We start from the raw sequence: 144,179 nt of genomic DNA on the forward strand, positions 1-144,179 counted from the left end.
AGCAGCTGCTCTACTCTAAGCCCCTCCCGGATGGCCGAACTTCTCACCCTATCTCTAAGGGAGAGGCCAGCCACCCTTCGGAGGAAGCTCATTTCCGCCGCTTGTATCCGCGATCTCGTTCTTTCGGTCACTACCCACAGCTCGTGGCCATAGGTGAGGGTAGGGACGTAGATCGACCGGTAAATTGAGAGCTTCGCTTTTACACTCAGCTCCCTCTTCACCACGACGGACCGGTGCAGCGTCCGCATTACTGCAGCCGCAGCCCCAATCCGTCTGTCGATCTCCAGCTCCCTTCTCCCATCACTCGCGAACAAGACCCCGAGATACTTGAACTCCTCCACTTGGGGCAGGAACTCATCCCTGACCCGGAGTGGGCACTCCACCCTTTTCCGGCTGAGAACCATGGCCTCAGATTTGGAGGTGCTGATCCTCATTCCCGCTGCGTTACACTCGGCTGCGAACCGCTCCAGTGCGAGCTGGAGGCCCTCACCCGATGAAGCCAACAGAACCACATCATCTGCAAAAATCAGAGATGAGATTCTGAGGCCACCAAAGCGAAAGCCCTCCGCCACTTGGCTGCGCCTAGAAATCCTGTCCATAAAAATTATGAACAGAACCGGAGACAAAGGGCAGCCCTGGCGGAGCCCATCACCCACCGGGAACGAGTCCGACTTATTGCCGGCAATGCGAACCAAGCTCTTGCAACGGTTGTATAGGGATTGAATGGCCCGTAGCAATGGGCCAGACACCCCATACTCGCGCAACACCTCCCACAGGACGCCCCGAGGGACACGGTCGAATGCCTTCTCCAGGTCCACAAAACACATGTAGACTGGTTGGGCAAACTCCCATGCACCCTCAAGTATCCTCGAGAGGACAAAGAGCTGGTCCAGTGTTCCGCGACCAGGACGAAAACCGCATTGTTCCTCCTGTATCCGAGGTTCGACTAGCGGACGAACCCTCCTCTCCAGCACCCTGGCATAGACTTTCCCGGGGAGGCTGGTACTCCTATAATTATGAGGTGGGAGTGTATGTTTCATATTGTTTTATGTTCTTCAAAAAGAAAACGGCATATTGTTCAATTTATCTTTTGTTAAAATGGATGCAGAAAATTTAATAAAAATATCTGAGGAAAAAATAATAATATGAAGGACAAGACCCAAAAACACTACATGCCAACGGGAAAGAGCTCTACTTAATTTTACGTAACAAAATGTGTTTGAGCAGATCAGTGCATCCTTCACACTTCGATTATTGAGTCCCTATAATTCCTATGTGTTGTCAGTTGGTTTAGTCAGTGACTGTAATTATTCTGTAATAGCTGATCTCAACATGAGCATCAGTCTTTGTGGTTCAATCCTCACAGAACAACTTTGATCTTACAAACAGCTGCTGAACAGGAAAATGAAACAAATATACTCACACGTGTAGAGTATTTTACAAAAAAGTGTAAAATCTTGTACATTGAATTCTTGCACAGTGAAAATAAGCTGTACTGTAACACTAATTTAATGTAAGGTTTCGTTTGTAATACTGTTTTAAATGGTGTTAATCAATCCTGTGATAAATTATTGAAGAGGAACAAACACTGTGGATCATAGAGTCGCTGATAGAGAGCTCGGACAGACACTAACATAGTCTGAACAGGTTTGATGACAAACAGAGAAATGAAAAATTAAGTATGGTAAAGCTTCCTAATAACCATCTACCATAAATGTAAACAAACAATGAAACAATAAATAAATTGTAATAATCACTTTCTAAAGCACAAACAAACAAGTAACAAGTTATTAATCTGCTCACTTACACATGCCTTCATAAACAACATATGTGAGGATTATCTGGACTTTTTGGTAAAAGTTGGATCTTGTTTCTAAACCAACTATTTGTGAAGAAGTAAATTTCCTTCCTTCTAGTTTGACATGGGTGGAGCTGATAGCAGCTGTCACTGAGTATGAGGTTTAGTACACCAGGACAGGGTGCCAGGCCATCTGATAATGGTTATTAAAAGGTTTTATCTGAAACTGAAAGTTGACACTAATGGTTTGAAATAGCAGCAGGAGTCTCACAGTTATCTGTACGAAGCCCTGAGACGTCTAAAATGGGCTGATGTCCAACAGAATACTGAGCCTTTTCTATATTTTCTGTAGATCAAGAAAGCAATAACAGCAGCAACACGAAGCACATCAATACAACAGGTAAATCCTCCTTCTTTACTCCATTTGTCTTCCCTCCATCTTTGTTGTCTTCATCCTTCTCTTGTCCTCTTGTCTGACCTGCAGGTGAGAAACAGGTGTGAGGTGTCAGCTGTCAGGTAGGTGATGAGTGAAGAACAGAAGAGAATCCATTTCCTCTTCAAACTGCTGTCAGACATTATCTACTGCACTCTGATCACATCACTCAGACCAGCTGCTTTCTACAAAGTCTCATCAACAACATCTTTAGAAACAAACATCAACAACCAGGGGCCCGTTCTTCGTATGTCGCTCACTACATCCAAGATCAAATGACACATCCAAGACCAAACCATCGCGCTAACCGTGAGCTCGCTAATCCGGTTCCCCGAACACACCTGCTGTTGACGATTAGTACAGCGGGATGAAGTAATGTGAGATCACTGGGTGTCGTAAAAGGGGCTACGCATCGATAGTAGAAACATTGATCGGCAACCCGCTGATTGGTCGGCGAAAATGTCGAAGGAGCGCGCTCGGTATTTTCCGGCAGCAGAGCAAGAACTCATGAGTGAGGGATTTCAGGAGTTTCAGAGTTTAATTAAAACGCAAGGGAACACTGCAAAGGCTGCAAAAGCAAGGAGAGAGGGCTGGCAGGAAGTTGCTGACAAATCAGACTCGTAGGTAATTTAATAATAATAATAATAATAATAATAATAATGGATTGGGTTTATATAGCGCTTTCCAAGGCACCCAAAGCGCTTTACGATACCACTATTCATTCACTCTCACATTCACACACTGGTGGAGGCAGCTACAGGTGTAGCCACAGCTGCCCTGGGACAGACTGACAGAAGCGAGGCTGCCATATCGCGCCATCGGCCCCTCTGGCCAACACCAGTAGGCGGTAGGGTAGATCTATCATATGACACTATATTGTCCAATATTATATGGCATTATATTATATTATAATATGTTATATTATATCCTCTTTCACATTAGAGCCACAACAGGACCCACAAGAACATGGGAACAAGTAAAAGTGAAATACAGGAGTATTCTACAGAATGGTAATATTTATCACTTATATTGCTTTTAGTCTCTTGGAAAGAGACCCTGTAATACTCTGTTAGTTTGTTCATAACAGCAACCAAGAAAAGGGCAGAGCAAAAAAAAAGACAGGTGGTGGTCCTGCACCCCCTCGTCAACAAGTTGGTTAAGTAAATAATACCCTCACGGGAAAATCGATATCTCTCTATGAGCACACTGTCGCGCTGAGCTAAAGGATCCTGTCTGTCCCGCAATATACGCTGAATTCTGAAAACTCTCCTTATCAATCTTGCACCTTCCGCAATGGGTGGCTCGCGTATACGGACAGGACATGGCTGCGACAGACTTCCCAAATCCACCTTCGCTTTTATAGCCGTGGTCTCTCATCTTGATTACACGAAGTAATTTACAATTAGTACTCTAAAATATGAATTACATCTGTAATAATCACATACATGTAATAGAATGTTAATAGTTCATTTCCCTTTTTTAGGAAATGACCTGTATGTATCTGTGTGACATCAATAAAAGGATCAAGTGCTGCATTATCTTTAGTTACATTGATGTTATTTATTTATGGTGAAACAGTGGTGGAATATCGCTGTTGCTTTCGTATAAATGACGCGGACATACCTGCGTGGCCGCGATCTAATCCTGTTTACATAAAGTAAACCTGCTCCCGAGCAGGTTTACGCTTACGGCTCTGTTGCTATGACAGCAAGTCCCGGATGAGCTTCGGGGAACCGAACGATCCAAGATCACGCGAAATCGTCAACAATCTAATCCAGCTAACTTACTTAGCGAGGTACGAAGAACGGGCCCCAGGAAGCAGCTTCACCTCTGATCACACACACACTCAACTCTACTCACTCACCTGGAGGAACAACAACAGTCAGGTAGATGATGATTATGAGCTCCTGAGAGCGTGTTTCTTTCATGAACACACGACACTCGTATGTTCCAGTGTCATTAATCGTCACATTGTTCAGAATCAAAGACACGTCTCCATCCTTCATCTGTCTGTCCTGCAGATCCACCCGGTTCTGGAAAGATGGATGCTGATTGGCTGGATCAAACTGATCATCCTGATACAAAAGCACATATTTATCTGTCAGGTCAGCTTTCCTCCAATATACAGCTGTGATGTTGTTGTTTGGAGCTCAACATGTCAGAGTGACGTTCTGTCCAGACTCAGCTGTGATGTTTTTCTGCTCTGAAAGAGGAAACAACACAGAGCAGAGAGGTTAAAGGTCAAAGTACAATTGTGATCAGAATGATTGACTTTAAATATTTTGTTTATTTCCTTTGACATTTAAGTTTTTAGTCATGTTGGATTTAATGAACCTCTGAACATCCAGCAGGTCACCAGTGACCCACTGAGGGGGAATTTTAGCCTCATGCTAAACATGCAAAGTCTATTACCATGTAAACAGGCTGATACTCTTCAGTTATTTACCTCAGAGATAAACAATTTCTAACAGTTAATCTTACCTGCAGAGACGAACATGAGGACGCTGAAAAAGAGCAAAGTGGACCAGAGTGTTCCAGCAGACATGTCTTTCTTTCTGTATTAAAATCGGGGCTTCAAATCAAATCGGATCTTCAGATGAGACTATATGAGATGAGCTTTGAGGTTCAGATGAAGCTGAAAGCCCCTGAGTGAGAGAACAGGTCTGTAACTCCACACTTAAGAGTCAGAGAGAGGGAGGAACAGAGTGGTGGGCTGGACCAGTGTCCTCCAATGCAAACGCAGAAATGAAGAAAACTGGAGAGCAGCCAGTCTTTAAATAATGATGCCAAAATATTTGTACCTAAGAGGTCAAAATAAGGACTCTTATTTTCTTAAATTAATGAGGAATTATCTGGTTTTGTGGCTGAAACATATTTAATAACAGTCAATTGGTTTTGGACATGACTGATTATAACAAATAGGTTAAAAGCTTTAGTGTCATTCAAGGTTGTTCAGCACTTTGGATTCAGAAATTCTTTTCTATTACTTTAAGAATCATCAGCTCTTTATAGAAAGCTGAGATGATAACTTAAGTTGGTGCAAGTAGATTAGACAAAGCTTTTTAGACAAAACACTTTGAGTGCTCAGAGCAGAAAAGGGCTATTTAAGAACCAGTCCATTTACCATTTTCTTCAAGCCGTTTTTTTACTTTTGTGTCACAAACATAGTAGAGAATATCATAAAAAGCATAAGTCTATGACATCCCTGCATTAGGTAAATCCAATGATCACACCTGACATGTGCCTTTGTATAATCCATGTTAGATGATTGTAATGGCTTTTTAAAAATTCTAGTTTAGATAAAATCTCTGTTTCTCACCTCTGAGTGGAACAGAAAACTGTGATCAGACTGTGAACATGTTGCAGTGAGTGAGCCCTGAGTACTACCTGAGGGATCAGTGCTGTCCTCCTATAATGACAGATGTTTGGAGTGCTTTAAGGACACTTTGTGTAAGTCTGCATTTCAGGTCTGAAATATAACGGAGCCAGCTGCATCTTGCAGTCCTATAAAATCTAAGGAAGGCAACCAGCCTCCACCCATCACACCGGACCAGCAACTCTGTCACTGTATAACGTTGTCTACCCAGCAGCCCTAATAATCTGGAATGATGTTCGATCTTGGTGGTGAAACTGAGGCTCCTCTGCTGCCACCTGTTGGATCTTTACATAGCTTACATATAGTACCTCTCACACAGGAAACCTTTCTTACACACACTTTTTAAGAGAGAAGAAGAAAATAAAATAAAACCCATTGTTCTAGGAGGAGAAATGGCTGAGCAGCTGCATTAAAAGCCTTAGATTGCCATGTGAGATAGAAAGCATTAGATGCAGTGACGTAAAGCACTTCGCCAGTAAACAGCAAAAATGTGCTCTCTGACGTAACGAGCCATGCTTCTAATCTGATGGAAAAGTCTGGGTTTTGTAGTTTCCAGGAGAACGGTACTTGACTTACTGCATTGTGCCAAGTCTAAAATTTTGTGGACGGGGGATTATGGAGTGGGTTTGTTTTTCTCGAGCTGGGCACAACTCTTAATGCTTTACCAAGACATTTTGGCTTAGTATGGTTGGGGTGGTGCTGTCACTTGGTGATTGCTCTCTCTGTGGTAGAGTATCACTTTCTGTATCTCTTACAACACACAGTGGTGTTTTTGTGTAGGTCATATGCTTAGCCACTTTAGTTAAAACTTTTAGATAATGTCTTATTTCCTAGTCTAATCTTCACATGCTCTATGCCAGGTACATTCTCTTTTGATTCACTCACTAACTACATTCATGGTATTCACTCACTTTGTCTTTAGGGATCTGCTAGAATAGTTTTGCTCATAGCTGACTGATTAGTAAGATGGCCTCTATACCTGTCCCTGCTGCACTTTCCTTCTCAGTGTTTGAGATGTTTATTTAGTCCTCCAAAAAAGATGTGGGCTTTATAGAAAATTGGGAACCTTTCTGGGACAAATCTGGTCTTGTTAGAAGAGATGGTACCCATCCAATTTTGAATGGAGCAGCAGAGATGCAGTCTTACATGTCTTTTTGCAGCTTCCCTCTCGTTATCTTGTCATCCCTTCAAATATCCATCCCCTGAGAGACTGTGCATGCTCCCATTTTGCCTGGAAAAATGGCTTTCTGCTTTATATAAAAGCTCTTGACGAAGCTAGAACATCATTGATTGAAGAAATGTTGATGTCAATGTGCTCAAATGGCACCTCCATTAATGGTAGCAGACACAAAGTGATTGGGACCATTAATGGCCAGCCATTAAATCAGGGCATTCTGAGAAACGACATTTATTTTGTCTTCAAAACATTGTGAATGAAGGAACAATGTACAATGTCTCATCTGAAAAGGATGATCTTTGAATATTAAAAGGTTTATAAAATGTTAGATCTGACATCTTCACTATACATCTCTCCTTGGTATGTACAACTCTGAATGCATGCAGATGGTTATCAAAACACTTCGTAAACAACATGTTTCCCATTAAAAAAATGGCAAAAAAGCTGCCTGTTCAGAATTATTCTGAGAGTCTACATTTTGGGTTTTCTATCCTGTCCACTCCACACAGTACATAATGCATAATATATGACATAACATCTTCCAGGCTCTGACCTCAGAGGAGGGACCAGAAGGAAACTGTCACATCATCAGTGTGATCATTATTGTCAAATAATCTTAAATTTTATTTAATTTCAAGTCTCACTAATCCACTCTTAAATATTTCATCAAAGATTGTTTGTTAGGTAGGAGATGGAGCCTAAATGCAAGATTCAGGAGAAAAAAATTAACTCAAGAGCAGCTTTAGAGCTGAACTCTCAAAGTACAAAACCACTGCAGGTCAGGAACAAAGACTCTTAAACAACAGGAAACTCTTCCAGGAAACCAGATAAGCAGAACTCAATGCAGCTCTAACAGAAAATCAAACAACTAACAATTAAGTCACAAACCCAAAATACACACATAAACCTAAAGGACTCTTGAATGGGAGCACAGAACTAAAGGCATAAAGTACCATGACAGGAACTCACATCAGGAATAAGAAAATAAAGACCCATAAACACTAAGAAATAACTGAATAGTTATTTTTTAAAAACAAAAAAAACAAAAATGATCCAAGCTATAAAAACAGGAGTTTCCTGGACAATTAATGTATCAGATCTGAGGATGTCGATTATAGCTGCTGGAATGTTTTGTTTATATGATGTTTATCTTTGCAGATGCTTGGAACCTTAATTAAGGTCTCTGGGCAAATTTAGGTGCTTTTCTTTTTCCTGTTGTCGCAGTAACTGATAAACTGCTGGGATGGTTTGGAAGAGTTGAGGCAAGTTTGTGATCTGGAGACACTTTGACCACATGTGATGTTTGTTGTTATATTATGAAAAATCACACAGTACTGTGCAAAACACTTGAATCACCCAAACTTCTTTGTCTCTTTGGAATCAAATTTTAATTTCACAAAAAAAAAAATTAATTCTCAATAAAAACCTCAATGTCAATCATTTAGTTGTAGCTGAACCATGAGCCATCAGGCAAATCTCCATTAGCAAGTTATCGTGGATCACCCCGTGCGTGGGGCTGCACAGCATCAACACATTAGCGCAGTTAGCTCGTTAGCGTGGTTAACATAAAACTTTGTCACTGTGCAGGTGACCGGTGGTAACTCACTAACAGAGATTTGCTGCGTTAATGCTGTTATGGCATTAACGTCATTTTAAAGAGATTAACGCTGACAGCACTAATTCATACATGTTTGTAATAGGGCTGGGCGATATGACCCAAAATTCATATCTCGATATTTTTTAGCTGGATGGCGATATAAGATATATATCTCGATTTTTTTTTTTAAGCCATAAGTTAAGAACAAAAAGAGAGTTCTTAGTCACACTGTGTCCCAGATGTCACACGGGCACTTTTATTTACATACAGCGTAGATATTACTCAAAAATAAATTATCAGCATATATTAAATAATCATGGTCCATAAATAAAAGAAAACAATGTTGTTTTTGTGCATAACAAAAAGCTCACAATTGTGCAGTCAAAATGTAAACTAATAGACGCTGAGCATAATAACAAAGAGACAGATTTCACAGCTGCACCACGTCTCTGAACAGGTGCCATTTGTGGTCCTTATACACACACAGTACGTATCACTCCGCGAGGCTCCTCCTCTGTAGCCGTAATTCTCCGACAATCCATCAAGCGGTGCAGCTCCGTAGCTTAGCAAAGTCATATTAAAACATTTTTTGACAGATTGCTGAGCGCTGTGTACCACATAAAATCGGTTCGCGGTCAGTAAGCACAACCAGAATTCATACATAAGGCGCACTGTCGATTTTTGAGAAAAGGAAAGGATTTTAGGCCGTGCAGCCCCTCTGGGCTGCATGTCGTTAGCGCGGTTAGCTCGCTAACACGTTGACGCCATCCAGCCCCACGCACGGTAACTCGCTAACGGAGATTTTCCGCTTTCATCTTGTCATTGCCTGCAGGTGAAGCTATGGGGGAGTTGTGTTCAGTGCAGGAGAGGCGAGGCCGAGTAACGTTGCGTAGAGACAAAAGTGGACGAAAGAGAGGCAAACCTGCGGCTCCACAAGTATAATTATAACGTAACATAGACTATATCGATATAAACGATATTGTCACATCTTATATCTCGTATGAAAATATATCGATATTTTTAAAAAACTCGATATATCGCCCAGCCCTAGTTTGTAACACAGTTTTACTTTGTGTTCATGAACATCCTGAAGACTGTAGTTCAGAGTCACTGTCAGGCAGCAGAGGAAAGTTCATTTCTGTGTGTCTTCAGATCATTTGACCCACAGTTCTGCTGTGAGGTTTAAAGATGATGATCAGCATGTTCTTCACTTTTGGTGTCAACACAAAGTTTGGATCAGCAGCAGGAGACTCAGAGTTCAGCTCTTGACCCCTGACCCCTCTGAGATATTTCATATCCTCCCTGGTGAATTTGATGTGTTGGTCCACAAAGTTCATGTGATCAGTGGTACATCCTGAGATTTGACTTTCACCCAGGTGTCATCCACATACCTGAACTAATAACTTGGTGATGTTCCAGGGTTGGATAACAAAGCTCTTTTTTCCATGTTGGGGAAACCTGCAGTCAGCTGAGACTGAAGAAGTCACTTGGATGAGACCAGATGAACAGAACCTTTTATTGTTTTTGACTCTGCTACTAGGGCTGCACGATTAATCGTTAGAAAATCGCGATCTCGATTCATACTTATGTGCGATCTCATTTCCAAATGACAATGATTTAAAAAAAAAAAAAAAGACGACGACGACGATTGTACCGCATTTTGATCCAGGACGTAATCTGCATGAAAACAAGCGCTCACTCTTCCTGCTCAACAAATGACAAGGGCGGAGCCTTATACCACGTGATACAGAAGCTGTGCCGTGTGATGCTAAAATTAGCAGGGAAAAAACCACGGAGAGCACGTCAGGGATGACGAGAAAGTGACAGGAGAAAATCCGTCCCGGTCAACCACCCAAACATCAATAACGGGAACCTTATACAGCGCTTCCCTAGACCCGTCGAACTCCCGCAGGCACAAAGAAATCACGGAGGCCATTACTTATCACCTGACCAAAGATATGGCTCCCATCAACACTGTGCAAAACGAGGGATTTAGGAAAATGATCAACACCCTAGACAAACGCTACACAGTGCTGTCCCGCAACTATTTTTCTATTGTTGCACTACCTGCTCTATACACGCAGTGTCGAGCAACGGTGGAGACGGAATTTCAAGCAGTACAACATTTTGCGGCAACAACAAAATGTGAGACATTTGTTGTTTTTATGTTTATTTGTTGTTTTTATGTTCAGTCTCAACTGTTACGAAGTTGATGTGCAGTTAATAAGTGCAATAAATATTTATATTGGAAAAGAAAATCGTGAGAGAATCATGATCTCAATTCTAAGCCAAAAAAATCGTGATTCTCATTTTATGCAAAATCGTGCAGCCCTATCTGCTTCTGTTGTTTTTTGGGGTTTTCTTTTGATGTTTTTTTAGATGAGAAAAAAAACACTAACAGCAGCAACAAGAAGCAGAGGTAAAGCTTGCAGTGCAATAGATTCATCCTTCTCCCCTTCACCCTTCCTGCCATTTTCTGTTTTAACTTCAGGTTTCTTCATTTCATCCTTCTTTCCTTCTTCCTCTTTCACTTCATGCTTCATCCCTTCTTCCTTATTTCCCTCATCCTTCTCTCCTTCTTCCTTATTTCTCTCATCCTTCTCTCCTTCTTCCTTCTTCCCTCCTTCATTTTTTACTTCATCCTTCTTCCCTTCTTCCTTTTTCACTTCATGCTTCTGCCCTTCTTCCTTCTTCCCTTCTTCATCCTTACCTCCATCCTCTGTGTCTCCTCCTGTCTGACCTGCAGGTGAGAAACAGGTGTGAGGTGTCAGCTGTCAGGTAGGTGATGAGTGAAGAACAGAACAGAATCCATTTGCTCTTCAAACTGCTGTCAGACATTATCTACTGCACTCTGATCACATCACTCAGACCAGCTGCTTTCTACAAAGTCTCATCAACAACATCTTTAGAAACAAACATCAACAACCAGGAAGCAGCTTCACCTCTGATCACACACACACTCAACTCTACTCACTCACCTGGAGGAACAACCAGGTAGATGATGATTATGAGCTCCCGAGAGCCCGTTTCTTTCATGAACACACGACACTCGTATGTTCCAGTGTCATTAATCGTCACATTGTTCAGAATCAAAGACACGTCTCCATCCTTCATCTGTCTGTCCTGCAGATCCACCCGGTTCTTAAAAGATGGATGCTGACCTTGTGGAACAAATTGCCCTTCCTGGTACAAGTAGACATAGCCTGATGTCAAGTAAGCTTTGCTCCAATGTACAAATTTGATATTGTTGTTTGGAGCTCGACATGTCAGAGTGACGTCCTGTCCAGACTCAGCTGTGATGTTTTTCTGCTCTGAAAGAGGAAACAACACAGAGCAGAGAGGTTAAAGGTCAAAGTACAATTATGATCAGAATGATTGACTTTAAATATTTTTGTTTATTTCCTTTGACATTTGAGTTTTTAGTCATGTTGGATTGAATTTAATGAACCTTTGAACATCCAGCAGCTATTTTAATGTTTTCATAGTTGAACATGTTCTGTTGTCTCTTTCTCTTTAATCTCTCTCACACTCCTGTCACACTGGTGTGTGTGACTGCAGCAGCATCTGGCCCAATCCAGGGGGTAACTGTCCCTGAGACAAAAAAATGTAGCATTGATTTGTTAACCATTCCTCGCTGTCGGTCCCCTGACCGTGGTCGGGAGACCCAAGGGGAAATGCTTCCTCCAGGGCTGAAGTTTTGTCCTCCTTCGGGGTTAACTCCCATCACTTTTGTGGAGTAGTGAGGCAGACAGAAATCAGCCGAGACACCCAGGAGTACTGAAGACATGAGGCTTTAATACCGGTACTGCACATTTCAAAACACACTGCATGGGCTGTAGCCCGTTACAACGCTGCTCCCGGTCGCCGCCTCTACCCGTGACATTCTTTTCAGTCACCGCGTTTTTCATGCGCATGCTCACACACACGTGAGCATGCGCGTGAAAAACTCCTCACACAGCAGCCAGCCACACACAAGCCAGCAGTTCCCACAACAGATTAAGAACCTGTCTAAAAAATGTGATTAAGAAATAAGGGTTTGTTAAAGGTTTAAAGTGCTGTAAAGTTTGTTTGAGGTAGAGTTTGTAATGGTCACATGACCAGAGTTTAGTTGAGAGCACAACTATGGCATTGTGGGTCAGAACTAGCATGGATACAAAGCTACAGATGCTGTATGTTCAGCACCTGAACATTTTCCTGTACTGCTAGCTCAACACTGTTTATGGGCAATAACATGTTAGACTTTAATAAGATGAAAGACATTTACATTGTAAACTTTGTGTTTTCTTCAGTGTTCGTGGTTTCTGAAGAGAACGAGAGAGAGAGAGAGAGAGCGAAACAAACTTGAAAACATCAATATAATGTTTGGCTATTGTTTGTTGGAGCCCTGTAGTTACACAGGCTCATCTTTTGTGTGCAGACAGATGGCTGATTTCATAGAGAGGCCCAGTGCTGAAACTTGTAAGTTGCTGATGCAAATTAAATCATTTAAACAACAGAAATTTCTCCTGTATTGCAGGTGTGCTACATGACAGAGTCATGATAAGTAAGTTCATTGACATTAGAATTTAGATTAAAATATTTGCATCCTCATGTACTAAAGTGATTTTATTATTATATTAATATTGTATAAATATGGTAAAATTATCCTTCAAAGAGTTAAATATGCTCGTTGGACTGTAGGACCATCACTCACTCACCTGGGGAAACCCTCAGGTTGATGATGCTGACGAGTTTCCATGAGTCTGTTCCATTCACAAGGACATGACACTTGTATCTTGCAGCATCATTAATCGTCACATTTTTCAGAATCAAAGACGCGTCTCCATCCTTCATCTGTCTGTCTTGCAGATCCACACGGTTCTTAAAAGACGGATGCTGGTCGTCTGTAACCAAGTGACCATCCTGGTACAAAAGAATATACTTATCTCTCAGGTCAGTTCTGCTCCAATGTACAGCTGTGATGTTGTTGTTTGGAGCTCGACATGTCAGAGTGACGTTCTGTCCAGACTCAGCTGTGATGGTTTTCTGCTCTGAAAGAGGAAACAGCACAGAGCAGAGAGGTTAAAGGTCAAAGTTCAATTATGATCAGAATGACTGACTTTAAATATTTTTGTTTATTTCCTTTCACATTTGAGTTTTTAGTCATGTTGGATTTAATGAACCTCTGAACATCCAGCAGGTCACCAGTGACCCACTGAGGGGGAATTTTAGCCTCATGCTAAACATGCAAAGTGTCAGAAACTACAAGATGTTAGCTTCCACAGAACAACAACATGTGCTGATAATAAGTGAACATAATGTGTGAGAGAAAGCAGCCTCTCATTATAAGACACTGTGAGTCTCTTAGTGGCAGATTTAGATACATTTTCTTCAAGAACACATGTGATTCAAATGTAATAATACACGTTTTGTATAAATATGTCACAATCAGCGGGGCTGACTGTGTGTAGAGTGAAAGCTGGACCCAAATGCAGACGAAACAAAACATGAAACGTGACTTGAATAACCAGGAATACAGGAACAGAAAACACAAGGAGTCTAATAACCAAGTGAACTTTGCTAATCTAACGAACTTAAACATAAACAACATCCAAATAAACTAAAACTTAAAACGCTGGGTCAACAGAAACAGGAACCTGACAAAATATAGTCTATAATTTTTATTTTTTCTGTACCCCACATAATTAAACATTCAAGTTGAAACTTGAATGTTGCATCCATGGAACATCCAAGAAATGTGAAACTGCTATCAAATAAGGGGTGCTATGTTAATATGTAACTTGACCTGTTAAGGTGTTTTTTGATGGAAATAGCTTTTGATTTCAGCAAAAATTGATCTATTAATACTGCAAATTAAACAAATGACCATTTTCAATTCTCTACAACCTATAAAATGTTTTAAAACTCTGTGCTTATTAATTTGGAGCAGTGCATACTAAGGTTTTTTATTTTTGAAAAACACTGTTTTTATTGTGTGGTTTGTTCAGTAACATTTAAATTATACTCGAATGGTTGATGACTCAAAAATTATGCTGACTGAATCGACTTTTTAGGAAAATCACAGAAAAATATAATTTGCATAATAATTTGGAACACAGTGTAGATTTTTGCTTTGTATGTCTAACCAGACCTTAACAAAAAAATATTTGTAACTTGTGTAAATAATTGTTTTGTTTTTTTTACAAACACCCAAATTCTAGTCTACAGATGCACAAGCATAACATTTTCAGATATTTTGGTTTACAAGGTTAAAAAACTCAGTTCACAACTTTACAAGTACAAAATGTTCATGAGCACAGTTTGAGCCCATCAACACATTACACTTTTTTGTCACAGCTGGATTACAGATGTTAAATCCGCACAGACTCTGTCTAACCTTGTGTCACTTTCACACACATTATTATTAATATATAACCTTCACTTTCTCACAGTAAATCTCACCTGCAGAGACAAAGACAAAGATGCTGAAAAACAGGAAATTGTAGCAGAGTGACGAAGTTCCAGCAGACATTTCTGTTTCTGTTTTAAAATCAGAATCTGAGATTCAGAAGAGAACTCTGAGGTTCAGATAAAGCTGAAAGTCCCTGAGTGAGAGAGTAGGTCTGTAACGCCACACTTATGAGTTAGAGAGAGAGATAGAGATGGTGGGCTGGACCGGACTCCTCCAATGGAAATACAGAAATGGTTCTGCATTAGGTTAACATTAGGACTGACGTATATTAAATTATATATTAAATTATATTAAATTAATGAGGAACAATCTGGATTTATGGCAGAAACATATTTAATAACAGTCATTTGGTTGGATATGACTGATTATAATACACTGGATGAAAGCTTTATTGTCATTCATTTATTGTTCACCAATTTGGATTTGGAAATTATTTTATATTTTTAAGTCATCGGTATATTTATTATATATAAAGCTGAGAAGATAATTGAAGCTAGCGCATGGAGATTAGACAAAGCTTTTCTTCAAGCTTTTTTTTTCCTGTGTGTCACAAATTATGGCAATGAATATTAATAGAAAAGAGTAATTACAGGGCATCACTGCTTTAGGTAAATCATTTAAAATATCACAACTGACACGTGTGTTTGTGTGATCCATCTTAGATGATTGTAATAGCTTTTTTTGTTTTCTTTTTTAAACGGGCTTAGAAAAAATCTCAGTTTCACACCTCTAAGTTGAAAGCAACCATCCTCTATAGTGGTGGGGTACAGTAACCCCACCACTATTTTTCCCAGCAGCCCTCATCTTCTAGAATGACATCTTGGTCAAACTGAAGCTCCTCTGCTGCCACCTGTTGGATTTTTACATAGTTTACCTCACACAGGAAACCTTTCTTACACACACACTTTTTTTTAGAGAGAAGAAAATAAAATAAAAACTGCTTTTGGAGGAGGAGAACACATTTGAATATTTTTGTGAATTTTCTCCAAAAAATCAATAATGTCTGATAACTCATCTCAGCCTCCAATAATACATCATCATAGATATTTGATTCCATTTTTGTGATCATCTGGATTGATTCTTTGGTCATAAGGTGAGCAGGACTCACTAAAGTGATGCTGTGCCTCTTCAATAAATACAGTGTCTGCAGTTCAGCAGAGAGGAAGTGTTTGTTTCTGTTTACCGGAACAACTGCATTAACCACTAAGATGTGGTGAGACAGATTTGTAGACTCCAAAGTTCTTTTGGTTTACTTAAGTCTATTTTGTCTATGTCTGTGAAGGTTCTCAGTCATCCAGGTCATCGTAGTCTAAGGAGCTTAGAAAAAAAAAGCATCAGGACTTCTTTAAGTTGCTTGATGACGTTTCACCTCTCATCCGAGAAGCTTCTTCAGTTCTAAGGTCAAATGGTGGAGAGTCCCAGATTTAAACCCAGTGGGAGTTTCCCCCCAAAGAGGGACAAAAGGACCCCCTGATGATCCTCTACCTAATCACATGAGCCAAGGTGAGAAAACGGGTGTGGGTCCCAATCAGCCAGGGTTTCGGGTGAGCTCATTGTGAAACCTGGCCCCACCCTATCATGTGATGTCCTGAGGTCAGATGGCCCAGGATGTGAGTGGGTGTTAAGGCGTCTGGGGAGGGAACTCAAAACTGGATTATAGATGGCAGAAAGTTGGTGTTATAAACCACCGCCTCTGTTCAAAGATGGTCGCTCACAGTGGACATAGATGCTTCTTTCACTCCTCTTTCAAACCATCTGTCCTCTCTGTCCAAAATGTGAACATTGGCATCCTCGAAAGAGTGACGTTTGTCCTTTAGATGCAGATGGACAGCCGAGTTTTGTCCTGTGGAGGTGGCTCTTCTATGTTGTGCCATGCGTTTGTGAAGTGGCTGCCATTTCAGAAACGTTGTTTGTTCACAGTTAGAATAAAAAAAGTTCACAGCTTAGAATAAAATCTATAATTCCTGCTTCATGACTTAGTGAACTATGATCATACATGGTTGAACATCCATTAAGTTATCAGCAGGCATTCATATATGTAGTTAACTCAAGAGGAAAATACACAACAGAGTGGGTTGAACTAACTAGAATGAAAAGTTTGATATTATTGAACTCAGAGATCAGATTTAAAGTTATTTTTCCAAATCTGCCTTCTGGAACTGATTAGTTTTTCAGTAAACCTCAGTTATACTCTGTCTGTATCATTTTATGTTGCATTAGAACAAAAGAGGCAAAGCAAAACTGGTTGCCCAACCCAACCTGTGACCATGAGCTGTGGGACTGTTTTACCCAAAACAGTTTTGCTTCTCCAAATTAGAGAACTGGATGATGACTTTGACCTTTGACCTATGATGACTTTGACCTCAAAGAGGCTTTAAGCTTCATTGAAAGTTTAACAGGACTGAGCTCTGTGCTCATTCAGGAAATGTGATTCAGAAGGAAGTCCAGTCTGAGTTCATGAATTTGTAGTTTATCAGACACTACAACACTCAAGTCTGTGTTTTAATCTTATATTACTGAGTGAGACTATATAAATGTTTCCAAGGGGAAGGAACAACAACAGGATACTTGTTGTAAGTTACTGAAGACATAAAACATCTGCATGCCAATAAATTAAGTAACTGATTTCCATTAAGTAGTTCTGCATCATCAGAGTCTAATTCAGTGATAAAAAGACATAAAATCTGTAACATGTGGATGTCCTCTGGTCTGAGGTGCTGGGGGGACCAGTTAGAGACCAGCAGCTGGATGTCAGTGGTTGGACTGGTGGACTACTTCAGTGAAGAGTAGACGACGTCTGGCTCTGGTTTAAAGTCTGAACACAAACACACACAGTTCAAACAACAGGAAACATGATTACAAGCTTTGTAGTTCAGTCAAGACCTCCAATCTCCACCTCTCTGCATCACACACAGTCCCAGTTCAGACTTTACTGGGAACCAGTTTTAGATACAAATCAGAACGTCCACACTGCTCACACTTTAAACTGCTTCTTCAAATTATTCTAGTGTGGTTTAGTGTTTCTTTCTCTCAGCTTCAGTTCTTACTTTTTGTTTGTCATTAGTTCCCTCTGTGTTCCGTCTGTAGTTTCTCTGCCTCGCCTCTCAGTGTTTCATGTCTTACTTCATTTATGCTGCTGTTTCTGATGGTTGTTTGTGTCGATCTTCATTCCTGTTTTACTTTGTCAGTGAGGTTCAGTCTTTGACTGAAAGAGCTGCTCAGCACCCTCACAGACTCATGCAGAGGGAGATGTGGTTTGTTCATGATGTAATACTGAGTGCATACGTGTGTTCTCACTATAGCAAGAGTAAGTATAGATACATCTAGCACAATATATACCTGGATGGTCTACTGATAACCAGCGGTAATGACAGATGTTCTGTAGTTATTCAGTTGTAGTCAACTGGACTGTCAGACATCTTGCTAATATGTTTCAATTTATCTCAAAGTCCTAGTGAAACATTTATGGACCGTATCCTACTGAAGACTAGTAACATTTTGCTCTCTGGGTACAGAAACAGTGCTCTGTTTTTTTCTCTCAAGCTCAGAGGTTTTACTTTGTAGGTGAACTGTTTTGTGCAGTTTTAGAGAAACAAATATAAAAAAAAATCTACTGTTTCTTGCAGGTTCAATCAAAAATAGACCCTGCACTATTGTCGGTGTTATTCTATTGCACGTCAACTTCAGCTGCCTGCCTGAGGTACCTGCAGGGTTATAAGGAGAGTCACAATTATATGTTGCACCATTTCCTGTATTTGAAGCAACCCTACGCTGTTGAAGTTCATGCACTATAACTTGTGTTTTCACTGTACAAGTTTATTTTTGTTGAATCAGATTGTGAAGATTTGTGTTCTGTGTTCATTTCCAGCTCTTTATTTTTATTCTTGGACTTGACTAGAGTACCTCTGCATGATTCACAGTTCAGGGTAATATTTCATTAGCTTACACTGAGCTTTGTTGGAGCCCCTTAGTTCATCCTGTCTAAAACAATCTGTATTAGCTCCTCTCCCTTTAAGGCAACTTTCTACCATGCTTTCTACCTTGCTGCCAATCACTAATAAAAGGTTGAAATAACAGGTGGCTGGAGCATATGTCACTGAGACCATATTAGGTATCGATGATATCATACAAACCCAAGAGTAGAAAAATCATTATATGTTTAGAGCAATCTGCAGCCTGCACTTTTGGTTCTCATGGATTACTTTATTTAAACTTTTCTTAGCTTAGCCTAGCATAATGACGGTAAACAGGGTGAACAGCCCAGCTGTACCTGAGCTTTCTTGTCCTGATGGTTGTTTGTCCATTACTGACATCGTCAGAGCCCACTGCTGGGTAGACCACAGTTGTATCAGTCTCTGTAATATAAAGCATATAAAATTACTGAAACTACAGCAACACCATTGATATATTGTTATTCAAGAGCTGCAAAGTAATTGACAAGATTAGGTGATTAAGCGATTTTTATAATCGGCAGCATTTTTCAGCTTTCCTATGTTAACACCTCTGCTGTGAAACTCATAATGACCAGAAATAACTGACGGCTCATTCTGTGAAAAACAAGTGTGGATGACCACAAGGCTGCTATATTCTAATAATGCAAACGCACACACTATACCACAAAGCACAAAGCAACAGGGTTCTCATGACTCGAACACTATCATTAGATCTTGTGGTGAGACGTCTAAACCTTAACCTGGTTCACACTAACTGGGGTCATCAACAGGAAGTAGCTGCTGTGACCAGGAGATATTTTATTTTGTATTCTTATGATCACAGTTATAATCAGAAGTAGCAATCATTAATCATTTACCATTGTTGAATCTGTTGACAGTATAATCTTTTAATTACATCTGTGTTACTTTGAGCAAACATTAATGCACACTGACTGTTTATATAAAGTTGTTGCACGTTAGTGCAGTCACACCATTCAGACCCACCAGTCCTGTTGGGCCCGGCCCGCCTGCGTGTAGTTCTGCACGTACACGGCCTTTAATCACATGCACGCACTTATGTAACACACACGCACGTTCACCTACACACTTAGTAATAATAGGAGGGTCATCTGAGGACAGTTTTCTGATAGATACACTTTCACAAAATGCACAATGTAATACACACTTGTTTTTCTCTAACAACTAGCAGTTGATGTCCATATTAGGTAAACTCTCTGAACAGGCCCAAACTGTTATCATTTCCAGTAAGGTCTGACTGTGTGACGTCATCATAGCTTATATAAGGAGGGGGAGCTGTCCACTCTTTGGAGATCTGTGGCTGTACGCTTGTCTTCCCATGCTTCTGTCTTAGAAGTGTGCAATAAAATCACTATGTTTGTCACCTACACGGACTCGGCTGTTTTTCCGTCTTACCCAAACCGAACCAGACGTAACACTGCTGTGGTTTTACATGCAAGTTTAAAAATGGTTCAAATGTCTGAGAGGCTGAAAACACAAACAAAGGTCTACGGTCTGTTCAATCTGTGACTTAATTGGCTTCACACTAAACCAAAAAAGTTATCTTCTCAAGAACTTTCACAGGCACAACTTTCTGAGAAGATGGGAGGATCTGCCTGCAGTCCTGACCTCAATCTCACTGAACACTTGTGGAATCAGCTTGTGAGTGCTAGTCATGCCATCATGAACAACACAAACACATACAATCTACATACTTGACTCTGCTGCTCAACTCACAAATTTTCCTTACAAATCTTGTGCCATTTAAGAGAAGAAACAGACTTTCCAACAGTATAAGATTTATTGCCAAGAAGCAATAAATTAGTGTTACAACAAAGAAATCAAAGAGAACGTTCCTTACTAATCCCCTATTTCTGAAACATCCTCACCCCTACTTTGCAGTGTTCCTTAATTGTAAAGTTGCAAAAAAGTTGTTTTAGAAACAAATCTAACAACTCAGCAGCCATTTGAAACACGTCACATAGTTTTGCAATTATATTTAAAATTTTAAATGTCAACCTCAACCCTTTTGATGGAAACACAGTACTACCTTTGCTTTTTCTGATTGGCTGTTGTTGAGGATCTGATAATTGAATGTAACTGTACATGACATAAGTGATGATGTCATCTTCTCCAGCTTCTTCTTGATCTGCTGAAATGATGCAAAATTAAAAATAATATAAATTAAATATCTAAAAACAGGTTGCATTTAGGAAAGTTGTAACTATAATAATAATGTATGTGACCTTTATTCTACTGAAGAATCTCAAACACGAACAATCAGGAGTCCGAGTCTCACCTTCAGGTTTCCTGTGAGCACATCGTCTCACCAGCAGAACCAGTAACACCAGTAGAACCACAACACAGGATGATCCAACAGAGGAGACCAACATCATAGAGAGAAGAGGATGAGAGTTTGATGGAGGTAGCGTGTTGGAGGTGGAACCAGGAGGAGAGGTGAATGTAGGTGGAGGTGTGGATGTAATGCCTTGAGCAGTTATTGATGGAGATTTGGTGGCAGTGAGTGAATGTGAGCTGGTGGGTGGAGGTGTGGTGATGGTGGGTGGAGGTGTGGTTTTCGTGCATGGAGCAGTTATTAATGGAGATTTGGTAGCAGTGGGTGAGGGTGTAATGGTGGGTGGAGTTGTGCTGGATGTATGTATAGAGGTGGGCGAAGATCTGACAGTTGTGGTGGTGGGTGTAGATGTAGTGGTGGATGTAGGTGGAGGTGTGGTTGTAGATAGAGGTGTGGTGCTGTGTTTGTCTAAAACAAAGCAAACACAGTCATCAAGTTGTCACATTGTGAATGTTGAAAGCTGCAGAAACACAGACAGGTGAGTGTGTCACCTGTGACAGTGATCCAGCTGGATGGAGACTCTCCATGACCGCTGATGTCACACTTGTAGAGGCCTTCATCAGACCTGGAAACATGCTGGATGGTCATGTGATCTGTAGGCTGCTTCCTGATGAGGGAGCCATCTTTATAGAAAGCAGCTGGGAGGTTGGAGGGAGTGGTCTTTGTTTTACAGAGCAGAGTGACGTCATCTCCCTCCATCACAGGGAGGACAGGACTCTGCAGGATCACTGATCCACCTCAACACAGAGACAAACTACAGCATTTCATCCATTTACACACAGCTTCATCAACACTAACTCCACACACTCAGCTTACCAGTGTCATACCTTTGTTCCTGGCTCTCCACTCTTAGTCTCTGAATGTGTTTCATCCGATGACACGATATGACATTTCATCTTTACTTGATAAAATGGAATTATCTACCTGCCCAAATGACTTTATCCATACAGCGTTATTTAAAATCAGTTTTCTTGCTAATGGCCTTCTATTGTAGAAATACACAGTTCAAAAATTACAGGCATATCTCTAAGATCCCTTTCTTGTCAAAGCTTCTTAAAAACGTGGCCAAACAAGTCATTTCTTTTATGGAAAAGCATGACATCTTTGACAAATTTCATTCTGGGTTTATGTGTGCTTCACTCCACAAAAAGTCCTTTACTCAAAGTTTCTAGTGATTTCTAGTCTGTTGACTCTGCTGCATCCAGCGTAATGGTTATCCTGGAGCTTATTTCTGCCTTTGGCACTGGTGATATTGTTTATATCCAACAACCTCGCACAGCCATTGAAGTGGAGTGGACCAACATTCCACAGGCCACAATTGACAATCTGATAGACTCCATGCGACGATGTGTTGCACTGCATGAGGCAAATGGTGGTCACACCAGATACTGACCGGTTCTGGGTCCCCAGACCCCCAATAACGCAAAAAACTGCACATTCCAGGGTGGCCTTTTGTTGTGGGCAGTCTGAGGTACACCTGTGCACTACTCATGATGTCAGATCAGCATCCTGATGTGGCACACCTGTGAGGTGGGACGAATTATCTCAATATAGCAGATGTGCCCACTACCACACATTTGGACTGATTTGTGACCACTGTTTGGGAGGGATGGTTATATTGTGTATCTGGAATGAATTTTAGGTCTCTACGTCCATCCCATGGGGAATGGGAGCAGTAACAAAGGTGTTGCGTTTATATTTTTGTTGAGTGTAGATTGAATTGAACTCGGGAGACATTCTTGTGAATGAATCAGAAACAGTGTTTGTTTGGTTTTTTTCAACTAATAAATATGACTAAGTGCCAAACGGTTGTCTCGCAAGCTGAATTAGAGGTAAATTTTTATGCTTTTATTTTATCACAGCTTGATTATTGTAAGAGCTGTTTATGTGTTTGAATAAGATCTTGACCTGTCACGGCCAGGGGATCAGCAGGCCGCTGACTAGTAGTGTTCCCCCCTTCTTCTCCCTCCCCCCCCCCCCCCCCCCCCCCCCCCCCCCCCCCCCCCCCCCCCCCCCCCCCCCCCCCCCCCCCCCCCCCCCCCCCCCCCCCCCCCCCCCCCCCCCCCCCCCCCCCCCCCCCCCCCCCCCCCCCCCCCCCTCTCTCTCTCTCTCTCTCTCTCTCTCTCTCTCTCTCTCGCCAGGGCGGAACTCATGGTGGGTTCACGCCCTTGGCCCACGCCCCCTCTGAAGAGGAAACACCTGGGCCTCGTCAGCGCAGCCAGCATTTAAGCCAGGGAGTGGCTTCTACTCATCGCTGGATCGTTGTTTGTGACTCGCATCCCCTGGACCCGACCCTGCATCCCCCGAGCAGATTCCCCTTTTGTGTGAGTGTTTGGAGAGAGAGCCAGAAGAGGAGTGAGTGTCTTTTTCCTGCCTGGATTTCCCCGGAGCCCTTTCCCTTTCACCGCGTTGTATATAGCACCATCCCCTGCACTGTTTGTATATACACCTGGTGGGACTGTAATAAATACTGACTGTGCCTCTGAGTCCTGCGTGTGAGTCCTCAAGCGAACCGTGTCATGACCATCTTCAGTCAGCACAGAATGTTGCTTCTGCTAGAGACTTCACAAAATTAATATAAAAATCTTTGTCCTTACTTTTAAAGCCCTGTGTGGTCAAGCCCCAGCTTATATTTCTGACCTTCTAGAATGCAACACCTATTCTTGTAGTCGAAGGCTATTAATGGTCCCTGTAACTCATTTTAAGACTCAACTAAATTCTCATTTATTCATATTAGCTTTTAACTAGTTTTAGGCTGTATGATGTTATATGTATGCTGTTTTATATTTTTGTTCTCAGTTTATTTTTTATTGTAAAGCACTTTGCGATTTTTGATCTACTTACCAGTGACTGTGAGGTGAACCATGTTACTGACGGTGCCTTCTCTGGACTCACACCAGTAAACTCCACTGTCAGATGGGTAAGTATATCTGATGTTACAGGAAGAACCAGCTGGTTTTCCCCACCCATCTCCACACTGAGCCCTCTGCTGTTTGCTTGTGTTTCTCCTCAGAGTCCATCCAGCAGAGCTGTCGTCCTCCTCACAGCTCAGAGACACAAAGTCATATTGAAAGAACTGGGAGCTGCTGGGACTCACAGTCAGACGAGCTGTGAGGGTTACAATGAAAAATTGATTATGTGTTATACTTGATAAAGAGGTCCAAATGGTTTATTGCTTTTTATTATTTTATAATTTTCATTCTAAAAACATCAAACCAAATAGATCATATTACATTACATTTTCCATTAACACAATAAATTATATTGGAACTGTACTAAATTCCGTAATTACATTACAGTTACAGTTATGGTGTTGCTTGCATTACAAACGTTCTTCAGTTTTCTGCACACCAGGAGAAAAGGAAATATGGCATAGAAACTGAACATTAACAGTGTTGCCTGAAAACTCCTTTGTTTGATCACTTCTTAATGAAATTAACGAAAGCTAGAATAATTGGCCCTAAAAATCTTAGGAATGTGGTATCTAAGCAGATACTTACTGTGGATGGCATTGTTCTGATGTCCAGTAACACTGTGAGGAAGGTGTTGTTTTTTTTTACAGGATATGTCCTTCAGTGAATATATTAAACTAAAATGTAGCTGTATGCTGCAGCAAGAGCACTGACAGGAATTACAAAGAGAGAGCATATTTCTCCTATGTTAGCTTCTCTTCACTGGCTCCCTGTTAAATCCACAACTGAATTTACAGTGGTGTGAAAAAGCATTCGTGCTCTTTCTAATTTCCTGTTTTTGTATGTTTGTCACACTCACTGTAAATGTTTCAGATGATCAAACACATTTAAATATTAGACAAAGAAAACACAAATGTAGTTTATAAATTAAATTACACCAACGCCACTGTGGAAAAAATCCATGCTCAGATGGCCCTGTGTGGAAAAAATGATTAAGTGTGACAAACATACAAAAAAAGGGAAATCAGGTAGGGCACAAAGTGTCATGGTTCTGGGTCATTAGACCCAGCAATGTTTTGTTGTGTGTTATTGTTAGGATGCCTGGGTCGTCGACCCAGGGCTTTTGAGTTTTTATTATTTATACTGTCTAGTTTTTGGTTTCTTTGAGTTCTATCTTATGGCTTAGGTCTCTGTCTTCTTTAGTTGCTCTGTCTCCCCTATCACCTGCATCCCCTTGTCTAGTTCGCGTCTATGTGTATCTTTAGTTCCTATATCCCTGTGTTCAGTCAGTGTTTGTGTCTGCCCTGTTCCCACGTCTCTGTTCCCTTTGTTATAGTGCCTGCCCGTGAGTCTGTGTTATGTTTCCTGTTTTACTTTGAAAGTCCATGTCTGATGTTAATGTGTCTGGTTTTGCTTCCCCCTTGTCTCGTTAGGCCTGATTTGCCCCAGCTGTGTTTCCCTCCTGTTACCCATTCCCTGATTGCTCCCTCTGTGTATTTAAGCCCTGTGTTTCTTGGTGTCTGTGTCGCGATCTACCGTTTTCCTAGCTGTGTGTTCTGTCATTTCTCTGGTTTAAGTTTGTTTTGAGCCTTTTTCAGTTATGTTATATTTTGAGTATTAAATTAAAGCCTTTTTTGAGTTCACGTCAGTTTCCGGAGTCTGCACCTTGGGTCCTATTCCTGCCTGCACACAGCCGCACCTAACAGAAGATCGCGACCAGAACATGGACCCAGCAGACTCTTTTTCTTTGGAATTTAACGGTGAGATGGAGCGGCTGGTGCGCCTGCTTGACCGCATCGCCCAGTCGACGGATTTACGGACTATGGCAGTCGGGTTGGGTGCAGTAGATGCCATCATTCGGCATAATCCCCAGCTTAGCCAGTTCGCAAAGGACACTGAGTTGGGGAACACCATAACTGCCTGGAGAGAGCAGGTCAGGGCTAGTGAGCTTGCTCTCTCCCTCACTACATCCTCCCCACCGCTGCCGCAGGACAACGCACATTCTGCCTCATCGCCACTGCAGGCTTCCTCCCCTTCCTCACGCCAGCTGGGACCTTGTTCGCCTGTCCGTTCGCCTGCCTTTTTCCTGGCGGCTGTGTGGTCGGAGGATGAGGAGGAGGTCTCCGTTTCTCCACCGGTTCCTGTTCCCTCGTCTAAAAGGAAGCGACGCCACCGTCGCTCCTCTCCTCGGTCATCCGTTCAGCTTCCTGTCTCCGCTGGAGGGTCCGAGGAACCGCTTCAGCCACCTGTCTCCGCTGGAGGGTCCGAGGAACCGCTTCAGCCACCTGTCTCCGCTGGAGGGTCCGAGGAACCGCTTCAGCCACCTCTCTCTTCCTGCTGGAGGGTCCGAGGAATCGCTTCAGCCGTCTCTTCCTGCTGAAGGGCCCGAGGAATCGCTTCAGCCGTCTCTTCCTGCTGAAGGGCCCGAGGAACCGCTTCAGCCGCCATTAGCCTCTGCCTCGGCTACGCCTGGTCCAGCCTCGGCTACGCCTGGTCCAGCCTCGGCTACGCCTGGTCCAGCCTCGGCTACGCCTGGTCCAGCCTCGGCTTCTGCTACGCCTGGTCCAGCCTCGGCTTCTGCTACGCCTGGTCCAGCCTCGGCTTCTGCTACGCCTGGTCCGGCCTCGGCTTCTGCTACACCTGGTCCGGCCTCTGACTCTGCAGCTCCGCCTGGTCCGGCCTCTGACTCTGCAGCTCCGCCTGGTCCGGCCTCTGACTCTGCAGCTCCGCCTGGTCCGGCCTCTGACTCTGCAGCTCCGCCTGGTCCGGCCTCTGACTCTGCAGCTCCGCCTGGTCCGGCCTCTGACTCTGCAGCTCCGCCTGGTCCGGCCTCTGACTCTGCAGCTCCGCCTGGTCCGGCCTCTGACTCTGCAGCTCCGCCTGGTCCAGCCTTGTCTGCCCCTGAGGTCTCCAATCTGTCTGTTCCTGCTCGTCTTGTCCGGCCTGCACGTCTTGTCCGGCCTGCACGGCCTGCACGTCCTGTCCGGCCTGCTCGTCTTGCACGTTCTGTCCGGCCGATGACTGGACGTCGTTGCCGTCATGGACAGCCCTCGGAACTACGCCGCGGTCATGGACGGCCCCCTGAACTACTCCTCCGCCAGTGCCTCCCGCCCGGCCGGCCTCCTGATCTGCTCCGTCGCCACCGGGGCCTTCTGCCTGGCCGGCCTCCTGAACTGTTTTCTGGGCTCTTGGACTGTCAGCCTCCGGGCCGGCCCCCCTGAACTTTTTTGAGACTATTGTCTGGGCCTCTGCACCTTTCGTGAGCTCTTTTGTTTATTTGCTTTTGGACTTTGCCTGGGCCTTGGTGCTGTTGTTTTGGACTTTGTTTCTGTGTTTTGTTCTGTTGCTTTCCGGGCTCCAGTGTTTGCACTTTTTTTTTTTTTTTTTTGTTTTGTTGTTTCTGGCTCCTTGTTTTGTTTCGGGCCCTCCATCCTGTTTCCCCCGCCGCCCACCCTGGTTGGGTTGTTTTTGGGGTTTTTTTTATGTTTTGGTTTGGGCTGTCTGGAAGCCAGCCCTTAAGGGGGGGGTACTGTTAGGATGCCTGGGTCGTCGACCCAGGGCTTTTGAGTTTTTATTATTTATACTGTCTAGTTTTTGGTTTCTTTGAGTTCTATCTTATGGCTTAGGTCTCTGTCTTCTTTAGTTGCTCTGTCTCCCCTATCACCTGCATCCCCTTGTCTAGTTCGCGTCTATGTGTATCTTTAGTTCCTATATCCCTGTGTTCAGTCAGTGTTTGTGTCTGCCCTGTTCCCACGTCTCTGTTCCCTTTGTTATAGTGCCTGCCCGTGAGTCTGTGTTATGTTTCCTGTTTTACTTTGAAAGTCCATGTCTGATGTTAATGTGTCTGGTTTTGCTTCCCCCTTGTCTCGTTAGGCCTGATTTGCCCCAGCTGTGTTTCCCTCCTGTTACCCATTCCCTGAATGCTCCCTCTGTGTATTTAAGCCCTGTGTTTCTTGGTGTCTGTGTCGCGATCTACCGTTTACTTTGCTGTGTGTTCTGTCATTTCTCTAGTTTAAGTTTGTTTTGAGCCTTTTTCAGTTATGTTATATTTTGAGTACTTAATTAAAGCCTTTTTGAGTTCACGTCTGTCTCCGGAGTCTGCACCTTGGGTCCTATTCCTGCCTGCACACAGCCGCACCTAACAGTTATGGTGATTTCTTTTAGTTGTAATGTATTGAGCTGGTTTTGCTTCAAAGTTGAGTTATTCCTGATCTATATTTTCTTGTTGCTTTGTCATTCCCCATTCCTGTCTAAGTCTGTCATGTCCTCTGTCTTCGTTCCTTAGCCAATGCATTTAATATTTAGATTTATTAATCTCTGTCAGTCTTCCACAGCATTTCTTTTGTTTTATCTCCCCTAGCTCACCCTAACCAGTTGTGGCAGATGTTGGTTTTGCTGAAGGTTTCTTCCCACTTTAAGGGAGGTTTTCCCTTCCACTGTCGCCAAAGTGGTTGCTCAAAGGGGGTTGTCTGATTGTTGTGGTTTTCTTTTCATCTTTGTAGAGTTCTCTCTCGCTCTCTCTCGCTCTCTCACACATTATGAAGCATATTGAGCACCTTGAGGTGAGTGTTGAGTCTGTGTTTCCACAGGTCCCGCTAGTTTAGAGACTTATTCCTCATGATGAGCGAAATCAAGACAGAACATCTTTAACTGGTCTTTAACTCGCTAACGAGGAAAGGCTTTGGTCAGAACCAGGCAGTGGAGCTATGCTCCTCACCTCTCTGTAGCCCAAATACTTCGAAGAGCAGCTGTCCTCGCAACCTTTTTAATGACAAACTGTTGCAATACACATCACAGCACCTCCCTCCGTAAAACGAAGACAAGGCCCTATGTGTGTTTATGTGTGTGCACGTGGATGCATGTGCAAGAACTTGTGTGTGTCTGAGACCTCCTGCTCACCAAAAGGATAATAAAAGCAGAAAGCAAAATCAAACAGAATCTTCACAAGGGATGTGCTTGTGATAAAACACTACAGCCTCCTCCCAGAACCTTAAGAGGGCAAAGGAATGTCTTGATCCTGTAGTTTGAACTAAAACTTTACAAATTTAAGAAGCACAATGGCAACATTCAACAATCTGACTTAACAGTGAGTGTTGTATTGTGCTGAATTGAATTCACTCCTATGTTAAAATGTCAAACTTTATGTGTTTATAGTCTGATGCAAAAATTGTTCTCCGTAGATTTCATCCATTTAATACTGTTAGAAGGGTGGAGTTGTTTTTTTTTTTTTTTTTTTTTTAATAACTTGCATGTTTGGTATCTTCTGGCCTTCACGCATAAAGCAGCAGACAGGCAACCCTCCCTTGTGTCCTCCTGGCGGTTTCTTCCTGAGTATTTCTCTCCCAAATGCTTGCTCAAACGGGTTGATTGTAAGGATTCTTTATCTTACAGTATAATGTGCTTTGTGTTTTGACTCTATGGGATTAATATAAAATTGAATTGAAAAAGAAAACAATCAGAATGTTTTTTGTTCTTTTAATTTTCCATATTTTTAAAGAATTACATTTTTTCGGCACATTTGTGCTACAGTCAACTAATTTCAGTCCATAGGCAGGAGGAAGAGAGTAGTTATAGTTTTTGAAAACTGTGGAGATATATAGCCAGGAATCCAGAGTAATGTTAAAGCTGAGTGAAATCTGACCCCAGCTCAGCAGCCAGATGCTAAACTTCAACAGGTAACAAACTGATCAGCAGTCAGGCTGCAGCCTCCATTTCTACCTGTTCATGTTTCTACAGAATCACTGTGGTAATCACTTTAAAGTGTCTTTGCACCGGTTTTCATCTTTATTTCTTGTTGTATTTGTACATATTGCTAAATGCTGAAATATCACCAATACAAATTGCTTAATGTGTCCTCATTATGTGTATTGGTGTGTGTGGCTGTAGCCTTAGCTTTTATCTTTGTTAAATGGTAATTATGAGACTGTGTATTTCAGGTTATTTTACAGGGTAATGTATTGAGTATTACAACAAACTACTATCTGTAATGTGTAATGCATACATTTTTTTCATTAACAATCTCAGGACTGGCAGGCATTTCTAGCAACATTTTATAAAATGACCCACTGTTGGCAAGGTTACTTTTAAAATGTATTCCATTATGTGCATTTTGCGGGCAACAAATCAGGTTTTTGCAAGAAACAATGAAACAAGTACTGTAAGTACTTACTGGGTTGTGGGCCGTGTTATGGAGTCACTTAATTTCATCTATTTTCTAACTTCCAGGTATTTTAAAGGGAAAGAGATACAGATTGTTCTGTAAATAATTTTAAGTATCGCAGCAACCCGAGTAATTACTGGTTCTGCTTAAGTAATTTTCTGCATAATGGAAGTTTCACTATTAAGTCTCTTATATATTATCTGTAAAATTAAAACTATCATAATCACTTTTCTTGTTGCAGGGTAGTTGCGCCTTGTTGCCCACAAATTGCATGCAAGTATAGCGTACTTGTGCCTTATTTGCAGGTCGTGTAATAAAGTGTTACCACATTTATCAGGTTTAAACTGTGACAGAAGAAGGTTACTGACCTTGGTTTGTTGAGCAGCTCAGCAGTGAGATCAGAACTAAAGAGAAATGACACTCAGGTTGATTTGAGTGTCATTTCAAATCAACTCCACACAAACAGCTGACAAACACACAAACTCTCTCTGGTATATCTGCTCATTTTCTATTTGATGACAGGAATATGTTTCAAAAACATTTGGACAACAAAAGATGGGGAAGTGTGTAATAGTAAAACAGAACATCCCATATGTATATTCCTATGGTTTATGCTGTTCAAGCTCTTCTATTCAAATTTAATTATTATATTTTTTAATCTCAGAAACAGCACTGAATGTAATTGTTGTGATCATAAATATGTGCACTGACTACACTGTTCATATAATACAACATGTCCTCTACTCCTAAAAGAAACCACAGTAAAGTCATGTGTCCACTGTGCAGCTGTGTTGATATAATGAGTGAATGATTTGATCTTTTCACTGCCTGCTGTGTTTCCTCGACTCCTGAGCAAAGATAAAGAGTCAGTTCAGACCTGCAGTTGGTCCTCGTGGTGTTTGAACTTGAATTCAGCCTGATTTGTTTCTCATGTCTTCTCCTCCATCATCAGTTATCAGGAGAGCAGACAGTCAAAGTACAAGAATTCAAACAAACACAGAGATTCTACTTACAGAGCAGACACAGCACAGATGTTTCCTTCATCGTCCTTCTCACTCATTTGACCTTTTTTTCATTTCTGTCACTGACACCAAGTAAAGCCCGCCCTCTTCCTCTGAGCACCAGCTTTCTATTGGTTCAAATAGAGTTAGTGGTTAGTGTGTGTGTATATGTACGTCCCCCTCAGTGAGAGAGGCAGATATGAGCTGAAACACAGGAATCAAACCAGGGACGCTGCTGTTATGGAGCTGAACTGGAACCATTCAGACACTGAGGCCCTCTGAACACATTTTAATTACAGCTGTGCAGAGACACACTGATGACTGACTGGAACACTGTGGTTCACATTTTACATGAACACCATCCTCACACATGTTTATATATGGCCACTAGAGGGAGATGTTTCACTATAAATACTGTAGGACAAGAGAGGCATTATGGACAAAAACAACACATCCCCCATTTTATTTACAATATAATATTTATTTAAAATGTTCTGATTGTTCAAATAGGTTATTTTTTTATTGTTGTAAAAATAATGTGTGCCCCAGTCTCCAATAAGACAGTACTGGAAGGGTAGTTATTCCTCCGTTACCACATAAAAGGGAGTATCTCCTGAAATGAGCAGCTCTCACAGTAGTAAACAAGCCCGGCCACTAACCATAATGCAGTGCCTAACAAGAGCTGTGTGAGACTATGTATAAAGGTGTAACAATGTTCTATGTCTATACATTTGCAGGTAAGCAGATACAAGAAAGTAAATACTTGAGCTGTGTTTAAAGATAAGTCAACGGGGTTACAGAGAATGTAGGAAAGTTGTCCGTTAACCCCCTTTATGTGTCATTAGTATATATTCATTGGTAGCAATAACCATGAAGCTAACAATTAGCAGCTAGAGCTAATTCGCCAGTATGAGTTGAAAACTCGTGGCATTGTCGTTTGATCTATACCTGTATCGGCTGTAATCTCAGTGGATGAAGACTGGCTATCACACTATCTTTTGTTTATGTTTATTTTACTTATGTTAGTGTAAGGAGTATTACCGTTTAAGTTTAAAAAAACTAACTATAATGCAGTGTGCCTGACAAGAGCTGTGTGAGACTGTATAAATGTGTAACGATGTACTATGTCTATAGATTTGCAGATACATTAAAGATAAACTCACAAAGCCACACAGGTTTCAATTCCTTTTAATCCAAATGTGCAACATTACTGACAATACAATTTAATTATTTTATTTATACAGCGCCAAATCACAACAAGAATCACCTCAAGGCGCTTTATATTGTAAGGTAAAGACCCAGTAAAGACCGTACAGTAATACATCATGGATACAAGTAACTGTCATTGTCATTTCTGTAATTTGTGGTTCCTCCTTTCTCGTGCATGTGCACTGGAAATCACTCAAGATAATTGGAGCAATAGGTGTGGTGACTCCCAAGCTAGGGGGCTCCCAGGAACAACATCAGAAATTTCTAAGAGTTAATATACTTCACATGACCCTCAAGCTCTCAGGCCTCTGGTAGAGGACCCAAGCTTGAAGGAAAGACCCTCCGCAGAGGTGAGAAAAGGGAAATAGACCCCAGCTTCTGTGGATCTTGTGCTCAGAGCTTTTTCCTGCCCTGCCATGATTAGTGCCTCCCTTTCAGTCCAGCTTCGTCCAGCCACTGGTAGAACTTCTGGATACCACTTCTTCTATCTGACCAAAAGGGTGCAGCAAGAGTACTGACAGGGACTAGAAAGTAACACTGGAGGAACCTTGGAGTCATTTTTGACCAGGATATGTCCTTCAATGCACATATTAAACAAATACGTGAGACTGCTTTCTGTTGGGTTTAAGTCAACCCTACTGGTAAACAGAAACTGTTACTGAAAGCAACCACACAGACACAAGTGTATGTTTCACTTGCAAGGGGAGCATCAAGGAGGGCAGTGTTGCCACTCGCCTGTCCAAGCAACTCCAATTCCTGCATGTCCGCCTCACTCTTTAATTGATAAAAGAGGTTACACACAATTCAGTTAACCACGTGACAGTTTTCGGCCATGTCACCCACATCACTTTGCTGCAACAGAATATAGTTAGTGAATGTATTAGCAATCATTGTACTCATCATTTATCTTAAATGCGCTTTATTGACGACTCTATAATTTCTGAGTTCTCCTCTCTTTTTAATTTTAAAAGTTCCTCAAACGAGGTTGAGCTTCTAACTAATTCTTTTAATGAACACTGTCTTACCATTCTAAATCAGGTTGCTCCTTTCAAAACCAGTTATTGCTCTGTTAGTTCCCGCACACCATGGTTAAATAATCAGACTCGTGGTCTTCGACGCTCCTATCGAAAAGCAGAGCGTCTGTGGAAGTCCACCGGTCTGACTGTCCATCGTGAGCACTTTAAAGAACTATTTTACCTATATAATGAATCAGTCAAAGAGGCCAGATCCTCTTACTTCAATAATCTTATAAATCGTCATAAAAATAATTCAAGAATTCTATTTGATACCATCAACAGTATTGTTTCTCCTCCAACCCAGCATGCTCTGTTGCTTTCTGATGAAGATTGCAATACTTTCCTTAATTACTTTGTAAATAAGGTGATGGACTTGAAATCCAAAATTTCCTCAAGTGCCTCCCCTTATGAAAATATTCCTTGCTGTCTTGGATCACTTACCTCCTTTTCTCCAATCACACTAAATGACTTACCGTATTTCCCAGACTACAAAGCGCACCTGAATATTAGCCGCACAAGCTAAAATCAGGGGAAAATCCTGTTTTGTACATACATTAGCCGCACCTGACTAAAAGCCGCAGGTGTTTCAATGTTGACTTATCATATGTAAGAGAATATGCACAAAGCGAATTGTCAGGAAAGAGATGGCTGTTTGGAGACACACCCCTTTTATTAATATTTTGAAAAACAAGTTATGGGTACATATTTGCACAACTTTTTAGGTATATGTACAAGTAGCGGTAATTACAAGTACGAAACATGTACTGTGCTTCATAAACGAGTAACAAATGTAGTACATAACAATAACCTACAGCACACCAGAAAAATAGACTCAGACTACCTTTTAGGCTCAGGTGGATGGATGGATGTTTTCACACTTTTCCACGCTGTCAGATTCCACCGGTGGAGTTGAGCATAACTTGCTTTTTGCAAGTTTATTGCCGCACACCATCCACGACTCCCGCTGAACGTGTAGCGCTACTTTTCAAGTTTGTTTTTCGTGCTACTTGTACGGCACTATGTTGCCTGGCGGATGGACATGTGACCAACATACCACTCTTGAACACCGATACTGTGTGTCTGATCACATGCCCTTCCGCCAGGCAAGTAGTGCCGTACAACAGCGGAACAAACAAAACAAATCGTCTTACGATATGATAAAAATCAGGGACAATCCATAGAAAAGCCGCACCTGACTAAAAGCCGCAGGGTTCAAAGCTTGTGGAAAAAGTAGCGGCTTATAGCCCGACAATTACGGTAATTATAGTTTTAGGTAAAATGAAATCCTCATCATGCTCTGTAGATATATTACCTCACTCTGTCCTGTCCGGGTCTATCACCAGCATTGGTCCCACATTACTATCCATCATCAACAGTTCACTGAGGCAAGGCTGTGTTCCATCTTATTTTAAACATGCTGAGGTAACTCCTCTGTTAAAAAAACAGAATCTTGATCCTAGCTCTGCTAGTAATTACCGACCTATTTCAAAATTGCCATTTGTAAGTAAATTACTTGAAAAAATTGTTGAAAATCAGTTCAGGTCTCTATTATGTAAATTACACATTCTTGACCCTTTTCAGTCTGGCTTTCAAAAGCAGCACTCTACAGAGACCGCTCTCTTAAGAGTCTATAATGATCTATTAATGGCATCTGATGCAGGGAATTGTTCTGTGATCATTTTGCTTGATCTTAGTGCAGCTTTTGACACCATCGACCACAAAATCCTACTTAACAGGCTCAAGGTTTTGGCTGGTGTATCTGGCTCTGCCCTAGACTGGTTTTCTTCCTACTTATCAGATAGGACCTTCTCTGTTAGGACTGATAGGTTCTCCTCTAACACTGCTGCCCTGACCTTGTGGTGTCCCACAAGGTTCAGTCTTAGGTCCATTACTATTTTCTTTTTATATGCTTCCTTTAGCTGGTATCATTCAATCTTTTAGCAACCTGTCTTATCATTTTTATGCTGATGACATTCAGCTCCATATGTCCTTTAAGCCTCATCAGCTGGATAGGCTGTCCACCCTAGTCCAGTGCTTAACCCAGGTTTCTGATTGGCTTTCAAGCAACTACCTTGTTCTAAATACTAACAAGACCGAGACCATGATCATAGCTCCTCCTGAGCTACATTCTAAAATCAGCCAGGTTCTTGCCTCTTTCTGTCCATCTGTCAAGTCAAATATTCAAAATCTTGGAGTAATATTTGACTCTTCTCTGGGCCTTGACTCTCATGTAAAATCTTTGTCTCGTTCCTGTTTCTATCATTTAAGAAACATATCTAAACTGCGATATATGGTTTCCTCAGCTGAACTGGAAAAACTCATTCATGCATTTGTGTCATCACGCTTAGATTACTGTAATTCCCTGTTTACTAGCTTGGATAAATCATCTCTCTCTCGCCTCCAGACAATACAAAACGCAGCAGCCAGACTACTAACTCGCTCTACCAAGCGTGTTCACATCACTCCCATCTTATATTCTTTACATTGGCTCCCAATAGAGTTTAGAATTAGCTTTAAAATTCTTGTTTTAACATACAGGACACTAAATGGCCAGGCTCCAGATTACTTATCCAAGCTTCTTATAAAATACACTGCTGCTCGTCATCTCCGCTCGCAGACTCAGAGTCTCTTAGTTGTTCCCCGTACACTACTGAAGACAAAAGGGGACAGAGCCTTTCAGTCTGTTGCACCAAGGCTGTGGAACAGTTTACCACTACAATTATGTTTGCTTGACTCTGTGGATTCTTTTAAAAAACAGTTAAAAACTTTTCTGTTCAAACAAGCCTTTTGTTGATCTACATTTTTTTATATTTTTTTTACATTATTTATATGTGATCTTTTACACTGTATATAATGTCTACTGATTTTATTGTTTATTTTAATATTTTAATATTTGTGTACAGTGCTTTGTGATTGTCTGTCTGTGAAAAGCGCTTAATAAATAAAGTTTACTTACTTACTTTACTTACTTATACATGGTGAAATGCATTCTTCAGACAGACAAAACAATGTCAACTGTACAAAAGACATTATCTGATAATTCCACAAGAGCACACAGGTCTCCCTTTGGCGGTTTGTCTCTCTTAACCTTTATCTGCCAGATTATGTACATTATTTTGCAAGCTTGCTCCTGTATTGAGCCAAATTTGTTGAGCACCTCGTACACCCCTGTAGCCATCCTCAATGTTACTGCAGGATCACTTTCCAGCTTTTCCACATTTCACTGTTGTTCACAATCTCCTCATGATGATCTGTAGGAAGCCAAGTGGTACAGCCCTCTGCCTTAATAGAACAGAACAGTCTGGTTTCTATTCAGTTCAATTCAATTTTATTTATACAGCACCAAATCACAACAACAGTTGCCTCAAGGCGTTTTATGTTGTACAGTAGATCGTACTTTAATAGATACAGACAAAAACCCAACAATCATATGACCCCCTATGAGCAAGCACTTTGGTGACAGTGGGAAGGAAAATTAACAGAAAGAAACATCCATTTTTAAAATTTTTGTGTAATTTTAAAATTACACAATTGAAAGGATCAGTGAAAGCGGAGATTTTTAAGATCTCCTGCCAGGGTGGAGATTTTCAAAAAACTCAGTTTTTAGTGTTTACATGTGGACATAGATATTTTTCCAAAACTGTACGTGTAGACGGGATTAAAAAGAACCCAAAAAACCCAAAAACGGAAAATCTCCAGTTTCAAAACTACCTGTGTATATGCGTGAACCTACCCATACGGAAAAGATATATATAAATCTTATAAAGTTTGTATCTGTCTTGTGTGAAACTTGTATGTTTTGAATATTTACTAAAACAATATATGAAAGTAATGAGAAAGTGGCCACTTTCATGAGTAAATCATGTAAGCCTTATATGATTCACTATATGAAGTAGGGCACATCTTAGTCACGGTCCGCTGTGGCAGACCGTGTGGAGGACTCAGGTGCAGACACAGGCGAGGACACGAAACTGAGTTCGAACGAAAAGCGAGCCTTTATTGTGGCTGAAGACAAGGAGTGCAAACAAGGCAAAACTAAACTATAACTAAACTGGGAAAGTGATACCAGGATAAACTAAAAAGACACAGGAAACCATAACTGTGACTACAAAGGACTGGCTGTGACAACATGGAGGGTGGGAACACAGACGACGCGACACAGACTGTATGAAACACAGAGACTAAATACACATGAGGGATGATCAGGGGAAGTGGCCACACATGGGAGCACAGCTGACACACATAAATCTAACGACAGGACAGGAGAGGCGAAACTAAATACACTGACATTGAATGCAGACTTCCAAAGTAAAACAGGAAACATGGAGATTAGACATGACAAGAACTAAATATAACCACGCAGACATGACACATGAACCAGGGAGACTTAGTACAGGGGGAGATGACATAAACAACTAAGGAACAAGACTAAACGGCAATCTAGAAATTAACTAGGTGAACTACGCTAGGCACAAATGAATACAAAAGATACATAAAACTCAAACACTGGGTCGCTCGACCCAGGACCCAGGACCATGACAATCTTATGCAAGTCTTTTATAAGTTTTTTTTCTATTTCTTTTCCATACGGGTTTAAACACCCACAATTCAGGCAACAGTTCTGTTTCAGCTGATCAATTCCTTAAAACTATCAGATTAGTTATTGATCATCTATAATCCACCAGACCTTATCTATACACCATCACACACTTTATGTCAGTGTCTGTAATTAAACTGTAAAGTGCTGATCCTGAAGCTAAAATACAAAAAAACTATAGTTGATTCTGAGATTATAGCACATAAATTCATTCATGTTTGTAACACAGTTTTATCTAATGAACAGCCTGAAGATGAATAAATTGTAGTTCAGAGTCACTGACAGACAGCACAGACACAGTTGGTCTGAGTCTGAACATGATGGTCACCAGAGAAATAACATCAGACTCTGGATGTTCAGGATAAGATGATCTTATGTCCGAAGAGGTTGTGTAATCTCTTGATCAGCACGACGCTCATTTGAACCTGGAGACCGTTTATATTTTCTGTAGATCTCTAGTGTTTAAGTTTCTTCAGTGTGGTTTTGCTGCTTTTCTGCCTTAATTTTTCCTACCTTTAAGACCTCTCTTTTAAACCTCTTTTAATACCTCTTTCTTCATGTTTATGCATCAACATGACAGAAGCTCTGAGACATTTCAAACCTGCTGCTGCTCATCAGGATGCTAGTTAAAATCTCGGTTCTGTCGTTTATGTTTTCTGTAGATCAGAAAACCAACAACAGCAGCAAGAAGAAGCACAGCAGGAACTGACAGACCGACAATCAGTCCAACAGATCCATCCCCTGTGTGTCCTCCTGTTTGACCTGCAGGTGAGAAACAGGTGTGAGGTGTCAGTTTTCAGGTAGGTGATGAGTGAAGAACAGAACAGAATCCATTTCCTCTTCGAATGCTTATGTCTGATCTAATGATTAAGTAAAATGTAAGTTGGTCAAAATGTGAATATTGTGTAAAATCTTACATAGTCAGTCAGTCTGCCCCAGGGCAGCTGTGGCTACAACTGTAGCTGCCTCCACCAGTGTGTGAATGTGAGAGTGAATGAATAGTGGAATTGTAAAGTGCTTTGGGTGCCTTGAAAAGCGCTATATAAATCCAATCCATTATTATTATTATTATTATTATTATTATTATTATTATTATTATTATTATTATTAATATGGGGATTTCTGAGCTCTGAGCTTCTTTAAAAAAAGATGCATATGATCTGAACAAAACTGCTAAAAATTGCTGCAATAAAAGAAAACCTAGCCAGGTTATACAGGGTCAAAGGACGGCTGAAGCCTTGTTCAGCTACTGCAGGGTGAGAGGAAGGGTACACCCTGACACTCACAGGCAATTTAGAACGACCAGTTAACCTAACCCCACTAACTAAATGTCTTTGGACTGTGGGAGGAAGTGAGGAGAGAACCCACACAAACATGGGGAGGACATGCAAACTGCACACAGAAAGAGCCTGATGATGGAATTGAACCCAGGACCTTCTTGCTGTGAGGCAAATGCTAAATACTACGCAACCATGCTAATTATTAAGAATCACATTTGTTTTTTCAAAGTAACAAAAATGATAACTTAAAATTCCATTTGTTTGAGGGTTTATGTATTTATGAATTTCACTCATTTGACTTAACCAGAAGGGAAAAAGACCGAAGATGGAGTTTCACAAAGCAAAAAAAAAAAATTAAATAAAAAATTAAATAAAAATAAAATAACACAAGTACTGTTTTCATCCAAAAATATATAATTTTTTTTACTGGTTTGGTGCTTATTTTGTATTTTTTTTTTCAAATGGCAGCTTTATGGCGTAAACAGTTTTGGTCAGATCATTTGTATCTTATTTTTAAATTATAGGTTAAACATGAATCTGCTGCACTCTGATCACATCACTCAGACCAGCTGCTTTCTACAAAGTCTCATCAACAACATCTTTACAAACACTCACCTGGAGGAGCAACACTCAGTGTGACTCTACTGATGGTTTTACTATCCTTGTGGTTTGTTCCTCTCATGAAGACACCACACTCGTATGTTCCAGCGTCATTAATCGTCACATCCTTCAGAATCAAAGACACGTCTCCATCCTTCATCTGTCTGTCCTGCAGACCCACCCGGTTCTTAAAAGATGGATGCTGGTTGTCTGTAACAAAGTGATCATCTTGGTACAAAAGTACATATTCTGTCTTCAGGTCAGCTCTGCTCCACTTTACAACTTTCTTGTTGTTTGGAGCTCGACATGTCAGAGTGACGTCCTGTCCAGACTCAGCTGTGATGGTTTTCTGGTCTGAAAGAGGAAACAACACAGAGCAGAGAGGTTAAAGGTCGGAGACTATAGATGTTCGTCTATAGAAGACGTTTCGGTAAGGAACGACAGAGCACTAAGTACGTTTTCACCATCTACGGCACCGGCAGGATTCACTTTCACAGACTCACAACCACCAGCTTCACCCCTCCCCTCCCCCTCCAGCTGTAGGCTTTAACATTGAGTTTCCCCACACATGTTTACAGACGAGTTAGAGAGCAAGAGAAGAAGAGACTGATTCATAAATGTCTTTGTTTCTGCTCTAACCAAACAATGCTGCTCTACAACTCTAGACTACCAGCCACAAAGACAACAGCTGGAGAAACATCTGTCTACCTCTGACATCCACCAGCTCATCCATACAACAAACACACATCAACAACCAGGAAGCAGCTTCACCTCTGATCACACACACACTCAACTCTACTCACTCACCTGGAGGAGCAACACGAAGGTGGATGATGCTGTGTTTCCATGAGCGAGTTTCTTCCATGAACACTCGACACTTGTATGTTCCATCATCAACACTTGTCACAAGTTTTAGAATCAAAGACACGTCTCCATCCTTCATCTGTCTGTCCTTCAGATCAACCCGGTTCTTAAAAGATGGATGCTGGTAATCTGTAAAAACTCGCTCATCTCGGTACACAAGGACATATTCTGACACCAGGTCAGCTCTCCTCCAATGTACAAATTTGATATTTTTATTTGGAGCTCGACATGTTAGAGTGACGTCCTCTCCAGACTGAGCTGTGATGGTTTTCTGGTCTGAAAGAGGAAGCAACACAGAGCAGAGAGGTTAAAGGTCACCAGTGACCCACTGAGACGGAATTTTAGCCTCATGTTAAACATAGACAGATATTAAGAACGAGATCTGGCCTATCAACACCTACGCCCTGCCCATGATCAGGTACCCTGCTGGCCAAAGAAGGAGATAGAAGCAACTGACAGTAGGACAAGGAAGCTCTGGACCATGCATGGAGGGTTTCACCTGAATTCCAGCACTCTGAGACTGTATGCTAAATGGAAGCAAGGAGGCTGGGGACTAGTGAATGTCAGTACATCAAGAAGATGACCCAAACCGACAGTGTGCTCAGGAGGTCGCGGATATGTGTGTGTGTGTGTGTATATACAGTGGCTTGCAAAAGTATTCGGCCACCTTGAGCTTTTCCACATTTTGTCACATTACAGCCACAAGCATGAATCAGTTTTATTGGAATTCCACGTGAAAGACCAACACAAAGTGGTGTACACGTGAGAAGTGGAACGAAAATCATACATGATTCCAAACATTTTTTACAAAATAACTGCAAAGTGGGGTGTGCATAATTATTCAGCCCCCTGAGTCAATACTTTGTAGAACCACCTTTTGCTGCAATTACAGCTGCCAGTCTTTTAGGGTCTGTCTCTACCAGCTTTGCACATCTAGAGACTGAAATCTTTGCCCATTCTTCTTTGCAAAACAGCTCCAGCTCAGTCAGATTAGATGGGCAGCGTTTGTGATCAGCAGTTTTCAGATCTTGCCACAGATTCTCGATTGGATTTAGATCTGGACTTTGACTGGGCCATTCTAACACATGGATATGTTTTGTTTTAACCCATTCCATTGTTGCCCTGGCTTTATGTTTAGGGTCATTGTCCTGCTGGAAGGTGAACCTCCGCCCTAGTCTCAAGTCTTTTGCAGACTCCAAGAGGTTTTCTTCCAAGGTTGCCCTGTATTTGGCTCCATCCATCTTCCCATCAACTCTGACCAGCTTCCTGTACCTGCTGAAGAGAAGCCCCCCCAGAGCATGATGCTGCCACCACCATATTTGACAGTGGGGATGGTGTGTTCAGAGTGATGTGCAGTGTTAGTTTTCCGCCACACATAGCGTTTTGCATTTTGGCCAAAAAGTTCCATTTTGGTCTCATCTGACCAGAGCACCTTCTTCTACATGTTTGCTGGGTCCCCCACATGGCTTGTGGCAAACTGCAAACGGGACTTCTTATGGTTTTCTGTTAACAATGGCTTTCTTCTTGCCACTCTTCCATAAAGGCCAGCTTTGTGCAGTGCACGACTAATAGTTGTCCTATGGACAGATTCCTCCACCTGAGCTGTAGATCATGGACTTGTGTATCTCCATCTGAGAGTAGTTGGGGACTTTGGTTCTCATTATAGCTGTAATCCTTCTGCGTTTAGTCCTTGCTGCAGTCCTGGTTGGTTTTCTCTGTGTTTAGTCTTTATATGCTTAGTTCTTTTTTGTTTTATTACAACAGTCTAATTGTTTTAGGCTATTTTTTTTTTTGTATTCTATCTTGTTTCTGTTATGGTAAATGTACTGATTCGTATATAATGCTTTTTTACTCTTCCAGACTACTCACCCCAACCGGTCGCAGCAGATGGCCGCCCCTCCCTGAGCCTGGTTTTGCCAGAGGTTTCTTCCTGTTAAAAGGGAGTTTTTCCTTCCTACTGTTGCCAAAGTGCTTGCTCATAGGGGGTCATATGATTGTTGGGTTTTTCTCTGTATCTATGAAGCGCCTTGAGGCGACTTTTGTTGTGATTTGGCGCTATATAAATAAAATTGAATTGAATTGAATTGAATTGAACTCAAAGTGCTTTATAAAATATTTTCACTCATTCACACCCTATTAGCTAAGCATTTTTCTATGCTTAAGTGCTTTCTATCTAACATGTACACTCCAATGGATGTATAATGGAACAGTTTGGGGTTAGTATCTTACTTGAACCACCAACCTTCCAATCAGTAAATGACCTACTCTATGTTCTAAGACAAGCCACCCTATCATAATGCCTTCTTGTGCAGTCAGTCTTGTCTTCGTGTTATTTTTAACCTTCTTGTCTTTGTGTCAAGTCTGCATTTGTTTCCTGTGCTCCGTTCCTTCCTGTTTTATTTTGGTGACCGATTATCTTGTGTGCTTTGAATTTAGTTCTACTTTCATCACTTTATAATTAGTTTATAATTAGCTGTTCTCCTGCCTGTTTCCTGTTCACACGTGATTCTGTGTTTGTGTATATATATTTTTTTCTTTCCCTTTTGTCACATTCTCTCTCTTCACTGTGTCCCTCTTTGTTATATGGTTTCTAAGAAGAGCTATTATTTCAGATTATTTGTTTCTGACTTTTTATTTTGTCACTGCCCAGAAATAAAGCTGCATTTTAGTTCACCCTTCATTTCAGAGTGCTGCACTTTTGGTCCAACACAACACAAGCTCCAACACCTTGAAAAAGACTTGACATCTCTCTCCCAATGTGCTGATTTTGGTCACTGACTATAGAAAAGGACATCTGGGACTATGTGCTGGCTTGCCTTGTCCGTGCATGCAACAAGTCAGGAAAACAACCACTTGCCATCCAAGGTCTTCCTATGCCAAGCCATTCCTTGTCTAACACAATCATTGATAAATTTGTGTAATTTCCATGCCCAGTACATGCCATCTGATATAGTATCTGATATTGGCTGATACTTTATATCACAAGTTTGAAAAGCCTTCTGTGAGAGTACATGTATCGGCTGCCCTATTTAAACTGCTGTCAGACATTATCTACTACACTCTGATCACATCACTCAGACCAGCTGCTTTCTGCAAAGAACATCTTTAGAAAAAAACACTACTCACTCACCTGGAGGGACAACCCTGAGGTAGATGCTGCTGATGGGTTTACTGTTCTTGTGGTTTGTTCCTCTCATGAAGACATGACAGTCATATGTTCCAGCATCATTAATCGTCACATCCTTCAGGATTAAAGACACGTCTCCATTCTTCATCTGTCTGTCCTGCAGATCCACCCGGTTCTTAAAAGATGGATGCTGGTTGTCTGGATCAAACTGCTCATCACGGTACAAAAGGACATATTCTGTGTCCAGGTCAGCTCTGCTCCACTCCAAAACATCAATGTTGTTATTTGGAGCTCGACATGTCAGAGTGATGTTCTGTCCAGACTCAGCTGTGATGTTTTTTCTCATCTGAAAGAGGAAACAACACAGAGCAGAGAGGCCAAAATACTACTGTTCACTTCTAATGAAGAAATTCCACTGAGCTATATTTCCAAATTCATGGTATATTACACACATCATACCTACTCATACCTACTGTATACTATACTTTAAAAACAATGTTTCTGTAATAAGAAACAACTAGTTGGTGGGGTGCTCACACTAATGTAATTCCACACCAAACTTAGAATAAAGTGTATCATAATTTTTTGGACAGCTTCAAATCTCTAAAATCAGACCCGTATCATATTTGATGGTTTTCCTGGTGTAGAGTTACAGGATTCATATAATGAAAACAGCAGCTCTACTAATCACATTTGTATATTCAGCATTGTTTATTTAGTCATTTCTTGTATTGATTAAATTTTGTCTTACTGTTACCGAGGGTCTGTTAACCTGTTTACCAAGGATATGCTCTGTTGCCGCTGCTGTTTGCAAAGGCATGAACCTCCTCAGCCAGATCATTAACAACAGTCGCTATGAATACTGACTATGGATACCATCAGCCAACTAGACACTGATTCACTGATCCACATCAATATGATCTACAGTAAAGAAATCAAAATGTCATTCAGTCATTAAGACTGCAGAAGTGAAGTCGGATGGCAAAAAAAGAGAGGGAAGGTAGCCAGAACACACGGGATGGCACGACTAGAAGGCAACATTGGAGATAGTGAGGACAGCTACAATGATAACCATAAAGAGGCCACAACCAATAAATACCCGCAGGAGTGAGGTGAATGGAAAGAAAAAAGATCCAGCCAATTAACACCTGTTGTCCGTTACTCTACTGGGATTGGCTGACCAAAGGAGGAGATAAAAGCCACTGATATCAAGACAAAAAAGCTGATTGCCATAGATGGAGGGTTTCAACTCAAATCCAGCCCCCCAGACTGTATGCTGAGGTCCATGAGTACCCCAGAAAGATGGCCACAACTGATCACATGCTTAGTGAATACCTCAGGCAGCAGAAGCCCAAGAAAGAAGAGGAACAATCATGGAAGGACTGTATGGTAGTCCACCAACAGACAGAAGAAGTGGCTGGTATAGAAATACTATCACCCACACATGTTTACAGATGATTTAGAGACAATAACTCACTTAGAGAAATATTCAGGTTGATGATGCTGAGCTTCCATGAGCGTGTTTCTTCCATGAAGACACGGCATTGGTAGGTTCCATCATCAGCAGTATTCACGTTTTTCAGAATCAAAGACACATCTCCATCCTTCATCTGTATATCTTGCAGATCCACCCGGTTCTTAAAAGATGGATGTTGGTTATCTAGAAGATACTGCCCATTACGGTAAACAAGTAGATATTCCGGCTCCAGGTCAGCTCTGCTCCAATGTATGAATTTGATCTTTTTGTTGTTTGGAGCTCCACATGGCAGAATAACACTCTTTCTAGACTCAGCTGTGATGTTTTTCTGATCTGAAAGATGACACAAGACTGAGCAGGTCAAGGTCAACAAGACAGGCCAAAGGAATCAAAGCACAATTATGACTAGAATTGTTTACTTTGCATTAAACATCCAAAGTTTCAGAAACTGCAAGATGTTAGCTTCAGCAGAATATGTGCTGATAATAAGTGAACATAATGTGTGAGAGAAAGCAGCCTCTCATTATAAGACACTGTGAGTCTCTGCATGCTGCCTTTATGGAGCTACAGCTGTTTGTATTCACTGAACAAAAAGCTTTGTAGCTGCATCCTGACTCCTGACACTACAACACATCACACTGACACACACATTACACTTCTTTGTCTTTGCCATTTCTGGATCACTGTAGAGCTGGGCAATATCGTTATTTTTTAATAACATATCACTATTGTTAATGTTATGTTAGTGTTTAAACTATTAATATATGAATCAAATCACTTTTGTATACCCTTTGTATACCTACAATGCTGCTCTATAACTCTAGACTACCAGCCACAAAGACAACAGCTGGAGAAACATCTGTCTACCTCTGACAACCATCAGGTCATCCATAAATAACATGAAAGCAGTGTCTGCACTCCTGTAACTCACCTGGGGGAACATTCAGGTCGATAACGCTGATGGATTTCCATGAGCGTGTTTCTTCCGTGAAGACACGACACACGTATGTTCCATTATCAGCAGTGTTCACATTGTTCAGAATCAAAGACAAATCTCCATCTTTAATCTGCCTTTCATGAAGAGCCACCAGATACTTAGAAGACTCATTCTGGTTATTTGGAAGAAACTGCTCAGCACGGTAAAAAATTAGATATTCTGGCTCCAGGTCAACTCTGCTCCAACGTACAGCTTTGATCTTGTTGGTTGGGTTTTGACATGGCAGAATGACATTCTGGCCAGACTTAGTTGCAATGACTTTCTGGTCTGAAAGTGGAAATAACACATAGCAGAGACATTAAAGGACAAAGTACAATTATAACTAGAATTTTCATCTTTACCTAACCAAATACCCGAAGTACCTCTGCTGGTTCATTTTGAAGCACAGTAGTGACTCTACTCTGAGCCCCTTTTGAAAGACTGAACTCTTCACCCTACTTCTTTCTTTTTTTTTTTCTTTTTTTTTGTGTCCCGTTTGGATCTATAGCCATCAGAATTGTTGTCTTAAGGCCAAGAAAGATGCCAAGCGGATTTATTTTACCAAGTGGATCATCATGGCCTTGCCATATTGGTCCATTTGATTGACCTTTATTATAATTATGAATTTATTTTATTTTCAGTTGCTACAAACGTCCTATCCCACATGACTGTGGGATAGGACAGGGAGAAAGAATGAAAGAAAGAGAGGGAGGGAGAGAAAGAAAACCAAAGGGGAGAAGAGACGGTGAGAAGGGGGGGAAGAAAGAAAAAAACAAAAAAAAAACAAAAAAAAAACACCTGGGTCACCTGTATGGAGAAAAAAAACAGAAGAGAAAGCAAACAACAAAGAGCAACATAATAAAAAAAACAGCACCATCACAATAAACTAGCTAGCAGTAGATATCAATAGTTACTAAATAATAAACGATATTGTGCAGCACGCAAGATAGACAGCGCACAATGTGCTTTGAGGCAGCAGCCAAGAAAGCTGTAGTCCGCGTCTGTGAATACCCGTGTGTGCACCTGTGTGCATACCTGTGTGGATCAGCATGCTTGCATTCCAAAGGTTTCTCCATGTAATGATCTGCTAGGGAGTGTGGAGAGCCACAGCCCTGTCCTCCAGGGTATGAAGCAGGTATGGAGGAGATCAAAACTCCAGACATCCAGAGGCCCCCTGAACACAAGAGACCAAGGAAGACCAACAGAGGGGCAGCCGCGCCACTGTCCAAGTAAGAGCTGAGGAGAGTCCCAGATGAGGGCTCACTCAGCAGCCGCGGAGCAGAAGCCAGGGGGAGTTGCAGTGACGCGCCCGTGAGCTCCGCCGGCAGCCAGCTGTGCCTGAGTGACCGAGCCCCAGGCCGAGAGGCCGGGGGCACCCCACCTCCGAAGTGGCCCGAGCGAGCCCCAGGCTCCAGGCCCCAATAAGCGGCCGCCAAGGAGTGAGCCGGTGTGTACCCGGATGCCCACCCCCAGACACAAAGAACCACCAATGCACCGACACCTGAGGGAGTCCGCCACCGGCAGGGGAAGTGGTGGTGGGGGGAGATAGGCCTCCAAACCTTGGAGGGCCTGAGATGTCCCCAGAGAGGTGGTGTCTGATACCCAACCTGACATATAGACACAGACATACAGGCACACACAGACACAAACATCCATTCCCACCCTCATGCTCTCATATGTACTTACTCCACACTCAACCAACGTGGAGACAGACATAAAGAGACGCTGTACACACGATCACACTCCCCAAGCGTACTCTACGAACCGGGTCTAGGTACCCTTGCCCCTGGAGGGGGGAACTGCACCCAGACCCAGGTGGTGTTACCCTTTTCCCTGCGGTGGGGAGAGGCAGACCGCCCCGACTCCGTAGCAGCAGGGAGGCCCCACACCCCAGACCGCAGTCGGACGGCCAACTCCTCCTCTTCACCCTACTTCTAAGGGAGAGGCCAATCACCTTTTGGAGAAATCTCGTTCATGCTGCTTGTACCGCAATCTTGCTCTTTTGGTCACTACCCAGAGTTCATACCTTAGGTGAAGGTAGGGATCATAGATTGGCCAGTAAATCGAAAGCTTCACTTTTATGCTCAGTTCTTATAACTGCATACGCCGTCCCAATCTGTCTTTTCATCTCTCACTAACCTTTCTGCTTGTTCAATTCAGCAGCACCCCACCTCCACTTTATATTGTGTCAGTGGAGCACAATTTCACCTGACGATTGGTCAGAATTGCTTCGAGGCACTCTAAAAATCTTGTTCCATACACCCACTGAACTCATCCTACAAATGAGTTTTTGCATTAGTTACTACCCAAGCCATGTTCTGCTTGGCCTGTCAGTACCTTATCGTCTGTCTTTGAAGTCCCACAAACTAACCAAGACTGATAGGATTCCTCCTTCAGCTTGATAGCTCTCTTCACCTCCAGTGTCAACCATCTGGTTCATGGATTACCACCACAACAGGTGCTAACCACCTTTTGGCCACAGCTCCTTGCAGCAGCCTGAGCAATAGAAGTGCAGAAATGAGTCCATTTGCACTCAGACCCACGCCTTCCTCAGAACACTGTCAAAGTCCTGCTGGTGGTGAGAGTTGATCTCCCGGACTAGACCCTCGCTATACTTAGATGTTAGATGTATCAGGTCTGTCCAGCATGCTCCCACACCAAGATCCATCTCACAACCAGGTGGTGATCAGTTGACAGCTCGGGTCCTCTCTTAACCCAATTGTCCAGGACATACAGATGCAGATGCAATGATATGATTACAAAATCAATTATTGACTTGCGACCTAGGATGCCCTGGTGCAATGTGCATGTGGGTGGACATCCTTTGGTTTGAACTTGGTGTTTGCTATGGACAAACTGTGCTCAGGAGTCCAATAACAAAATACCACTCAGGTTCAGATCAGGGAAGCCCTACATGAGCACTGAAGTCTTCCAGTAGGACGACAGAGTTACCAGACAGAACACCCTAAAGTACCCCCACTAAGTGACCCTAGGAAGCCTGGGTGTTCTTAATTTTTAAGCATAAACAATAGTTAGGATCAGTTTGCCGACCTAAAGGCACAGGGAAGCAACTCTCTTGTCCACTGGTGAGAACTCCAACATACTACTGACATGATAATATCCACTGCTGTTGCTGCCTCTGCTTCTCAATGAGGACTGCTCTCAACTTGAATAGAGTCCAGTCACTCTCTAGGAGACTGGATCCAAGCAGGTGTAGCTCCCGGTTGTAGACCGAGTAACCCTATGACCCTATGAAGGATACACAGGTCCCTTGATTTTATTCTTTCTATAGGGGCACACTGAAACGCTTTTTTTCAAATTGCATGGGGAGATGCTCTCAGGGGGCAACAAAACCCTTAAAAAACAAAGCCCCTGGGATCACGGGGACACACAAATCACTCCACCATGATACGTGGCCATTTCCAGAGCGGTGCATTTTGTAATCTCTTTTTTTTTTAAATTTAATTTAAAGTTTTCTTATTTCAGTTTAGTATTAGGCTATGTCCACACATACACGGGTATTTTTGAAAACGGAGATTTTCCGTTTTCGTTTTAAAAAATAATCCCGTCCACACGTAAAGGCAGAAATGAAGGAAAACGCTGCTAGGAGCATGCCAAAGCAGCAGGTGGCGCTATATTCCTAACCTGTAGAAATGTTGGCCAATCAGAAGTCTAGAAGCCTCAGTGAGAAATAGTAAACAAAGCTGGGGCATAGAAGCAGAACTGAGTCGTATGTGTGGAGGGACAGTAACTGTGTGTATATAGAGATTGAAAATGTGACGTCACTCAGGGGTAAAACCGCAAAGAATTCTGGGAACTCGTGGCAAGCGTGGCAGGCTTTCAATTGAAATCAGTTATACAGCGATAAAAAGAAACACAAAAAATGGCAAGAAGCTGGTGTATTATTAACTGCAATAGCCGGTCGCATGACAGCCATGGAAAGCTGACGGGTAAAGAGATCGGTTGTTATCGGATTACGTCATTGAAGAGAAAGAGGCGACTGGATTGCAGCCATTCAAAGACCAAATATAACGTCCCAGAACACTCCAGCTCACAGGTTAGTCTGCTCCAAGCATTTACACAAAGGTCAGTCTGCTGTTGTAGTTAATGCGTCATTTTTCTTAACATAATTGGTGATATAGGTTACAAGCAAGTCTGGCGCTGAACAGAAATTGCCGCGCTATGCTCCTTTATTTATTGTGCATAAATAGTGAATTGTCCTGACACAATATTGCGTTTCGCTTCTGTTATTATGGTACATTGACAAAAACATATACTTTTGTTCAAAGGATAAAACAGTTGTTTTGTATCACTAATTGCCCAGTACGATTACAGCACACAATATTATTGTCACTGCTACATTTCTGTGATGCGTACCAGAAATTATTTCCACTACTAATTAATTACCATTGAGCTCAAAGGTCCTATTAATAAACGGTTAAGGAATGTGTATTTATGAAGACGATTTGTGAGACTGGTAAACTTATGATATGTACGATGGTCTTTCGTTCTACACGGTGCATTTCAAGGTCCTGTACCCATCCATCGGTAAACTGTACCTGGGCTTGTTGCAGTGACCTGAAGTTACTAAACTTCATGAGTGTATGCACTCACTCCAAGAACCGTATAATTATAAATATGAGCGTGGTGAAAGTTGGGCAGCATGCTAACGTCTTTTGTCCCTTTGTGTGCTCGTAAGGATCTAACACTTTCACTGGTTTGACTTTTTTCCTCGTATCTTTTCTTTGACTTTTCATCAAGTCTGTCTTTGTACGGACCGGCATTGTTCTCCTTTTGTTTTGTACATTCCTTTTTGGGGGGCAAAGAAAAAGCAAGAAGGTATTGGAACCGAAGAATGAACGTTTTGCGGTGCTGCAAATGCTTGCATTTGATGCGGTACTTGGATTGTTTTGCCACGAGTTCCCGGCATGCAATGCGTGAAAGTCACGTGGTCTGTCAATCTCTATATGTAAGCATTTAAACACTGCAGAGAGTACAATTAACAGTAACAGTATTGTAGAAATTCATTTCACCAAAACAATAACGTGGCGCACAGTGTGACGTCAAAAAAGGCGCACACCTTTGACGCTGCGTTTTCTCTGTTTTTCTCGTCCACACGTAAATGCAAAAATGGAGTTTTAAAAAATATCCACCCTGGCCAGAGTTTTTAGAAATCTCCATTTTCAGTGACCGAAAACGCCGTTTACGTGTGGATGAAAGGTGCAAACGCATAGAAAAATCTGCGTTTTCAAAAATACCCGGGTACGTGTGGACATAGCCTTATTTAGTTGTTTAGTTTTAGTTCATTTATTACTGGTCTCAGTGTTTATTTCAACCTTTTTAACTAATTTTGTATGGAGGATATACATTAAAATCGAGATTCAGGAAAATCTATACAAGTACTGCAGTTTTTCAGTCTGTTATATTTACGATGCTGTCATCAGACAGCAGTGAAGCAGTGTTTGAACTGTGCTGACTCACCTGGAGGAACACTCAGGTTAATGATGCTGATGGTTTTCCATGTCCGTGCTCCTTCTGTGAAAACACGACATTGGTACGTTCCCTTGTCAGCAGTGTTCACATTGTTCAGAATTAAAGACACGTCTCCATCCTTCATCTGTCTCTCCTGCAGATCCACCCGGTTCTTAAAAGATGGATGCTGGTTATCTGGAAGAAACTTCCCATCCTTGTACAAAACAAGATATTCTGGCTCCAGGTCAGCTCTGCTCCAGTGAACAAATTTGATGTTTTTCTTTGGAGTTAGACATGGCAGGATGACGATTTGTCCAGATTTAGCTGTGATGAAGTGTTGCTCATCTGAAAGAGGAAATAACACAAAGCAGACAGGTTACAGGGATCCAAGTTCAATTATCACTACAATTATTATCTTTAAATATATTGTTTATATTCTTGGAAATTTTTGTTTTAGTTTTTTTTTTCATCATTTTGAATTTCATTTACAGCCTAACATTTGTGTTATCTCCCAAAATATGAATGGAATGAATTCTATTGACTTCACAGATGTAATTTTTTTTCTTTTTTGCACTGTTCTGAAATGTAAAAGTTTTGTAAAACATTTTCCAAGTGCTTCTATAACAGAGTAAGGGAAACTTGTTTAAACCTAATGTTTAAAACTTAACATTTTTAAACATAATAGTTTCCTTTTAAAAAGCATGACTTATATCTATTTGCATGCAATAACAGAATTATTTCAGAAAATAGTGCCATGGTTAATACTAAAAGCCCCTTAAAAATGGACCATTTTATTGAGCCATGGCACAAACCACTCCTGTGCAATCATGTATTTTAACTTTGTAACACTCAGTTTGTAAAATTTATAAGTTTGTAAAATCAAATTAAAACCGAGGGATTTAAATGGTAAATGGCCTGTATTTGTATAGCACTTTACTAGTCCCTAAGGACCCCAAAGAACTTTACACAACCAGTCATCCACCCATTCATATGCTGGTGATGGCAGCTACACTGTAGCCTCAGCCACCCTGGGGCGCACTGACTGCCGGACACTGGCGCCACAACGGGCCCTCTGACCAACACCAGTAGGCAACGGGTGAAGTGTCTTGCCCAAGGACACAATGACCGAGACTGTCCAAGCCGGAACTTGAACTGGCAACCTTCCGATTACAAGGCGAACTCCCAACTCTTGAGCCACAAAAGTGTACATGACCATTTAAAATTTGTGTTTCAGTCTCAGAAATACTACACTGTACTGCACACAGCAGACTGGAATAAGCAGCCCAAAGTGAAGTGAAGTTGTCGGCACAACTGAGAACAATATACCAAGGGTACACACACACACACACACACACACTTACACGTCGTATGAAACTATTAAGAAGTATGACAGTCTTGCGAATGCAAGATTTCATAAGACACAGTAGTAAAAACACAATAAACCTATTCGTGCACAGCTGACCAGAACCTGTCCAGGTATAGATAATCTTTTTCTTGGCCCAAAAGCTAAATTTACAAAGCATACAACATGGTCAAGTGCCCTTTTGCAAGAGTGTGAAATTACTGATCAGTCATCATGTTAAACCAGGACATAGTACACCAAAATATCACTTGGCGCTCAGAAGGTTCCCCTCACTGGTGTTCAAACTGTTCAAATGTCTGTGAGGACATTCATCAGAGACAGATGTGCGAGTCCCTTCCATACCGTGGTGAACCATGAAGGTGATTTTAATCAGAAGTTGGATGATGATAAGGAGGCCAGTATGAGGACAATTCTCACAATTTCCAGGGGTATGAAGCATCTCATTATGATATTTTTACTTTTTTATCACACCTTTTTACAGAAAGTATGGAAGTAGTGTTTAAAACATTTTAAACATCTAAAGCTATCTTTTTTTGTATGTAAAAGGGAGTGCAACAGAGATTACTGCAGCACCACTGCTTCCCAAAGTTCAGAAAGAAGCTTCAGGGAGATTGTTCTGACTATTGTCAAATTTGTACATGTTTGTTTTGTTTGGTTAGTGCACTGGCCCTTTAAGAGAAAGGCATGGTCCGTGTGCGGACAGGGGAAGTGTAAGAAGGAATCAGAATATCGACTGAATGTGATCTATGCTGTGTTTTATGCTGTGAAAGGCTGATAAAAAGGCATTCCCTGTGAGTATGCATTATTGTTTGACACTTTATGTTGATTAATAGCAGTTAATTAGATGCTGTATTACGCGTGCTAATTTATGGTTCGTAGACAGTTGTTTGATGTAATTATTTTAATTTGTCAATCATATACACTGTATTTTGTTGTTACAGTTTCACACCTGCCATATAAAGCAAAGTCTAAACCCACTCTGGCGTCAGTGGCTTTTGTGTGGAGGTGTTTAACTCCTGGATAGTAGAAAGCGGTTCTACGAGGCCAGTACAGAGATGTTTGCTACGTTGGACTGTAGGACCATCAGAAATGTGTGCAGTAACAAAACAGGCAGCACTGAAAGCAGCTCTAAGTGTTTGTGTTGTTCAATGATTTGTGCACAACAACAAAAATGGGACCTCTCTCATCCATCAGTCACCATGTGGACATTTTTCTGACACACTTTGAAGCTGATGGACGTTTTGTGTCTGCACTAAGTACGTTTTCACCAGCTATGGCACCGGCAGGATTCACTTTCACAGACTGAATAAAAACGGGATAGCTGGATAAACATCTGTCTACCTCTGATTACCAGGTCAACCATTAAAAAAATACAAGAAAATAAATAAATCACAGATCAGAAAGTAGTGTCTGAACTCCACTCACTCACCTGAAGGAACACTCAGGTTGATGATGCTGAGCTTCCATGAGCGTGTTTCTTCCATGAAAATACGACACACATATGTTCCATTATCAGCACTGTTCACATCCTTCAGAATCAAAGACGCGTCTCCATCCTTCATCTGTCTGTCCTGCAGATCCACCCGGTTCTTAAAAGATGGATGCTGGTTGGCTGGAAAAAACTGCCCATTCCTGTAAACAAGGAAATATTCTGGCTCCAGGTCAGCTCTGCTCCAATGTACATATTTGATGTTGTTGTTATTTGGAGTTTGACATGTCAGCGTGACGTCCTGTCCAGGCACAGCTGTGATGGTTTTCATGTCTGAAAGGGGAAACAACACAGAGCAGAGAGGTTAAAGGTCAAAGTACAATTATGATCAGAATGATTGACTTTAAATATTTTGTTTATTTCCTTTGACATTTGAGTTTTTAGTCATGTTGGATTTAATGAACCTCTGAACATCCAGCAGGTCACCAGTGACCCACTGAGGGGGAATTTTAGCTTCATGCTAAACATGCAAAGTGTCAGAAACTACAAGATGTTAGCTTCCACAGAACAACAACATGTGCTGATAATAAGTGAACATAATGTGTGAGAGAAAGCAGCCTCTTTTCTTATAAGACACAATACAGCTTTAATGCTGAACTACAAAAAGTAACAAAACTGAGACTCTCATTTATATGAGACACAGACTTTCAAAGTAAAACAGGAAACATAACACAGAGACATGAACTTGACAAGGGGATACAGCTGACAGGGGAGACAGCAACTAGAGAACACAGAGACATAAAACATAAGACAGAACTCTAACAAAGAAACCAAAGACTAGAAATGATACATATTGTAATAAACTCAAAACCCTGGGTCAACGACCCAGGCATCCTAACAGTATACCAATATAGATGTATAAAATAAACTAAACTGTCTAAATCTTCAAGTGTTACAGAAGAACACACTCAAAATGGAAAATAAATTCAGTTCCAAATAAGTAAATTAGATATTCCCACAAGTATCCTCAACACAAATTCAAAAAACATTTTTAAAAAAAAGGAGAACATAAAGAAGACTGACATATTTACCCAGCTCCATATATGTTGTAAACTAATCAATCAATTAATACATTTTTAAAAAAAGCCAAAAGAAGTGCAGTAATAGCTCAATGATGTGGGGAGTGAGGCTTGCATAAGAACCAGATGTGCAACTTAAAGTATGACAAATATTTTCAGCTTTCTTATATACATATTTACATTGTTTGCACAGTGGGAAAGGGTTAGGTTATCAGGAATACAGGAAGTCACTTTAATTACACCAGGGACAGTCGTCTGCTGGGACTGGTTGATGGTGTGAGAAAAAAAAGAGAGTACAGAGAAACAGTACAAAAGGCAAACTGTAGGAGAGATCTATTTTAATAACTGCTAATAATAAAGGGACCAAGTAGCCTAAGTCTATTACATCACAACTAAGGCATAGTTCAGGATCACCTGCTCCATCAACAGCTACAGTCTGGGAAATAATTATTTCATCCTCAGCTGAATTCCTGTGTTTGCCTTCTTAAAAAATGAGCAGTCTCTGCTTTTATGGTAGTAACATTATAATAGAGAGAGAAAGAGAATCAAGCAGTGTCTGAGCTCACTCACTCACCTGGAGGAACATTCAGGTTGATGATGCTGATTGGTTTCCATGAACGTGTTTCTTCCATGAAAGCACGACACACATATGATCCAGTATCAGCGCTGCTCACATGCTTCAAAATCAAAGACACGTCTCCATCCTTCATCTGTCTGTCCTGCAGATCCACCCGGTTCTTAAAAGATGGATGCTGGTTATCTGGAAACTGCCCATCCCGATAAACAAGGAAATATTCCGGCTCCAGGTCAGCTCTGCTCCACTGTACAAATTTGTTTGTATTTTTATTTGGAACTCGACATGGCAGAATAACGTCCTGTCCAGATGCGACTGTGATGGTTTTCTGGTCTGAAAGAAGAAACAGCACAGAGCAGAGAGGTTAAAGGTCAAGTACAACTGTTCACTTTTAAAAATAGATTAGCTTTTAAATAAATAAAAAAAACATTAAAAAAAATCACAAACCCACATGTTTCAGTTGGAGTCGGCTTATTTAACACTAACAATTTTAAGTCTTTAATACATGTATAGTATAAAATGTTGTTTCTGCCCTCAGCCTTGTTGTCACACATTACAAAAGAAAATATTTATAAAACAATAATTTACACAAACTAACAGTATTAGGGCTTCATTGAGGTGGTCAGCACTGTTACCTTCTTAAATTCATACATGATTCCTACAGACATGATCTTGGCACTAAAATGAAATTAATTCTACTGTAGTTCTTACTCTTTATCTTAGAGAGAAACACCAACTGATATTATACTGATATAACAGGTAAACCTCACCTGCAGAGACAAACACGAAGACTCCGACAAACAGCAAAGTTAAGAATATCGACGCAGTTACAGCAGACATGTCCGTGTTCTTGAGTTCCAACGATCAAACTCTGTTTGTTATAGATAGCCTTGCATCAGCAAACAACAGAGAACCTGAGTTTAAAAACTTAAATTTATGGTTTAAATAAAGCCAAAGGCCACTGACTGTGAGAACAAACTACTCATGTACATACAAAGTCTCTTAAAGACTTTGTGTTAGGGTGACTTTTGTGACTTTTGGACTGTAGAATCATAAAGTGTTTAATAATTAACCAGGTGAAACCGCAAGTGATTTCTGAGTTTGACAGAGGATGATGGTAAACTGAGCGGTGGGTTCATTTGAGTTGTTATTTGATGATATGACTGGTATTACTGGAACTGACTGACTGCCTGTTTAGGTCTGGACAGATGTCCGTGCCTCATTTCTGGAAAGTTCTGACAAGGAAGTAACCACTATGTATCAGCTGGAAGTAGTTGTGTTTAAACAGTGGTAAATGAGTCTTTGGCCTATAATCTGACACACATATCTTTCATAGATAATCTAAAGCGGACATTAGTGTCAAAAAAGGAAAAGCCCCAATCAGTTTTTTCTGGCAAAGTGACATTTATATTTCCTTTATTTGTCTGTGTTAAAAGGCGCAGTGACATTGAAAATATATTTTTCAACAAACATAAAATCAGAGTTCAGCCTGAAAAGGACGGGATTCATTATAATGTAGTTACATATAGAACCATAAAGTTGTTTTTGAAACAGTTGTTATTTTTTTGTTGTTCAGCTAAATAACTGGGAAATGACTAACTTAAGTGCAAGAAAAGAGGCTGAGACATTCTTCTAAAATAAAAAAAAAATGCAAAGTCCGTAATCACAATTAAACTGACTGAAAGACTAAAATTGGGGAAATTAATCATGCCTCATTGCGTAGAGATGTTAATGAGCTCTTGAATTTCAGAGCCAGAGAGCTAAGAGACTGGAGCAAGTTGGAAAATAAAAAAATGTGCACATATTGTAATTATTAAGGGGAAAATAGACACTAAGGGCATTTTAACGTGCATAAAAATAAGGAAGGATATAGAAGCTTATATGAAGCTTACCATGAATTTGTATCGAGGAAAAATAGTGAGGTCTACTCGGATGTATAAAATAAGAAAAGGAAAGCAAAAGCCCAGTCAGATCATTTTTGTTCATTGAGAACAATGTAAATTGAGAGCTTCGCTTTTACACTCAGCTCCCTCTTCACCACGACGGACCGGTGCAGCGTCCGCATTACTGCAGCTGCAGCCCCAATCCGTCTGTCGATCTCTGGCTCCCTTCTCCCATCACTCGCAAACAAGACCCCGAGATACTTGAACTCCTCCACTTGGGGCAGGAACTCATCCCCGACCCGGAGTGGGCACTCCACCCTTTTCCGGCTGAGAACCATGGCCTCAGATTTGGAGGTGCTGATCCTCAATCCTGCTGCTTCACACTCGGCTGTGAACCGTTCCAGTGCGAGCTGGAGGCCCTCACCCGATGAAGCCAACAGAACCACATCATCCGCAAAAATCAGAGATGAGATTCTGAGGCCACCAAAGTGAAAGCCCCCCGCCACTTGGCTGTGCCTAGAAACCCTGTCCATAAAAATTATGAACAGAACCGGAGACAAAGGGCAGCCCTGGCGGAGCCCATCACCCACCGGGAACGAGTCCGACTTATTGCTGGCAATGCGAACCAAGCTCTAGCAACGGTTTTATAGGGATCGAATGGCCCGTAGCAATGGGCCAGACACCCCATACTCCCGCAACACCTCCCACAGGACACCCCGAGGGACACGATCGAATGCCTTCTCCAAGTCCACAAAACACATGTAGACTGGTTGGGCAAACTCCCATGCACCCTCAAGTATCCTCGAGAGGATAAAGAGCTGGTCCAGTGTTCCGTGACCAGGATGAAAACCGCATTGTTCCTCCTGTATCCGAGGTTCGACTAGCGGACGAACTCTCCTTTCCAGCACCCTGGCATAGACTTTCCCAGGGAGGCTGAGGAGTGTGATCCCCCTGTAGTTGGGACACACCCTCCGGTCCCCCTTCTTAAAAATGGGGACCACCACCCCGGTCTACCAGCTTTCCCCTCCCGAGACGCCTGACGGTTTGCCAGAATCTCTTCGAGGCAGTCCGAAAGTCTTTTTCCATGGCCTCTCCGAACTCCTCCCACACCCGAGTTTTTGCTTCAGCCACTGCCCGAGCCACATTCCGCTTGGCCTGTCGATACCTGTCGGCTGCCTCCGGAGTCCCACAGGCTAACCAAGCCCGATAGGACTCCTCCTTCAGCCTGGTGGCTCCCTTCACCTCTGGTGTCCACCATTTGGTTCGTGGATTACCACCACGGCAGGCACCAACCACCTTGCGGCCGCAGCTCAATGCAGCAGCTTCGGCAATGGAGACGCTGAACATGGCCCATTCGGACTCAATGTCCCCAGTCTCCCTTGGAATGCTGTTTAAGCTCTGCCGGAGGTGTGCGTTGAAGATCTCGCGGACTGGGGCCTCTGCTAGACGTTCCCAGCACACCCTCACTACGCGTTTAGGTGCACCAGGTCTGTCCAGCGTCCTCCCCCGCCACCTGATCCAACTCACCACCAGGTGGTGATCAGTTGACAGCTCAGCCCCTCTCTTACCCGAGTGTCCAGAACATATGGTCGCAGGTCTGGTGATACGATTACAAAATCGATCATCGACCTACGGCCTAGAGCATCCTGGTGCCACGTGCACTTATGGACACTCTTATGTTCGAACAGGGTGTTCGTTATGGCCAAACTGTGATTAGCACAGAAGTCCAATAACAAAGCACCGCTCGGGTTCAGATCAGGGAGGCCGCTCCTCCCAGTCACGCCCCTCCAGGTCTCGCTGTCGTTACCCACGTGAGCATTGAAGTCTCCCAGCAGGACAACAGAGTCTCCATGTGGAGCACCTTCCAGCACCCCCCCCCCCCCCCGGGTCTCTAAGAAGGCTGGGTACTCCGAGCTGCCACGCGGCGCATAAGCGCAGATGACAGTCAGGACCCGTTCCCCGACCCTAAGGCGCAGGGAACAAACCCTCTCGTCCACCGGGAAAAATCCCAACGTACCGGCAGCAAGCCGAGGGGATATTAGAATACCCACCCCAGCCCGCCGCCTCTCTCAGCGCCCGGTTATATTTTCGATAGCAAGGAGCAGAGTCTCAGGTGGAAGCAGCCTCTGAATTTGGACACCCCCGCTGTTTCCGGGCCGGCCAATAATAACGGTGACATTTAATGTATTTTATCCGATAAAGAAACACTGTAAAATGTATTTATCACCCCCCACACCCCAACAGCCCTTATGAATTGTCTCCCTAATTCTGAGGTCTCAAGGTTGGAAAGTATGGCCACAACACCTCACTCTTGGAGCACTTTTTTGCCACGTCTCGGCTATTTGTGGAGGTAAAATACGTCTCCACAATTACGCTCAACCATTGTTGTGACTGCGCGCGCCAAGGGGCTGCGAGGCATTTATATAGCCGTATTTTGCACATGACTATGAAAGGCGGAAGAGGAAGTAGTTCCTTTGAATGCAGACAATCCGAATGTTATAGTTTCTTTCCACTGTGTTCCTGTTAATGATAAACTACAAATTTACTCTAAATTACTAAAATATCGATATTTTAATGTGAGAATCGATTCTAGAACATAAATGACTGGTATCGGAGGAATCGATATTTCAGGATGATCCGCACATCACTAGTACTTATAGCAGGGGAGACCGGGGATAGTTGTAACGTGGGTCAGTTGTAACACTTCCAATTTCTCCAATCAGGGCTAAGTTTCAAATGATGTGACTCATCCTGTGCATGCCCAATTCAGTTCTGCTATCACATGTGAAAAATCAGCACATTTTGTCAAACACAGACAATTTAACACGAAAAAATGTAATTTGTATGCCAAAAAGTAAGTTTTTCTACTTTATTTCAATTTCTAATAGCATTATCTGCTTTTCAGTTAAACTCATCAAACCTAAATTATGTTATTTGTATGTCTATGGGGATATATTCTGTGTACGTCTTTAGTGCTAATGTTTTAGCCGTTGGCTGTAATGTTAGCTAGTTCATGGCTATAGGAGTCTGGGTCAGTTGTAACAGCAACAGTCTGGGTTAGTTGTAACAATAATAATAATAATGGATACTTTATTGATCCCCATGGGGAAATTACTTGTTTTTCTCTGCATTTGACCCATTCACTCAGTGAAGCAGTGGGCAGCCCACTAAGCAGGCGCCCGGAGATCAGTGTGTAGGGACGGTACCTTGCTCAGGGGTACCTCAGGGTAGCCGTTAAGTGGATTCGAACCGCCGACCTTTCGATCATGGGGCGACCACTTTACCTACTGAGCTATCCCTGCCCTCAACGCAGATGTTACAACTTACCACACTATTACTTTAACTTATATTAAACAAGTTTGTGAACGACATCAGCAGAGAGAGGTTCACTGGTCGCTTTTGTATATGCGGTTAATGCCATTGGCAACACAATTCCTCCACTGTTTGTGTTCCCACACATGCATTATGCAGACCTCTGTGTCAGAGATGGACCAGTAGGAAGTATTGATAGTGGAAATAAATCAGGATGGGTGCAAGAAACAGATTTCCTCATCTTTCTGAAGCACTTTGCAAACCACACCAAGGTAAGCCATGATAAAAAGTAATTCAATTGCGATGCTGTTGAACAACTACATTTTTTCAGCTTCATTGTTATGTTCAAAATTGGTGCAAGAGTTGTAGGTTATAATGCCCACTGAGCCAATGAGGCCAAACTCAAGGAAGACCAACCAAAATTAATGAAATATTCAGTTGCAGAAAATTCCATAATTTGTCTTTTTTGGGGGGTTGGAATATGTTCAAAAGCTAGATTTCTGCATTCTGTCACACACACACACATAGTTGCATAAATGGCTCTAAGTGCATTCATGTGTTGAATAAACAAAGATTACACGTTAATGTTTTGTTAGTACCCTTATTTCATTGTGTTACATTTCACCCCAGGATATGTTACAACTAACCCAGACTATGGGGTTAATTGTAACATTTCACTCTTTGTGTTTGAGACCATACCATGCAATGGGTAATTGTGCTGCAGAGAAAATAGCTGCATTATTTAATAGCAGAGACATGTAAATACTTTGCATTACATTTTGAATCCACTACCTTAAAAGATCTCCAATTTACAGACAGAAATGTGAAAAATGTTACAACTATCCCCGGTCTCCCCGGTACGTAATGCGCGTACTTCAAGCGTGCGATCGCTAAATTGGAACAGACTCCACCCAGCCTTGTTTCGCTCCAGATACTGAATGTATAAGAAATTCATTCTTAGAGAAATAAACCAGACTGAGATTCTTTAAATCAGAATTAAACTCAGTTTAGTTTCTATCAGTTAAATCTCACCTGCAGAGACGAACAGGACAAAGATCAAAGTGGAGCAGAGCGTTGCAGTTACAGCAGACATTCTCTGTTTCTGCCGATCGGACTCTTAGTTTGTTCTAAATGTCTGAGTCTGTTGGTATTTTCACTCAATAACTGAACCTGAGTTTAAACCTGAACACATGAGATTACATTTAAGGTTTAAATAAAGCTGAAAGTCACTGAGGGTTAGGACGGATCTGTCATTCAGCTTCTCGTTCAAACTCAAAACACTTTCGATTTAACGTCTCGTATCGAAGTTGCGTCGGGGTGACGTTTGATGTGTTGGATTTTCTAGCAATGATATCATGCTTCTGACTTTACAGGGTTAACATCCACTAGAAAGGAAACTACATTTTAAATGAAGTCTCACTCGTTTTTGAAACAGTTTTTCTGTTTAAACATTTTTGTGGGTGGATGCTGACTCTTTCACGCACAGTGGTCACTGCAGTACAGCTGTGGACAGCTATTCAAAGGCTGTTTTCTTGCATTTGTGTCAGTTTTGATGGTATACTTGTACATAAACCACTACATTGGACACTGTGTTACTCCATAACCTCACTGGTGGTTTAATGTTACCATAGATGTATGGCGTGTTTTATTGTAACTATTGTTATTTAACCCTGTTATGCATGAATTGTGACAACCTCAATCGGGATTTTTTGTTAAGTATTTTTATTTATCTATTATATAAATAAAGATAAAGATGAATAAAAAATACTTAAGGAAAAAAATCTAATTCACGTTGTCAAAATTCGTACATGACAGGGTAAAGTGAACTGTAACCATGACAACTGAAACTTTTTATATAAAAGACTGAAAGTGGTTTTAGAAAAAGACAGCAAACACTTACCGTTGTTCTTAAGAGATCTGTTAAATCCCAAAACACTCTTCTGATCATCAGGATGGAACAAAAATCCATGTAAAGATAAAAAGTGTGAGATTGGTTTAATCCATCTGCTTTTTCTATAGGTCCAAAGGAACACTTACACTTACTTACTTCTTACACTTCTTACAAACTGCTTTAACAAAGGAAACTACTTAAGGTTTCTTCAGCACAAGCATTTTTTTTAAAGAAAGTAAACAATTCAAACATTCAAAGAAATAATGGAACAAGTTCATCTTTGGGTGAACTGAACAAACCAAGGGCGTAGATTTGGCATGGACGGAAGGGACATGTCCCCACCAATAATTTGATGTCTTCGAGTAAAGAAAAACAAACCCATAGAAAGAAAAAAAAAACGATCTGTCAGCGTCTCATTCACCCAGCGGTGCAGAAAAAGTTAAATTACGTCCTCTACTGGAGTCCTACCTCACGTGACAAATATGGCCAATGTGATTGGCTGTGCCTTTCAGCGAGCTCTGTTTAGTTTTAGCAGCTGCAAGCCTGTGCTGCGAGGAGGACGGCAGCAAAAAGGAAGAACTTGGATATAAGAAAGTATTTTTCAAAGAAACCTGTAAGTCACTTAAAGCCAAGTTCACTAATAAAATGTGTCCGTCACAATAATGTTACAGGCTATGCTAGGCTTTGTCCCACATCAGTCTAAAATTGTATGTAACCATTTGCAAACTAACTGCACAACAGGCAGCACTATTAGTTCTCTCAGTCTCAGAGCAGCATTTCTAATTTTGATTGAAACTGTCAGAGAAAACGGCAGCTTTGAGCAGCCCGGATATTAGTTTACAGAGGCTGTTAGAATTATATGTCTAACGTTAAAATGTTGGTGACACAATAATTTCATCCTAATGGTACTGACGTATTCATAGGGTTAATTTTTGAGACAAAATGTCATGAGGTAGTCATGATGTTGCAAATATTCCACCTTGTAGTGCAGTTTGCACAAATTGTTTAAAAATGCACTCACACTACAAACATTACTGATGAGTCACGATCTGCACAAAGTGACAGAAACACTGAAGCAGCTCCACATTTTATTCTTATTGTCATCTATGTCCTATTTGTCAGGTGACAGAAGAACCAACACAAAGCTCAGAGAGTAATGGTGACACAAGATCACAGGTGGAATTGGATGATGACTTGTTGGTTCATGACTGTATTTGAAGCACATGCGTGACTGCATGTATGTGGAATGTCTCACTGTTATTCATCAGGTGACAGAGGCAGCTCTGCCATGTTGTAGCTCAGACAGAGGTGAAGAGGCGAGGTCACAGATGACTGACTGATGATTTGATGCTATAGATTAACTAGTATTTATCATCATGACAATTGTTAGGCTGCTGATGTAAATTGAATCTGAATTGACACGTCTCACTTTTTATATGGTACGAATCAATGTGTTATTTTATCAGGTGGCAATATGACCTAGTGCAGTCAGAGGGGAGGAGCCAGGGCCAAAGGTGAGGCACATCAAGCACAGAATAATAATACTTTTAATCTGAGGATAAAACGCATGTACTGAGGCTGAAAGAAGCTTCAGTGCCCTCAGAAGACTAAAAAGATGGCTAAGGTCAACAATGACTCAAATGAGATTAAACAATGCTGCTGTGTGTCCACCAGGAGAGACTGGACAGTATAGATGTAAAACCAATATGCCAGCAGTTTATCTCAGTTAACGAGAGGAGCAGGCATGTGTTTGGCTGCTTCACATAGTGCACATTGAGTTGTTGTGTGGGACACCAGTGGTTCATGTCTGTTGCTGTAACAGTAGTTCATGTTTAGAATGAAAAATCCCAGCTCACTGACTTGATCGGGGCAGTAGTGCCTAAAATGTTGCATAATGTTGCTGAGAGATCTTTTACTTTGTGGTAATCTTAGACGAGGAGTTTTATGGACAAAACCCAGCAGGTCATTCAGTGTTCCCTTAGTGCTAATGTGTCAGAGATGTTGGTGTAACTGAAGTGATGTTGTTAAGTCCTTAAAGTCATATTCTTTTATTGTCATGACTGTATTTGAAGCTGTTTTTATGTTTGTATGATACCTGATTTATATGGAATATGGCTGAAGTAAACTAAAGCCTAAAATACTTAGTCAGTCATTTGTTTAATAGTAATTTAACATTATATAATTCAAATGTAAAAATATGAATTGTTATTTTAAATGGTTAAAAAGCATGTAGAATAGCATATGTAGGCAAGTATATTTCTCCTTTTATCAAGAAGCAAAAACAAAAAGGAAAAAGAAAGAAACAGGGCAGGAGTTCGATGGTTGAATCATCCGTCCCCACCAATGCCAAAACCAAATCTACGCCCTTGGAACAAACGTAATGATATTTCCCCTTTTAAATCCAATTTTTACATCCATACATTGTGACACACCAATTGTCCAATGTGACAGATTTGAAAGTACAAGGAGCTGAACATGTAGATGAAACATTATAGTCTTCAGTGATCAGATCATTTGTTCCTTTGTGATTTTAAGTTTTTGCTCATGTCTAGTTCTGCTTCCTCTGTCTCGTCCTCTGTGATTGGCCCAGCTGTGCTCCCACATGTTATACTGTGTGTACATGTTGTCTTTGTCTTCTCTTACTCTTTGTTGTTCTCCCTCACAGTCCCATGAAGGTTATAGTTTAAGATAGTGATGAGTAGATGGCTCCTAATGGAGTGTGGCACACTCACTTTGCTGTGTTGACACTGTGAAGAGCGCCATCTGTTGGGTTTAAAAGATCATTGCAGACAACCTGGATAAAGACTGAACTGGTTTCACAGCCTGGAAAAAGCTGGAGCTCAAAAAACAAATGATTCTGACTTATTTCTTTATCCCACACTGCACCTCCACACTCAGTCTTAGAGTTTCTCCACCTGCCACGTCCACTTAACCCCGATTACTTTTTACTCAAGTACTTTTCAGAGCCTGTACTTTTTCACTTTTACTTCAGCAAAGAAGTTTAATGAGTACTTCAGCTTTTACCAGAGTATTTGTACAGCTTGAGTATCAGTAATAATCTATAATTTACTGAATAATATGTAGAATATAAACAGCCAAACAGATTTAGTTCTCCAAGTGTATCATTAGTACATAATTTTCCTCTTGAATCACAATGGACAAGACCAGGGGGTGGAACAAAAACACAAAGTGAGAGAAGTTGGGGGAAGTTAACAGAGAGAAAAAGAATAACATAGTAGGGAAACAGCAATGACCAACATATGCATAAATAGGAGTAAATAATAATAAGTACTAACCAGGCAGCAACCAGAGGTGAGCCCAACCAACCTCCAGGTAAACAGAGAACAGGGAGGTGTCAAGACCTGATTCCTCACTCCGCCCACTCATGTGGTGTTCATGCGTGCTATTTTAAAGGGCATACAGCCGGACTATGTGAAATTAACTTAGATTTACCTGAAGAAAATTGATGTAATTGCAGGAGTGGGAGTTGTTTGTTCTAGTTTTTATGCTCCACATGTCTCTGATCTTTAATGTTCTCTGCAACATTAAAGACCATCATCACCCGTCACTGTATAAACATGTATGTTGTACTATGGAGGAGGCAGCATTTAGCTGTAGCCTCCATAAAACCACGGCTGTTCTGGAGAACTTTGTCCAAAGTTCCAGTGACAGAGAAGCAGCAGAAGAAAGCTGATATAAAACTGATGAAAGACGAGCAGCAGAAAATAGTCTACACGGAGAGAGCATGCAGCGCTGCAGCACTTCCTGGAAATCACATGACTGTAATGAGAGTACAGGGAAGTAACTGAGTACACTTCCCCTGAATCCTCCCTTAGTTATGCCGCAATAGATGTAGGCTGCCGGGGGATTCCCATGATGCATTGAGTTTTTCCTTTCCAGTCACCTTTCTCACTCACTATGTGTTAATAGACCTCTCTGCATTGAATCATATCTGTTATTAACCTCTGTCTCTCTTCCATGATCTGCAGTTTGTCTGTAAACATGTGTGGGAAAACTCAATGCACGAGTCCATTGCATTTTTGCTTTTCAGTCACCTCTCTGCATTGAATCGTACTTGCCATTAAACTCTTTCTCTCTTCAACATCATGTCTTTATCCTGTCTTCCTTCTCTCACCCCAACCGGTCGCAGCAGATGGCCGCCCCTCCCTGAGCCTGGTTCTGCTGGAGGTTTCTTCCTGTTAAAAGGGAGTTTTTCCTTCCCACTGTCGCCAAAGTGCTTGTTCATAGGGGGTCACATGATTGTTGGGTTTTTCTCTGTATCTATGAAGCGCCTTGAGGCGACTTTTGTTGTGATTTGGCGCTATATAAATAAAATTGAATTGAATTTCCTCTTTGTGATGGAGGTGATTTTTTTTTCTTTATATTGTGTCAGATAAAGTCTGACAGGTTTTCTTCAATTCATTTCATTTGATGTGTTTTCACAGATGAAACCAGTCAACAGTAAATCAGATGTTTACTCCACATAACCTTCATCTGTAAGCAGTAACCGCTTCCTGTTGTGTGTGTGTACTTGTGAAGCAGCACTGGATCAATGCATATAACTGATGTGCACATGTCCAACAGAAGAAGGTCGTCATCGTCTGTCCTGCTCCTTATTCTGTCATTATTGCTCCCAGAAATGTGTTATTATTTCAAACATGTGAAGCTGAACTCTGACACATAACATCAAACAGCTCAGCAACCAGTCACACATTTAAATGTAACGCAGCTCTTTGAGTGTTTGAACCTGCTGTTGTGTTGCTTTTGTGTGCTGGTGTCACTGATGGCTGCTGCTGCCGTGACAACAAACACACAACCACTGTCATGTTGTCTGTCTGTGTGTCAGCAGTGTAGACCTTTGTTGTTAGGGCCAAAGGTCAAAGTTGACTTTCAAAATTAATGTAGAGAAACCATGTGGAGTTTAATATCTGATATGAAAGGACACGAAGAGAGCGGAACAACACACAGTTTATTTTTTCAATACGACGTCACAATGATGCTATAAAGTGTCACAAAATCACACACTGCATGAAAACATCTTAAAATCTGAAGTTTTTACAGATTATAGAAGCCAAAGATTTCCAGTTCTGCTCCAATCATGTGGGTAAATATAATAAATACAAAGGTCAAAGGTCAGGGTCACACGAATGAGGACAAAGCTTTAGTTTCCATCTCCAAACATTAAAACAATATATTAGTCATTGGAGGAAATGAACACTTTCTTTGTTTGAGCTTTTTAAAATATTATTTTTTCAGTGCAACATTATATGACTTCACACTGACATAAAGATTAATATACTGCACTAGATTTACATATTAACACTGCTGACATCAGCACATGATCTATAAAACCTGATGATGTCATCAGGCTGACATCAGCATGATGTCGCAAACACATGATAAAACATATTTTAGGCTGTGTCCCAATTCAGGGTCTGCCACGCGACGGCGGCTGTCCCAATTCGAAGTGTACTTCAAATGCGCCGTCGATTTCCCCAAATATCAATTATTTGTAGAATAATTATTTAATTATTTTACAAATGTACTGTTTATAAGACTAGTGAAACCTGCAGGCTGCTGTGACTGAAGAAGTCACCTGGATGAGTGATGAAATGTTTCTCCGAAAATGCTACATCCAGATGAACAGAATCAACCTTTTGTGACCCTTTTACAATGTTAAACACAATTAGTAACAGATAAAACACCCAGTGTACCAAACACACTGTGGACAGGACTGTTTGGTTTTTTCATAGATGAAAATTATGCAAACTGCTGATCTGTTGAACCAGCTGATCCAGCCTTTAGTCTGAGCTGCAGTCAGTCACACAAACAGACTGAACAGGATGTGTTCTGTGCAGCACCTGCATGTAAAACAGAAGCAAAGCTGTTCCTGTGAAATGAAACTGAAAGCCTGTCTGAGCGTCTCCCTGTAGAAAATGGAGGCTGAGCTCAGTCAGATCACTCAGCCTGCAGACAAAATGGAGGCGTGTTTGAGACGTGCAGATAAACAGTCAGCTTTGTGTCGGCCTCTGAAGGCTCAGAGGACGACAGGCTGTTGTCATGGTATCAAGTGCACGACGCCTCTCTGCACACACTTTGAGTCCTTATGCACATTTTGTGTAAGTCCTCATCTCTGTGGACCTGAGGGATTACCCACAGTTCATAGTGCTGTGATGACTTACTTAGACTTAGATCCTCCCGCGCTGATCGGCGCATCGGGCGACAAGAGAACGCCATTGAACTCGGTCTATCGCGGCAGTTGTTGCTTCATCCCATGACAGTTCGACTGAACGTAAATCTTCAAGGAAAGTCCTCCTCCATGTTATTTTAGGTCTTCCTCGCCGTCTCTTTCCATTCTTCAGGTTCCATAGAACCGCGACACGGGCAGGTCTCGGGTCTGGTAGCCGAAGGATGTGACCGGCAAATCTGAACCGACGCTTGGTGACTTGGACCTGTGATGGTCAAAACATTAAGAACAAGGATGGAAATAAATAAATAACCAAACTGAAGGTTCAGAGGAATGTAGCTCATCTAAAAATCTGTAAAAAAGTTTTTGTTAAGGAACAGAAAATGTATTTTTTATTTTATTTCTATAAACAGTGAAAAACAGGAAATTTCTGTCATTGAATTGTTTTTCTGTTACTTCATTCATTTGGTTTTGTATGAGTGGTCATGGCAGAGGAGACGTTCCTCCTTCATATTCTCCAAAATCTTCCATTTGGCTGATTTGGACTCTTTGCTGGGCCAATTCTGGGCCCCGGGCCTTATGTTTGACACCCCTGCACTCAACCATTTACAGGTTTGGAAACTAATTACAGAAAAGAAAAAAGAATCAAGCTCAAAATGAAGCAAATGACATCAATTTTAAATGTGAGCATAATTTCACCAAAAAGGCTTTTTATGTCTCATTTTCAGGCTCTGGTTGTTTGAGGCTCAGTTATAGACAATAGTGCTTGAATTCAAACAGACAGACAACATGAAAGATGAGGAAATCCCTCAGAGGACTCTGAGGATCCTCAGCCGTCACTGTGATACGTGTCTGTATGTGCACATCTTTACTTTTAATAAGATGTTTCAACATGCAGACAGAATCTAACACAGTAACAGCTGCCTTTGTTTCAGATCCAGCTCATTCCAGTTCACTGACAAAGTTTTGGTGCTGCGATAACGACTCTGAGCCGATGAAGCTCTGATGACTCTGATAACATCTCCCTCCCAGTAATAACCTCCCAGCAGCAACTGCCACAGGCAAATGGGCATGAGGAAGGATAGTTTCACTTCCTGCAGTTACAGTGAAAGAGTCTTTGTAATTCACATCTGTGTGACTCGTTTAAGTTTTTTGTCCTGACAGTGAAACTCTTACAGATACAGATGTGACGAGGCTGCTGCGCATGTTAGTAAATCTGTCTCTAAATCTTCTTTAAAATTTCAACCTTTGTTGTGAACACGTATTTTTCAAACAGCAGGGTCAGACACACTGTGGAAAAGTAAGATGCACGCTTTGTAGTCCATCTTCTGGTCATTGTAGTTTTAACCCTGTGGACATCCAGCATCACGTTGTTAATGAGAGAGAGTGTAAGGTCATTCTCAGCACATGGCTCTGTTATTTCCTAACTACTTATCAGTTCTCCTAGTGACCTTTCCTTCACCTCATTGGTGTTTTCGGACTTTCGGACTGTTTATTAAAAAAGGTTGACAGTTTGATTACAGCTATTCAAACTGATTTCCTGTTCCTTGTATTATTGTCACACTTACATGTTTCAGATCAGGAAGATGTAGCTTTGGATTTGTTCCCTTAATAACAAACGCCTTCATTTACAATCTTTATTTTGTATTTGATCTGAAACATTTAAGTGTGACAAACATACAACCTGCTGTTGTGTTGCTTTTGTGTGCTGCTGTCACTGATGGCTGCTGCTGTGACAACAGACACACAAACAGTTTGATGTCGTCAGAAATCACTCTGCATACACTGAGAGAAAAGCTGATTTACTTTCACACTCCAACACTGTTATTGTTTTCTACAGTCTGAGTGTGTAACAGCACTGCCCCCATGAGGTCAAACTGGAGCATTGCACATGATAATTCTGATCCAGCAACCTTCTTAAACCTCCACACACATCTGACCCTGATTCAGTGGAGACTTTAGAAATTTCAGTGTTTCTAAAGTCTATTTCCTTTCTTATGATAATTTTAATTACTATTATTTGTTTTTGTTATTTTATGTGTCATAATCTTTTATTTTGTAGTTGTTTCAAAATGTTTTATTCTTTGTATCTGTACTTTATGAACTAATGAGGGATCAAAAATGCTGTAAAAATGAATAAAAAGCTCAAACATAGACCCTCCTGTATGTACTCAGGTCTGTAAAGCCCAGCAATGACACCTGGTGGCAGAGAGGTTAACTGCAGTCACGTGACCGTCCTCTTTTTGCTGTGCAGTACAGTGTTATTTTTGTACCACTATTCTGAGGGCACATGAAACATTTGAGCGCACGTAAAAAAAAAAAAAAATATGTGTTGCATTTTTAGGAGAGATTTATTTTGAGCAAAGAAAATTCATTGCTGCGTGCAAAAAATGTATTTCAGTGTCTGCTATTATCCATATACACACACAATAACAGCCCATATGGCTCAGTTTTTGCATTTGCTCGTGCTCAGATCTCTGCGGACCTGCTCGCTATGTGTTGCTCGCACTCTCAGCAGCTGTGTCCCAAAACGTCGGCTGCATCCACCGGAGGCTGCATTTGAAGGCCGATTAAGTTACAGTCAGGCGACGAAGGCTGTCCCAATTCATCGAATCCTTCAAATGCGTCCTTCACTTCCCCGAATTTGAAGGATGGGTTGGGTGTTTCCTTCGTGGTCCACCATATCCCAGAATTCAAAGCGTGGCCCAGCCAATTTCAGTTTCCAACACTGGCGGCCACTACTAAGGTTTTAAATTACTTTTATTAATCTTTCTTGGTCACAAAATAAACTTTTAACATATTTTCAGGTGAGAAAGTAGCCGTGTAAATTTCAAATATTTGGTTTATCAAGACATCACATATTTGCAAAAGTCCGCTGATGTTTTTGGAGACGTCTCTTACCCACCAGCTCGATAGGGCTTTAGAGCGTGATGTCATGGGAGGGGGAGTGGTCACGATTTTTGGTCGAGCCGCCATGTTAGTAGGCCAAACAAAGGGCTACAGGAGCGAAAGCAGATGGAAACATCAGCTATGGCTTGTACTTGCTGTGTTGTCGATTGCAGTGTTAGATCGCACGATAGGGAAAGAAATAAGCTGGAAAATGGGCTCTATTTTTACTGTTTCCCCTCCTGGAAGCAACGTGAGGGATCTCATGTATCTGATGTTACCAAACGAAGATGTCAGGCTTGGAGAGCAGCGGTGAGACGAGCTGATATCGAGTTCTCTGTCATCATTTTTTGTTTGTGTGTTCTCCACATCTTCATTCCGATAAGTTCTAAAGAAATTCGTATTGCTCTTTATAGGCTTCTAGTTTTATTTTCAATGCGCTGAGGTCATAGAAAATTAGAACAAACAGCCTAACGTCTCTTGGCATCCAGGCGCAAGCAGTCTCTTTGTCTTTTGTGCTGATTTTAAGCATGGTTCTGGCAGACCTGCTTCCAACAGTGTGTTTGTTTTGATTTGTGGCTTTCTAACATGGCGCCATGATCCCACAATGCACTGCGGCGTGACGTCAACTCTAAAGCCCTATAGGGCACACACAAACACACAGTGTTGGAACGACGATTACAAGATGCTTAAAAGCAGCTCAAAAGACAATGGACTGTATAGGGCTTTGGAGCGTGATGTCACGGGGGTGGGCGTGGAAAGGATTTTGGCCCGATCCGCCATTTTGGGGGTCTAAGTAAGGAGCGAAAGCATAGCCATGGTTCGTACTTGCTGTGTGGTCGGCTGCAATGTTCGATCTTACGACCGGCACGGGAATAAGTTTTGATTGTCTTTTTATGCTTTCCCAACCTGGAAGCAACATGAAGGAGCTCATGTATCGGATATTACCAAACGAAGGCGTCTAGCCTGGATAGCAGCCGTGAGACGAGCTGATATCAAGTTCTGTTACGTCTCCAGATATCAGCTGGTGTGCTCAAGACATTTTCATTCCGGTAAGTTCTAAATATGTTCACATCACACTTTATAGCTGAATAATATCATCGTTGGTGGTCTCAGAAGTTATAGAAATTGCGATCAAACATCGAATGGAGTGACTTGATAAAGACAATAAATGAAATGAGACAGGAAGGACACAAATTGGCGTTAATAATGGCCCGATTATCAATGTGTTAATTTGCATGTACTTTACAATTACGGGCATATAATATGATAACGATATTTTAGCAGTTCAATGATAGAGGTATAACATTAATTATGGTGGGGGGTGGAAAATGGCTATTTCACTCGATGCACTCCAGCTGACTTACTTTGACGACGTACTCAGAGTTTGGCGGCTTGAAAATAGCCAAATCTTGCACCCAGCCATTTGTAAATTGGATGTGCGCCTCCAGTGACTTGTAATTACGAAACTGGTTCGCTGTGTAAGCGCTTACTCCACAAACAAGATACGTGAAGATATCGGGGTAGGACAGTGGCGGTAGGTCGTCTGGGTCTTTACTCCACTGCCGTATTTCATACGGGTCCACATTTCCAATGCACGCTATTTTCTGCAAGTACCGCTGCTTCTGATATCTGGAGATGGAAGAAAACTGCACGTCAGCTCCTCTCACAGCTGCTCTCCAGGCTAGACGCCTGAGTTTGGTAACATCGATACACGAGCCGCCTCATGTTGCTTCCAGGTTGGGAAAGAATGAAAAGATAAACCCTGTTGTGCCTTCGCTCCCTTTTCGCTTGCGCTTTGTTTAGACCCCCAAAATGGCAGTCTAAACCAGCGTGATGTCACAGGGGTGGGCGTGGAAAGGATTTTGGCCTGATGCGCCATTTTCCGGGACCAAACAAAGCGCAAGCGAAAAAGGAGCACACAGCTATGGATCTTCAATGCTGGCTGTAATGTTCGATCACACGACCGGCACGGGAATAAGCCTAAAAAGGTTTTGTCTTTTTATTCTTTCCCAACCTGGAAGCAACATGATAAGATAAGATAACCTTTATTAGTCCCACACGTGGGAAATTTGTTTTGTCACAGCAGGAAGTGGACAGTGCAAAAGTTATGAAGCAAAAATTAGAATACGACAAGAATAAAATACTGTACCCAACTGTACAGAATAGAATAAAATAAAATACTATATACAGTAGAATAAATAGAATAAAATATACAATAGGATAAAAAGAGAATACAAATGCTTTATACAACTGAGTAAAAATACTACATGGCGGACCTTACAAAACGAAGGCGTCTAGCCTGGATAGCAGCCGTGAGACGAGCTGATATCCAGTTCTCTTCCATCTCCAGATATCTGTTGGTGCTCCAGACATTTTCACTCCGGTAAGTTCTATATATGTTCATATCACTCTTTATAGCTTAATAATATTATCGTTGGGGCTCTCGGAGGTTGTAGAAATTGCGAACAAACATAGAATTAAGTGACTGTGCAGACATACGTGCTATGTAACGATTCGCTAATTCTTTCGCACAACTGTAGGGAAGCCTGCCTATGAAATGAATCAAACAAATCCAGACTGGGTACCAACGTTACACACAGTAGCGGTTTTTGATACAGGCGACATGGGCGGTTGCCCGGGGCGGCATTGTGGTGGGGGGCGGCATCACGGGCATCGGCAAAAAAAATAAAAATAAAAAATTGCTCGTACTCATGCTGCCCCGACATTAGCCAGCGCATATTGGGGATGGCATAGGCACCGATCGGTTTTCTATCGGCCATTTGCTGGGAGTAAGGACGCCCTCCGTTTGCGAGGTGCGCCTGCTGCTTGCAGCACAGGGAGGAGAGGGCGGGGCGGCGGGGGATTCTCTGGCTGGAGCAGCAATATTAATAATTTCTACAAAAAACTAATTTAGCTCTTCTAGATGCATAAACTTCATCACACAAGTAAACACAGCCTGATTGGAAATGCGGCATAGGTAGGAACAACCAGTCTTGTAGTCGTCCCCATTCACTCTCCAACCAATGATCACCTTCCAGCTGGAACTTACATAAACATAAAGGAAAGGAAAAACTCAATGCATCATGGGAATCCCCCGGCAGCCTACGTCTATTGCAGCATAACTAAGGGAGGATCCAGGGTCACCTGGTCCAGCCCTAACTATATGCTTTAGCAAAAAGGAAAGTTTTAAGCCTAATCTTAAAAGTAGAGATAGTGTCTGTCTCCCGAATCCAAACTGGAAGCTGGTTCCACAGAAGAGGGGCCTGAAAACTGAAGGCTCTCCCTCCCATTCTACTTTTAAATACTCTAGGAACAACAAGTAGGCCTGCAGAGCGAGAGCGAAGTGCTCTAATAGGGTGATATGGTACTACAAGGTCATTAAGATAAGATGGGGCCTGATTATTTAAGACCTTGTATGTGAGGAGCAGGATTTTGAATTCAATTCTGGACTTAACAGGAAGCCAATGAAGGGAAGCCAAAACAGGAGAAATATGCTCTCTCTTTCTAGTCCCTGTCAGGACTTTTGCTGCAGCATTTTGCATTATGCATGTATTTTTTAAAAAGTGAACATCTACAGCTGCAGTGTTGAAAAAAAATGTGGTTGAAAAATGTGGTTGCACCTAATTTTTGTGTTGATACACCTAAGAAAAAAAGTTAGGTGCTGAAACTTAAATGTTTCACATCTGTTGCGTCTTCAAAAACCAAAATGAAATCACTGAGCCTCACACAGGAATATTGTTGCTACTTGTTTTACTGAACCTTCTTTTTAGTCACATGTTTATGTGACACCGGTGCGGAAAGGCTGAGTTTTATCTTTCTCTTATCTTCTTTCCACAGGTGATTTGTGTTTTTTAAAGGAAGGAAACCTTCCTCAAAACGGGCAGAGCAATGGAGCCGCCGAGGGAAAAGCACACGAAACAAACTGTAGAATTAAAAATATAATTTATTATGTTTAAATAGTTAAAAATATAAAATGAATTAAAACAACCTTGGCCAAGGGAAGACACAATAAAAATCAATAACACACAACATTAAAAGTCCAGTGGAATCCACCACGGCCTAAAAGTCACAGAAAACTAAGAGGTCCAGCGTAGTATTAAAAGAGGGAAACCCAGCGGAGTCCTCGCCTTCCTCCCCGCATTCCACGTCCTGGTGCACTGAAGAAAGGGAGGGAGCGGCAGTCACTATTCCTTTGGCAGTTTACTTTATAAAAAGGATAAGTCAAAGACTTACCCGGGTGGGCAGAGCTCTCAACTCCGCCCGCCGCTTCCTCAAACTGCAATCGGCACCGCGGTCTCACTGCTTCTGTTCTCCCGCAGTGCACGAGCTGGCTCTTGTCGTTATTGCCACCAGACTGCCGCTACGCGTCTCTAGTCGCTGGTCATCTGCCTTTTCTCCGCTGATCGCTTCCCCTTTCCAGTCGCTGGTAATCTCTCTTCCCAGTCGCTGGTCGTCTGCTCCATCTGATCATCTCTACTCTCTGATCGTCTCTCGCTCTCCCCTCTGATCGTCTGTGTCTTTCCTCTGTCTGTCTCGCATTCTCCGTGTTACATTTTCGTTGAACACCGGCTCCAAACCTCTTATGTGTCCTTGAGCACTCTGTAAATTACCTTTTCTTTTCTCTCAGGTGTGTCCAATTAGTAAAAACGGGGGAAAAGGCGGAGTCTCTCCAGGACAATTTGCCGGCAACTAAAACATGCAAACTAAATAAAACACTGCACAAAAATATAACCAATGCATGCAATATAAAAAATAAATATGTACACTTCACATTAAAATACAGCACAGCAAAACAACGTCCGTCCTTCCCTGGATGACATTTACAACACCAGTGTCCATTCACTGCCTCCTACAGGACACTCTCTTCTTCCACCTTTGTACAGGACATTCACGTAACGCAGCACCGATGCTGCCTCACCTGGCATTACCAGTATAGCAACACACTATTATCACACTCATTGTATCTGTGTGTTCTTCAGATGAATAACATGAACTTCAGATGTCTGTACTTGTAATTAATAACCGCTATGCATACGCAAACAAATATATTTATATAAACAAATAATTCTTTACAATACCACAAGATCAAACAGATTTAAATATCAAACAAAGAAAACACAAAATCCAGTTTCTAAATGGAGGTGTTTGTAATTAAGGGGAACAAATCCAATTCGAGGCTTTCAGTTTCATTTCACAGGAACAGCTTTGCCTCTGTTTTACCTGCAGGTTCACACATGGAGAGAAATTTGCCTCGCATAGAAATCTGTGTATGCTTTGGAACTCGGTCTCTGTGTGTCTTTATAAGAGAACTCACTTGTCAAAACACAACATAGATCCAAGTCCAAGAAACAGAACAGTGGGAACAGACCCAGAGACGCTAACAGGATCATGAGCTCTTCACATGTTTAGTTTGTAGAACGTAAAGTGTGTAAAGTCACCAAAGTGTAAAACAGAATAACACATTAAAGCTGAACTTAACTCATTTCAGCTGGAGGAAATTTACTCAGTCACACTTCCTCCCATGAACACAAAGGTCCACTGTTTCTGAGTACACCACCTCTGACATCACAGATTCCTCTTCTCTTATTGTTTCTGTTTTGTTTCTTTGATAAGCTTCATCTGAAGTTTCGATCAGCTGATGTTACATAAACAAACACTTTACTGATTTAAAAACAGACAGGTTTGTAGTTTCACTTTGACATAACTTCCTGTTTTCATGCACAATCAGAGAAAAGAACATTCCTTGAGTTTGGGAGAACATCTTAATATTTATATATGTTATTTATACTATGAAGAGTATTTAAAGGTTTTTAACATTGGAGTAAAACTGTGACTCCAGCCACCCATGAAACACCAACCATGTGAGACTCAAAGCTGCCATTACTGATCCAATCACATGTGCTGAGGTTGTGACTGTGGACAAACACAGCCTCTCATAAACTCTTTGATCATGTGTTTCACAAAAGGAACAGAACACAAAAACACAGACTCACCACTGAACATCCCCACCAGTGACTGTGTCCACAATACACTGCATGCTGCTCACTTCCACTAACGATGAATGTACTGCATCATTAGAGCCCTTCATGTTTCAACAAAGTGGCCACGCATGCACATACAACAGTGAGATCACATGGCAGACAAGAAAGAAAAGAAACATGCACACAAAATTATTCTTGAAAAAAAGAAAGAAAAAACAGTTGGGTGTTTTTTGTTATTGTTAAAAGCTGTCAGACTTTATCTGGCACAATATAAAGAAGAAAATCACCTAAATCACAAAGAGGAAATTTAGTCAGTTACTCTCCTGTACTCTGATTACAGTCATGTATGTTTTCTCTGTGTGTGTTTGTGCTGCTTCTTTGTCCAAACAAACTCACTGGTTCTACATAAAAAACAAAGATTTGCTCTCTGTGGCTGCAACACAACTTAAAGACCTTTTTTTTTACTGTCTGTTTTGTTTTTGTTTCTCTGTGGACAGATCAAATCAATTTCCCATATTGTTACAATAAAGTTACCATTAACTCAACTCACTGAGACACACTGGCAAATCAATCAATAAATCAAAGGTGGACAAAATTCTGCAGAACAGCTGCACAAGAGCTCATGACCTTTGACTTTATTCATTAAGATCAAGTTTATCTCAATTCTCAGACAGACAGAGTGGAGGGTTGTCTCTACATTTCCCTGTTTCCTTGGAAAAGTTCATTTCCTGTTACTGTAAAACCTGCTTTACCTGTTAAATGGCACGTCAAAGTGAAACATAAGTCAGTTGTTGAGCTGTCTGGCACAGAGGTCAGTTCAACAACAGATTGACTTCTTACAAATTGCTTTGTAAAAGCAGTAGGTTCCTTTTGACCTACAGAGAAAGCCGATGGATTACACCAATCTCACACTTTTTATCTTCATATGGATGTTTGTTCATCCTGATGATCAGAAGAGTGTTTGAGGATTTGACAGAGCTCTTAAGAACAACAGTAAGTGTTTGCTGTCTTTTTCTAAAATCATCTTCAGTCAAACTTTTTAGGTAAAAAGTTTCAGTTGTCATGGTTACAGTTCAGTTAGCTTCCACCCACAAAAATGTTTGAACAGAAAAACTGTTTCAAAAACAATTGAGACAAATTTTAAAATGTCATTCAATTTCTACTGTCATTCAATTTCTACTGTCATTCAATTTCTACTGGATGTTAACCCTGTAAACCCTGAAACATGAAATTTCTAGAAAATTCACATTTTATTAGTCCAATATATCAAACGTCGAACCAACACGACTTCTTCTTCTTCTGTATCAGGTGTTGAATCTGAGATTGAAGAGTTGAGTTTGAACACGCAGCTGAACAACAGGTCACGTGGAACAATATTCCACGTGACCTGTAGGTCACGTGTAGGACATTTGTAGGACCTGTAGGACATTTTGAGATCGAGCAAATCGTTGAAGAACAAATTTTGATCTTTATTTAAACCTTAAATTTAATCTGATGTGTTCAGGTTTAAGCTCAGGTTCAGTTATTGAGTGAAAATACCAACAGACTCAGACATTTAGGACAAACTAAGAGTCAGATGAGCAGAAACAGAGAACACGGACATGTCTGCTGTAACTGCGTCGCTCTGCTCCACGGTGATGTTTGTCCTGTTCGTCTCTGCAGGTGAGATTTAACTCTGAGATAAAACAGGAAGTTTTGGCTGCACAGTAAAAATATTTCCCTGAGACTTATTTTCATATTGTTTCAGTTTTTCTGTTTGTGACGATGAAACAAGAATCAAACTGCCGTCAGAAACAAAACGTTCTTCTGCTTCAGCGACTGAAACACAAACTGTTCATACATGACGACACATGAGAGGTTCTGATTTTGTTCTGTGGAGATCGTTCAACAACTGAACACTAAAACTTTTCTACTTCGCCTCGTTTGTTGTGACGCACACATTTCTGCGCATCCTCAGTCCAACCTACCAAACGTCACTCTAACGCCACGTCCTCAAAGACACGGAAGAGTTTGAACCGCAGCTTTAACTTTATTTAAACCTTAAATTTAATCTGATGTGTTCAGGTTTAAACTCAGGTTCAGTTATTGAGTGAAAACACCAACAGACTCAAACATTTAGGACAAACTAAGAGTCAGATCAGCAGAAACAGAGATCACGGACATGTCTGCTGTAACTGCGTCACTCTGCTCCATGCTGATGTTTGTCGTGTTCGTCTCTGCAGGTGAGATTTAACTGTTAGAAACTAAACTGAGTTTATTTCTGAGATAAAGAGTCTCAGTCTGGTTTACATGCTGATTATATTTCTCTAAGAAGTAGTTTGTTACTCATTCAGTGTTGCGATCGACACAAAGCTGGGTGGAGTCTGTGTGTTGGTGCAGTTTGCAGCACAGACACAAAGAAGTGTAATGTGTGTGTCAGTGTGATGTGTTGTAGTGTCAGGAGTCAGGATGCAGCTACAAAGCTTTTTGTTCAGTGTATACAAACAGCTGTAGCTCCATAAAGGCAGCATGCAGAGACTCACAGTGTCTTATAATGAGAGGCTGCTTTCTCTCACACATTATGTTCACTTATTATCAGCACATGTTGTTGTTTGTGGAACAGAGTTATTGTAGTTTTTCTCATTAGTTTGAGTTTTTATTCCATTTGGACTTTTTGTGTTTAGTTCAGTTTAGTTTCCAGATGATTTTCTTCTTTTTCAGGTTTGATTATTTATTGCTTGAAGAGTTTTAATAGTTTTATTCTTTTTTCATTCTTACTGTTTGGAGGTTTGTGTCAGAGGCCAGATTCAGGAGCATCAGTACAGCTGTTACAATAAAAAGCAGTGACTCAGTCTGACAGACATCCAGAGTCTCAATGAACTCGTCCATCAACAACATTTTATCAAACTAACAGATTCTAAAACCAAAGATTTGTTTTTCAGATGATGTTTTTCATCCGTCTCAGTCTTTGCTCATGAACTTTGTCTCCAAACGTCTCAGCCTGAGCTTCCCTCTGATGAACTCGTTCATAATCTCGTCCATTCTGCTCTCAATGAAAATCTGAACATGTTCAGCTCGGCCTCCTGTCTTTGTGTCAGAGTCTCCAAAGCAAACATGACAGCAGCTCACTGCCATCTTCAAACCTTCCCTTTCACTCTTGCTGCTGTCCTTCTGTCACAAATCAGCCCTGATGAAGATGCTCGGGATCAGGTGAGGAGGAGGAGAAGACTCGCTGTGGTGACGCCTGAAGGGACACAAGAAGAAACACAATCAAAGATCATCATCTAATAACAGAAGACTGTCTTTTATTGTGTGTTTCTGATTGGCTGCTGTAGAAGTGAACACTTTGACCTTTAACCTCTCTGCTCTGTGCTGTTTCCTCTTTCAGACCAGAAAACCATCACAGCTGAGTCTGGACAGGACGTCACTCTGACATGTCGAGCTCCAAACAACAACATCATAGTTGTAAAGTGGAGCAGAGCTGACCTGGGAGATGAATATGTGTTTGTGTTCCGGGATGGGCGCTGTGAACCAGACGACCAGCATCCATCTTTTAAGAATCGGGTGGATCTGCAGGACAGACAGATGAAGGATGGAGACGTGTCTTTGATTCTGAAGAACGTGACGATTAATGACACTGGAACATACGAGTGTGGTGTCTTCATGAAAGAAACAAGAAGTGAACACATCATCCTCCACCTTCATGTTGTTCCTCCAGGTGAGTGAGTAGAGTTGAGTGTGTGTGTGATCAGAGGTGAAGCTGCTTCCTGGTTGTTGATGTTTGTTTGTAAAGATGTTGTTGATGAGACTTTGTAGAAAGCAGCTGGTCCGAGTGATGTGATCAGAGTGCAGTAGATAATGTCTGACAGCAGTTTGAAGAGGAAATGGATTCTGTTCTGTTCTTCACTCATCACCTACCTGACAGCTGACACCTCACATGTGTTTCTCACCTGCAGGTCAGACAGGAGGACAAGAGAAGGATGAAGACAACAAAGACAGAGGGAAGAAGGATCTATCTACTGGACTGATAGTTGGTCTGACAGTTCCTGCTCTACTTCTTCTTCTTGTTGCAGCTGCTGTTGGTATCCTGATCTACAGAAGCTGTAAACCGAATCCTGCTGATCCACATGTAGCAGAGCATCTTAAACTTCTACAGCCTGAATGTGAGTCAGATGAACAGACACATAGAAACATAAATAAATGATGGTGAACATCCAGCAGACGCTGTAGAAAGCTGGATGTTCAGAGTCTGATGTTATTTCTCTGATGATCATCATGTTCAGACTCAGACCAACAGTGTGTGTCTGTGCTGTCAGTGACTCTGAACTACAGTTTATTCATCTTCAGGCTGTTCTTGAGATTTACTGACACAAAGTCAAACTGTGTTACAAACATACATGAATTTCTGAGCTCTGATCTCAGAGTCAGTGAGTGTTTTTGTGTTGGAGCTTCAGGTTCAGCTGTTTGTAAGAACTTGTTCTGTGAGAGATGAACAACACAGACCTGAGATCAGCTGCTACACACACTGAATGAAGTGAGAACACAAACGCTGTGTGATGATCTGAGTGTAGATGAAGGTCTGTGGATTATAGACGATCAATAATCTGCCTGCTTGTGTTTAGGATCATCGATCAGTTACAAATGAACGAGCTTTGACTCAGTTTGGATGTAGAAATGTTGTCCAAGTCAAACTGAGCTCTTTCATGTTTCTATGAACTTTGTGTGTGTTGAATGCAGCAGACTGGAAGAAAAACAAAGTGTGTATAACAAACCTCTCTTTAACTGACTTTCATCATCTTTTCATTAAATACAGCTCACAGTGTTATGAAACTACAGATTTATGGAGCTGCACACTCAGAGATTTCTGTCTGATCCTGATACTCTGAAACTTTTTATTGAACTTTTGTTAAAGAACAAACATAAATAATGTTCAGCTCCATATTTACATGTGTTCAGCATACGTTACTGTTGAGAAATCAGTTTTACCCCGGTTCTTTTTATTCCTCGAGCATCCAGAGATGGCACCGGACTCAGTAGTCATTTTCACAAAATCTTTTATTCATCTTTATTCATCTTCATTCATCTTTATTTAAGCATGCACTTCTAGAAGGGAAGATGAGGCCGGTGTCCCTCTCCAAAATCTTCACTCCTTTGTTTGTTACAGTCAGCTTTATACAAGTGACCCCATCATAAAACCCCCACGGTGTGCTGCAAACTCTGTCTGTGTCTATGTGCACGAGCACGTGAATGCCTACATGTGCACGTTCCCACGTGTCTATGTGAGTGCTCGTGTGTGACTGTGTACGCATACCTGTGTGTATGTGTGAGTGCACATGAGTGAGTGTGCGTGTGGATGTGTGTGCGTGACAGTTAAAACACTGTGGGTGAAGATATCTCCCTAGAGGTCATAAAACCCCCACCTTACATCCTCTGGGGAATTTCCACTCAATGGGGGAGAAGCCCTCTAAAATCTACTGCTAAATTTACAACACAATGAGGCCTTTATTACTCTACAAACAATGTCTCTACAATAATTCTACTTTCTATGATAACATATTTCTAAACTCAGCTAAATATTCCTACATTACCATGGTGATTTAACCAGGTTGGTGAGAGAGACGACTCTGACTGTTTGCCCGACACAGCTCACTAACACATTACTCTGGCTTATAGTTTCTGACTGTCACGGATTCAAATATTGGGGATGGAGACAAGAGGAAAAACCACAATAACAACACTGGTCCGGTCGGGTTGAGTCAAACGATGATTTTAATGATCACACGCGTGGGAGATGGACACTGATGCAGACAGCATCAGATCTCAAAATGGTGGAGCATTGCTCAAACTCTTATAGTCTCTGGTGCCTCCACCTTATCATAAAAGCCTAAACATTCACATGCTTTCTCTCACACGGCGCCTAAGCTACGACCTTGGCTCCCCGTCTATCTGCTCCTGCTGAGATGGGGCAGAAAACTCCAGCATATTCTGTTCTTTTCTAATCAGACAAATAAGACGATGACTTTCTGCGAACAGTATTTCTTATAACTCAGCAGTATAATGCATCATAAAACAATATCATTCATCCACAATAAATCAGCAGTCTACTTTAATGCAAATCAGTTTAACTAATGCAACAGTTATCACCTTCTAATTCAGGAGAATAATGCAAACTAAAACTACATAATAATTCACAACCTTTAATTAGGGGTTTAACATGGCATAAAATAATATTATAATCCCACATGACACTTTGCATGTTTAGCCTGGATGTTCAGAGGTTCATTAAATCCAACATGACTAAAAACTGTTCAGTTCAGTTCAGTTCATTTTTATTTCAAACATTTCAAACATGTGCCTTCACAATCATTACAAAATATCATTCCATTATTTGTTTGAAAAGGAGTAGGCAGAAGTATTTACTTATTTGTCCCTACCCCCTCAAGTTTTACCTCTCATTCATTTAATTTTTTTTGTCTTAAATTAAACAAACAACATATGAAACATATGAAGTAAAACAAAACATAACATACATAAATCAAAAACAAGAAATTAGCAAGCCCCACCACAGTATAGTATCTTTCATATGAAAAATACAGAATGTGTATATTTGCAGATACACAAGTTATGGAAAAACAACAAACCAAAACAAAACAAAAAAAAAATCCAAAAAAGAACCGCAACACCATTACCAGCAACATTACCGTCCTGGGTTAACCCCGTTTTCTTCATTCTTATACTTATTTAAAATTAGGTTTTTATATTTTACTTTAAACTGTTTTATGTTTTGACTGTCTTTTATTTCTTCTGTTAGACTGTTCCATAATTTAACTCCTGCAATTGAGATTGACATAGTTCTTAAAGTTGTTCTAGCACTTTGTATTTTTAAATTCCATTTCCCTCTAATGTCAAAGGAAATAAACAAAATATTTAAAGTCAATCATTCTGATCATAATTGTACTTTGACCTTTAACCTCTCTGCTCTGTGTTGTTTCCTCTTTCAGACCCAAAGATCATCACAGCTGAGTCTGGACAGGACGTCACTCTGACATGTCGAGCTCCAAACAACAAGATCGGAGGTGTAAAGTGGAGCAGAGCTGACCTGGAAGAATATGTGCTTTTGTACCGTGACGGTCACTTTGATCCAGACGACCAGCATCCATCTTTTAAGAACCGGGTGGATCTGCAGATGAAGGATGGAGACGTGTCATTGATTCTGAAGGATGTGACGATTAAAGATGCTGGAACATACGAGTGTCATGTTATGTGTGGTGTCTTCATGGCAGAAACACACTCGTGGAAGATCATCAAAATCAGTCTGAGTGTTGTTGATCCTCCAGGTGAGTGAGTAGAGTTGAGTGTGTGTGTGATCAGAGGTGAAGCTGCTTCTTGGTTGTTGATGTTTGTTTGTTGTATGGATGAGCTGGTGGATGTCAGAGGTAGACAGATGTTTCTCCAGCTGTTGTCTTTGTGGCTGGTACTCATGGCCATTGATCAGTGGTGGTTGATCAATGGTCATGAGAATTTGCATAATTAAGATTAAGGAACTGACCTGCAGCCCATTGTTCCTTCAGTGGGCTGGTTTCAGGCATTATGCAAATGTACTGTTTATAAGATTGGGGAAACCTGCAGTCAGCTGAGACTGAAGAAGTCACCTGGATGTGTGACGAAACGTTTCTCCCACAAAACACTACGTCCAGATGAACAGAATCAACTTTTGGAGACATTTATGAATCCGTCTCTTCTTCTCTTGCTCTCTAACTCGTCTGTAAATATCAGTGTTGGGACTAACGCGTTATTAAGTAACGCGTTACAGTAACTACGTTATTATTGTGGTAACGAGCACGGTAACTAGTTATTATGCCAAAATCAGGAACGTGTTAGTCGTTACTGGGATTTAGATAGGGTCGTTACTCGTTACTTCGTGTGGTGGCTATCGCGGAGCTTCCACAGATTCAGTAACATTAGCAAGTGGTGGAGGCCAGCAGGTGGATGAGAGAAAGCAACACGTTCTCGGGCTGGAGAAAGGGGACGCAGAAGGAAAAGAGAGCCAAGGCGGGCGCCGGTCCAAGTGTGAACTGAACTTCAGGTATTAAGTTATGACCTGCAGTCTATCTGGGTCAGATATAAACCAAGTTTAGGTGGAGTTTATTTTCGTTATGCTGATTTTTTCCATACTGCGTGCTAGCTAGCATGACAGAGTTTCTATACAGCTGGGTGGGTGCTATGAAGTTAATGATGTTGAACTTTATTTTGTTCATAAGTTATTAGAGTTGCCAACCGTCCCGCCTGGTATTCAGAGAAAATATTACGCGTTTCTTATTGAGGTGAAAAGGAACAGTTTGTCCCGTAATTCAGCTACAATGAAAAAGTCACAAAGCTGCAGTTATTCTGTGTCTTTACGCTGCACAGCTGCCTCTTCTCCTCTCATTCTCCCCCCCTCCCTCTCCCGTTTCTACTTCAATCATGAAACTGATCAATGATCAGCTGATCGTCTTTTCTCTCTTGTTTGTTTATCGCCCACTTTGCGCCGAAAGAGGAAACTAGCAGATGTCGCGCTAAACAACAGCAGCACGTTTAAGCTTGATCAGTTATTGTTAGAATTTATTTAATATTACTTTCTAGTATCAGCTGATGTTTGATGGAGCCACAGCTGTAAAGCTGCTGGTCATGATATGGTTTGGTTATCTGGTGAGAGGGAAACATGAAACCAGGAGATGTCCTTACTGAATCATCAGAGCTGAACAGGTGATGGAGAAACAGGTTTACCTTTTAGGTGACATGAATGAGTTGAAGTTATGAACTGTTTCTGAGAGACAAATAACACCAGGATACTTTTCTAGGTAGCTGACAGCTGGTAACTGTGCAGGTGCGGATCTAGCAAAGTGTTGCCAGGGGGGCATGTAGGGCATTAACATTTAAAATGTCTAGCTTTTAAAAAATAATTATCTGAATCTTACAACAAACGATTGATAGATTGATGCATATATACCATCAAAACAGTGTACATCACTGTCACAACAGCGTTTGTTTTCATTCAAAGGCTTTATAATTTTTCCTATAATGGTGGGCCGGTCTCTAGTCAAAATGTCCGGGCCAATTTTCTGTCCCAGTCCAGCCCTGTATGCAGCTCATCTGCAGTCTGGTGTTACCTACATCTTCCTATTCAGAAGGCAGCATTTCCGAGTTCTGAGTACAATCGAAAGCACCACGACTACAGTTTTTGTGTTGGATGTAAAAGGCGCACATGACACTGTGACGTAGGCTAGAATCATGGCAGCAGTCAATGATGGTCCAGGCGTGGGATTTCTCTCGTGGAAATATGCACATTATTTTTTCCTTTCTATTGGTAGGTGGCACAGTGCACATGTGGCAAGTAAACAAGCTAGAAGACTGGCAAAGTTATGGAAGCAACACATTAACAAGAGAATTCTGAGTAAAACCAAAGTTACTTTCCCTAGTAACTAGTTACTTTGAAAGTAACGAGTAACTTGAAGTAACTGAGTTACTTTTGAGAGAAGTAACAAGTAATGTAACTAAGTTACTATTTTAAAGTAACTTACCCAACACATGTGTGGGGAAACTCAATGTTAAAGCCTACAGCTTCAGGGGGGGTGAGGGGTGAAGCTGGTGCTTGTGAGTCTGTGAAAGTGAATCCTGCCGGTGCCATAGCTGGTGAAAACGTACTTAGTGCAGACACAAAACGTCCATCAGCTTCAAAGTGTGTCAGAAAAATGTCCACATGGTGACTGATGGATGAGAAAGGTCCCATTGTTGTTGTTGTGCACAAATCATTGAACAACACAAACACTTAGAGCTGCTTTCAGTGCTGCCTGTTTTGTTACTGCACACATTTCTGATGGTCCTACAGTCCAACGTAGCAAACGTCTCCCTGAAGCCTCTTCTTAGAGACCAAAGGTTGGATCAGAGCGAGCAGCTGAAAGGACACATCTATGAATGCAGTCAGAGACTTTCTCACAACCTCACACTTCATCTGATTACATTTACACTCAAATTTTGACTCAAGTTCTCTGCTATTATAAAAACAATAAAACCTAAGTTTCAGTTTTCAGTTTTATTTGTCATATGCAAGTTAGCACATTGCAATGAAATGTGTTTAAAGTGTAGGATCAGCACTGATAGTATCACAGATGTCTGCTGTAACTGTGTCAGTCTGCTTGACAGGTGAAAGTTATAAACCAAATTGTGTTTATATCAGAGATCAAACTGGTTTACATGTTAATAAAATTTCTGTAATATGAATTCATTTTGTCTGTGTGTGTGAAGTTTCTGACACTTTGCATGTTTAGCATGAGGCTAAAATTCCCCCTCAGTGGGTCACTGGTGACCTGCTTGATGTTTCCTGTTGTTTCCTCTTTCAGATCAGAAAACCATTGTCACAGCTCTGGACAGGACGTCACTCATGTCGAGCTCTGAGGAGTGAGTCAGAGAAAATGAACCAACAACCTCATCAACCTGAGTGTTGATGAGGCTAAATTAAACTCAGACATTTTTCTCAGTCTGATCAGACCATCTGATCCAGACACTTCGACACTATAAACTCTACAGAATTCTGACAGTTTGTCACGGTTCTGGGTCCGTTGGACCCAGTATTTTGAGTTTATTATATTTTGGTTTAGTTTTGCATCATGGATTGTTTTCTTGTTCTCTTGTTGTGGTTGTGATGATTATTATTAGAGTTTCATGTTTGTGTTATCCATGTTTTAGGAATTGTGGTTTCATGTATAGTTCAGTTCCATGTGTCATTTTCTGTCTCTCTGTGTTGAGTCCGTGTCTCTGAGTTGTAAATCATGTTTCCTGTTTTATTGTGAAAGTCTTTGTCTTATGTTAGTGTGTGCAACTTTGTTCCCCCTGTCTCGTTAGCCCTGATCTCTCCCAGCTGTGTCTCCCTCCTGTTGCCCATTCCCTCATTACTACCCTGTGTATATAAGCCCTGTGTTTTCCCGTGCTCGGTGTCGCGTCGTACCATCAGATTATGCCTGTGTGTTTCTGGTCTCTGTAGTCAGTGTTCACTTCATGTTTTGTTTTCGTACCAACAATAAAGCTGAGGTTTTTGAGCTCAAGTTAGTGTCTGAGTCCTGCATTTGGATCCTCCTCTCCGCCTGCCCACACACAGAGCCCTGACACCAGTGATGGCCAAATGAAGCTTTCTGAGGCACTGAAGCTTGTATTGAAAAAAGGTTCAGTACTCGAAGCTTTTCAATACAATCCTCTCTGGTGACATCTGGTGGTCAAAAATATGAAGTGCAGCTTGAATCCACAAAACAAAACCAACTGCTTCATTAAGATTGCCCACTCTACAGAGTGGAATTCTGTCTGATATTGGGCCGCTGTTGTGTTGCTTTGAACGTGTATTTCCGGGGGGTTAAAAAAAATGTGTTTTATTTGTTTAATAAATAATCTTGACCAGTAAACCCTCCTTGTTCAAACATGCACCATGGTGTGGTCTTTCTTTGCTTGTGACTTCTTGATGTTGGTAAATACAATAATTGAAAAATACCACGTTACATATAATATACATATAATAATGTACAACACATTATGGCGTATGCTTCTGCTGTGAGGTCCTACCTCCATGCACTTGTGCAAGTGCTAGACGGGTATATTTATAAATAATATTATATTAGGGAAATTTTCCTAGACATATTTTTGACCTGGGGTAGAATTGATTGTGAAATGGAAAGGGAAAATGCTTTTGAACTTGAGGTGTGTGAGGACAGAGAAGGATCAGCTTTATTTCAGATTTGAGAGATAAACTTTATATTTGAGTTTGATGGTTCTCTTTGTGATTACAGGAGCTGCCCTCAGATTCAGACCTCAGCACCACCCAGTGACAGCAGACAGTAGTGATGTGCGGGTCGATCCTGAAATATCGATTCCTTCCATTTATGTTCTAGAATCGATTCTCACATTAAAATATCGATATTTTAGTCATTTAGGGTAAATTTGTAGTTTATCATTAACAGGAACACAGTGGAAAGAAACTATAACACTCAGATTGTCTACATTCAAAGGAACTACTTCCTCTTCCGCCTTTCATAGTCATGTGCGAAATACGGCTGTATAAATGTCTCGCAGCCCCTTGGTGCGCACGCACTCACAACAATGGCTGAGCGTAATTGTGCAGATGTATTTTACCTCCACAAACAGCTGAGACGTGGTTTGCGATACATGTGGCAAAAAAGTGCTCCAAGAGTGAGGTGTTGTGGCCATACTAGGGAGACATTCAAAAGGGCTGTTTTGGTGATAAATAAATTTTACATTGTTTATTTATCGGATAAAATACGTTAAATATCACCGTTATTATTGGCCAGCCCAGAAACAGCGGGGGTGTCCAAATTCAGAGGCTGCTTCCACCTGAGGACCCGGCCTTCGCGGTCTAAAGAAAGCCGGGTAGTACGTCACGACCCAGAAAGAGAAATAAGAGTGATATTAAAACTAAGTCGCTGCTGCCATTGTTGGAAACTGGAATTGGCTGTGGCTATGAATTCTGCGATCTGGTTTTTCAATTTTGTTGTCTGGGTGGAAAATCGGAAGAAATTCGGGAGAATGGTGGCTCCGGGAGATTTTCGGGAGGGACACTGAAATTCGGGATCCTCCCGGAAAAATCGGGAGGTTTGGCATGTATGGTTGTGGCAACATCACTAACCTTGTCAAACACCTCAGAGTAAATCATATCACAGAATATGACGAGCTTATGTTGAGACGAACTGAAGAGGAGGACAGGGACAGGTGCTGCTAGGGCGAGACAGACGTCTCTCACGGAGTCCTTTAGTGCTGCAGGCAGGCAAGGTGTTCAAATAGTGCACAACTTAAGTTTTTTTATTTCTATATGATGAACTCTGCATTATTAAGTGATAAGAACAAGAAATCTGTCCTGTAATCATTATGACGCTATAATTTGAGATACAATAAATAAAATAAGTTTTTGTGCAAAGTATCGGTATCTGATCAGTATCTTCGATACCACCCTGAATATTACTTGGTATCGGATCGGAAAGGAAATCAGTGGTATCGCACATCACAAGCAGACAGATCATCCAACTAGGGCTGGGACAACGCGTTGACATAATTGATTACGTCGACGGGTAAAATACGTCGATGTAAAAAAATCTGCGTCGATGCGTCACTTTCAAAACAGACATGGCGGCAGCGAGTAGCGGCAACATGAGTGAGGCAGTCGCAGTCGACTTAAACCACTCCACCCAAACACGCAGTTCTACAGTATATAGGATATAATATAATGTATAGGGAATATTTTAACCAAAAAGGAAGTGATTCAGTCGTTTGCCGGCTTTGTAAGGTGGAAATAGCCTATCATAAAAGCACGACGACTATGCACCAGCACCTCAAACGACGGCATCCAGGAGCAGCTTCTGAAAAGGACAAACCACCGTAAGTTTTCAACTTTTTTTACTAATGCTGGTTTTTACCCTTTAATTCATCCAGACACCCCCCAAGTAGGCATACACTCACTCATAGACAGAGAAAAACACCCAACCTCCGTAAATGCAAAACTCATTTAAGCTGCTTTGCAGTAACATATAGCAGCTGCTGTTTAGGTGTTTTTTTATTTGTGAGGGTGAGGGAATGCTGACCACTTTCCAACCAGGTTACACTCTGCCCTCTAGGCATCATTTTACAAGCATGATGGAGAGAAAGTATGAAACGTCAGTAGAGAAACTAAGGAATCAACTAAAAAAGGCCACATCCAAAATCTCCCTTACCACTGATGCTTGGACAAGTCTGGTCACAGAGTCCTACTTAGGGGTAACTTGTCATTCTTAGTTAGCGTATTGTCTGTCTTGTTAATGTTGGTTTATAATGGAGCACTGTAACAAAAAAATAATTTCCCCCAGGGATCAATAAAGTATTCTGATTCTGATCCATTTCATTAATGACAATTGGGATCTTCTCTCCTTCAATTTAGCAACACTGCCAGTTGAAGAGCGCCACACTGCAGAAAACCTTGCCTCCTGGGTGGAGAAGGTGGCAGAAAAATTCCACATTTCCTTACATAATGTCCTTGTCATTCTGCATGATAATGCAAGTAACATAGTCGCAGCCCTCCACATCCTGAAAGAGAAGTTTGGAGTGGTGTCCTATCGGTGTGCCGGGCATACACTGCAACTGGTTGTAAACCATGCACTGAAAGACCCCAAGATTGATAAGGCACTATCAGCTGCACGGGGCCTTGTAAAGCACATTAGGAAAAGTGAGCCAGCTAGCACCAAACTTAAGCAGAAGCAAACTGCATGATTGAACGTCTATTGGAACAGAAATGGTCAGTGGTTGCGATGCTTTCAGATCCAGAAGTCACACAGCGTGGGAAACAGTACCTAGATCTGAAAAATGATCAGTGGATTCTTCTGGATGAATTGAAGGAGGTGCTCAAGCCTTATGAGCAAATCACTAATGTTCTCAGTCTTATGTCACATTTTCTGTTCATCCTGCTGAAATCCACCCAAAACAAATCATTTGATTCTGCAGCAATGAACTCTTTCCAGAACTGTGCAGAAGAGGAAATCTTGTATAGGTGGCAGCCAGAAGTATCTGCATTTCAAGAAGATGGGAAAAAATGTGTCACTTATTGCTGCTGCCCTCGATCCACATTTTTGTAAACAGAAATTCCTTTCTCCCGAAGATGCTCTGAAACTGCAAGTAAGAGTACAGAGGGAGGCACTTGATCTCAAAAGGGAGCAAAGATCACAGCTACAGCAGGAACATGTGGGACAGGAAGCCTCAGCAAGTCCCCCAACAAAGAAGATAGTTTTTTGGACACTTTGTTGGGTACAGATTCTGAGGAGGAAGATTGTAATGAAAACACTGACCAGGGTGGGGATGGAGAAAATGAGGCCGTGAGGAAAGAAGTACTGCTGTATTTTGGGGAAGCCCCTATTCCAAGGGATAATGACCCCCTTGCATGGTGGAAGAATAATGCAACAATATTCCCCACACTGGCTACTTTAGCCAATTCATATCTGGCTGTAGCTGCCACATCAACACCATCTGAAAGGCTTTTTTCAGTTGCTGGAAACATTGTCACCAAAAAAAAGGGCAAGTCTGACTGCTGAGCACGTAGAAATGCTAACATTCCTCCACTCCAATGCATAACTACTTCATGTGATGAACGTGATTGAACACACACACAGAAAATAACAATTAAACAGGAATATTTCTATCAAAACAACGATATTTAAAGGTAATAAAAAAAACAATATTTACAGTTGAACACACAGGATTAACCTGAGTGACCTGTTCCTGGACTGTTTCTTTAACAACTGTAATAGATTACAGGAAGCCTCTGGCAGTGTTGCTGAATCTGCCAGAGGCGTGGATGGGCTGCTGCAACTGACACCTGAGGTTTGTCTTTTCTGGTTGGCGAGTGGAGAATCACACAGGATGGTCTGTGTATCAGGATCAGGATGCTTCCTCCTGCTGTCCACTGCATCGTCCATTCACTGGGTTTGCAGGGCTGGCTCACTCGACAGCTGCTACACCACTAAGATGTTTTCAGAAATATGTAAGCAGGAGATGGTGGATGTAGTAAAAGAAATGTGGTGGGTCTCACTGTGGAGAAAACTTTCTGAAGTGAAGGTTCTCAGCATTAACCAGGACAAAGCTGTCCAGTGTCTCCTCAGGTACAATCGAGCCCTCAGATGTGTTTACAAACATATCGCGATTAGATAAAATATCAGATCTGATGGCGCTGATCTTTCCCCTGAAGTGGTCTGCAAACTGCTCACAGAGCGAGTCTGTGAGGGTTCTTTGGGAGCTGTTAAAATCAGGGTTAAATAAATGATCTATGGTGGAAAAGAGGACCTTGGGATTATTTTTGTTATTACTGATTATTTTGCCGAAGTATGAATTTCTTGACTTCCTTAATGTATTATTGTACATTTTAAGTTGCTCGCAGAGTATTTCATGGTTGATAGTATTTTTATTTTTCCTCCATCTCCTTTCTGCTGCCCTGCAATTTCTTTTGAGTTTTTTGACTTCTTCGTTTCTCCAGGGTGATACATGTTTTACGTTAATCTGCGTGACGTGCTGGATAAAATCCAAACAGTGAAGAATGTTTAAGAATGCTTTTGCTGCAGGGTCAGAAGGATTATCTATGTGCAGGTTAAAATCACCGGTTAAAATTATCATATAAAATTTTGAATGTATGTTTGTTAAAAATTCTGAGAATTCCTTGATAAAAGCAGCGCTGTCTTTAGGTGGTCTATAAATTGTGACAGATAAAACTGGAGGGCTGCTGAAAACAATAGCGTGGAATTCAAAAGTGGTAAAATGATCAAATAAAATTTGTTTGGTGGTGAGTGTGTTGTTGGCTAAAGATGCAGTCCCACCACCTCTCTTACCACTTCTAATAGAAAAAAAGAAATTAAAATTTGGTGGGGAGGCCTCAGTGAGAACAACTGGTGCATCCGAACCCAGCCATGTTTCAGTTAAAAATAAACAGTCAAGTTTATTATCTAAAATTAAATCATTAATAATAAAAGACTTGTTCGACAGAGAGCGTACATTTAAAAGTGCCATACTGATTGAGACTGGTGGATTTTTGACAATAGAGTTGAATGGATGTTGATATTTTTGAAGAGGCCGGAGGTTATTAATGTTTTTGGAGTTACTGGATTTATGATAATTCTGTTGCTCTCTGTTTGTGATTATGACGGGTATTATGTTGACTGTGGGAGAGAGAGGTCCGAGTCCAGAGTTTTGTGTATTACTGTTAAAAGTGGAACAAATATAGGAGCTGGGACCAGGGGAACATCAGTCAGTGGCAGACGGATCAGCAGGTAATGTCAGTTTGGGGTAGTGACAGGGCGATGTGCGGGAGTGCTGTACGCCAAATGCCAAATTGGCGGACAGCAAACGGCGTCCCCAGGCGTTGAGGTGGAGCCCGTCTGCCCCAAAAAGATGCCTCCTCTCCCAGAAGGCATCAAAATTGTTAATAAAACCCACGCCGTGGGAGACACTGGCGGAGGAAAGCCAGGTGTTAAGGCTGAGCAGCCGGCTGAAACGGCCTATCCCTCTGCCACAGGTGGGGGTGGGCCCAGAGATAAAAGCACTCACCTGCAACTGGCTGCTGGCCATCTGAGACGTCCGCGCCGCGGCACCGGGGGTGTTCAGATGGAGATGCGCCAGCCGGACTGCATGAGTGACTCCCAGGTAGCCGCGCCGTGGGTGCTCTTCTCCGAGGAGCCGGGGTAAAGCACAGCTCTCCGCGGTGAGTTTGCACCACAGCGTCGGGTTGCCCGCCACAGCTCTGGGGGCGTAGTGGTGGAGATGGCGCAGACCTCAGCGACACAGCGGGATGGCGAGGGCTAGCGGTCAGAGGAGGAAAGTCCACAGGATCCAGGACATTGAATTTATTCTCCAGTACTACCGCGCCGGAGGGGTGAGGGTGCGAGAGACGGATCCTCCTGCCCCCTCTGCAGCCACCACGCGTCTCAACCAGTTAGTTAAAATTAAGTTAAAATGTTCAATCAAAACATAACACAGAACGTGATAACGAATGATGGTTATAAAAATGTTTCACTCCTATTCACAAGAGAACCAGTCATTGGTAATTTACATAACAGCATTCTCTTGATGTGTGGTTTTAGAAATCTTCCTATCCAGTAGCAATTTTGTTCTTCAGCCCAAGGACTTTGGGGGAGAGCTTTTCCCCATCCAATCCCATCAACACTTCCTGAATGAATTCATAATAGTGCCTCAATTCCTTGGGGTAGGCTAGGTTTAGTGCATAGATTACTCCAAACATCAATGCACAAGCTTGGGCCGGAGATCCAATGTTGTCCATGAGTATCTCCCCTTCAACAAATATTCCAATGTCATCATAATGTCCATTTTGTCCATCCTCCCTGTTGATGGCATAAATGCCCATGGTGTGCTTCTTTAGGCCTCTCTGGATGTCATCTCCTTCAATGTCCTAAACATTTAATAAAAAGGTAAAAGAAAAACAATTAACTCTTCAATTAAATTCCAATCTAGTCGTTTGTGTGTTTGTGTGTGTGTGTGTGTGTGTGTGTGTGTGTGCGTGCGTCCGTGCGTGCGTGTGTGTGTGTGTGTGTGTGTGTAAATATCTATCTAAAAAGTGTGTGTATAGATGACTTGCTAACAATGATTTAAATGACTTACCAAGTACTCCCGAATAAGGCTTACGTCCTCTTCACCAAGGTAGAGGCAAAGTGCCCTGAGAACTGCTTCCCTTTTCACGTTAACATCACTTTCAGCCTGTTTAAAGAGAGTTGCTGATTAAATCAATTTGGAAAAAAATAACAACAATGTCTGACATTCGCAATAAGTAAATTTCCCACTGACACGTCTTCCGAGGAGGAAGCAGGGTCTGGGGATGAGGGGAATGACCCTCCAATTTCCGGGGGCGAGGTCACTGAGGCAGTTAAACAACTCCTTGGTGGCAGAGCCCCTGGTGTTGATGAGGTCCGCCCCGAGTTCCTGAAGGCTCTGGACGCTGTAGGGCTGTCCTGGTTGACACGCCTCTGCAATGTTGCGTGGAGATCAGGGGCAGTACCTGTGGACTGGCAGACCGGGGTGGTGGTCCCCATCTTTAAGAAGGGGGACCGGAGGGTGTGTTCCAGCTACAGGGGGATCACACTCCTCAGCCTCCCTGGGAAAGGAGCCAGCTGAGGTGGTTCGGGCATCTGACAAGGATGCCCCCTGGGCGCCTCCTGGGTGAGGTGTTCCAGGCATGTCCCACCGGGAGGAGGCCCCGGGGCAGACCCAGGACACGCTGGAGAGATTATATATCTCTCGGCTGGCCTGGGAACGCCTTGGTATTCCCCCGGATAAGCTGGAGGAGGTGGCTGGGGAGAGGGAGGTCTGGGCCTCTTTGCTTAGGCTGCTGCCCCCGCGACCCGGCCTCGGATAAAGCGGATGAAGATGGATGGATGGATGGATAATTTTATTCATGTTTCTACACTTTAAGTCACTTATGTTTTTCATACACAACTTGTATTTTAAGTGCTGCTCAAATAAATACTCTGTACGGTACACAGGTCAATCACTATAAATGCTAGCCTCTTTATACCTATATTTGGGATCGTCTTAATCCAGATTAATTAATGTATAACATAAGGAATTACTGAAAAGAACACTCAGCAAAAAAAAGCATGCCTTTACCTCATTACTCTGGAAAAGTGCAGGCCACCTAGCTTTAAACTCCCCAGCAGTTGGACTTCCCTGCACCACCTCTTGTCTACGGTAGGAAAATGTTCTTGACGTCTTCTGTCTTACATCTGAGGCACTGTTTCTTCGTCTGACGTCGGTCAAAAGCTCAACCCTGATGTTTTCTAGACTCTCATCCGTTTCGCCAGCTGGGTGTAATGGACAAAAATTGACCTCAGCCTTTTTAGGTTTCTTAACATTTTTGGCTGGGAGGCAATCATCACTGGATTTGTTTTTCAAAGCATTTATAGTCACTTCAGGACAGCCAATGTTGCGCATCTTTGTCCTGTAATTAGCCATCTTATATTTCAGGCTAATCATCCAGCCATAGTAACCTGTGGCAGATGGCTCTCGCAGACAAGGAATTTTTTGATCAGTGCCCCTGCAACTTCATCTATTTGGTAATTTTGAGGATAAGCAGTAAACTGAAAAATCGCCTCAGCTAGCTTCTCTAAGATGTCAGATTTAACACCTGGAGTAATCTTGAGCCGAGCTCCATTTTCTCTGAAGGTCTCATTTCCACGCTGAAGTTGCACCTCTACATTGAATGAAAATCGAGGAATAGTAAACTCGCGAGGCCATGCACATGATCTCAGCTCACTGTCTGACTGTGGTAGAATTATGGTGCTGTCTGAGTTGGATGAAGACGATGAGAGACTGGAGTTTCTTTGAATACTTTCTGGACTTGCAGAGTAGTCAACACTGCATGTGGGATACTGCTTTGACAAAGATGCACTTGTATCCAGATTTGCCATGTACACAAGTTTGATTGTACTTCGGTCTTGAATGTCTTGCATTGATGTTATGTTCATAAACTCATTGTTGAAGTCAGGATCCATGAATTGAATACGAAAGTCTCTTTCAATTCCAAATGCTTGGCAAATTGTGCTCTGAAGATCAGTCAAAGTTCTTGGCAAGTCTCCTAAAATCATCATCTGCCACGATGACTCTCAGCTTCAGCTGCTCTGCCATTCTTCAATCTGATTTTTAAAGACATTAGGAGAAAAAAAAGTTAAAATACTTTGCATTGAATAATTTTATTAGGGAGCACGAGAGTGCAGAACTGCAACACAGGTTTTACGGGTAAAAAGCAGTTTATTTAATTTTATTCTATAGCTTCATACTGTTTTTTTGTAAACTGTGCTTGCGACTTTTGTGTGACTTAAAGGTACTGTAAATATTTGATTTGTAGTCACAACCTTTAAACATACATGTTACTGTCTCATTGTTTTTTACATGACGGCTAATGTGCACAAAATATTCACGCTCTGTTCCTAATTCACTACAACAACATAACTGACAGGAAAAAGTTGTAAATTTGTCAGAGTGCTCTGGGGTATTGCTATGATTCCTTGACAAGTGTGTCAGAAGTGAATTCCAAGTCTTTAAAAGACATGGACACTCAGGATATAGGCACTTAATGTGATGGCCACGCCCAAAATGACTATGTTTCAGTCTATAGTGCTTAAGAAGTTCTGATCGTCTAGAAACTTCAGCACTGCAGTCTTTACACTTCCACATAAACTGGACAAACAAAGAAAGAAAATTTGAAACAAAAACAAAAAACACACTTAGTACTTTACACAAAGAAAACTTTAGCCGTGGTTAACCTACAAGATTGGATGCATCTTAGAAGTATGCTTGTAGGCTGTATTATCTAGAGCATTCTTTTCCCAACTCTGTTCCTTGAGGATGCCCATCCTGCATATTTTTGATGTTTCTCTGCTTCAGTGCACCCTGACATATTAACTGTGTCAGTGACAGACTTGTGCACAACTTAATGAAGAAATTAGGCTAAACATTAATTCAAATCAGTGTGGTGATGCAAGGAGGCATCTAAAAAAATGCAGAACAGAGGTCTTTGAGGAACAGGGTTGGGAAACACTGATCTAGAGTGCACCTACAATCTGATCAGGTTAGAAAGCAATACCATAACAGTGCCAATTGAACAATCAAATAAAAGAAAAAAACAAAAACTAATATGTTACAGCCAGCAACTTTCATGTTCAATTTTAAATAATTTGCTCTAAAGCATGGGAATTGTTGGCAACACATGGAATCAGTGTTCTACGCCCTAGTCTTTTAAAAAGAAAAACAAAAAAACTGTACAAAATATAGAGGCATCTTATCTTAAACTATATTAATCATATGTAATAACTGATATTAATTAATATCAATATTAATAATCACAAGAACCCTTAAGATGAGATAGATAAGTGCTCATATTACCCCAGTTCTTCAGCAGCTTCACTGGTTGCCCATAGAAGCCAGGATAAATTTTAAAATCTTACTTCTTACATACAAATGTATCCATAAAACTGCTCCTTCATATTTGTGTGACCTACTCCATATCACCACTGTTTCCCGCCCTCTCAGATCATCATCTGCCATTCATCTTACTGTTCCGTCCTCACACCTCATTACTATGGGGAACAGAGCTTTTAGTCGCTCTGCTCCTCGGCTCTGGAACTCTCTTCCTCCTGCACTAAGAAATACTGACTCCCTCTCTACATTCAAGACACAGCTCAAAACACATCTGTTTAAACTGGCTAATTTGCTTTAATGCTGATTTTATTTGTTGTCATGCTCTGTTTTGCGATTTTTACTTATTTTATGTATTTTATGACTGTTGTTCCTTTTATTAATTGTGTTTTTTGTAAGGTGTCCTTGGGTTTCTGAAAGGTGCCCTCAAATAAAATGTATTATTATTATTATTATTATTATTATTATTATTATTATTATTATTATTATTATTATTATTATTATAAACTTGTCACTGCAATACTGTCGTGATAAATATGTAAGGAATTTGCATGTACTTACCAAAATAACGCTGTTTCCTTGAATAAACAATAACACACAAGTGGAAGAAAATCTGCCAGAAAAGGAACACAAATACAAAAAATTAAAATGAGGACTTTAGAAAGACAAACAATTACCATTTCCAAGCAACTTCTTGATACTCCCTTGTAACAAAACAAATCTTACTTGTGCCTCTGTGCAAACTACAGATGGCACGATACCACTTTTTTTATGTCCGATATGATATCATAAATTTGATTATCTGCCGATGCCGATGTGAATCCGATATAGTGTTTTTTTTAATCAATAAAAGTGTTTTTTAAATATCTTAAGTTCATACTCATTTTTAAAAAACATTAAAACTATTCTGTTATACCTGTATGCAAAAAATACACTGCACCCAAAATATTTTATACTTCAGCAATACTGATCAACCTAAAAAACTTACACCATCCTCCTTATTCAGGTATTCTAAACAGTACATAGAAATATTAAACAAACTAATAGGGCTGCCAACTTCCAGCAAAAATATTAGGAAACCACCGTCTGCCTCATAATGCTTAATTGACGTAATCTACTTTAATGCACAGAAACAATTATTTTCCTACAATAATTAGATTCAACATTTTTCTTCAATACAGTTGCAGACAGCGTACCTTCCCAAAGGAAAAAGTGCTATATGTACTACTATTACTAGGGTATATATTAGACTTAATATTTACTACATACAATAATGGATTTCTATACATTTAACCAGATCACCACTTTGCTTGTAAGATTTAGATAATTATTTATTCAAAGCTAGACATTTTAAATGAGAATAAGAAAGAAAATTATTTATTTGTGCCCCCCTCTCCCTGTTAATGCCCTACCTGGCCCCCTGACAACACTTTGCTAGATCCGCCCCTGCACAGTTACCAGCTGTCAGCTACCTAAAAAAGGATCCTGGTGTTATTTGTCTTTCAGAAACAGTTCATAACTTCCTTTCAACTCATTCATGTGACCTAAAAGGTAAACCTGTTTCTTCATTACCTGTTCAGCTCTGATGATTCAGTAAAAACATCTCCTGGTTTCACCTTCATGTTTCCTTCTCACCACATATCCAAACTGATATCATGACCAGCAGCTATTACGGCTGTGCCTTCAGAAAACACAAGCGGATACTAGAAAGTAATATTAAAAAAATTCTAGCAACAGCTGATCAAGCTTAAAAGTGCTGCTGTTGTTTATCTGCCGTTTTCCACTTTCTAGCGCAAACTGGGCGATTAACAAACAAGAGAGGCAGGACTAGCGACAGAAAAGCCGATCACCTGATAATCGATCAGTTTCATGATTGAAGTAGCAACAGGAGAGGGAGGGGTGAGAATGAGGGAAGAAGTTTTAGCTGTTCAGCATGAAGACCCCGAATAACTCCAGCTTTGTGTCTTTTTTCATTCTAGCTGAAGTACGAAACAAATCGCTTCCTTTCCCCCTCAATACAAAACTCTGACAGCCAGTCCAGCTGTGGCTCCATACATCGGTTGTTAAGCTCAACATGGAAATACTATGCAAACATACAGAGATGAACTTACACACTTGCTTTACTTCTCTGTGTTAGTTTTCTCTGAGATTAAATGCAGCGGTTTGGAAGCACGTAGCGAGGCTTCAAATGCTAAACCAGACCGCTGACAGGTCTCGCACTCAACAGCTCTATCAGCTGAAGCAACTTCTTATCTGAGTTAATTTCAGTCCTGACAAACATCACTCTCAGTGCTTTTTGAGCTCACATTATTGGCAGCCACTGAGTTATTCAATTCAATTCAATTCAATTTTATTTATATAGCGCCAAATCACAACAAAAGTCGCCTCAAGGCGCTTCATAGATACAGAGAAAAACCCAACAATCATATGACCCCCTATGAGCAAGCACTTTGGCGACAGTGGGAAGGAAAAACTCCCTTTTAACAGGAAGAAACCTCCGGCAGAACCAGGCTCAGGGAGGGGCGGCCATCTGCTGTGATTGGTTGGGGTGAGAGAAGGAAGACAGGATAAAGACATGCTGTGGAAGAGAGACAGAGGTTAATAACAGATATGATTCAATGCAGAGAGGTCTATTAATACATAGTGAGTGAGAAAGGTGACTGGAAAGGAAAAACTCAGTGCATCATGGGAATCCCCGGCAGCCTACATCTATTGCAGCATAACTAAGGGAGGATTCAGGGTCACCTGGTCTGGCCCTAACTATATGCTTTAGCAAAAAGGAAAGTTTTAAGCCTAATCTTAAAAGTAGAGATAGTGTCTGTCTCCCGAATCCAATGGAAGCTGGTTCCACAGCTTCCAGTTTCTCCTCCACAGTTTTCAACCATTATTTGTTTCTGCACAAAAGACGTTGTGCAACGCCAATCCTACTTCCTACTGCACCCCTGACTGTGGAGGTGCATTCAGAAGCCCCCTCCCCCACCCGACTATTCCTTAATGTCAATGTTGTGGCGGGAGGGACGATTTCTCAATTTAAAACTGCAGGCTGTCTGTACAGTGAACTTTGCAGCTAACTACAACAGAGAAATTGCCTCGTTCCATAATTTGTTAGTACAAAGTGTGCCACCAGAACTAAGCTAAAAACATATGACATTTTAACGCATCAATACAATTACTCTTTTAATAGAGTAGTAGCTAATGGAGCACATAGCTAGCTTAAGTCAAATCACGACAAAGTTCAGAGGTGTACAACTACTTAGACTTCTTTCTCCATGTGCACACGTCTTAAAGAGTCAACATGCTTTGACTGAGGTAAAAAAAAATAAAACAAAAACGACCGTAAAAGGTTTACTTACCGAAGCTAGACCACCTTTACACGAAGTTGTGTGATTAACTTGAGCCCGCTTGCAGCACACAAAACGTCCGCTTTCAGTCCGCGCGCAAAATGGTGGCCTGTCCTAATGCATGCACAAAATGGCCCAGCAGGATGCTATGAAAAATATACTTAAGCATTTTGAGCTACATTTAATTAACTAAAATTAATTGGATTAAAACGCAGGGAATGTATTCTGGAGTTACTCAAATTATATATGTAGACAGGAATTACTCATTTGAATTAAAAAGATATACCAAAATAAAATATGCTATATCTAAAAGGAGCCAATATCACTTTTTTCAGTGTACTCCATAATGTGTTTTACATTATTATATGTATATATGTGTAACGTGGTATTTTTCAATTATTGTATTTACCAACATCAAGAAGTCACAAGCAAAGAAAGACCACACAATGGTGCAGATTTAAACAAGGAGAGTTTACTGGTCAAAACTATTTATTAAACAAATAAAACACATTTTCTTAACCACCAAAAAATACACGTTCAAAGCAACACAACGGAGGCCCAATATCAGACAGAATTCCACTCAGTAGAGTGAGCAGTCATAATGAAGCGGTTGGTTTTATTTTGTGGATTCAAGCTGCACTTCATATTTTTGACCACCAGATGTCACCAGAGAGGACTGTGTTGAAAAGCTTCGAGTAATGAACCGTTTTTCAATACAAGCTTCAGTGCCTCAGAAAGCTTCATTTGGCCATCACTAGTATTCAGGTGTGTTGCAACAGGAACACATGGAAAAGCTGCAGGACACCGACCTTGAGGACTGGAGTTTGAGACCCCTGTTCTAGAGACTGTTGCAGTCATGTGTATAAGCCTGGACTGGTTTCAGCTGTTATATTTTAATGACATGGCTTTTTTACTGTAAATAAATCACATGTTCTTAACTGCTGACCTGAGTTCTTACACCTCTTGGCTACCATCCCTTTTTAGCTGCTCTTCACCTGATGGAAAAGGACTCTTCAAATTTTCAAGCCGATATGATAACCTTACTAAGCCCGTGATGTGGAGGTTCAGCTTTTCAGATCAATTTAAGATCAAATCACTCAAAAAGAAAAGAGAATGATTCTTGGGACAGAGTTTAATACACAGAATCACATGAACAGCAAAATCTTACATTTTACAGCAAAATAATAGCAGAAAAGCGAAACGAGCCCCAGGGTGAAGAGCCTTTAAGCACAAACAGCTCAGACACGCAAAATGACAGACAAGGGGAAAAAAAGCAGCAGCATCCCAGGACATCTCGACCCTCCTCTTTATATAGGGTAAGTGACCCCTCATCGTGCTGTTGGGTATTTTCCATTCCTTGCATTTCCCCTAATCTGCATTAAAAAAAATTTTTTTTTTTTTTTTGCCTGTCCCGTTTGGCTCTTTTGCCATCAGAATTATTGTCTAAAGGCAAAGAAAGATGCCCAACGGATTTACTTTACCAAATTGACCATCCCAGCCTTGCCATAATGGTCCATTTGATTCACCTTTTATTGTTTATTTTATTTTCACTTGCTGAATATGGGACAGACTTGACTGGGGGAAAGAAGGGGAGAAAGAAAGAGGGAAAGAGAAATCAGAATCAGAATACTTTATTGATCCCTGGGGGAAATTATTTTTTGTTACAGTGCTCCATTTTAAACCAACATTAAGACAAGCTGAGAAGAGGGACGGTGGAGAAGGGCCAAAAAACAAAAACCAACAGAATGGGCAGGGAAAAAAATGCATACATCGATCACCTGGATCACCTGTTGAGAAAGAAAAAGGAAAACAAGCAGAAGAGAACAAGAGTAATACAATAAACAACATCACAATGATATATGGGAATATGACAGTAAATACTAAATATTAAACATTATTGTGCAGCACATAAGATCAACAGAACACAGTGTGCTTTGAGGTAGGAGCCAAAAAGGGTGTAGTTTGTGGGTGTGATCACCCGTGTGTACACCTGTGAGCATGGACGCGCTTGTTTTTTGTTTTTTTAAAAGGTTCCTTCATGTAATGATCTGCTAGAGGGTGTGGGGGGGGGGGGGGCACAGCCCCGTCCTCCAGGGCATGAAGCAGGTATGGAGGAGATCAAAACTCCAGACATCCAGAGGCCCCCAGAACACAAGAGACCAAGGAAGACCCACAGAGGGGCAGCTGCGCCACTGTCCCAGAAAGAGCTGAGGAGAGTTCCAGATGAGGGCTCACCCAGCAGCCGCGGAGCAGAAGCCAGGGGGAGTTGCAGTGACGCGCCTGTGAGCTCCGCCGGCAGCCAGCTGAGTGACCGAGCCCCAGGCCGAGAGGCCGGGGGCACCCCACCTCTGAAGTGGCCCGAGCGAGCCCCAGGCTCCAGGCCCCGATAAGCGGCCACCAAGGAGTGAGCCGGCGTGTACCTGGACGCCCATCCCCAGACACAAAGAACCACCAACGCACCGATGTCTGAGGGAGTCCGCCACTGGCAGGGGAAGTGGTGGTGGGGGGAGATAGGCCTCAAACCTTGGAGGGCCTGAGATGTCCCCAGAGAGGTGGCGTCTGATACCCAACCTGACATATAGACACAGACATACAGGCACACACAGATACAAACATCCATTCCCACCCTCATGCTCTCATATGCACTTACTCCACACTCAACCAACGTGGAGACAGACATAAAGAGACGCTGTACATACGATCACACTCCCCAAGCGTACTCTACAAACCGGGTCTAGGTACTCTTGTCCCTGGAGGGGGGAACTGCACCCAGACCCAGGTGGTGTTACCCTTTTCCCTGCGGTGGGGAGAGGCAGACCGCCCCGACTCCGCAGCAGCAGGGAGGCCCCACACCCCAGACCGCAGTCGGACGGCCAACTCCTCCTAGCCCCCCCACTCCAGCAGGTCGCAGAGAATGGGGGTGAGAGAAGACTCCAAACCTCCCTCCACCCGCTCACTGTAGTGTTGATGCATGTGTGTTCTAAGGTGCAATTAAAACCCAGGAGGGCATGGAGCTACCTGCCAGAGAGCAGCAGGTAAGCGCATGGTCCCTCCTGCTAGCCCTCAATGTCTACGTGTATTTAAAATTGAGAGGTGGGCGACGACGCCAGGGGTGAGGTGTACACCCTGATGGTAACTTGGACTCCGTGTATCGTGCCCACCCCCAAGATCCTATATGTATGTGTTATGAGAGTGTGAGTAATGTGAATGTCTAAGTTGTGGGATAAAATTGAGGCAGAGGCAGCCAGAAGGGGACAGAGCGGGGAGGGGGGGGGGGTAGCCTCCTCTGCACCCTGGTGACATACCCCCACTCCAAGGCCCTGCATGTGTGGGTGGTTGTGGTGGAGCGGGAAGAGGGAGGCAGCTGGAGATGGGGAGGAAAGAAAGGGAGGGGCAAGTGACCCCTCCCTGGGGCCAGCTCCCCCGCTGACCCCAGTAAGCACCCCCATACTCCGCGACCCGCCAGGGAAAGGGGGCCCAGGCCCATCCAAACCGGGGCCCAGTGCAGCAGCGCCTCACGGCCCCACAGACCCCGGGACAGTCCACCCAACCCCACCACAGAGAAAACTGCACCCACCCCACCATCCACTCGTCTTCCAGACTACATGAGACAATAGACGCCCAGGCTGAGATCTTCCTCCACCTCTCCTATATCTCCCCCTCCAGCAGAGAGGAAAGCTCCTGCAAGATGTGACAATCTCCCCCACCAGTTGAAGAGCTCCCCAGGTGGCTTGACGCACCGGCGGCACCCTGCGCCAGGGATGGGCCCCCATGCACCCGCTCGCCCACAACCCCGGCAACACATCAACCAGGACCCAAGCCCCCGAGGCCCGGCCAGGGCCCCAGCCCAGAGACGGAGCACCCCCAGAACCTCACGCCTATCCCCGCTGCACACAGCCATGAGGAAACCGTCACCTGAGAGCCAACAGAGCCCCTAACCGGACATGACCGCTACCCCGGGTTGAGCCCCCCAAGGAAGATGCCTCCGGGGAACCCCCCGACGCCCTAGGCCTGTCCCTACCCCCACACCAATCACAACAGTGAAGGCGGGACCAAACTATGACTCCCCCCCCCCCCCCCCCCCCCAAAGCAGAATATAAGTTTGATTATAGAATTGCCTCCACGCTTGCATTTAGACAAAAGTCTGATATTAAGTTTTTCTATGAATAAAATATAGTACCTTTTATGTACCAGCAATTTTAGAAGTCTTTTTCTAATAAATGTAAGTTTTTGTCAGAATAGGTGACAACAAATAAGGAATATTAAGCACAGTGGAAACAGCAGCCAGGTTTCAGTCTGCAAAGATAAAGCTAAAAATGTTTGCCCCATTGGTAAAGTGGACCCATTCTGCTTTTCCTTATTTCCTTATTTTCCTTGTTTCATGTCATATTCCCTCTCATATTCCAGTGGTGGCTGTTCATAGTAAACATGGCCAGAGTTTTTTTTTAATAATTTTAGTATCAATTTATGTGCGTATAATCCAAAACTAATCTGAAGCCATTAATCCAAATGAAGAGCAACCCAAACTGAAACCAGAAATGGTGACACATGAATGAAACAAAACTGGGAACAGAGAGGAAACAATGTTTATTGAACTACAAAGCTTGTAATCATGTTTCCTGTTGTTTGAACTGTGTGTTTGTGTTCAGACTTTAAACCAGAGCCAGACGTCGTCTACTCTTCACTGAAGTAGTCCACCAGTCCAACCACTGACGTCCAGCTGCTGGTCTCTAACTGGTCCCTCCAGCACCTCAGACCAAATGACATCCACATGTTCAACAGTTTAATATGTTTTATGTCTCTTGATCACTGAATTAGACCTTTATGACCCAGAACTACTTACTGACAATCAGTAATTAACTGACTGCAAAAAGCAATCAGTTAATTAATTTATTGGCATGTCGTTATTGTATGGCATTAGTTTTACATGTTTTCCTCGTGTGGTCCTGTGGCTTTCAAAGGTGGAAATTTTGACTCGTTCTAGTTTGGTTGTGGCAAACTGACACACTGCTCTCTTCAGAGCAGAAAAGAAACATTAAACTTCAAGCACAGACTAAAAACCGCAGGAGCATCATTCAGTGTGTGCTTCAGTGCAGGATGTGTGTGTTTGAGACGGAAGAGTTTTTAATTTGTGAATTTAAATTGAATAGAACAAGTTAAAATGAGCTTCAGGAAATAATCAGGGATATGTTTCAGGGGTGCCGGACTCCAGGCCTCAAGGGCCGGTGTCCTGCAGCTTTTAGATCTCACCCTGGGTCAACACACCTGAATCAAATGTTTACCAGGCATCTGGAAAACTTCAAGACATGTTGAGGAGGTAATTTATCCATTTCAATCAGCTGTGTTGGATTAAGGACACATCTAAAACCTGCAGGACACCGGCCCCCGAGGCCTGGAGTTTGACACCTGTGCATTACATGATAAAGTTATGCTTTCACATGGACAAAGAGGAAACAAACCTTGACTGTCAGGTGTCCTGTCCTGTCTTACTCAGTAGTTTGTGATCTGTGTGTTTTGGTTCCTGATAAACTTATAAATATGTGACTCAGACTGGACTTCCCTCTGGATCACATACCCTGAACAAGCACCGAGTCCTATTCCTATTGAACCTCTCAGTGAAGTTTAATGAAAATCTGCTGCCATCTCTTGGTGAAACTTGGTGTTACATCACATCAGCTGCTTTATAAATGACAACCACCACTAGGTCAGCGCTTAAGTGTAGAAGGGTGTGTGGGCTAATTTGAACAGCAGCAGGATTTTTTTTTTAAAAAAGTTGTTAATCCAACTTCTAATCCACATGTTAATCCCTGAGCGAACAGGAAAGGGAAATGGATTTTGAAATGCAGTTTATTAAAGTGGAATTTGAAAATGTTTGTTGAAATGAAGACTTAAAAAGCATTTTAAAAATCAGTTTATTAAATTGGAATTCAAAAATGAATTTACAAATGCAGATCTTATTCTACAATTCATTAATTAAGCACAGAATTTTTTATTTCGATGCGCGTGGCTCTTGTGGTCCTCTATACTTTTCTGCATACCTCATACACAGAGTTTAAGTTCATTGAAAGATCGTACGTGGTATATGGTATAGCTGGAAACACATAGAATACAGACACTGATGTTGTTCAGATATGCCTGCTTAAGAATGTCATGTGCATTTGCAATTGCATATTCATGTATGTGACAATAAAAAGGGCTGTAGCTAAGGAATCAGTCGAAGTTGGCTGAGGACAGGTGAAGGCCTGGGCTTGCTTCCCTCACAAGCCACAAAGACAAAGAGCTCTGTCTGGTCTTGTTTTGTCGTGCAGCTTGGGCTTGTGTTCCAGTGGGGTTTGTGCCTAGATAAACCCCCACTTCCTGTTGTTCCCAAAGGATCTCTAAAATCCTCAGAATCTTTTATTCCAGTTTTCAGGTCAAAGCAGCTTTGAGCAGTAATCAGCAGGATTCTTGTGAACAGCTGTTCAGGTTTAGGACGGAGCTCAGACTATCCTGGTCACACTGAGCAGTGACTGTTTGCTCATCTGGACTCTTTGTCTTAATATTTATGTGCCTCCCTGCCTGGGTTTGCTTCTTGTCTCTTTTTGAGCAATTCCTGTTTTATTGTGAAAGAATCTGTTCTCCACACAGATTTCTACCTTCCAGCAGTGACCCTGAACTATCTGCAGCTATGATCTGAGCAGACTGACTAAACATTAAACACCTCGATTACCTCCTTTCAGATACACTGAAGTCTGACCTGCATATGTGTGTCCAGGACTTATGTGGAAGACCAAAGTCCAGCATTTTATACTTTTAGCCACAATGTTCAGTAAGTGTGTTTGAAGAGTCCACCCGAGAAAAGAAGACATCCCTTTATGGCTATATATATATAAGACTGATCACAGGCAGAGAACAAAAGACAACAAACATCAAGTCAATGAACAGATTTCCAGTAAGTAGTTCTGAGTCATCAGAGTCTAATTCAGTGATAAAAAGACAAAAAATCTGTAACATGTGGATGTCCTCTGGTCCGAGGTGCTGGGGGGACCAGTTAGAGACCAGCAGCTGGACGTCAGTGGTTGGACTGGTGGACTACTTCAGTGAAGAGTAGACGATGTCTGGCTCTGGTTTAAAGTCTGAACACAAACACACACAGTTCAAACAACAGGAAACATGATTACAAACTTTGTAGTTCGATCAAGACCTCCAATCTCCACCTCTCTGCATCACACACAGTCCCAGTTCAGACTTTACTGGGAACCAGCTCAGATACAAATCACACAGCGTCCATATTGCTCACACTTCTTAAGAAGTCAGGGAGAAAAGGAGATCATGTAATTGATCCTACCGACTGTGTCTTAGGTTGTAAACAGACAATAAGACAATAGTATGAAGGTTATTTTTTGCATGGCTTCTAAATAAACATGTAGAGAATTTATTTTGACTTTCTTAAATGTGTTTCATCTTTATGCTGCTCTTGGATGTAAATGATGTCTTACTGTGAGAATATTTTATGGTAATTCTGATGAGAAAAAACAGATAAAATGTCTCTACATTTACATCACTGCAGATTAAAATAATTTCTAGATTTACAAAAACAAGAAGAATTCATCTTTATAATGTTACGTCCAAAGCTGTTTCATGCATTTATTTTTTAAATAATTCAGTTGAAGCATTGTTTGAAAAGCAATGTCTGACTTTCATTGGTTAAGATTTATAGAATTTCTATTTTGCTTGAATTTTGCTTTTGTCAGATTAAAGTTATTTCTGTGTCCACTGTGAGTTTTTCTTTCATTGACTGAAGGGTACAAACAATTTTGTCCACGTATGTAAGGCAAATGTTTTCTCGCAGATGTTTGGCAAATGTTTGGGACTTCTGCGTCTGTGAAACAGAATTGAGAGCAGTCTGCCTCCTTTAATTATGCTATTAGCTTTTTTAATGATCATTTTTATTTAATTTTTTTAAAATAATTTTCAATATTTTTCTTGCCTCTCTAGTTTTTCCTGACTCTGAGTTTGTCTTGTATTTCTTTGATTATGCTAAGTTAAGTTAGCATAAGGCAAACATCATGTTAGTTTAGCATGACGGCTGTAAACAGTGTGAGCAGCTAGCTTGTTTCTATCCAAAGTCAAAGTTAAACAGCAGCTGTACCTCTGGTCTTCTTTGGTCTGATGATTATTTGTCCATAACTGACGTCTTCAGTTCTCACTGCTGAGTAGACAGCAGCTGGATCACTGTCTGCACAATAAAACAAAATAAAACACAATAAAACACAATAAAACACACTGCAGGTACAACTGCAGCAGTATTTGCACCACAGGATCATTTCATCACAAAGCAAACCTTTAGAACATTTCTAGCATCATCATTTACAATGTGAAAAAATGTTTTTTTATTAGTGTGTGCGTAGATATTTTACTTTACAGGACAGCTTCATTTTTTTCATAGACTCTGACATTTTTTATTTATCTGTCGCAAACTTCAATTCCTGATTCATTTTGATGATAAGAAAGACCAATTTGAAGATAAAATGAAGGAGAAGTTATGATGCGTTGAGATGGCCCGGCAGCAATGGAAAAACATTTAATTAGTTTTTTTATGCAGCATTGCAAAGACATTTGGTGATACATTTTATAAACTGCAGCAGCTTTTCACAGTTTTTTCCTGATCTTAACACCTCAGCTGTGAAACAGCGCCTGCATACAAAGAACTGGGGCGAGTTTCTGTGTAAAAGATGTGGACGACCACAAAGCTGCCATCTTCAGTTAGAACAGGCTTGACACCCTTCACCACAGAGCACAACGCAAACATGTTCTCACAACATGAACACTATTATTAGCCAAACCAGAACAATGGTGAGAAATCGCACCCATGTCAGACTGACTGCAGTCAACAACAGGATGTATCTGCTGTGGTTTTACATGCAAAAAAAATTATTAATTATAACAAAGAATACTGCTCATGTGTTTTTTCATCACATGTGAACACACTGTAAACTCCATAAAGCTGCCACAAAGACAAATATGCATCAATTTATGACTGAAAAAAGTGCAGCATTTCCCTCACAGAGCTGTTTTAGCAAATAAATAAATTATATATATATATATATATATATATATATATATATATATATATATATATATATATATATATATATATAAAATCACAATAATTATGTTCAGCAGTTAGTGGAATATTACTGTATTTGTTCATAAGTTTCTCACAAGTGAATTATCCTGACCTTTTTTTAAAAAAAGTAACTAATACAACAATGTTTAGCACTCTTGATAGTCGCTTCAGCCTGGTGCTAATTATGAACTGCTAATATTAGCATGTGCAGTGAAAATGAAAAGTAAACACTCATGCTAAAATACCTGATTTATTATTTTAACCTCCTAGGAGCTGGTGTCCACATATGTGGACATCACATTTTGGGTTATTTATGCCAAAATACAAAATTTTACTCTACAAGGGCCTGATTACGAGGACATTATACTGTATACTGTACTCTATTAAAATTTAAAACGAATGGCGTCATATGTGAACCAAATTTCTCTCAGAAACAAAAATCAAGTAAAAAAACAAAACAAAACAAAACTGTTAATTCTTTATTTTTACATTATTCAAGTCTCAAACAGCCTAAATAGCAAAGAGAATTTAAAAATGCATGACATAGGTCTTAGCAGGTTAAAAATAAGACTGCAATAAACCATTTCAAAACTTCATATCTTTATATCTTTAATGTGACCTTTGACCTCTACGATTCAACTGAAAAACAAACAAACCTGTTATGGAAAAAGATGGTTGCGCAGTTACTTTGTTGAAGCACGTTTTAATCACAGTATTCTCGGGCACGAGTCTATCAGCACATCTTGACTCTGCAATATTTGCCCACAGTCAGATTGAGAGGGCATCTCTTGTTCACAGCTGTCTTCAGGTCACGCCACAGATTTGGATTTAGGTCTGGATGGTCTCATCAAATTAAAAGGTGCTTAAACAAAGCTTTAGTTTAAGGGTGGACATACTTATGCAACCAGCTTATTGTACATTTTCATCATATTCACATTATTAACTTTTTTTTGCTGTAAAAGTTTTGTTTGTTTTTTACTTAAATTTTACAGGTTATAGGTTGCATCAAAGATTGGGAGAGTTTTGAAATCATTTATTGTGGTCTCATTTTTTATTATCCCAAAAATCTTTTCATCTTCATACCCACTGTAACATGAAGCCTCAGTTTCTGGCTGTAAAAGTGAATCTTGATATAGACAAAGAAGAGCAGCTGTACCTTCAGTCTTTGATGTTTTCTTCCTGTCTTTGATGATGATTGGTCCATAACTGATGTCTTCAGTTCTCACTGTTGTGTAGACTTCAGCTGGATCACTGTCTGCACAATAAAACACACGGAGGACATGTGGCAGTTCAGGTCACAGCAGAGGACATCATATGTAAACTGCTGCTAATGCTGCAGTAATATTTGTTGATGTTTTCTCCAAGGATTAAGAATTTTAGTTTAAAATAATTACAAACAAAGTAAAATGCTGGCTTATTCATACATGTTCTTTACTAATTTGTGGTTGCTGATTTAAAAAAAATGTCTTTTTTTGTCATCTCATGTTTTGTTTCACACAAATGGCATCAGGAGAGTGAAGACATCTTTGATGACATTTAATCTCATCTTTGCTTTTATTTTAAAGTTCTGCTCTAGGTCAACACACTTGGCTAAATTATTTGCAATCCTCACTGTATCTTTTGTTATTTTCAAACCTTATACTTGAAGCAATTTAGCCAGTAATGGATGGAGATGACAGACTGACTGTTTGCCTATGTTGGTGAACCATCGGGCCATTCCTTTTCACCAGTTACCTTTAATGGAGTTACTGTTTAGCATGGACCTCATCAGGCTATTTCACCAGAGTGCACAGGGATGCCATTTTGTTTTATGCAACATGATATCCCAAAGCAGTAGCGGTTTTTGATACTGGCGACACAGGTGGCATCACGGGCATCAGCAAAAAAAAAAAGCTATATGTTATAAATATTATATATTATAAAAATTTACAATTTACATTTTGATGATTTAAAGTCTCACACACAACCTGTCAATGGGGCGGGGGGGCTTCTTCCAAATAGAGCACATTTCATTCATAAAGTTGTAAATCCAAGCCCATTATGTATTCATGATTTGAATCCTGGGTTGTGCGAAATCCCAGAAATAAACCCGACAAAAAGTGAATCTGTGAACTAAGGTGTAGGTGTGTTAGGTTATGTTGTGGTGATCCCTGAGTTAAAGGATGGGTGTTCATACTGGAGTGCAACATTAAAACCGATGTAAGATGGACAAGAAAAGTTCAAAGCCATCAGGTCCTCAGTTTAGAAAAAATAGAAAAGAAGAGGAGGAGAAACGAGCAAAAGATGCAGGTAAGCAGATGTGTGATTGGATAATGGCAGGTCATCCTGAACCAATCAGAATACTTTATTAATCTCTAAGGAAATTATGTGGGTTACAGTTGCTCCAAGAAGAAATGGTAAAAATAGCAACAGTAACAGATGGGAGTGTTCGACCAGGGCGAGGACTGCGACTGTCCCAAAGCAATGCTGCTTCACAGCAATTCTGCAAAGAGTGTAGCAAAGAGAGTATCCTGAAAGAAATGACTGACTGACCAGGGCATCTCGTTCATGTCTCACATGTTAAAAGAACTGCATGAATTACTAAGCATTAAATCTACTTGGACTATCATGTACCGCAAACCAACAGGCTGGTGGAGCACCTGGATAAGACCTTAAAATCTATAATTCATAAAGATGAATCACCCAGGATCACCTGGTGGACATTAGCTGTTTTGTAGTGCAAGAGTTGTCACAGGCCTCCATGCCTTTCTCCCTTTGAATTAATATTTGGCAGGAAACCACAGAAAGTGTTGTACTCTCTTATAGAAACTGGGAGCACATTCGGACAGCAGCCGAACCACACACACACACACACACACACACACACACACACACACACACACACACACACACACACACACACACACACACACACACACACACACACACAAAAATAATAATAATAATAATAATGTCAGCCTCCTCAAAGCATGGAGAGAGACAGAATTGGTTTCTCTGGTGATCCTGGTCAAAGACAAAGATGAGTTGGAGCCTAAAGGGGTCCCTTTTTTTGTATGTCCTGTATTGTAGCAATCAGAATTAGTGTCTGAAGGCCGAGAAAAACTGTCCAACAGATGTATTTGTTCCATGATCCAAGTGGATCATTATGGCTTTTCCAAAGTGGTTGAGTTATTACAATCAGAACTGACAGGACTGACAGGAAAGAGAAAGAAAGAGGCTGGGAAGAAACATGACAGTGCATGTTTGTGGCTTTTGTTGTGTACAGTGGTCCCTCGCTATAACGCGGTTCAACTTTCACGGCCTTGCAGTTTCGATTATTTTAGTGCAATTTTGTACGCTTTTTTTCTTCCTTATTAGCTGTAGACCATTGTCAGTCAATCTCGTGCCGTGTCTCCTGTCCAGTACAGAATGCGTTCAGCTTGTCAAATTTACTTAAATCTTAGATCGCTAGCAGAATGACTCTGAAGTGCTGTACTGTATGTTTGTAAGTTTTCTCCCCAGCAAACCCAACCATGTCGACCAACTGTTTTGCACCATCAAAGGCACCTGCTGTAGCACACAAAAGGCAGGGGAAGATGCTAACCATTGCACAAAAAGTTGGATTTCTGGACATGCTAAAGGAAAGTAGAAGTTATGCGGCTGTGGGGCGGGTGAAAATGTTCATGAAATGTTCATGTTCTGAGAAAAGTGTATAAAGTGTGTAGTGAGGGTTTTACAGCCTTAAAACATTTATAATACAGGGAGTGCAGAATTATTAGGCAAATGAGTATTTTTTCCACATCATCCTCTTCATGCATGTTGTCTTACTCCAAGCTGTATAGGCTCGAAAGCCCACTACCAATTAAGCATATTAGGTGATGTGCATCTCTCCCATCTTCCTCCTCATCCCCGGCTACCTCCCTCTTCCCGCTCTACCACACTCACCCACACAGGCAGGGCCTTGGGGTGTGGGTGTGTCACGAGGGTGCAGGGGAGACATCCCCCCCCCCCCCCCCCCGTCCCCTTCTGGCCACCTGTGCCTCAATTTTATCTCACAACTTAGACATCCACATTACTTACACTCTCATAACACACACATATATATATATAGGGCCTTGAGGGTGGGCACATTAACGGCGTCCAGTGGATGGTCTGTGTACTCAAACCTACCTCTGGCGCTGGTGCCCACCTCTCAATTTTAAATCCATGTAGACATTGAGGGTTCTCGGGAGGGGCCGTGCTAACACCTGCTGCTCTCTGGAGGCAGCACCATGCTATCCCTTGTTTTAAATGCACTTTAGAACAACACGCAGCAACACTACACGAGCGGGAGGAGGGAGGTATGGGGTCTTCACACACCCCCGTTCTCTGCTAGCCATCGGGGCGGGGGGGCTGGGAGGAGATGTTGGCTGTCCAATTGGCCTCCCTGCTCCTGCCTTGGACGGTCTGCTTGCCTCCACCCCGGGGGGAAGGGTAACATCTGTCTGGGTTCTGTTTCCCCCTCTGGGGGCGAGGGTACCTGGACCCGGGGTATAGAGTATGTTTGGGGAGTGTGATTGTGTGTACATGTCCATTTATGTCAATCCTTACGTTGGGTGAGTGCTGAGTGTTTGTATATGTGTGCATGAGGGTGGGAACGCATGTTTGTGTCTGTGTGTGCCTGTTTGTCTGTGTCTATATGTCAGGTCGGGTCTTAGACTCCGCCTCTCTGGGAACTCCCAGGCCCTCCAAGGCCTATCTCCCCTCACCACACTCCCTGCCGGTGACTGATGCCCTCAGGGGTCAGTGCATTGTTGTTCTTGGTGTCCAGGGCTGGGCTCTCAGGTATGTACCGGCTCACTCCCGGTGGCTACCTGGCGGGGCCTGGCGCCTGTTGCTCGGTCAGGCCTCCTCCGGGGTGCGGGGGGCCCTATTAAAAACTATTAATGAGTTTTTTGGGTTCATTGAGAACATGGTTGTTGTTCAATAATAAAATTATTCCTCAAAAATACAACTTGCCTAATAATTCTGCACTCCCTGTAATTGTAAAAAAATAAAGCTGACTACTTCGCGGATCTCTGGTCTTTAAGTAATAGCGTGACAAATTCTGGTTCCAGGCCTAAAGTGCTCTGCGTTTAATAAGGCTGTTGTGCTTTTAACATGTTTTAATGCTTTGTGTCTTGTTCTATTTAATCTCAACAAGCTCCTAAAACCAGTCAGTGATCACTGTCGGCCCCTCTCATTTTTATTACTACTAATAATTTTAAAGCTCAGTTTTTAAAACCTTACGATGTAACTACAGCCCAGCCCATGCAGCAGTATAATAATGACTAACCTCATATTGTGAATGGATTATCTCAGTCCTGACTGAAGTTTGGTCCGTTTACAGCATCCTGCCATGCAATTACATTTATCCCTAACCATCGGGAACACTTACATTAACTTTTATGGAGTTAGTGTTCGTCCTCCAGCTTCACAGTTTTTATTTTATGCTAACATAGCTGTGTTGCTAGCAATCACGTAGCATATCATTATATACCAGTCAGTCCAACTTCAGTAACCCTACAAATGCCACTGTTTAGTTTTCTGTCTTCATTTATGTTGGAAGTGATAGCAGAGCTGTACGTTTGAATTTGTTTCAGAAATCTAGCGAGCTAACGCCCTGCTAACTTCTAACATTGTTAAATTTAATAAATTCTGTTTTCATGGATGCCTGGATGTTAAAATTATTCGTTACACCTGGTAGAGCAGCCACACTTACATGTATCATTTTATTCAAGATAAAGGAATTTAGACAGTTTTTCACATCTCAGTGATGCTGCAGTGATCGTTTGACTTGGACATGGCTAATGACGTCAGACTTAAAGACCAGATTTCAGATTATTTTTAGAACTCCTGCGATAAACGAGGGTCCACTGTATATTTAGGCATAAAATAGACGTTTGCATAGATGCAATTGAGCTGAAAGTTGTTTCATTGCATGTTTTGTTTTATAAAATGGTTAATAAACAAATATCTTTATGATCTGAATCATGTCTCTGTCTGAGGTATAATGTGTCATGATCCTGGGTCCTTTTGTCCAAGCGTTTTGTGTTTTCTATTATTGTGATTTTGGTTCTGTTCTTACTCTGTTTAGTGTTTATTCTGTTCTGTATTCCTGTGTTAAGTCCGCCTTTCTCAGTCTGTGTCCTTGCATGTGTAAGTTCCTGTTTTATTGTGAAGGTCTGCGTCTTATGTGAGTGTTTTCAGTTTGCCTCCCTTGTCTTGTCACGTTAATCTCTCCCAGCTTTGTCCCCCACCTGTGTGTAATCTCCCTGTGTTTCTCTCAGTGTATTTCAGTTGTGTCTTCTGTCTAATTTAATTTGGTTACAATTTAAAAATGTAGGTGGTCATTAAATATGAGGCAGTAAAGATTCTTTAAAAAAAGAATAGTGTAATAATTAATGCAGTTAACTGGATTTTATTTGTAGGAAATCTCATTGAGATTCACAGTCTGTGTGCAGAGTTTACAGCTTTTAGAAACGATCTCTACATTTTTCTTTCTCCTTTGAAAACCAGCAGCTCTGTGGTGAAACACTTGTTGCCTACACGTTTCTATAATGAGAAACAGGATGCTGGACGACTGCAGAGCTGTTTGTTTCAGTTAACCACAGACCACAAACAGCTCACAGTGAACAACACCAAGTAAGTACAGAGTCAAAGGAGCTTGCAAAGAAAAGCGTCTGGACTCCTTTAAGTTACTTGAAGACGTTTCACCTCTCATCCGAGAAGCTTCTTCAGTTCTAAGATCAAATGGTGGAGAGTCCCAGATATAAACCTAGTGGGAGTGACCCCCACAGAGGGACAAAAGGACCCCTGATGATCCTCTAATCGCCTGAGCCAAGGTGTGAAACTGGGTGTGGGTCCCAATCAGCCAGAGTTTCGGGTGAGTTCATTGTGAAACCTGGCCCCACCTTATCATGCGAATTCCTGAGATCAGATGGCCCAGGATTTTAAGATCCCTTCCCAGACGCCTTAACGCCCACTCACATCCTTTAAATCAATAAACAACTTAAGGAACAACAACAATAAAAGAAGATCTATAATCAGGTTTTATGTCTACTGTTTTATTTGATGGTGGTAAAATCATAATCATAACGAGGCTTCTCATTAGAATTTATTTAATATAAATGTAACCTGATGCCTAAAAACTTTAATTTGGCAGGATGTATTAATTATATGTAATAGATTTTGTTTTTATTTCTGAGCATTTTTGTCTTTTGTTGTAGAAATTAAAATCATGACAGAATAATTATTTTATTAGTAGCAGCCGTGACTCTAAGAAGATGTATATATACAGATTTGTGCTTAATGTTTTTGAACCCCTCCCTCTCCCCATCCAATTTCCACCAAAGAAAAATAAATGAAAAAAATCTACCTCTGATTTGACTGATTGGCTCTTGTTGATGATGTGATATTTTGATGTCACTGTACATGATGTCATCTTCAATGACACTGTTGTCATGTCTGCCTTTTTTTTGATCTGTTGAAATAAACCAAAGTAAACATTTAAGAATCTACCGTATTTCCTGGACTACAAAGCGCACCTGAATATTAGCCGCACAAGCTAAAATCAGGGGAAAATCCTGTTTTGTACATACATTAGCCGCACCTGACTAAAAGCCGCAGGTGTTTCAATGTTGACTTATCATATGTAAGAGAATATGCACAAAGGGAATTGTCAGGAAAGAGATGGCTGTTTGGAGACACATCACTTTTATTAATATTTTGAAAAACAAGTTATGGGTACATATTTGCATAACTTTTTAGGTATATGTACAAGTAGCGGTAATTACAAGTACGAAACATGTACTGTGCTTCATAAATGAGTAACAAATGTAGTACATAACAATAACCTACAGCACACCAGAAAAATAGATTCAGACTACCTTTTAGGCTCAGGTGCAGCGACACGGCTTTAACAAGAAGAAAAGTCAGTCATTCACCATCTTTCTCTTTTTCCTGCGCACTAAAACCACCAAAGTCCTCTTCTCCAGTGTCGGAAACGAACAGGCTCAGGGTGGCTTCATCATCCACTCTCAGCTTCTTTCCTTTGTTGTCACTTTCAAAACCAAAGAAATCCTCGTTGTCAGTGTCAGAGTCGAACACCCTCAGAAAGGCCGTGGTGTCCTCCTCTCCATCATGCAGCAGTCCAGCCCTTCGAAATCCGTTGGTGATCGTGGATGTTTTCACACTTTTCCACGCTGTCAGATTCCACTGGTGGAGTTGAGCATAACTTCCTTTTCGCAAGTTTATCACCGCTCATCATCCACGACTCCCGCTGAACGCATAGCGCTACTTTGAAGTTTGTTTTTCGCGCTACTTGTACAGCACTATGTTGCCTGGCGGATGGACACGTGACCAACATATCACTCTTGAACCCCGATACTGTGTGTCTGATCACATGCCCTTCCGCCAGGAAACGTAGTGCCGTACAACAGCGGAACAAACAAAACAAATCGTCTTACGATATGACAAAAATCATGGATAATCCATAGAAAAGCCACACCTGACTAAAAGCCGCAGGGTTCAAATTCAAATTCAAATTTTATTTGTCACGTACACAGTCATACACAGTACGATATGCAGTGAAATGCTTACATCAAATCATAATAAACATAATAAACATAAATAGCATAACACATGGATTTACATAACCACATATATTGAAAAGTCTGAGTCTCACCTTCAGGTTTCCTGTGAACACATCGTCTCACCAGCAGAACCAGTAACACCAGTAGAACCACAACACAGACTGATCCAACAGATGACAACACAGAAAGAAGAGATGAAACAGGAGGAGAGGTGGAACCAGGTGGAGGTGTGGATGTAGGTGTGGATGTAGGTGGAGGTGTGGTGGTGTGTTTGTCTAAAATAAAGCAAACACAGTCATCAAGTTGTCACATTGTGAATGTTGAAAGCTGCAGAAACACAGACAGGTGAGTGTGTCACCTGTGACAGTGATCCAGCTGGATGGAGACTCTCCATGACCGCTGATGTCACACTTGTAGAGGCCTTCATCAGACCTGGAAACATGCTGGATGGTCATGTGACCTGTAGGCTGCTTCCTGATGAGGGAGCCATCTTTATAGAAAGCAGCTGGGAGGTTGGAGGGAGTGGTCTTTGTTTTACAGAGCAGAGTGACGTCATCTCCCTCCATCACAGGGAGGACAGGACTCTGCAGGATCACTGATCCACCTCAACACAGAGACAAACTACAGCATTTCATCCATTTACACACAGCTTCATCAACACTAACTCCACACACTCAGCTTACCAGTGACTGTCAGGTTAACCATGTTACTGATGGGACCCTCTGTGGACTCACACCAGTAAACGCCACTGTCCCATGGGTACATGTAGCTGATGTTACAGGAAGAACCAGCTGGTTTCCCCCACCCATCTCCACACTGAGTCCTCTGTTGTTTGCTTGTGTTTCTCCTCAGAGTCCATCCAGCAGAGCTGTCGTCCTCCTCACAGCTCAGAGACACAAAGTCTCCTTCAAAGAACTGAGAGCTGCTGGGACTCACAGTCAGACGAGCTGTGAGGGTTACAATGAAAAACTGATGATCTGTTACACATGACACAATTATGTATGCTGTATGTATGCTGTGCTTTATCATTTATCTCATAAGTTTTATATGTGAGATCCATTCTGAAACCCAATCAGGTCTAAACTGTGACAGAAGAAGGTTACTGACCTTGGTTTGTTGTGCAGCTCAGCAGTGAGATCAGAACTAAAGAGAAATGACACTCAGGTTGATTTGAGGTGAACATAAAGAACAACTCCACACAAACAGCTGACAAACACAAACTCATCTCTCTGATATATCTGCAAATTTTCTGTTTGATTGAATGTATTTCAAGAAAATTTGGAAAAACAAAAGGTGAAAAGTATGTAATGGTAAAACAGGAACATCTCATGTGTATATTCATACAGTCTGTACTCTTCTTGTTCCTGTACTCAAATTTAATTAATTTATTAAATTTTTTATCTTAAAAGTAGCACTGAAAGTAATTGTTGTGATCATAAATGGGTTGATTTGAGGTCAGTGTTGGGGAGTAATGGAATACATGTATCAGCGTTACATATTTAAAATACAAAATATGAGTAACTGTATTCCATTACAGTTACTCATATTTATATACCATTTAAAAGGTAGTATTCAGAATACAGTTACTTTGTTGAAATAAATGGATTCCACGGCGGTCTTTTCCTGTTCCATATGTTACGCTATGCTGCTCCTAGTTTTGGTAATTCTAGCTGGTGGAAACCCAAACAAATCACGCAATAAAAGTAGTGATGGGATTTCTCTTTTTAGAGAACCGGCTCTTCAGGTTGTTTTGTTGCTTTGATTAATTTACTGTTAACAATAATATAAAATTATGCACAAAAGGAATTACTAATGTAAAAAAAGTGGCTATATTTATATATGTTTATTTATAAATATATGTGGTGGCCCCTAGAGACAAAGCACGTACAAATTCCAAAACACATTTCTAGCGTTAACTGAACTTCCAAAACACCAAAACACCAAAAAACCTAGATCACTTAAATTACACAATTCAATTCAATTCAATTTTATTTATATAGCGCCAAATCACAACAAAAGTCGCCTCAAGGTGCTTCATAGGTACAGAGAAAAACCCAACCATCATATGACCCCCTATGACCAGCACTTTGGCAACAGTGGGAAGGAAAAACTCCCTTTTAACAGGAAGAAACCTCCGGCAGAACCAGGCTCAGGGAGGGGCGGCTATCTGCTGCGACCGGTTGGGGTGAGAGAAGGAAGACAGGATAAAAGACATGCTGTGGAAGAGAGACAGAGATTGATAACAGATATGATTCAATGCAGAGAGGTCTGTTAACACATAGTGAGATAGAAAGGTGACTGGAAAGGAAAAACTCAATGCATCATGGGAATCCCCCGGCAGCCTACGTCTATTGCAGCATAACTAAGGGAGGATTCAGGGTCACCTGGTCCAGCCCTAACTATATGCTTTAGCAAAAAGGAAAGTTTTAAGCCTAATCTTAAAAGTAGAGATAGTGTCTGTCTCCCAAATCCCAACTGGAAGCTGGTTCCACAGAAGAGGGGCCTGAAAACTGAAGGCTCTGCCTCCCATTCTACTTTTAAATACTCTAGGAACAACAAGTAGGCCTGCAGAGTGAGGGCAAAGTGCTCTAATAGGGTGATATGGTACTACAAGGTCATTAAGATAAGATGGGGCCTGATTATTTAAGACCTTGTATGTGAGGAGCAGGATTTTGAATTCAATTCTGGATTTAACAGGAAGCCAATGAAGGGAAGCCAAAACAGGAGAAATATGCTCTCTCTTTCTAGTCCCTGTCAGGACTCTTGCTGCAGCATTTTGGATTAGCTGAAGGCTTTTCAGCAAGTTTTTTGGACATCCTGATAATAATGAATTACAGTAGTCCAGCCTGGAAGTAATAAATGCATGAACTAGTTTTTCAGCGTCACTCTGAGACAGGATATTTCTAATTTTAGAGATGTTGCGCAAATGGAAGAAAGCAGTCTTACATATCTGTTTAATATGTGCGTTGAAGGACATGTCCTGGTCAAAAATGACTCCAAGGTTCCTCACCGCGTTACTGGAGGCCAAGGTAATGCCATCCAGAGTAAGAATCTGGTTAGATACCATATTTCTAAGATTTTCAGGGCCGAGTACAATAACCTCAGTTTTATCTGAATTAAGAAGCAGAAAGTTAGCGGCCATCCAGGTCTTTATGTCTTTAAGACATTCCTGCAGTTTAACTAATTGGTGTGTATTATCTGGCTTCATGGACAGATAGAGCTGGGTGTCATCTGCATAGCAGTGAAAATGTATGCTATGTCTTCTAATGATACTGCCTAAGGGAAGCATGTATAATGTAAACAGAATTGGTCCTAGCACTGAACCCTGTGGAACTCCATAATTAACTTCAGTGTGTGAAGAGGACTCTCCATTTACATGTACAAACTGGAGTCTATTAGATAGATATGATACAAACCACTGCAGCACAGTACCTGTAATACCTACAGCATGTTCTAATCGCTCTAATAGGATATTATGGTCAACAGTATCGAATGCTGCACTAAGGTCTAGCAGGACAAGCACAGAGATGAGTCCACTGTCAGAGGCCATAAGAAGATCATTTGTAACCTTCACTAAAGCTGTTTCTGTGCTGTGCTGAGCTCTGAAACCTGACTGAAACTCTTCAAATAAACCATTCCTCTGTAGATGATCTGTTAGCTGTTTGACAACTACTCTTTCAAGGATTTTTGATACGAAAGGAAGGTTGGAGATTGGCCTATAATTAGCTAAGACTGCTGGGTCTAGAGATGGCTTTTTGAGTAAAGGTTTAACTACAGCCAGCTTGAAGGCCTGTGGTACATAGCCGATTATTAGAGATAGGTTGATCATATTTAAGATCGAAGAATTAATTAATGGCAGGACTTCTTTGAGCAGTTTTGTAGGAATGGGGTCTAAAAGACACGTTGATGGTTTGGAGGAAGTAATTATTGAAGTTAACTCAGAAAGATCAATTGGAGAAAAAGAGTCTAACTTAACAACAATGGTACTAAGAGTAGCTGTAGATAATATTACATCTGTGGGATGATTACTGGTAATTTTTTGTCTAATGATAAAAATTTTATTTGTGAAGAAGTTCATGAAGTCATTACTAGTTAACGTTAAAGGGATGGTTGGCTCAAAAGAGCTCTGACTTTTTGTCAGCCTGGCTACAGTGCTGAAGAGAAACCTGGGGTTGTTCTTATTTTCTTCAATCAGTGATGAATAGTAAGATGTTCTGGCTTTGCGGAGGGCTTTCTTATAAAGCAGCAAACTATTTCTCCAGGCTAATAATGATTCTCTAAATTTGTGACACGCCATTTCCTCTCCAGCTTACGAGTCATCTGCTTTAGGCTACGTGTTTGAGAATTATACCACGGAGTCAGGTACTTCTGATTTGAGACAGGTTTCTGTAAGGCAGAGTAAATCAATTTGTTGATCAATTATTAAGTCATGTACTAACAGAGACTTGGAGGAGAGAGACCTAATATTTAATAATCCACATTTCACTGTTTTACTCTTTGGTTCAGATGTGGATTCTGTGTTGTTCTTTCTTTGTAATTGTTTATGTTTAAGTTGTTTGTTGCTGGTTTTTAGTTTGTTTTTTGTCTTTTTGGAAGCTGACACAGTCTCTATGGAGATGGGTTTTTGGGGAGGTAGCAGGAGGAGAGAAGCTGCAGAGAGGCGTGTAAGACTGCAACTCTGCAACACCGATTACCAGAGTTTGACCCCCGGCGGGTGTGTTGCCGAGTGGGGAAAAAATGTTAGACACATAAACAGGTTGGTGATGTACCTGGGGCTTCTGTTTAGGATTATGCTTCCTCCTCACCGTCACCCAGCCGCCCTCTTTCCCCAGCTGCTTGGGGTCTGCCAGGGAACAGCTAGCTATGCTATCTTCGGCTGCACCAGCTACAGGGGCCTGGCTATCTACGGGTGAATGAAGGGTGCGAAGCCGAGTCTCCAATTCAGTAATCCTGGCCTCCAGAGCTGCAAATATGCTACATTTGTTACCGATATCATTACTGCTAAAGGAGGCCGAGGAGTAACTAAACATCTGACACTATGGCTGTGTCCCAATTAAGAGACCGCACGCTTGAAGTACGCATTTTAAGTGCAATTACGTCACCGCCACGCGACGACAGCTGTCCCAATTCGAAATGTACTTCAAATGCGCCGTCGATTTCGAGTGTGGTCCGGTGCACGCTTCGTGGTCAAAAGTAAGTACTGAATATGACGTCACTTATTTATGTGCGAATGTTTAATAATGAAGAACATTAAAACATTACTGTTGCCACATGTCGGCAAAGTTATGTGACATTAGTGATGTTTGTACTTTCAGCGTTAACTTGGTTTTAAAGCCTCTACTTCAAAATAAATATATAGTTGACTTTAATCTTACAGAGAATGTGATGATTATATGGATAATTAAAGTCAGTCATATATCCACAAACACAACAAGATGAAAGTCAGTGATGCTGCTCGGTTTGCAGTCCTGAATATCACGGCACAAGCAGGATTCACTGCACTGTTAATGTTAGCTGTGTTATATTGCTGCCTCTGTTCGGTGGTGTCGAGCCAAACGGACTTTAACGTGTGTTTGAACGAGCTGACGGTTCACTCGTTAAGCTGAAAGAAAGATGCTTTAATCACAGCAGTCACACATTTGTCCACTGTACCATCTGGGAACTCTTCTTGTTTAGCACTCGTAATAACACAAACACTAAATCCTCCTTCTCTTGTGCTGTTTTGTAGCAGTGTGTACACCTGAGACTGTCACCTGTCTGTCTGTCCTGCACTCTCTCTCTGTTTCTTTCTCTATGATTGTGGAATAAAAGTATGAACATGTGTTTATAAGTTACACTTGTATTTGAATCCTGCAGCTTATCACACATTTGACTTCCATGTGTGACGACTGCAAGTGTCCAGAGTGAGGACAGACTGAGGGAGCAACTGCTGCACATCATCTGTGAGGCTTTGCAGCCCTGATGATCCACCAGGACAAACTCAGCAGTGTGTGAGGAAGAGGAGGAGGAAGAGCCAGCAGCAGCTGACAGATGGAGAGAATAGACAGACTGTTCCCTGTTTGTGAAGGACTGATAGGAAAGTTTAACATAATTGTCTGTCCTGAATCAGTCTTATTAGGTAATGTTCAAATAATGTGATCCTCCCAGTGTTTTCAGTGTGGGAGAAAGTACTCAGGGCCTTCAAGTTACACACTATGAAAGGCAGCAACAAGTTTAACATTCAGAAACCTAAAGTATGTATCAGTAGCAGAATGGAGCTAAAAATAAATGTTTGTTTCAGTTATATGAAGCTTTGAGTATTTTGGATCAGTAGCACTGCTGTGTTTGTTGCATCATATTGCTGTAATTGTTTATATGCTTTATATATTCTGAGGTAAGTTGATCTATAGTGTTACATCATATTCTATAAGGATGTTATGTGTTTGATTCAATTCAATTCAATTCAATTTTATTTATATAGCGCCAAATCACAACAAAAGTCGCCTCAAGGCGCTTCATAGATACAGAGAAAAACCCAACAATCATATGACCCCCTATGAGCAAGCACTTTGGCAACAGTGGGAAGGAAAAACTCCCTTTTAACAGGAAGAAACCTCCGGCAGAACCAGGCTCAGGGAGGGGCGGCCATCTGCTGCGACCGGTTGGGGTGAGAGAAGGAAGACAGGATAAAAGACATGCTGTGGAAGAGAGACAGAGATTGATAACAGATATGATTCAATGCAGAGAGGTCTGTTAACACATAGTGAGATAGAAAGGTGACTGGAAAGGAAAAACTCAATGCATCATGGGAATCCCCCGGCAGCCTACGTCTATTGCAGCATAACTAAGGGAGGAGTCAGGGTCACCTGGTCCAGCCCTAACTATATGCTTTAGCAAAAAGGAAAGTTTGAAGCCTAATCTTAAAAGTAGAGATAGTGTCTGTCTCCCGAATCCAAACTGGAAGCTGGTTCCACAGAAGAGGGGCCTGAAAACTGAAGGCTCTCCCTCCCATTCTACTTTTAAATACTCTAGGAACAACAAGTAGGCCTGCAGAGCGAGAGCGGAGCGCTCTAATAGGGTGATATGGTACCACAAGGTCATTAAGATAAGATGGGGCCTGATTATTTAAGACCTTGTATGTGAGGAGCAGGATTTTGAATTCAATTCTGGATTTAACAGGAAGCCAATGAAGGGAAGCCAAAACAGGAGAAATATGCTCTCTCTTTCTAGTCCCTGTCAGGACTCTTGCTGCAGCATTTTTGGATTAGCTGAAGGCTTTTCAGTGAGTTTTTTGGACATCCTGATAATAATGAATTACAGTAGTCCAGCCTGGAAGTAATAAATGCATGAACTAGTTTTTCAGCGTCACTCTGAGACAGGATATTTCTAATTTTAGAGATGTTGCGCAAATGGAAGAAAGCAGTCTTACATATTTGTTTAATATGTGCGTTGAAGGACATGTCCTGGTCAAAAATGACTCCAAGGTTCCTCACCGCGTTACTGGAGGCCAAGGTAATGCCATCCAGAGTAAGAATCTGGTTAGATACCATATTTCTAAGATTTTCAGGGCCGAGTACAATAACCTCAGTTTTATCTGAATTAAGAAGCAGAAAGTTAGCGGCCATCCAGGTCTTTATGTCTTTACGACATTCCTGCAGTTTAACTAATTGGTGTGTGTTATCTGGCTTCATGGACAGATAGAGCTGGGTGTCATCTGCATAGCAGTGAAAATGTATGCTATGTCTTCTAATGATACTGCCTAAGGGAAGCATGTATAATGTAAACAGAATTGGTCCTAGCACTAGAAAGTTTGTAGACTTTCTGCCCAGTTTGACCCATTTAGCAGAAGTCAGCCTGTTTAAGGCTCTGATATCTATTCTGTATGACTTAAAGCAGTTATGACATGGTCTGATTTTCTCACCCAATAAAGGAATATTTAATATATCAGTCTACTCTTCATTCTATCAGACACAGTTATCACAGCTCATACATTTTGTTTTTACACATGTATGTAATCAATGAGCCAAATGTAATGGCTTAAATAATTTCTCTTCCACGACGTAATCCGATAACAACCGATCTCTTTACCCGTCGGCTTCCCGTGGCTGTCATACGACCGACTATTGCAGTTAGTAATACAACAGCTTCTTGCCATTTTTTGTGTTTCTTTTTATCGCTGTGTGACTGTTTTCACGTGAAAGCCTGCGTGTGCTGGTACCGCTTGCCACTCGTACCCAGAATCCTTTGCAGTTTTACCCCGGCATGACATCACATTTTCAATCTCTATAAGAGGCCAGCTTGCGTCGTTCACTTCAAAGATCCGTCTCTAAGAGCCGTTTCGTTCGCGACCGACACATCACTAATTAAGAGGCTCTAATGCCTGTGTTTCAATCTCGCAGCCCATGCCACCCCTACTTGTGGCCCGCATAATGATGTGAAGAAATATTGTTTTAAATTTTTATTCAAAAGATGATTTAATATGAAGGCAATCTGCAGAGTGTTACAGGCATAGCCCTAAAGAATGTAGCCTTATGGGCAGTGTAGTCCGTGCTGCAGGGAGAATGAACTGCCATACCCGTTATGTGTCTGTGAGCGCGAGGTTGGAGAAAAAGGAGATTGCTAGAATTAACTGAACTTCCAAAACACAGCTCACATCACTTAAATTACCCAATTGAAAGCATATGTGTATTTTTTGTGTGTTTATACACAAACACTCATATATATATTTAAAATACAAAAAACAACTATTTATATTTCGACTTTTAACTATTTAAATTTTCAGCTTTTTCCTTTTCCTTTCACCCCCGTACTTCAGTGTTGCTGATCAGAATTGCCAGTCAGTTTTAACAGCTCCGAAATTTACATTAGAAACATTTTTCACCACCAAATTCAGTTCAGTGGGTGGGTCAATGTGTTGTTCAGTGAGTCGTTTAGTGGTCATTCAGTGGGTTGTTCAGTAGGTCGTAAAAGTGGGTCTTTCATTTTTGCCATTCAGTGGCAGATGTAACAAAGTTGATTAAAACACTCAAAATTCAACAAAATAGGTGCTCATCACTTTTATATGTTCAAGTGCATATTGTGGAGGATGTCATAAGGCCTTGAGGCAATCGGATGTAAAACACAATATTTATGAGATTTTAAATTTGTAAATCGGTCAGATTTGACCTGAACACGACAAAAAGGTTAAACAAATTTAAAGTGAAAATATCAATTAAAATATGCAAAAAAAGAAGATGCACATTCTCTGTCATATGGGCCTGGGATGCTTTTTGGGAGAGTGTTTTCCTGCTTGGAATTGCATACATAGGATGCATGAATAAACTTTCTGAATCCTTTATCATCCGCAACTGAAATTAGTTGTGGATGATTACTATACCTTTCTAATGTGACCTTGTTGTCCCTGGCTCTCTTTCTCTCTCTTTCCCTCCTGCTCTGTTCCTGTGCTACTGAGTGTAACTACCGCCTCCCCCCTCTGCTAAGTGCAAGCACAAGGCTCGCATGCAGAGTGAATCAAAAAAAAAGGGCGAAAGAGACTTAGAGCTTTTAATTGTCATTGTGCAGTTTCTTGGGTGGCTGAACCACAAAGGTGCTAAAGTAAGAACAAGAGAAAACCAATATACAACGAAGGCGGAAAATAAATAGAATAAAATAAAATAAAAACAGTGTATATGTATACATATGTGAAAGAGAGGGTGAGAGAAAGAAAAAAAAACACGGCTCGTGTTGTTCACTTCAAAGGGTCGGCTCTAAGAGCCGTTTTGAGACCGACACATCATTATTCCCAACACTGTTTAAGATGAACATAAAGAACAACTTGAGTTCCCTCCCCAGACGCCTGAACGCCCTCTCACATCCTGGGCCATCTGACCTCAGGAATTCGCATGATAGGGTGGGGCCAGGTTTCACAATGAACTCACCCGAAACTCTGGCTGATTGGGAATGTTAGAGTTTGTATTGTTGATTGTCATTTATGCTTAGAAATATTTAACCATAGATGCTTAGAGGTGTATAATCAATTCTGTAGTGATAAGTTGTGTGATCTTTAACAGGCTACAGAGGCTTGGTGTGTATTCCATACTGGAATGCACACCTACATCCTGGGAGCATGGGAAAGTTCGTACCTTGTTTAATTGTGTTATGGTAGGATTAACGTAGTTACGTTTGTTTTAGTCTAAGTGCTTTTTGTGTATAAATGAACTGCTGGACTTCCTTACTGTGTTATCTAGGATGAGGGGGGGTCTACCCTCTTCCTGACCAAGGATGTTTGCTTGTGTGCTTTTATGATCCTTTGATCAGCAGTACCCCCCACACACACCCACATACACACACACACACACACACACACACACACACACCCTCATACACAGGCAAGGTACTCTTTGTGTGAATGTAGACGTCATATGTTAATGAACCTATGCATATTCATGTAACCTCTATAAAAGAACAGTGGTACGGGAGAACGGACGAGAGCAACCGGGTCAGGCGAGGGAACGGTGTCTGTCCGGTCTCTCCCGTGCACGAGTAACATGAAGAAGCTTGCCTATTTGTGTCTTGCTTTGCAGTGTAATTATATTGTCTTCAACGTTCCAGCGAATAGGTTTATGCTACAAACCTATCAGGGACCCACACCCAGTTTCACACCTTGGCTCAGGCGATTGAAATGAAACGTGCTGGGTTTAGATTTTGTTATTGTCATTTGTATTAAGAAATATTTAACCATATATGCTTAGAAGTGTATAATCATTTGTAGATTGAAAGAATGTCTCATCCTAGGAGGTCTGTAACAACTCTGTGTAGCATGAAGAGGGGAGTGCGTTCACTCCTCTACAGAGTGTTCTGGCATAGATCACACACCTCCTAGGAGAGGTCGTATCTTCTCTTTATTGATATATGGTTTACCAAACACACGTATATCTCTTTAAGTATAAGAGCCTTTTGTTCAGATGGACCCGCTAGACTCTTGGCACCAGCTTTGGGGAGTCTTCACAGGGTCACATCTTGACCTCACACACACACACACACACACACACACACACACACACACAGTATTCTTTGTTCACATGTATACCTATGTAAGATGTTATATGTTAATGACTCTATGCATATTCATGTAACCACAATAAAAGGAGTGCTGTGGGGAACCTGGCTGAGAGTCTGACGAAGGTCAAGTGGTGGGACGACGCTTGGCCCCAGCCAGATCTCCCTCATGCATGAGTAAACCAGAGAACTTTGGTGCCTTGAGTCTTGCTTTTTGCTGCGTAGCAGATTGTCCTTAACGTTCCAGCGAATAGGTTTATGCTACAAACCTATCAAAATGTCTTCAAGTAACTTAAAGAAGTCCAGACACTTTTCTTTGCAATCTCTCCTTTGACAACAACTCCACACAAACAGCTGGCAAACACACAAACTCGTCTCTCTCTGATGAATCTGCTTATTTTCTATTTAACACCAGCAACATGTTTAAAATATATATATATATTTTTTAATATAAATGTATTTTGCCCAAAACGCCAGAATCTCTGGTGAAATCTCACAAAATTTCAAGAACCACCAAACAGCTAAGACAGTAAATGAGAGCAGGTACAGGGATTCTGCACATAGACTTAAACACACAGCGTGGACCTGCGGATCAGAATCAGTTAGATGTCGCCTTTCTCACAGTCGGGGCTGAAAGCCGACAGCTCGCTGATTCTGATCTGTCGGCGGGTCCGTGCTTTGTGTTCACGCCCTTTTTGCGCTGATTCTAAAGCTGTTAGTTTGATGTCTCTCCAAACAATATTGACTGAATCAGCAGCAAAAGAAGATCCAAACGCTTCACATAAACATCGTCATGAATTCACTCTGACTTTTACTGTTTTGCTTCCATCGCGATGCACAGCTCTCTCTCTCTCTCCCTCTCTCTCTCTCTCTCTCCCTCTCTCTGTACTTCAAGAACAGTTTCCCGTCTAAAAATCTGTTTTCTTCATTATTCGCTTGCTTGTTACGCACAAGTCTACCGTTGTTTACATGCTGTTGGCCGCTGTTTTTTTTTTCCCCCTTTTACATTCTTCCAAAAAGAAAACCTCATTTCTGCTGTTCAATACTGAACAAATGTAAACTTTAAATTTTAAAATTATGCAAAATGCAAAACGCTTAGCCGTGTCTCTAATAAAACCGCTGTAACGTCAGAGGTGATGTTCATATGTTGATTAATGGTTTTCTTTCGTTTTTGATGTACTGCAGAATATTTTTATAAAATCCCAGGCCAGGAAAATCACCTTCATGTTTTTCTGTGTTTTATCCTCAGCTACTTTGGCACAAAGGCATCTGCTGTGACGCTCACACCTGTGATAAAGTCTTGCGTGTGTCAGCTTCCTTTTTATAGATACAAAAATATGTAAATCCACTGATCTGAATTATAATATTTCTGACTGTCAAAATTTCCCAGATTTAATCGAATCGAATTGAATCGAATCGTGGATCGAATCGATTCGGGACCTTGTGAATCGATTCTAGAAATCAGTGACGATACCCAGCCCTACTAACTACACTGTGATCACTACATTTAAATAACACAGTACAGTCATTTGTCCACTGTCCAGCTGTGTTAATATAATGAGTGAATGATTTGATCTTTCCACTGCCTGCTGTGTTTCCTCGACTCCTGAGCAAAGATAAAGAGTCAGTTCAGACCTGCAGTTGGTCCTCGTGGTGTTTGAACTTGAATTCAGCCTGATTTGTTTTTCATGTCTTCTCCTCCATCATCAGTTATCAGGAGAGCAGACAGTCAAAGTACAAGAATTCAAACAAACACAGAGATTCTACTTACAGAGCAGACACAGCACAGATGTTTCCTTCATCGTCCTTCTCACTCATTTGAGCTTTTTTTCATTTCTGTCACTGACACCAAGTAAAGCCCGCCCTCTTCCTCTGAGCACCAGCTTTTCTATTGGTTCCAACACAGTGAGCGGTCAGTGTGTCTCTGTGTGTGTGTGCACATCCCCCTCAGTGAGAGAAGCAGATATGAGCTGAAACACAGGAATCAAACCAGGGACGCTGCTGTTATGGAGCTGAACTGGAACCATTCAGACACTGAGGCCCTCTGAACACATTTTAATTACAGCTGTGCAGAGACACACTGATGACTGACTGGAACACTATGATTCACATTTTACATTAACACCATCCTCACACATTGTTCATATATGGCCACTAGAGGCAGATGTTTTTACGGTGGCCCTGAGGGGCCTAACGGCCTAACGAACTGCAACTTAAGAAATCACCAGCAAATAGAAAAGCACAGCAAAAGCACACAACTCACAAGGAAATCGACAAAAACTGAAAGAAAAAAATCAGGAAAGAAAACTGAAATGTTTCTGGGGACACAATAGGACTGAAGCTTGGTGGTTGAGGATAATTTTCTTCGAAAAATGGCGAAAAGCTCGGACAAACTGGCTGAAGAGTAAACTTCTAAAATGAAGTATTGATTTTTATCTCACTGATTTATGTAGCGTTACAAAGGTTCCAATAATCGTTAAATTTGGCTGAATGTTGTAAACGTCACGTGACATTAGTGATGGTTGTTCTTCATGCGACTCAGGCTCCACTTGCTTTAAAGCCTTTACATTATTTTGCAGCCTAAGCTGGTTCTGTTGGTGGTGTTGAGCCAAACCGATGTTTGTTTTAAGGAGAAACAAGCTCATTGATTGCATTCAAAGAATAGTAGTTTGTTCACAAGAGCCTGACATTTGGACAGTGTAGTAACTTTAAATCCTAACCTTTTTAGTAACCCTAATAACACAAATACTAACACAAATAATAGCGTAATACCTTGGTAATAATAAGATAACATGCTGTTAATATGAAAATAATGTCTGTGAGTTTGGATTTTTTAGACAGTATTACTAAATTACAATGGTTTAATTCAGAGCTTCCCAAAGTGTGGGGCCTGCCCCCTGGGGGGGGGGGGGGGGGCAGGGGGTGCAGAGCCATTACAGGGGGGGCGTGGTATGAAAAGGGAAAAAAAACAAAAACGCTTGGACTCTGCTAGCACAGGGCGCCCACACAAACGCAAATCAGGAGATGGCACGCGAAGGGTTAACTGATGGCACGACCATAGCTGGACTGGCCATCGGGCATACTGGGCATGTGCCCGATGGCCGATGGGGATTTTTCGTTTTTATGATTTAAAAAAAAAAATTGGTAAGAGTTTAAACAATGAAAGATGGTGGATTGGCCAGATGCTGGCAGATGTGTAAAAATAACTCAGTTGTTTGGTGGTGGCTATGGCGGAGCTTCCACAAGAGGCCAGGTGGATGAGGAAAAGGTGAGGTAGGAGGAGGAGAGACCCGAGGCGGCTGCCAGTCCGAGTGTCAGGTGAACTGAATTTCAGGTAAGAAGTTATGACCTGCAGTCTATCTGAGTCAGATATAAACCAAGTTTAGGTGGAGTTTATTTTCGTTGTGCTGACATTTTACTGTCAGTTGCAATAACTCGTACTGCGTACTAGCTAGCATGACAGAGTTTCTATACAGCTGGGTGGGTGCTATGATGTTACTGATAGTGAACTTTATTTTATTCATAAGGTTAGTTAGTAGAGTTGCCAACCATCCGTAAAAAATGGAATCGTCCCGCATTCAGAGAAAATATTACGCATTTCGTATTGAGCGGAGAAGGAACGCAGTTTGTCCTGAACTTCAGCTAGAATGAAAAAAAAGACACAAAGCTGGAGTTATTCTCTGTCTTGCTGCACAGCTGCCTCTTCTTCTCTCATTCTCTCCCCTCCCTCTCCTGTTTCTACTTCAATCATGAAACTGATCAATGATCAGCTGATTGGCTTTTCTCTCTTGTTTATTCATCGCCCACTTTGCGCCAGAAAGAGGAAACCAGCGGATGTCACGATAAACAACAGCAGCACGTTTAAGCTTGATCAGCTGTTGTTAGAATTTTTTTAATATTAATTTCCGTCATCGGTTGATGTTTGCTGGAGCCACAGCTGTAAAACTGCTGGTCATGATATTGGTTTGCATATGTGGTGAGAGTGAAACGAAACCAGGAGATGTCCTTACTGAATCATCAGAGCTGAGCAGGTGATGGAGAAACAGGTTTACCTTTTAGGTGACATGAATGAGTTGAAGGGAAGTTATGAATTGTTTCTGAGAGACAAATAACCCCAGGATCCTTTTCTAAGTAGCTGACAGCTGGTAACTGTGCAGGGGTGGGTCTAGCAAAGTTTTGCCAGGGGGGCCAGATAGGGTATTAACAGGGAGAGGGTGGCACAAAGAAATACTTTTCTTTCTTATTCTCATTTAAAATGTCTAGCTGTTATTAAATGATTATCTGAATCTTACAACCAAAGTTTTTATCTGATGTAAAATGTATAGAAATCATACATATACCAACAAGACAGTGTACATTACTGTCACAACAGCGTTTGTTTTCATGCAAAGACTTTATGGCTTTAATACCTGGTGGGCCGGTCCGATTGCCCGGGCCGATTTTTTGTCCCAGTCCAGCCCTGGGCACGACACGCAGTGAATTAATCTGAGAGGGTGCATTAAAAAATAAATGGCCGGGCCAGCATCGCAAAGTAGCTCACATAGACACATTAGTTGATTAGTTGTGCTGCTTCTTAATGACGGTATCTTAACTAACAACCCCAACTACCAGATTCGACTTGTAATTGGCTAAAAATAACTTAGCCTACCGGTGAGAGAGATGCTGCTAGCTGGCAGTTTTTTCAAGCGATGTTGAAATTTCCACATTCCGACATTTCAAATGGTTCGGGAGCTGTCAGCTCAGCACAGCATCAGTGTTAGAGTTTGTATTGTTGATTGTCATTTATGCTTAGAAATATTTAACCATAGATGCTTAGAGGTGTATAATCAATTGTGTAGTGATAAGTTGTGTGATCTTTAACAGGCTACAGAGGCTTGGTGTGTATTCCACACTAGAATGCACACCTACATTTGTTTTTTTTTTCTCTTCCCCCCCTTCTCACCGTCTCTTCTCCCCTTTGGTTTTCTTTCTTTCTCTCCCCCTCTTTCTTTCATTCTTTCCCCCTGTCCTATTAAAAAAAAAAAAAGATGACAAAGGATGAACTGAAGCTCCGCCATCACGTGATGTCACATGCTGCTGTTTATGATGTCACTTAAAAAAAAAAAAAAAAAAAGAATGCACACCTACATCCTGGGAGCATGGGAAGAGGTCGCATCTTGTCTTAATTGTTTTATGATAGGATTAACGTCGCTACGTTTGTTCTAGTCTAAGTGCTTTTTTGTTTAGATGAACTGCTTGACTTCCTCACCGGGGGAGTCTAGTCTACCCTCTTCCTGACCAAGGATGTTTGACCCTTTGATCAGCAACATACACACACACACACACACACACACACACACCCACATGCACAGGCAAGGTACTCTTTGTGTGTATGTAGACGTCATATCTTAATGAACCTATGCATATTCATGTAACCTCAATAAAAGAACAGTGGTACGGGAGAACGGACGAGAGCAACTGGGGTCAAGCAAAGGAACGGCGCTTTGTCCGGTCTCTCCCGTGCACGAGTAACATGAAGAACTTTGCCTACTTGTGTCTTGCTTTGCACTGTAATTATATTGTCTTCAACATTCCAGCGGATGGGTTCAAGCTACAAACCAATCAATCAGCACCACGGAAACACACGGATACATCTGTAGACTTGAGACAGAATTCACAATGTGTTTTCGGGACTTTCAGGTGTTTGGACCTGTCATGTACTGGGCTTTACGGCTTTACGCCACTAGGACCTGCTCTGCGGCAGGGGGCTGTCTATATCCTGTTCTATGTCTTAGCTGTCACACACGTTGTTGTGCTGTTATAACCCATGCTGGATACACGTTCAATAAAGCAGCGTTACAAGAAAGCAACCGAGTGGTCATTCTACATGGTGTCAGAAGTGGCCCGGACCATCGCCGAATAACGCCATAGGGGAGAAAACAGCAGAATGGCTAAGTTTAATCCCCCGACGGGCTTCCCCTTCGATAAGCCGACGGAATGGCCCGACTGGAAACAGCGTTTCGAGCGCTACCGGATCGCAACGAAACTCCACAAAGACGAAGGACAGGTACAGGTGAGCTGCCTAATCTACGCGATGGGAAATGAAGCAGAGAACATTTACAAGTCACTCACCTTCGCCGCCGATGAAAGTCGTGACGACTTCGCCGTCGTAATGAGAAAGTTCGACGAGTATTTTTTCCCGCAGCGGAACACTATACATGAAAGAGCATGTTTTCACCAGTGAGTCCAGCGGCCAGGCGAAATGGCGGAGAGTTTTATCCGAGCCCTGTATGACCTCTCAGAGCACTGTGAGTTTGGTGCATGTAAAGAGGAAAATATCCGCGATCGTATTGTGGTCGGGATACGAGACAAGGACCTCTCCCGCAGGCTACAGCTGATGAAGGACCTCACATTGGCACAAACGACCCAGATCGTCAGACAGTCGGAGGAGGTCGCAGCGCAGGTCAGCTTGCAGGGAGATGCGGGAGGCTCAGTACAGGAGGTACGGGATAAACGGAAAAGCATGGACTGGAAATCACAACAACAGCGAGGTAGGCTACCCGCGAAAACAAAATGGGCGGGGCGTGACAAAAAATGCGGTAAATGTGGGAAGACACAGCATGCCAGGGATGAAAGGTGCCCGAAAGCAAAATCTGTTTGCCATGGATGCCAAAAAATTGGACACTGGGCCAGGGTGTGTCGTAACACCAGATCAGTGAATGAGGTTACAGAGACAGAGAAAAGAGAGCAAGCCTCATATTTTCTAGGCTCAGTGTGTAATGCAAACGGAAATAGTGAAGCATGGACTGTGCAGCTACTGCTAGACTCTGCCCCAGTAGAATTTAAGATTGACACAGGAGCAGATGTCACTATCATAAATGAGGACACGTTGCACACTCTTGCTCATAAGAGAACGCTAGAGCCTTCAGATCGCCCTCTAGATAGCTCCGGAGGAGAGCTGCTATGTCTCGGTTACTTAAAGGCCACAATAAGTTATAAAGGCAAAGACTACCTGTCCAAGGTGTATGTTGTTCGTGGACACAGAGTCAGCAACCTTCTCAGCCGCTCCTTGTCAGTGCAGATGAACCTGGTGAGAAGAATTGATGAAGCAACGATCGCACCCACCAGGAACCAACCACTTTACGGTGAACACGGAACACTAAAAACTGAGCCAGTCAAAATTCAGTTAAGGGACGATGCTGTGCCATACGCGGTGCATACGGCACGCCGTGTGCCTTTCCCCATGCTGCAGAAAGTGAAGGAGGAACTACAAAGAATGGAGAACCATGGTGTCATTGAGAGGGTGACCCAACCTACCGAATGGTGTGCCCCAATGGTGCCTGTCTTGAAGAAGACCACAGCAAAGGCCAGGATCTGCGTTGATCTGACAAAACTGAATAAGTCTGTCAAAAGAGAGTGCTATATCTTGCCTACCCCTGAGGAAACGATGTCCAGGTTGAGTGGGGCAACGGTCTTCTCCTCGCTGGATGCAGCCAGTGGATTTTGGCAGATCCCATTGCATCACGAGAGTTGCAAACTAACGACATTCATCACGCCATTTGGCAGGTATTGCTTTAAGAGGCTGCCCTTTGGGATAACGAGTGCACCAGAGATCTTTCAGCGAAAGATGTTGGAGACCTTAGAGGGGCTCGAAGGTGTGGAGGTCTTTATGGATGACATCCTGGTCTATGGGGACACCATGGAACAACACAACACCCGACTTGAGAAGGTGCTGCAGCGCATTGAGCTAGCAGGATTGAAGCTCAACCGAGAGAAGTGCTCCTTCAGACAGAGCCAGCTTCGCTTCCTAGGGCACCTGATCGACCATTCTGGGGTCAGGCCAGACCCTGAGAAAGTGAGCGCCATTCTTCGGCTGCCGTCACCAGAAAATGTGCAAGAGCTTAAACGGATCCTAGGAATGGTTAACTACCTGGGCAGATATATTCCTGCTCTTGCCACAATATGCCAGCCACTGTACGAGTTGCTTAAAAGCAAAAACAGTTGGACCTGGGATCACCCACAGCAGGCAGCCTTCGAGAACATAAAGAGAGCGCTTACATCAGCACCTGTTCTCGCCTTCTATGACGTCAACAGACTCACAGCCGTATCTGCCGACGCCAGTAGCTACGGGCTTGGGGCTGTGCTGCTTCAGCTTCATGGCGCAGAGTGGAAACCTGTTGCCTACTGCTCTAGACGCCTCACGGAGGCTGAAACACGCTACTGTTACGATTCGGTGTTGTCAGTGTTTTGTTTTTCCGTGACTGTCATGTATTTCCTGTTTTACTTTGAAAGTCTGTGTTATCTTAGTGTGTTCAGATTACGTTTCCTTGTCTCGTCAGGTCTAATTTGCCCCAGCTGTGTTTCCCTCCTGTGGTCCATTCCCTGATTGCTCCTTCTATGTATTTAAGCCTTGTGTTTCAGTGTGTCATGGTCGCGATCTCCCCCGTTGTAAATAGTTTGGTGTTTTGCTGTAAATAAATGTCCTATTTTGCTTTAATGTAAATAGTTGTCGATACTTTCGTTTTGGGATTTCTTTGTGGTGAACCGTAGTAGTTTTTTTTGTTTGTTTTTTTTTTCTCCCTTATTTTTATTTTTCCTGTGTTGCACGCCGGTTGCCTAGGCCGGGGTGTAACATATGGGGGCTCGTCCAATCGCTGGAGGGTCCGAGGGAGGGACCGCTTCAGCCGTCTGTCTTCGCTGGAGGGTCCGAGGACCGCTTCAGCCGTCCGTCTCTGCTGGAGGGTCCGTGGGGGCTCGTCCTAGGCGTATGATTCTCGCTTTGGGTGCGAGAGGTCCAGGATTGTCTCCGCTGGGGGGTCCGGGGACTGCCCCAGCTTTTGTCGTCTGCTGGAGGGTCCGTGGGACCACTCCAGCCTTCATCCGTCTCCGCTGGAGGGTCCGTGGGACCGCTCCAGCCTTCATCCGTCTTCGCTGGAGGGTCCGAGGGACCGCTCCAGCCTTGATCAGCTTCGTCTGCCTTCGCTTCAGCCATCCGCCTTCGCTGGAGCGTCCGAGGGACCGCTCCAGCCTTCATCTGCCTCTGTTGGAGGGTCCGGGGGACCACACCAGCCTTCGTCGTCTGCTGGAGGGTCCGTGGGACCGCTCCAGCCTCCATCAGCTTCGTCTGCCTTCATCCGCCTTCGCTGGGGGGAGGGTCCGTGTGACCGCTCCAGCCTTTGTCGTCGCTGGAGGGTCCGTGGGACCGCCCCAGCCTTCATCCACCTTCGCTGGAGGGTCCGAGGGACCGCTCCAGCCTTCGTCGTCTGCTGGAGGGTCAGTGGGACCGCTCCAGCCTTCATCAGCTTCGTCTGCCTTCGCTTCAGTCGTCCGTCTCCGCTGGAGGGTCCGAGGGACCGTCCCAGCCTTCATCCGCCATCGCTGGAGGGTCCGAGGGGCCGCTCCAGCCTTCATCGTCTGCTGGAGGGTCCGTGGGGCCGCTCCAGCCTTCATCGGCTTCGTCTGTCTGGATCAAACTTTTCACTTGGGGTTAAATGTTTGATTTTTGGGTGGGGGGGAACTGTTACGATTCGGTGTTGTCAGTGTTTTGTTTTTCCGTGACTGTCATGTATTTCCTGTTTTACTTTGAAAGTCTGTGTTATCTTAGTGTGTTCAGTTTACGTTTCCTTGTCTCGTCAGGTCTAATTTGCCCCAGCTGTGTTTCCCTCCTGTGGTCCATTCCCTGATTGCTCCTTCTATGTATTTAAGCCTTGTGTTTCAGTGTGTCATGGTCGCGATCTCCCCCGTTGTAAATAGTTTGGTGTTTTGCTGTAAATAAATGTCCTATTCTGCTTTAATGTAAATAGTTGTCGATACTTTCGTTTTGGGATTTCTTTGTGGTGAACCGTAGTAGTTTTTTTTGTTTGTTTGTTTTTCTCCCTTATTTTTATTTTTCCTGTGTTGCACGCCGGTTGCCTAGGCCGGGGTGTAACACTACGCACAAATCGAAAAGGAGTGTTTGGCAAGTGTTTGGGCCTGCGAGAAGTTTGATAAGTATCTATGTGGCTTAGATCGCTTCAGGCTTGAGACCGACCATAGACCTTTGGTACCCCTGGTCAATAGCCGGGACCTTGACAATGTTCCATTGAGGTGTCAACGCCTCCTGATGAGGCTCATGAGGTACAAGCCGGAGGCCGTCTATGTCCCTGGTGAAACGCTTGTCATCGCCGACATGTTGTCACGGAGTCCACAGACTCGGGCTGAGGATGACACTAGCACTCACAGTGAAGTGGACTGCTACATAGCCACCATGTTACAGGGCATTCCAGCGTCCCCAAGCCGAATGGAAAGCATTAAAGCAGCCACTGCAACGGACGTTGAACTACAGACCGTCATTACGTACATTCACAGGGGTTGGCCTGCACACGGAGCTAGTGTGCCATTGAACATTAAAGCGTACATGAAAGTGAAAAACGAGCTATCAGAGGCTGACGGCCTGGTTATACGAGGCTGCAGAATTGTCATTCCAAAGTCGCAGAGAACAGCCATTCTACACAAACTACATGAAGGGAACCAAGGCCTCACCAAGTGCAGGGATAGGGCTAATTCATCTGTGTGGTGGCCGGGGCTCTCCACTGAGTTAAAGAATGTAGTGCTGCAGTGCCACACATGTCTGGCCCAGAGGCAAACACAGACAAAGGAGCCGCTCATCTCCACACCTTTGCCAGATCGTCCATGGCAAAGGATAGCCCTGGATCTCTGTGAACACAACCGGAATAATTACCTCGTTGTGTCGGACTACTACTCACGTTTTCTGGAAATACTTCACCTACCATCCACGACCAGCGGCCAAGTTGTTCAGAAACTGAAGTTGACCCTTGCTAGGTTTGGGATCCCTGACGTGGTGGTGAGTGACAATGGCCCTCAGTTTTCCAGCTCTGAGTTCCAGGCCTTCGCGAGAGAGATGGATTTCGCCCACATAACGTCTAGTCCCCACCACCCACAGGGAAATGGTCACGCGGAGAGGGCAGTACAGACTGCAAAGAAAATCCTCCGGCACGACGACCCACTGATAGCGCTAATGTGCCTTAGGTCTACTCCCTGTGCCACTACAGGCTTCAGCCCAGCGGAACTTCTTATGGGGAGGAGGATCAGGACAACCCTGCCTACCTTGGAGAAGAATCTTCAACCTAAATGGCCAAACAAAAGAGAAGTTAAACGAAGGGATGCTGGTCAGAAGGCCGAGCAGGCGTTCTACTTCGACCGCCGCCATGGTGCTAAGCCCCTACCTCCACTTCATCCAGGGGATGAAGTGGAGGTAGGGGCTCCACTGGACCAGGAGAAGGCTTGGGCAACACTGGCCATCATCTCCAAGGAGAGTGTCACTCCGAGGTCCTATCTCGTTGCCACACCCCAAGGTGCGATGCTGCGACGGAACCGCCGCCATCTCCGCCTCGAACCATCTCCACGGGCTATGCCACAACCCCTTCCAACACCCACTGTGGACGCTGAGGAGCCGCCACCTCAGTGCGCTGGTGCGTCCACTCTCGCACCCACTCACGCTGACGTACCAACTCTGCTACGCACGAGGTGCGGCCGGGTACGCAAGCCAGTCAGCAGGCTGGATCTATAGACATTGGGGTGATGGGACAGAAGGAAGGACTGGGGAGTGGGAATGTTGTATTGTTGCTGTTTTGCACTTATGTTTTCAGCTGCAACCAATACTGCTGTTACCTGGTTGAGTTAATTACCTTAAAGGTTTGCCATGTTTCATGAGTCCTGTTTTGTGGACACTGCCCTTCAGGCTGACAGTACGCCATTTGTGCTCGACCCTAAGAGAACTGCCCAGAGGCTATTATAGTGTCGCATGTTATCATTGTGTCATTGCTGTTCTATTTGGGGTTTGTTATTGGACATAACTTGAAAAGGGGGGAGATGTCATGTACTGGGCTTTACGGCTTTACGCCACTAGGACCTGCTCTGCGGCAGGGGGCTGTCTATATCCTGTTCTATGTCTTAGCTGTCACACACGTTGTTGTGCTGTTATAACCCATGCTGGATACACGTTCAATAAAGCAGCGTTACAAGAAAGCAACCGAGTGGTCATTCTACAGGACCAACGTTTTCTTTTCTGATCAAACCAGAAAGCTTTAATGAGCAGCTGGGTTTGTCCCACATTAACTGGCTGGACACAGAGGACATCAAAATGCAGTTGACTGAACTGAAAAGCTCGACTCTGTGGGGGTCAAAGTTTGCAGAACTACAGACGCAGCTGGAATCCACAGCTGTGCGTGTTCATGGAGCTGCATTTTCACCTGCTGGACATCACTACCTGACAGG

The 144,179-nt window shown here is 41.9% G+C and overlaps 3 protein-coding genes, 1 long non-coding RNA gene and 1 pseudogene across 4 annotated transcripts in view; 1 reads left to right on the top strand and 4 right to left on the bottom strand.

The window, feature by feature from the left end:
• Positions 1 to 2,030: 2,030 nt before the first annotated feature.
• Positions 2,031 to 12,295, bottom strand: LOC113017919 (V-set and immunoglobulin domain-containing protein 1-like; annotated as a pseudogene).
• Positions 12,296 to 13,070: 775 nt separating this feature from the next.
• LOC113017920 (neural cell adhesion molecule 2-like) lies at positions 13,071 to 46,667 on the bottom strand (the record flags this gene model as incomplete). Its single annotated transcript, XM_026161019.1, has 6 exons — positions 13,071 to 13,411; positions 39,929 to 40,267; positions 40,721 to 41,053; positions 43,908 to 44,245; positions 45,378 to 45,714; positions 46,313 to 46,667. Coding segments are annotated over 6 exons (2,043 nt in total), but the record flags the coding sequence as incomplete, so codon positions are not given.
• A 5,130-nt stretch (positions 46,668 to 51,797) lies between these two features.
• LOC113017921 (T-cell surface protein tactile-like) lies at positions 51,798 to 56,352 on the bottom strand. Its single transcript, XM_026161020.1, has 3 exons — positions 56,275 to 56,352; positions 54,622 to 54,954; positions 51,798 to 52,174 (listed from the first exon to the last, which is right to left on the bottom strand). The coding sequence occupies exons 1-3, from the start codon at positions 56,330 to 56,332 to the stop codon at positions 51,798 to 51,800; spliced, it is 768 nt and encodes a 255-aa protein (XP_026016805.1). The 5' UTR covers positions 56,333 to 56,352.
• Positions 56,353 to 80,578: 24,226 nt separating this feature from the next.
• The window catches only part of LOC113017912 (CD226 antigen-like), a 133,461-nt gene continuing 69,860 nt past the window's right edge, over positions 80,579 to 144,179 (top strand). The window contains exons 1-4 of the mRNA XM_026161016.1: positions 80,579 to 80,639; positions 81,785 to 82,075; positions 84,231 to 84,249; positions 85,711 to 85,733. Of these exons, the coding sequence (XP_026016801.1) occupies positions 80,579 to 80,639; positions 81,785 to 82,075; positions 84,231 to 84,249; positions 85,711 to 85,733 (394 nt within the window). The remainder of the gene's footprint in view (positions 80,640 to 81,784; positions 82,076 to 84,230; positions 84,250 to 85,710; positions 85,734 to 144,179) is intronic.
• On the bottom strand, positions 110,160 to 113,565 carry LOC113017915 (uncharacterized). The gene is made up of 3 exons (XR_003271625.1): positions 113,474 to 113,565; positions 111,340 to 111,426; positions 110,160 to 110,323 (listed from the first exon to the last, which is right to left on the bottom strand). It is a non-coding gene; the product is annotated as an uncharacterized LOC113017915 (long non-coding RNA).

The sequence above is a fragment of the Astatotilapia calliptera genome, unplaced genomic scaffold (genome assembly GCF_900246225.1).
Source record: "Astatotilapia calliptera unplaced genomic scaffold, fAstCal1.2 U_scaffold_28, whole genome shotgun sequence".
NCBI classification, from domain to species: Eukaryota; Metazoa; Chordata; class Actinopteri; order Cichliformes; family Cichlidae; genus Astatotilapia; species Astatotilapia calliptera.

Bases quoted from the DNA above. Each gene is read 5' to 3' on its own strand.
- LOC113017921 (XM_026161020.1), bottom strand. From the start codon at position 56,332: ATGGAAGAAACACGTTCATGGAAACCAATCAGCATCATCAACCTGAAT. The intron at 54,955-56,274 runs GTGAGTGAGTGA...TTCCCCTTTCAG, and splicing joins CAACCTGAATGTTCCTCCAG to ACATGAAAACCATCACAGCT. The intron at 52,175-54,621 runs GTGAGTGAGTGG...TTCCTCTTTCAG, and splicing joins CAACCTGAGTGTTCCTTCAG to ATGAGCAACACTTCATCACA.